The sequence below is a fragment of the Acomys russatus genome, chromosome 25 (genome assembly GCF_903995435.1).
Source record: "Acomys russatus chromosome 25, mAcoRus1.1, whole genome shotgun sequence".
In the NCBI taxonomy this organism is placed as follows: domain Eukaryota; kingdom Metazoa; phylum Chordata; class Mammalia; order Rodentia; family Muridae; genus Acomys; species Acomys russatus.
Genome location: NC_067161.1, coordinates 27701469 through 27845647, shown reverse-complemented (window position 1 = coordinate 27845647; position 144179 = coordinate 27701469). Strand labels below are relative to the sequence as shown.

The 144179-nt window shown below is 44.5% G+C and overlaps 3 protein-coding genes, 1 non-coding gene and 1 pseudogene across 8 annotated transcripts; 3 read left to right on the top strand and 2 right to left on the bottom strand.

Moving 5' to 3' along the window:
- The first annotated feature begins 10194 nt into the window (after window positions 1-10194).
- On the top strand, window positions 10195-18415 carry Thg1l (tRNA-histidine guanylyltransferase 1 like). Its single transcript, XM_051167989.1, has 6 exons — window positions 10195-10406; window positions 11617-11793; window positions 13518-13687; window positions 14930-15018; window positions 16187-16294; window positions 18126-18415. Exons 1-6 carry the CDS (start codon window positions 10216-10218, stop codon window positions 18285-18287), a joined length of 897 nt encoding a protein of 298 aa, XP_051023946.1. The 5' UTR covers window positions 10195-10215; the 3' UTR covers window positions 18288-18415.
- A 3222-nt stretch (window positions 18416-21637) lies between these two features.
- On the top strand, window positions 21638-41208 carry Lsm11 (LSM11, U7 small nuclear RNA associated). Its single transcript, XM_051167660.1, has 4 exons — window positions 21638-22142; window positions 29007-29146; window positions 39145-39228; window positions 39664-41208. The coding sequence occupies exons 1-4, from the start codon at window positions 21683-21685 to the stop codon at window positions 40072-40074; spliced, it is 1095 nt and encodes a 364-aa protein (XP_051023617.1). The 5' UTR covers window positions 21638-21682; the 3' UTR covers window positions 40075-41208.
- A 14525-nt stretch (window positions 41209-55733) lies between these two features.
- Window positions 55734-55840, bottom strand: LOC127208882 (U6 spliceosomal RNA). The gene has a single exon (XR_007833146.1). It is a non-coding gene; the product is annotated as a U6 spliceosomal RNA (small nuclear RNA).
- A 7325-nt stretch (window positions 55841-63165) lies between these two features.
- Clint1 (clathrin interactor 1) lies at window positions 63166-138301 on the bottom strand. 5 transcript variants are annotated; one of them, XM_051168100.1, is made up of 12 exons: window positions 138252-138301; window positions 89081-89185; window positions 88441-88537; window positions 86431-86539; window positions 85424-85588; window positions 82233-82410; window positions 78960-79206; window positions 77922-77991; window positions 69825-69899; window positions 66472-66758; window positions 64866-65070; window positions 63166-63775 (listed from the first exon to the last, which is right to left on the bottom strand). In XM_051168100.1, exons 2-12 carry the CDS (start codon window positions 89170-89172, stop codon window positions 63429-63431), a joined length of 1872 nt encoding a protein of 623 aa, XP_051024057.1. In that variant the 5' UTR covers window positions 89173-89185; window positions 138252-138301; the 3' UTR covers window positions 63166-63428. The 5 variants fall into 5 exon arrangements, with proteins under 5 accessions (XP_051024057.1, XP_051024053.1, XP_051024054.1 ...); XM_051168096.1 differs by lacking the exon at window positions 138252-138301 and adding an exon at window positions 120171-120331; XM_051168097.1 differs by lacking the exon at window positions 138252-138301 and adding an exon at window positions 120171-120331 and having other exon boundaries at window positions 82239-82410.
- On the top strand, window positions 110819-111333 carry LOC127208609 (60S ribosomal protein L11-like; annotated as a pseudogene).
- Window positions 138302-144179: the final 5878 nt, after the last annotated feature.

Sequence of the window (144179 nt, the reverse complement as noted above, 5' to 3'; positions counted from 1 at the left end):
CATAGACCATGCCTTTTGCTGAAGGGCTTGCAGTGGGAGGGCGGGGCTGCTCTTTCATTCTGCCCCGACATACCCGAGATTGGACTGAAGGTGGGATACATGGGCTGGTTCTGGGATTCTCTATGCAAGTGCTGTGGAGGCTTGAGCTGGGAGGGAAGCAGGACCCTCCTTAGGGATGTGGCCTTTGGCTTTTGGCATTTTGGCTAGAAAATGCTCGCTGAGTTGCTGTGGTGGGACATTTTTGCCCCAGCCTGGCCCTCCATTGCTATTCGGGTTTCTTGGGTGTAAGACTAGCTTTAGGTTCCCTTTGGCCTTGCCAGCTGTCTGTCTTTAACTTCAGCTAAGCTTGCCCAGTGCTCCTGTAGTTTAATCCTAGTTCCTGATTCCCCTTCTAACCTCGGAGGACCTTACTGAATCCACCATCACCTTTCCTGGGATTCATGGGCTGAGAGGCAAGGCAGTGAGGTAATCCCACTGTGTCTTTCGACAAACCTGCAGGCCTACTTTTAAAATCTATTTTATTTGTGTTTCTTATACCTCTTTCTCCTTTCTCCACTCCAATCCCTTCCAACACCCCAACACCAAGTAGGAGAGAAAGAAGGTTAGTGGGGAGAGGGGGCATGCTTTCTCTTTAGCTGCTTCCTCCTGGTTAGGGTTGTTGGGTTCTGTGGGGGAAGTCCAATCTTTGTAGTCAGGTTATCTTCAACTTCTCATCAAACTGCATCAACAGCAACCAGGAGCAGCAAGGGGAGCACCAGTATTCTTCTTTTTGGGGGCAAACCCCCACCTCTCACACTCCCATCCACACACCCCTATACCCCGCCCCTTGTCTCTCTCCTGGCTCTGGCATTTATTCCCTCTCCAGAGTCCCCAGAATTAAACTATCTGCAGCTGGCAAAGAGCCCCTCTCAGAGCCAGCACAAGGCAAAGAGTTTGCTGCTGTGGACAATCCAAATCAGCCCCATATCCCACACCTGGGATTAAGACAAAAACATGCTTACATAACATAACTGAGGTTTTAATGACACCAAAACCTCCACTACACACACCATAACTTTCTTCTCCTTTCCCTCCTTGCTACTCAAGAGTAGGTATGTTGCTGGCTTCAACACCCATGTACATCCCCCAAACTCAGGAGACCCATGGAGAGATGGAGTCTTCCAGGCTCTGTGGGCGGCTCTCCTGGTACCTTCTTTTGTAATGGTAAAACCAGGAAAATGTAGCAAGGTCCCAGGTTGCTTTTGGGAAGTGAGGGGACTGTGCTCCTTCCTTAGCTTCCCTAGGAGCCCCCACAGCACACGACTGCCTGTTATTGCACTGGGGACAGGGCTAAGGCAGGCGACAAAGGGAAAGAGTACTCAGAGGCAAGGGAGGATCATTTTACCAAAAAGTCCCAACACATCTGGTCTCCTCCTTTTCCTCTCTTCTGCCTTTCTAGATAGGCTGTGCATGACTCAAGGTAACTAAGTTTCCACTAGCTAACCTAACTAACTAACTAACTAACTAACTAACTAACTAACTAACTCATTATGCACCAGCATCTACCACTGATCTCCTTCCAACCTGTCCATTAAAGCAGTAGCTTGCAGAAAAGAGTTCTTACTGCCTTACGTACTCCAGGGCTGCCCATGTGACTATGGCAAGGAATGAAGGTATAGGAGCCTAAAGTGGTTACAGAGGTAAGAGTGCAAACATGAAATGAGAGAGCTGGTGTTTCTAAAGAGTGGACAAGGCTTGGATAAACATCTCAGATATTATATTGATTGATCTGCGAGACTATCAGGGTAACAAAGCTGAGACGATTATAATGCAGGTAAAGCCAGAAGTCTGAAGGCATATAGAGAACTTCCAGAACACACTAAAATGAATGAGACAGACACATATGGCCCTGGAGAAGATGAAACAACTTAGTCTGATGATATCAGAAGTGATGAGGAAGATACTGACGTCACCAAATTCTCTATCTACACTGTGCTGTAAATTTTCTGAGGTCATTCTGTGCTTGGGATTCTGGTTTTCACCTAGCTAGAGCATAGATTATTGCTTATCTAAAAGCATTAATTTTCATTTAAGAATAGTCTTTGAGAACTGTGTGTTAATACTTTGTTCTTCTAGTATAATAGAATTTAAGATGAAGATATCTAATAGGCTCCATTAAAAGAAAGAAAGAAAAAAGTCTTTCCATCTTTGAGTACTTTATTTCTGAGAAACGAATGTTTTGAATTAATTGCTTGTTTTGTGGCCAATACAGATCATGGTACGCCCCAGTTCCAGCAAATCTGCTTGCTCAGCTTTATTTCCTTATTACTAGATACTCTTTGGAGATTTTTTTCTATCAAATTTAAGGACAGCATAAGTCCACATGTGGGGCCAAAAAAACCAATGGGGCCTTTTTCCCATATTTATGTAGACAAATTGTTTTTGTACTAACTTTCATACCGTACACATTTATTTTATCATTTATATCACCTCTATTCAAACACATCAAACATGAAGTCCTTAATCACGGGTAGGAATTTTCAGTAGGTAAAATTAGAGTTTGCAAAAACAGAACACTAAGTGTTAACCTGCCTTACCATTACAGAAAGTGATATACTACTTGAGAGTATTTTTAAAAGGATGTTGTTTTATGTACACATATGTGTGTGTGTCATACACACACACACACACACACACACACACACACACACAATTTTATAGGTGGTTGTGTCCTGCCTCGTGGGTGCTGGGAACTGAGCATAAGTGAGCCATCTCTCAGCCCTTCGTCCACTTTTAAACATTTGTTTGTTTGTGTGTGTGTGTGTGTGTGTGTGTGTGTGAGAGAGAGAGAGAGAGAGAGAGAGAGAGAGAGAGAGAGAGAGAGAGAGAGAGAGAGAGAGAGAGGTGGGGGATAGACCCGTGTGTCATGTTGTGGTCAGAGGACAGTTTGGGGCAGTTGGTTCTCACTTTTCACCATGTGGCTTTCCAAAGTTTTAACTTGGGTCGTTTGTCTCGGTGACAAGCACCTTTTCCTGCTTAGCCATTTTGCCAGGCCCAAGATGGCTCAGACAGCTTTTAATGGTGCATTAAATATTTTTCATTTTGCAAAACAAGTTGCGCAAAGAAGCACTATTTTATTTTCAGTGCCATCTGCTGTGACTCTCAGTTTTGTTCTTTATGGATGATGAAACAGCAATGTAAAAACAAATGCCAACTTTTTATAATAAATGCTGTCAGCCTTTCTCAAAATAAGCTTAGGTTAAGGGAAAACCAGCCAAATCATTATGAAAAAGTAGCTCCTGAATGGAAGAGTCTCAGAAATAGAAATATAACAGAAACATGTTGGCATTTAAAAGAGAAAAAAAAACCAATCTCATTGTTGGAGACAGCCAGGCGCCAGGCTTAAAAAAAGAAAGAAAGAAAGAAGGAAGGAAAGAAAGAAAGAAAACAACCCTGCATATCCTGGCCTCTTCTGAAGAAAGAGCAGAAATAAAGCAGAATTAGTGCCACTTTAGTGAAAACCCCATAAAGAGAAATGATTCATCGAGAGGTACGGCCTTTAGCTGCCTTTTCCTTTCTTCTGCCTGTCTGGAATACAAACCCAACAATCAGTGGCGCTCCAACCACCAAAGATAGAAGTCTCGTACCACAGCTGGAGGACCCAACCTCCGAGGGAGCTGCGCTCAGTGCGTGATTATGTGCATGCGATAGGAATAGTTCACAGTCAAGCACTGAGCAGACACTTAACAAACGGACCCAAAGTTACAGCCAGGGGGTGTCTGTTTGGACTTTAAGGTATGTTGGTAGGAAGGGACACAATTTTTCTATATGTACACATAGAAAAGACGAGAAACAAGGGGCAACCACTAGAATCAGTAATTGTTAACATTCTGCCACTTTTGCCTTTTCTGGCAACCTATGTTTTTACTTTGTCAAATACTTCTGATATCTCCTAGGTTTAGTCAGACACCTGTATAAACAAAAAGCTGTTATCTTCCATAATTTCCTACTTTTTATTTTCTTCTTTGAGACAGGGTTTCTCTCTGTGTAAGTGTGGCTGTCCTGGGATTCACTTTGCAGACGAGCCTAGCCTCGAACTCAAGAGATCCACCTGCCTCTGCCTCCTGAGTGCTGGAGACCGCCGTAATTCCCTACTTTGGATTACTGAACATTTCTAGCAGATTGCATTACTGTTCCAATTATTTACTTCCCCCTGCTGTATAAGAGGATGACACTCCCCTGCCGAACACTCTTTGCACAGGGTCACACTGCTTCAGCACATAGGAGTGAGTGTTAAGTTGCTGCTGAGAACCGGGGACTACTGAGAGTCCCCGGTCATAAACGAAACATCGATAACATCGGCTCCACGGCACAGGGAGCATCGCAGACGAGGGGGCAGAACCGAAGACAGAGGGGAGTGTTGTGAAATGTTGTCTTGTGATGATCGAGTGGCCATTGCAGTCATGGGTGCACTCAGCTGTGGCTGACACGCACAAGACTTGTGTTAAGAAAAACAAGATATGGAAGTAGAGGCAGGAGACTAGCTGGGGGCAAAGTGGGTCACAAGGAGCATGAGGTAGAAAAAGACGGTAATGGAGTGAATATGATCACAGACCATGGTGTGTGTAGGAAACTGACAAAAAAAAAAAAAAAAAAAAAAAAGCAAAAAAATGCTGCACCACCTAGTGATGAGACTTCTCAAATTTGAGGTAGTTTGAGGATTGAAATGCCTCTATGGAGAAAAAGCAGTGGTGAACAAGAAATAAACTCAACTAGACAGTGGTGATTAAAGACTGCTTATAATCAGACCATTTCCATTCATTTAAAGCAGTTTTGAAGGTAGAACAGAGCCAACGTTTGTACATTGTGTTTGGTTTGACTTTGAAGCCCTTTCCACTCTGGAACAGCACACTGGTTTGGTTTTTGTCAATTTGACATAAATTGGGAGGGAGGGAACCTCAGCTGAGGATGGGCGTATTAGCTTCTCTGTGGGGGCATTTTCTTGATTAACGGTTGATGTGGGAGAGTGGTGGGAGTCATGTTACATCTCTTGAGAAAACTTGAGTCTTCTGTGAGTGATCTCCTTGTGGCAAGGCCGTTGGAGCTTTCCTCCCACTTGGCAAGATCCATCCAGAAAGACATTTGAGAAAAATACATGAGTCTTCTGTGGGTAATCTCCTTGAGGCAAGGCCCTTGGCGGTCTTCTTCCACTTGGCGAGATCCAGTAGGAATGGTACCCAGAATGACTTATATTATTAATCCTTGAGAGATGGAGCCATGATTCTTGCTTATGACCACTACTTGTTTATTAACGGTCAAGTAAAGACATGATTGGCCAAGACCTTTATAATAAAGATTCCTTAGTACATGATCTTTAATATTGATAAAAATATTTGAGGAAGAAGAGGGGCTTCTTCTGAGGCCCTAAGTATGCTAATGCATTAGGGTGAGAGAAAGGTCAACACCAAGAGAAGGTAGGGCCTGAAGAGACAAGACTTACTGAGATGAGGCCCTAAAGGTCAGTAGTGAAAAGCTCATTCTTAGGTCAAGTTAACTTAACTTCAGGACAAGCTCGAAAGTAAAGATTTGTCATGATCTTAAAAGAAATTGGATAGATTCATTCCCACCTTGGACAAGGAAGAAAATAGTATTGGATAATGACAAATGATAATTATTTCTGCTTAATGAGAAAGTTGTAATAGAGTAGGACCATATTGTATAATTACATAAAACTGGCTTATAAATTTAATATATATTATGAATATATTGATTGAGATTACAATAAGATACAAAAGTTGTTTTTACTGTTAGAAGCTTATTCTTGGATTTTAATTGTTTTTACTTTGAAACTGCATGTTTGCTTCCAGCCTGAACACAAACCAAACTAGATATAATCATTTGGCTTTCCATACTTAGGTGTATTTAGTTATGACATAATCATTTGGATTATAATACTATACTGCTTAGATATGGAGGGAACAAGAGAAATTTAATACTGAGATTTTTGGATAATAATTAAAGGCTAATCTGATATTATATATGTGTAATGCTTCAAAATTCTCTATAAATAAAGATGGCTCAAGGTATTCAGGGCCACTTGCTCAAGCTGCAACAAGTGGTCAGAGTTTTCCTTCTTGCTGACTCCACATCTCTGTCCCAGATTACTGAACTCACCGGATACAGACTCCGGCAGGAGAGCCCAGCCCTGTGAATGGTGCCACCCTGAGCAGGTGGTCCTGGATTGTAAAAGAAGGCAAACTAAACTGGAGATGGTGGCACCTGCCTTTAATCTCAGTACTCAGGAAACAGAAGAGGGAGGATCTCTATGAGTTCAAGGCCAGCTTGGGCTACAGAGTGAATTTCAGTTTCAGGACAGCTATAACTACATCGTGAGACTCTGTCTTTAAAAAGAAAAGAGGGCTGGAGAGTTGGCTCAGAGGTTAAAAGCACTGCCTGCTCTTCCAAAGGTCCTGAGTTCAATTCCCAGCAACCACATGGTGGCTCACAACCAACTGTAATGAGATCTGGTGCCCTCTTCTGGTGTGCAGGTGTGCATGCAAGCAAAACACTGTATACTTAATAAATAAATCTTTAAAAATAATAATAAAAAGAAAAGAAAAAGAAAGAAAGGAAGGGAGGAATGAGAGAAGAGAAGGAAGCTGGATGTGGTGGCACATGCCTGTAATCCCAGCACTCGGGAGACAGAGGCAGGCGGATCTCTGAGTTCAAGGCCAGCCTGATGTACAGAGCTAGTCCAGGACAGCCAAGGCTACACAGAGAAGCACCGTCTTGGAAAAAAACAAGAAAAAAAGAAAAAGAAAAAGAAAAAAGAATAGAAGAAAGGAAAGAAGGAAGAAAGAAAGGAAGGAAGGAAGAAAGAAAACTGAGCAGCAAGCCAGCAACCCACCTCCAACTTCCTGCTGTGGCTTCCCTTAATGAACTGAATAAACCCTCTCCTCTCCAAGTTGCTTATGATCATGGTGTCTCATCACAGCTATAACAACCCTAACTAAGACAACCAAGACAGCCGTATTACTAGAATGCAGGCCCACTTCCCGGATGCTATGAAGTGAGCTGTGATGCCCTACTAGCCCCTCCCTCATCATGGTGAACTGAAATCTCTGAAATCATACGCTGAATAAATTCTTCCTGTTTTAGTTTATTAATATCCAGTATTTTACCATAGCGGCAGGAGTATAACACAACCGAGAGAAAGAAATGAGACACAGAAGGTCAACTGTGGCTTTTGCTTTTTTTCCCTCTCATATGAGGACTCTTAAAAAAATGTGTAAATAGAAGAGGGAAATCTTAGGGGAAGGAATGGGATCAAATAGAAATATGTGTGAGCAATAGGAGAGGACAGTGGAGAATGAATATAATCAGAGTATGTTACATGCATGTATGAAATGAAACCCATTATTTTGTACAGTTGGCACATACCAATAAAAACATTCATTTGAAAAAAAAATACAGTAGAACGTTGGTAATGGCCTGAGTTCCTAGAAACTCCCATGGTGAAACCCACCTCATTTGTGGCAGAAACAAGGAAAGTAAACACAAAGTTTAAGTTCAAGTTATTAAACACTGGAAGCCTCAGAACCACCAAAAAAACTGCTAAAGAGTTGATAGATAAATAGATGGAAAGAGAGTGAACAGGCCATTACTAGGATTTGGTGGAATTCTTGACACAAATTTATGCAGTGCACCTACCCAATGCTATGATAACTTACTTTTAGTGTGCACAGAGTTTCCATTTATGGGGTTCGTTTTGCTTTGTTTGTTTGTTATTTGTTTTTGTTTTTACATTTTTAAAGAGGTGCAAGAGGTGTAGAACCAGGGGCTTATTGATGAAGAGCACGAGCTGCTCTTTCATAGGACTGCAATTCAATTTCCAGCACCTACATCTAGGGTCCTCACAACTACTTTTAACTCCAGCCCCAAGGGACGGCACACCCTCCTCTGGTCTCCACGGGTACATGTGAATACACAAGTAATAAAAAAAAAAAAAAGAAAAGAAAAGAAAGAAAGAAAATCTCATTTAAATGATGCAAAGAGAAAAGAATTTAAAAGAAAGAAAATGTACTGTTGCCTGCATCCTACTTGAAACGGTTCTGTGAACAGCCTGGGTCTTGGCAGTTTCCAAAGCATCCCTCAACGTTAGCATGTGGGGAAGACTGCAGCCCACTGGTTAACACTGGAGTCATTTTAGGCAGCCCTGTGGTGTCCGCTATGTTGCACTGACCATATCCAGTGGCTGTAGGCTTTAGCAAAATCAGTAGAACTCCCTTGGAGGGTAGGTGAAGGTGGCATGTGCTCTTGCTTGTGACTGTATTTTTCTCTTTGTGACCAGCAAATAATCTATGGGACACCAGATTTGGGAAATAGGATGTTTTTCACAAATTATCTAAATCACAATTTTAGCATCCATTAGTGAACCATGTTTGAATTAATTATCTCACAGAAGTTTACAAACGAAACACAAAACAAACTGATTCTCTGAGCCAACCATACTGTATTCGAACTTCGCATTTGTTTTGTGAAGCTCTTTCCCCCTCATCAACTGGCATTGAATTAGAGTTCTATATAAGAGACAAAGAAATTGCCTTGTTACCTTAATAATCAGTTACCAGCATTAAGAAGTTAGAATAACAATTACAACTAACACACACGTTCCCTTCTCTGAGTACTGCTATGGTGCTGTAGGCTTTCATTTTTTCTGTGTATCATAATCAGTTACTGTTGTTCTTACCGGTAGAAGCACTCCTCATCTAGGCTCACTTTTGTCACCTATTACTCTGAGCAGTGTCTTTCCCTTCTGGCACAACATGGGTCCTGGTCTCACTCTGTGTTTGCTGTGATGCAGCTAACTTGGAGGCAGTCATTTCTTCTAGGAGTTTCCTCTAATGACGAGTGGTGTTGGCAATCAAAAATTGGATGCCTATTGCTTGCAGGGTGCCACTTCATCTTTGCCCAATAGGCAAGGCTGGGAAATGCATTTTTAAAAATCCTAATTTCAGGGGCTGGAGAGATGGCTCAGTGATTAAGGGCACTGACTGCTTTTCCAGAGGACCTGGGTTCAATTCCCAGCGCCCAAGTGGTAGCTCACAACTGTCTGTAACTCCAGATCTGATACTCTCACACAGACATACATGCAGGCAAAACACCCGTGCATATACAATAAAAATAAATAATTTTTAAAATCATAAATTCAAGAGTGGAGAGATGACTCAGTAATTAATATGCTCGCCAGGCAAGTATAGAGTTCCAAGTTCAAATTCCCAGCATTTGTATTAAAAATGGGATGTAAAGTTTATACCTGTAATCCAAGTACTGGGAAGGAGAAGAGAGGAGGGGCGAAGTGGAGGAGGAGAGAGAGGCTCCTTAAAACTTTTGGGCCACCTGGTCTAGCTGAATCAGTGAGAGGCAGGTTCAAGTGGAAGACAATCTAAAGGAGCAAGGAAGACACTTGATGTCCACCTCTGACCTCCACACGCACATAAACACAGCTGTATACAAACTTACACTCATACAGAAATCTTTTAATAGTGATGAGTACAAAATTGAAATTTACCTAATGGCATATGGCAGGGTGACATGGCTCTGGTATCAGCTACTGGGAAGACTGAGAAAGGTCACATCATGTGGCTTTCGGGGAACAAACTTTAGTCATCACATTTGACATCAAGCACCTTTACAGACTGAGCTGTCTCGATGGCTCTTTCTTTGTTTAAATCACATTTTGGAACCAACAGTCAATAACCCGGGGGGGGGGGGGGGGGGAGACGGGGGGGGGGGGGGGGGGGAGGAACGGGGACCAGGTCAGTGGAAGAAAATACAAAATTGTGCGGATGAACGGCTTTAGTTTATGTTCCTTGTTTAAACACAGCAAGAAGTATCTGGAAGGCCCCACCCACAGAGCTGTAAAGTGTTAATTTAGTGTATTTCAGTCTTTGCAAGGCATTTAGAAATGCTACTTAGAAATAATTTATGAATGCTATTTAGAAATAAGAGGGGAAACGTCATAACTTTGTCACAAAGCAGCGTTTGATAGCTTCATAAGATTGATTTGCTCCAGGCTGGGAGCAGAAAGACACTGCCAAGGAGAACATAGAATCCAGCCAGTTTGCTGAGTTGAAGACCATAGAGTCAAAAGAGAAACCTCCACCAGGGCTAGAGCGGCTCCGATAGCAACAGGAACTTCCGGGGTGGGGCCCTTCCATTGCTTCCCCACAGGGAATGTGGGCTTTTAGCACAGCTAACATCTGCCGTGTCTTGGCCTCTACTTCCGTTACTGTAAGACGGTGCCTGAGGTTGGGGGTGGCCATGGCCAAGAGCAAGTTTGAGTACGTGCGGGATTTTGAGGTTGAAGACACTTGCCTGCCACACTGCTGGGTTGTGGTGCGGCTGGACGGCCGCAATTTCCACCGGTGAGCTGACGGGACGGGAGGCCGCGTGGTGCGCCTGCACTTCCGGGAAGTGCACCGCTCAGTTACCGTGGTAACGGGGCAGCCAATGAGCACTCAGCATTGAGCGTCCCCCGAAGGGCTTGCTAACGTCAGACTTTGCTGCCAGGTGATTGAGATATTTAAAAGAGCGAGGTACTGTAATTAGTGAAGAGCCCGCGCTACTTAAGCAGAAACCAGTTTGCAAGAACTTTGTGGGGCGGGAATTCACTTCCGGGTCCACTCCTTAAACTTCAGCCAAATGTGCAACCCTTTTATCTTTGAGGGCTGGCTGTTAAGAGGCCTGCATAAGCCTGTCTGTGGGCGGTAGTTGACAGTATGGCCCTTTCTCATTGTCAGTTTTACTTTGCATGGACTGACAGCAGTTTTTCCCCCAGGGGGAAAAAGGAGAAAATAAGCTGGGCGTGGTGGCTCACACCTTTAATCCTAGCACTCTGGAGGCAGGTGGATCGCTGTGAGTTCAAGGCCAGCCTGGTCTACAGAGCGAGTCCAGGACAGCCAAGGCTACACAGAGAAACCCTAAAGAAAGAAAAGGACCCAATTTTAAAAAGGGCTATTTATTATTATTATCATTTTATAACTGTATAAGTACATAGAACTATAATGTTTAGTGAGTGCTGAAGAACCAGGGATACTTACATTTTGATCGCCTAATCATCAATACAACCTGATAAAGTAATATTCTCTATTCATCCAGTAAGGTGAGACTTCACAGGAAAATGAATTGAAGCCTAGCAGTTGTATCTCTGTTTGTCAATTGGTCAAAGCAAGGAAGAAAAACTTGCATTTCCTCCCCCCCTCCCCCCCCATATATGCTTATGTGTAAGTGTGGGATCATTTTTGAGTGTTACTCCTCAGAGTTTTGTTTGTTTGTTTTGAGACAGGGTCTCTCATGGCACTTCCTCAGACCTCATCCGATACTCTAGCCTGGCGGTCATCTACCCCAGGAATCCTGTCTCCACCTCTCCAGCGTGGGGATTACAAGCAGCACCACTTTAAGACAAACAGTTTAGCTACTGAGCTGGTTCTCCACCTCTGTGCTGTAGTTAAGGAAATATGTTAAGTTGTAGCGAGCAGCACCCTTACAGTGTCTTCCTCTTTTAACTGCCTTCGTGGATGGTGGTGGTGATGACAGACTCTCCACCATTTGTGCCCTTTTCTTTCCGCTGTGAAGGTTTGCTGAGAAGCACAACTTTACAAAACCCAATGACAGTCGTGCTCTCCAGCTGATGACCAGATGTGCCCAGACAGTAATGGAGGAGCTGGAGGACATTGTGATTGCTTATGGACAGAGCGATGAGTACAGCTTTGTGTTCAGGAGGAAAAGCAATTGGTTTAAAAGAAGAGCCAGGTGAGTCTCAAAGCCAGCCTCCCGTTAGGGTTCTCCTGTCCTCTGTTCTTCTGTGTATCGTGACAGCAGCTGAGGTCTTAAAGACTGTGGGGGATGCTGCATCTACAGGGCGCATTTCCTATTTTGGCTGTTTCTTTCCATTAAGATCTGAGCATTCGGGGGCTGGAGAGATGGCTCAGTGGTTAAGAGCACTGACTGCTCTTCCAGAGGTCATGAGTTCAATTCCCAGCAACCACATGATGGCTCACAACCATCTATAATGAGATCTGGTGTGCACTATATACATAATAAATAAATAAAATAAATCTAAAAAAAAAAAAAAAGATCTGAGCATTCTTGTGCTATATATATATATTTTTAAGATGCTTTCTTTATCTGATTCTTTCCCTTCTACATCCCATCCATCCAGCTTCCAGACTGACCTACATTGAATATTTAGACTATGAACAGAGACTACAAAAATAGTGTTAGTTATTCATAGGTAGATTTGCCAGTGCCATTTCTTCCAATGCCTTAAAGTATTGTTTAAACGTTTTATTTATTTATTTATTTTTACTTTTTATTTTTTTGGTTTTCCAAGACAGGGCTTCTCTTGTCGTCCTGGCTGTCTTGGATTTGCTTTGTAGACGAGGCTGGCCTCTAACTCACAGAGATCTGCCTGCCTCTGCCTCCCGAGTGCTGGGATTACAGGTGTGCCCCACCACACCCAGCTTTAAACTTTTTAATTGAGGAGATAAATCTGATATTTAATTTGGTAATATATTGAAACTCTTAGGGAATCAAATTATATGATGAATTGGTTTGTTTTTTAATAGTTCCCTTTCTTCCAAGACTAAAAACAGTACCAAAACCCCAAAACAACAACAACAAAATCTTTTTTGTTTTTTTAAGATTTCTTGTTATTAATACAATATTCTGCTGGTATGTTCACCTGCATGCCAGAAGAGGGCACCAGACCTTATTATAGATGGTTGTGAGCCACCATGTGATAGCTGGGAATTGGACTCAGGACCTTTGGAAGAACAGCCGCTGCGCTTAACCTCTGAGCCATCTCTCCAGCCCCAACAACAAAATCTTGAGTCATAAACTTTTACCACATTCTATATAGAAAAATTTGGTGTTAGTAAGTGTGCTGGCTGGTTTTATGTCACCTTGACACAAGCTAAAGTTACCTGAAAGGTGGAAACCTCAATTAAGAAAATGCTTCCATAAGATTAGGTTATAGGCAAGCCCGTTAGGCATTTTCTAAATTAGTGATTGATGGGGGAGGGTCCAGCCCATGGTGGGTCGTACCATCTTGGGCCTGGTGGTCCTGGGTTCTAGAAGAAAGTCGACTGAGCAAGCCATGGGGCACCTCTCCATGGTCTCTGTCTCTAAGTTCCTGTCCTGTTTGAGTTCCTGTCCTGACTTCCTTCAATGATGAACAGCGCTGTGGAAGAGTAAGACAAATAACCCTTTCATTCCCAAGTAGCTTTGGTCATGGTGTTTTCATCGCAGCAGTAGTGACGCTAAGACAATGAATAGCTTTAAGTAGAGGCTGGCTATGTTCAAAACATACAGGCAAAACGTTAAAAGATTTTCTTAGCTGAATATATTTTATCTTCTAGCTGGCTGGACAGTGTGTGTAATCTCTCTGTTGCATCCACAGGCCCTATCTTGGTGTCGAATTAATACCAAACACTTTCTCTTTCCTTGTTCCACTGAACGTGTTTTGCCTTTGCAAGTAAGTTCATGACTCTTGTGGCCTCCCAGTTCGCCTCCAGTTACGTGTTTTACTGGCGAGATTACTTTGAGGACCAGCCCCTTCTGTATCCCCCAGGATTTGATGGAAGAGTTGTGTTGTATCCTAGCAACCAGACCTTGAAGGACTACCTCAGCTGGCGACAGGCAGACTGTAAGTGGCACCAAGTACACACAGTTCAAGTCAAACTACCAAAACTGTACATTAAAGCTGTGGGCCTGATACAAGCTTGGCTCATTGGTATGTTGTTTGGAGTCAGTATTTTTTTTTTAAAAGATGATTTTTTTTTTTTTTCCTTTTCAATAGGTTTCTTGCTCTGTAGCCCAGGCTGACTTCAAATTCTGTGCCCATTCTAAAAGGCCTGTGTTATAGTGTGTGTGCTCTCTGTCATACACTAATTAGTTAACAATATTGGAAAACTTAGGAGATTTTATGGGAAAATTTATCTGTAGTTGTTTGCTCTATGTCTGTCTGTCTGTCTGTCTCTCTCTCTCTCTGTGTATGTGTATGTTTTATATGAGTGTATGCGTACATGCATGTGCTTACATGTGCTTGCCTGTCCACATGTTGCAGAGCCAGAGGAAGAGTGGGAGGTCCTGCTCTGTCACTCTGTTCTGCCTTATTTCCTGACTGAACCTAGAGCAAGAAGTCTGGCAGCCAGCAAGCCCCAGAGATCCTCCTAGCTCTAACAGCCCTGGGGTTCCAGGTGCCCGTGGCTGTGCCCAGCTTTTTACCTGGGCGCTGAGATCTGAACTCGGGCCCTCGGGCCTGCACAGCAAGAACTCCTACCCATTTAGTCATTTCTTCAGCCCATGTTTTCTTTTTAAACTCAGAAGATAAGGCAGTCTTGTATTTCCATTTTTTGCTTTGCAACACACACATTCAGACCCACATGTGAAGTCCTAAGCCGCACAGTCCCTGCGCTTCCTCTGAGTTACTTAAGCTCTGTGACTTCGACGTTTGTGCCAGCATCAGATCCCTGCCTTGCATGATTGCAGTGAGACTCAGGGTTGTTTGTGTGTGTGTGCTCTTATTTTGTCAGAAAAATGAAAAAAAAAAAAAGTCGAAATAATATGAATCAAGTAGCTTGGAAACTATTTTTAGAACGCCCTAAGTCACCAAGATTTGCATAAGGCGCTACTGAGATGACCAAGTGAAGTTGTTCTCAGGAAATACATTTTACATGCTGACTCCTTTCCCGGTCTGCTCCTGTGCAGACTGGGTAGCCACTAAATGTCTGTGAGATCTGTGTACCTTAAAGTGAGAGAAGCTGGGGTGTGGTGTCCTGGAAGCACAGTCTATATAAAACAGAGCACATATACCATAATACATAGTATTATACACATGTAAAACTAGGATTTGGTATATACAAATGTTGTTTTGTTTTCCTCACAGGTCATATCAATAATCTCTATAATACAGTTTTCTGGGCCCTTGTCCAGCAGGCCGGGCTAACGCCAGTCCAAGCTCAGCAGAGATTAAAGGTATAAAGATCTCACGACAGAAACACAGCTCGAGACATTTGCTCTCGTCTTGTGGCATTTCCGGAATGTTCCGGTTTTCGTTCTTTAGCTTGCTTTACAGCTCTGTTTTGAAAGGATATAAAGGCCTCAGTAGCTGAAGCTCTTGGCCTTGGCTACAGTCGCATCCTGGCTGCCCTCTTTAGATAGTGCATGCACTCTTCTCCTTGGTCCTGCAAGGCCTCTTCCCTCTTCATGTCCTACTGGGCTCTGGTTCCTTCTTCGGTTTAGAACCGCTGAGTAATGGTGAGAGTTGGTGCTGAGGGTCAGATAACCGTGCTTCTGTGGATCCTCTCTGCTTTAGTGAGGTTTAGGAATAATAGTTCTTAGCTCATAGGCTTATAGAGAGAGTGTGCCTTGATGCATCCACACACATGGGAAAGTAAGTGCGGAGGAAGCACTGGCCTGCCTGGGATGGCGGATTCCGCAGTGATGTAAAGCACTGTGCCAGGTCCTGATGCCGTGTCTCTACATAGTGATTACTGAAGTAGCTGTGGATTTTACCAACAGCATCAAAGGGGAAGACTTACAAAGTAACACCAGTAGGAAGGCCGGCAGCCATGGCTAGTTAGAGCCAAAATCACTTTCCGCTTCCTCTTAGAAGAGTTAAAAACAGCCAGACTTGGTGATGTGTGCTTTTAATCCCAGCTCTCGGGAGGCAGAGGCAGGTGGATCACTGAGTTCAAGGCCTGCCTGGTCTCCCCAGAGCTAGTTCTAAGACAGCCAAGGCTGCATAGAGAAACCCTGTCTCAACAAAACAAAACAAGAGAGTAAAGGTCATCTGCTCGCTCTTCTCAGAACTGGGGATAGCGCTGTGATCGGACAAGAAACATCAACAGCACGTTTACAGACACATAGTTCCTGTCTACTGTTAGCTCCTACTAGCCCCACACAGTCTGGACACTGCAGCCAGGGTTTGCAGCAGAGGGGGATTTGGTGAGTGTAGACATCTAGATTAGCCTAGAATGTCAGGGGCTGGGGTGTAGCTCTGTAGTAGAGTGATCTGAATTCTAATCACAATGAAAATTCATGAGCAACTGTGAGACGAGAGAGCGAGGGCGCTGACAGTTCTTTCTTGGCAGTGGAAGTGTAGGAGAAAGACATTCTGAGATTCCTCTCTCTCCTCCCTCAGGGAACCCTGACAGCAGACAAGAATGAGATTCTCTTCTCTCAGTTCCACCTCAACTACAATGACGAGCCACACATGTACAGGAAAGGGACAGTATTGGTGTGGCAGAAGGTAAGGCTACAAATTCAGAGAAACTGGCGGTCGGGGCGTGGGAGCCCTAATCCCTTCCAGATTGTGTTTTTCCTACCATCCAAGTGCGGCTAAGGTGCTGGTTGCTAACCTGACAGAGATAACTTCCAAAAGGAGGCACTGTAGAGGACGAGTTTGGATGCTCCTTTTGCCAGGCAGTAGTGGCCTGGAGTCTCTCTAAGCAGATGTTAATAGTATCGTAGAATTTTAAATTAGTGCACGCTTTTTCTGTGTCTCATATCACATAAACCCTCTTAATATGTAGAGGATAGAGCTAGAAAGATGGCTCAGCAGTTACCATCACTTGTTCCGTTTTAAAGGACTCGAGTTCAGCTCCCAGCACCCACATGGCAGCTCCCAACTATTTGTAACTCTAGTCCCAGGAAATCCAACACCTCCTTCTGACTTCCTCAGGCACAGCATGCATATGGTACACCTATTTTGCATTTATAAGACATTTTAAAAATACTGGATAATACCATTAAATGGTTCATCCCCTTCAAGACAGCCGAATACTGCCCACTAAGCGCCATCAGAAAACGGGAATGGAGGTAGCAAATAAGATACTTTGACTTTCAGCAATTTTATTAGATTTCCCAGAAATTCATAGTTACCTTAATATTCCGGAATGCCACTATACTTAATTCCACCAACATTTTCTCTGCTATCAGCTCATAAGTGCAGTTATTTCTATAAATTCATTTCTTTTCATGTTAGTTTTTTTATAAATGAGTACTTTCAAGAATTAAAGGGTACCTTGAGAGCCATCCCACTGGCATCCTCGGCTCACTTATTAGCTTTTTCCTACATGTTCATACTTTAGGACAGCCTTGGATGCTTATTCAGGCAGAGGAAAAGTACCTTTAGTTCTTTTACCAGGAAATGAGTTCCCTTCTTTGTCCCCAAGTCCACTGTATTTGTCAGTGCCTCTGGAGAAACAGAAACAGAAAATCAGAATATAAATATATACATATACATATATATATATATATATATATATATATATATATATATATATATATATATATAAACTAAATCAGTTTACACTAAAATAGTAACAACAGTTGTCTCTTACCTAAGGGGATGAGAACCCATTAGTTGCCTTGCTCTTGGGCTAGGTGCCTCAGCAGTTAGAGTCGTCCCTTAGGGGCTGTCTCCCACTGGAAAGGCAGAGAACCCCGTGATTCCACAGTCTACCAATCTGGCGCTGAAACCCTGGAAGGCTCCTGGAGTTGCTGGGTCAACAGTGGAAGCTGGTTCTGGTACTAGAAGGTGTAGGGTTTACCCAAAGCAAGTAAGACAGTCAAGAAGTTTACTGTTCCTACCCAAGTGGTTCTAAGTTGTGGCAAGATGACATTAAAACAACCCATCCCAATCATTTTTCAACATCCTAGTAACCTTTTCCCAAAGTTGCTGCTGAAAATTTTGTGTTGCTAAGGATCAACCCAGGGTTTTACATATGCTAGAGAACTCTATCACAAATCTACAGCCACAGCCCTGAAAGTACTATTTTATTCTGTTTGTTTTTGAGACAGGGTCTCACTGTGTAGCCCTGGCTGGCCTGAAACTCACTCTGCAGACTAGGCTAGTCTTGAACCCAATAAAAATCTGCACACCTCTCAAGTGCTGGGATTAAAGGTGTGTGCTCCATGCCAGCCTAAATATTTCTACGTTGAGAGATGCCTACCGCGTTGACACATAAAACTCCAGCCATCAGTTTGCGTATCAAACGAAAAGGCGAATTTCTCCCATACTTCTCTTAGTGTGTCTATCCCACACTCAACACTGTCCCTGCTTTCTCTTTTGTCCGTAGGTAGATGAAGTCAGGACACAAGAAGTTAGGCTGCCCGCGGAAATGGAAGGGGAAAAGAAGACTGTGACTCGGACCAGAACCCGGCTGGTGGCCTTGCACTGTGATCTCATTGGGGATGCTTTCTGGAAGGAACACCCAGAGATTCTGGAGGAAGAGAGCTGATCTTGCACTCTGCAGTTCTGGCACACTTAGTCATGCAGGGCTCCCCGAGTCTCTCCGCTTCTCCCCTTCGGTGGCTTGAGCATCCCTAAGCCCCAAGAACACGACAAGAGGCAACATGACTGGAGTTGGGTGAGCGGGATGGAGAAGGAAGTAGAGGGCAGTGGCTCTTGTTCTGCTTAAGCAGAGTACCTTTAAAAAAAAAAAAGGTGTCAGAACATGACTTCTTTGGCTCTTTTCAGAATCATGGTCCTGTTTTTATAAAAAGAACTGTTCATACTTTGCTGAAGGAGTCGTTTTTAGCTGTGGCATAAGCCTTACAAAAAAACCTGTCGCCTCTTTTCACCTCTGAGAGAAAAGGAGCTGAAACATTACCCTCACCCACCTTCCTTAACTAGAGAACACGGTGACTGAAAAACCCCACTTCTGACACCCAAGGACTCGCATTATCTTTTGGCATGAAGTTAAATAGGGCTCCTGCCTGCACGATGCCTCCAGATTGAGAAATCCCAGGGACCACTGAGGCTCTGTGCCAGTTCTCCGGGGTGGCAGCTTTGACTGAACACATGAGGAGTGGTGTGCATCATCCCAGGGTTGACTTTTTTTTTTTTTTTCTGGAACCGTCTGCATGATCCTTGTCAGCTCTTACCAGGGACATAGTTCTCAGTCACTTACCGCTTGAAGAAAAGGTGTTTTAGGGAGGTACATATGTGTACATATGAGAGGGAAATGTGTGTAGGAAGGAGGATGGAGAAGCAGTAGCTCCATGTACCTGCAGGTGCTTCTGTGGGGAAAGCTGACTGTGGGAGAGACTTCTGGACAAGCGTTTCCAAATAGGCTCGGTGCAGTCAGAGCCGTGACATTGAGTTCAAGAGCGTGGAGCCCTTGATAGGGTGGTATAGCCTAATCCTAGACCTCTGGAGGTTGAGGCAGGAAGAGCAAACATTTGAAGCCAAACTAGGTTACATGGCAAGGCTCTAAAAAAAGTGGAATTGCCGTTGGGGCCACTGGTGATTTCAGAGGTTTTAGAATAGCTCCTGCCGATGGAAGGCTGGATTGGCAAGGGGCCAGAGGGTGGTGATGGAAACCATTTGTTACCGAGGTGTTCGACTCAATAGGAAAGTAGGTTTCCTCTTGACCTTGTTTTGTATCTTAGCAGAAAAAGATTATTTGGCTCTATTAGGAATTAATTAAAAGATAGCCTCTGTCCTGCTGCCTGGTCTTGCATTTGCAGAATTTATAGCCAAGAAGAAAATGTATTTTTGAAAGAGCAGCGTCTGGCCTCATCCCTCACTAACTGACACCCCATCTGCTGATGCCATCTTCCCTTCCTGTTCTCCCCACTCCCCAGGAAGAAGCAATAGAGCTCATGTTTGGTAACTGCTAAAAGGTTTTTAAGAGGAAAAGTATAATCAAGATCAGCTCCTTGGCCTACTTAATTGCTTTCTACAGAGTGAGTCGGACTTGAGTGTTCCATCTGTGAGAAAGTTAGGTTGCGAGTCCCCACACAGCAGACATCCCGAGACTTCTGGATACATTTTTAAAGAATGTTCGCTTGAATGCTGAATTATAAAAGTGCCAATGTAAGACACCCATGTGGATATTTGGGACTCTGCAGTTACACTTTTTTATTTTAAGCCCAAAGGCGTCTGATACATGGCTGTGAGCGTAGCAGCACTTCAGGCAAGCAGTCCCCTCAGCACGCTGATGAGGCGGTAAGATCATCAGCTCTCAATGAGCACATTTAACTTAATGGTAAGTTGATAGCACTTTATATCAAAATTGGACAAGCAGAGAATAAAGACCAACGTTGCATGACAACCACTAGAGAAAGTTTGTGCTTTCAGATAAAGGGAAGCCTACCTCTGGACTTGTCCTAAGACAGCCATTTACTGGTAGTTGTGTAGCTTGGAGATTTTCGCTCACACCGGGGATTTTAAAACAATAAACTGCATTTAATGCCAATGCTGTCAAGAAGCCATTACTTAGCCAATGCTTGATTTTCACTCTATTGTGTTTTCATCCTACCTTGTGTCTCACGGGTACATGTTAATTTTCATCTTTGTCTCCAAGAGACTCGTTTTTTGGGGGGGTCATATTTTCCAACTTTCAGAAAGCAAAGAAGCCCCCCAAAAGCAGCTAGTGACTTGTGTGGCTGCAGATGGCAGGAAGCCAGTCAGCTCTGCTGGGTGAGGAGGTGCTATAGAGCACTGGCTATTCTTCCAGAGGACTGGGTGGGGTTCAAGTCCCAGGACCCACACGGTTGCTCACAACCATCACAATTCCAGGGAAATACAACACTCTCTGGCCTCTGCAGGCACAAACATATGTGCCGGCAAATGTACACAGGAGATAAACAGTGTAGCTGAATTAGAGCTATAAAATAGCGTTGATCTGATATCTTGGGACTTGGCGGTACTCGGGAAAACAGTGGTAGAGTCAAATACTAAAGGGTCTCCAGTCTTAGTGGGCAGGGAAAGGAAATGAGGATTGGAGTCACCCGTCTTTTAGAGGACTTAGGTAACATGCACCCACCGTGTGCTCTGTACCCTTCCTGTCCTATTTCAGATAGTAACCCAAAGAGGCGCAATGATTTGAGCTGAGACAGGCTAGCCCGACCCATGTCAGGAATATACTTATCAGGAAAGCAAAATGCGGTACGTCTTCTCCTCCTGGCCTTTCCCTCCAGCTCAATTTGGACAACAGAGAATGTTGTAGGACTTTAAAATGCCCACACCTGAGTATGGAGCGTCAAACACCCTAAGCTGTCGGTGAGTTAGGTATCAAAGGGGTGTTTAGTTTTGCTTAATAAACGGCTAATTTTTTGGTCTTGGTTTTGTTATCCGAGACAGGGTTTCTCTGTGTAGCCCTGCCTGCCCTGGAAGTCGCTTTGTAAACCAGGCTGGTGTCGAGCTCAACAGAGATCCACCTGCCTCTGCCTACCAGGTGCTGGGATCAAAAGCGTGCGCCACCACGTGCGGCTTAAATGGCTAGTTTTTGTACTGCCTCGGGACTGTTGGCTTTGTTTTCGAATAATTTGTATATTGTGTCAGATCTCAAATTCAGAAAAGATAGTAAGTATCAATGTGTGGGGGGGCAGAAATGAGAACTAATAAATAGTAGCCACTTTAATACAAAAGAAAAAGGTCCGAGGAGACCCTCAACCTATCAGCTGTCTGTGGAGGCGGAGCGAGGCCTAGGCAGTCACGCCTCTCACCACGCTCCCACCACGTGCCACGCCCCCTGCAGTTCTCCAGAGCAAGTCGATGCTGCCCCCTTGCGGCAGCGGCTGCGCAGTGCGTTCCCCTAAGCCGCGCCTGCGGCTGCGCAGTGCCGCCCTCTGGCGGCCCCGGCTCCTTCCTCCCTCCCATCGGCCTCGGCTTGCGGGCCTTTCAAACATGGAGGAGCGCGAGTGGGGGGCGAGGTCGGCTCGTGCCGGCAGCCCAGCCAGCCCAACCAGCCCGCGGCTGGACGTCAGCTCCTACAGCTTCGACCCACTGCTGGCCCTGTACGCGCCGCACCTGCCGCCCATCCCCTACCCCAACGCGCCCTGCTTCAACAACGTGGCGGAGTACGAGAGCTTCCTGAAGGGCGGGCGCACCGGGCGCGGCCGGGCGCGGGGCACGGGCGAGCCTGCCTCGGCGGGAACCTCCACCGGAACCACCGGAACCTCCGTGGGAACCGGGACCTCCTCTAAGGCCCGTCGCCGCGCCGCGCCCACCCCGGATCCGGAGCGCATCCAGCGCCTGCGCCGTCTCATGGTGGTCAAAGAGGACCCGGACGGCGCGGCCGGGGCGCGACGCCAGGCACAGGGGCGCAGCAAGAAGGCGCCCCGTAACGTGCTCACGCGGATGCCCTGTGAGTGCTGCGGGGCGGTGGGAGGTCTAGGAAGGGCTTACAGAGGGTATCTGCGGAAGTCTGGAGGGTCCTGGGGGCGCGGGGAGGGTCGCCTGTGAGCCACAGAGTTGAGGAAGGAGGAGAGTGACAACCCACGGGGGAAGATCTGTACAGGCCATTGATGACCTGAGGAGGATTGTCCCCAGGTGATGAGGAGCTGCAGAGGGGCTGCGGGAGTCATGAGGCATGGGGAGCGATTGTGGGGCTTGCAGACGGGTTTACGGAGCATGAGAGGTCTGCAGGAGTGATGGATGAGAGGTCTGGGGGACCACTGCAGGGAAGTGGGGAGGGGACGTACAGAAGTTGTGTTGGGGTGTGTGAGGGTGAGTGGGATTTGAGGGTCAGGTGGCGAGTGGGGAGATGGGATATGATCACACAGCACAAGAGACATCTTATATCCCAGCATGGGAAGTGACAGCTCCGCCTGGGGTGTCGTTGGCAAATCGGCTGCAAGGATTTGATCACCTATGTTCACTGTTAGCTAAATCACTAGTGTGGGAATGCCGCAGACACAGAATGCAACCACACAGGTGCGATTTTACAGCCGCTGGCTGGCTGGGACAGGACTATGTGTCAAGCTCAAGTTGTCCTGGGTGCATGCAGGTTGTTTTAAATTCTGAAGGTGTAAGTGGCACAAAGGAATTGCTTGCCGGTGACACCGTAAACAGCAAAGGTTCTATTGTGCTATTTAGGTCTTGTATAAATGGAATAAAAACAGCCTAGGGTTATGCCAAATAGTTATGACATCTGCCCTGTGAACATAATGACCTACTTAGCCAGTCAAAGCGTCTGTAGCCTGGCTAATTAAATCGCTCCAGTGTTAAAGCGGCTTTTTTTTTTTTTTTTTTTTTGAATAGAGGAGTGAACTCAGCAAGAGATCTTGTTTTGTTATGTTCCTAGAAATTTGTTTATTAAGAGAGAAACACCCTGAAAAGCAGTGTTACTGCTGCTGGTGCCTTTGTGGGATGACATACTGTACTGGAGACTCCCTGCCCAGCTAGGATTTTCCAGAGCTGGCTTGCACAGCAGCAGCAGCAGAAAGACAGAGCATGCCTGGCTCCGGAACAAGCGCTTGCAGTAACTTCTTTTGCCTGTGTGTTTTGCCACTGTTAGCTTGGTGACTCGCACCCAGGTCTCGGAGTGTTAACATGTATTCCCATTTATTCCTGCTATTGCCTTGCAGCCAAGATGGTGAAGGGCAACAGTTGAGCGTGCGTCTGGTTTTCCAGTGTTTTCCGGACTGTGTGGTGAACACCAGCTTCATCTGGTTCTCATGATTAAGTTCATCTCTGTAGTTTAGACCTCACAGTCTTAGCCTTGTTCACTGAAAACCTGAAGCAGTTGGAAGCAGCATGGGAGATGGGTGGATGCCTTCAGAAAGCAAGCATGGGGATTAGATTTGTTATGGAGCCACCTTTAGGATTTGACCTTAAAGAAGGGCATGGGTGAGAAAACAGTCATTAAAACTGAAGTTACTCGGTATACTTTATCTCTTTTCATAAATGTGTAGGGTTCACCTAAGTTTGAACACTGGCTTCTCCCCCTTCTAGCTGTTTTATTTTTATATCTATTTATTTATTTATTTATTTTGGGTTTTTCGAGACATGGTTTCTCTGTGTAATAGCCCTGGCTGTCCTGGACTCTCTTGGTAGACCAGGCTGGCCTTGAACTCACAGTGATCCGCCTGCCTCTGCCTCCCAAGTGCTGGGATTAAAGGTGTGCGCCACCACGCCCAGTTTAGCTGTTTTATTTCAGGCATTTTACACCCGCTGACCTGATTTTCCCATCGAGGTTAATGAAAGCAATAGTAGTGCCTGCCTGTCACTGAAAGGGTTAAATTCATCAACACTTTGAAAACATTTACCACAGTGATATTCACTAGTAGGGAAGCTTTCAACAGCTGGCTGATGTCACTTCCTGTAGGTTGTTGTAGTGGCGGTCACTATTATTTTCAGGTTGACCGTAATTAAAGGTCAGGATACTTGTAGGTGCTTGGACTGCGTGTTGGCTCAGCTGTTGACTCAGCAAGTGACCTTGAGCAGATGACTTTGATGCCTTTGAGCCTCTTTGTTAGTGTGATAATTATGAGTGCCAGTAGGACCAGCCTCCCCGCAGGGTACTTGGGGAAAGCCTTATTAGAGAAAGCTTACCAGAGGATAAAGAAGCTAACTTTGTGGTAGATCTTTGCTGTGAGCACTTCTTTTTTATTATTATTAATTAATTAACTACTTAACTAACTTTACATCCTGACTAAAGTTTCCTTCCTCTCCCTCCTCTCCTAGCAGTCCTCCCTCCCACACCCCCACACATCACTCCTCCCTTTCTCTTCAGAAAAAGGGAGGCCTCGCACAGATATCAACCAGCCTTGGCATAATCAAGGAGATTAGACATCTGCTTTGTGTGTGTGTGTGTGTGTGTATGTGTGTGCATGCGCGCGTGTGTGTGTTTTGTTTTGATTTTTGTTTTTTGAGACAGGGTTTCTCTGTGTAACAGCCCTGCTGTTCTCGACTCACTCACTCTGTTGACCAGGCTGGCCTTGAACTCACAGAGATCCACCTGACTCTGCCTCCCAAGGGCTGGGACTAAAGGCGTGCACCACCACGCCCCGCTGACCCCTGCTCTTCTGTTGAAGCTAGAGGAAGCAGCCTAGTCGAGGGAGAGGGTTGCAAAGGCAGGCAACAGAGTCAGAGACACCCCCACCCCGCTCCCAATGTTAGGAGTCCCACATGAAGACCAAGCCGCATAACTGTTACATATGTGTAGGAGGCCTGGGTCAGTCCCATGCATGCTCTCTGATTGATGGTTCAGTCTCTGTGAGTGCCTACAGGCCCAGGTTAGTTGATTCTGTAGGTTTTCTTGTGGTGTCTTGACCCCGCTGTGAGCTCTTAATATTTTATTTACCTTTTCAAATGCCTGAAATAATGAACAAGTGAGAATTTCAGTCTCTTAGTTGGCAACTGTCGGAACCTGCCCAAAGTTCATCGGTAGCCCAAACCACCCAGGAACAACCCATCGTGTCAGGCAGAGGATTGGCCAGATAGGGGCATCTGTTGTTATCTGTGTGTTCCCTGAGCCCAGCGGCGCTTCGAAGATCCTTGTTGCCACCTCCAATAGGGAAGGTGGCGAATGTACCATTTTTGCTCCAGCACTGCCTTCTCAGAAACCCTGGAGCCATCAATCAACCAGCCACAGCCACAATTGGGGTCTGTCCTCAGGAACTATGGCTACTTTTAAATGCCTCGTGTTGTCCCAGGAACACTTTGTTTCAGACCCTTGGGACATGTTACCCCAGCCTGTTGTCAGTCTGGTCACAGAAATCTCCGTAGCTGTCATGCCTGTTTGATACGCTCTCACTTCTGTTCTGGAGGCCACCTTACTGACAGCTGCCACCTTGGGAGTTGACCACACTTCAACCCTACAATGTCACCCTAAGGGCTCCGGGAGACAGTGCTTCAGCTCAACAATCTCTGTGGACGAGCCCACCCATCTTGGAGATGTCCTCAGTCAGGGGGAAGAAGGTCATCTCCTCTATTCATGACAGCCAGAAGAAGCTTACCCAATGAACCTGCACACACCGTGGGACCGAGGGCACTTAGCACCGGGAGCTGTGCACATGCTATGAACACAGCCCTTGCTTTGCTCTTCTCTAGGTTTCCCGTTTCTGCTGGAACGCTCGGCCTCACTGAGTCCTCATCTGAATGACTTTACTGAGCACATATGGCCTTTGTCTTGGGCAGAGCAGGCAGACCTGGTAATATGAAGAGTTGACAACTTCCTGAGGATGCTAGTCCCAGGCATACCCAGCAGCACCTAGAGGGTCGCTGGAGAGTTCCAGAGAGTTCCAGAGAGTGCTTGGGAACAGAAATTATATAGGCTGAGGCTGTGAAGACCTGAAGGAGTGAGGAGATGACAAAGAATCTGTAGCCAGAAAAGAGCAGTCGAGAGCCATGGAAATGGAGGCGTGTAGAGTCATTGGGACCCGCCGTGGAGGAGTGGACTCCTAGGAGAGCAAGGTCCTGGCTCCTTAAGCTTGCAGTTGCTGAACTGAGAATCTTTCTGTTCATGATTTTCATCTGAATACAGCAAAGGAACCCTCAGCCTCTTGGGAGCAAAAGCACCTTTGTGTTAAGGTAGTGAGACTTAAACAAAAGGACGGATTTAACGTGAGCATACCAGGGGGCCTGGCTCTTACAGAACCTGAAGCGGCAGTAGTGAGGACGTTGTCCTTGGTAAAGGGGGCCGCATGACAACCATGTGGAATGAGTTGTGCTTCAGAAATGGGGAGCATCAGGAAGGTCTCCATCCCTGAGAACTATGCCTTGAACTTCTTGCGGACCACAAACAGAGAGGGCAGAGCTCTTCTGGAGTTGAGGGGATGTGTCTCCAGAGTAGTGGCAGGAGAGGAAGGGGTTTTGGAAGAGGGCATCGGATCACATTACAGATGGTTGTGAGCCACCATGTGGTTGCTGGGAATTGAACTCAGGACCTTTGGAAGGGCAGGACGGTGCTCTTAACCACTGAGCCATCTCTCCAGCCCCCAACAATGTGTTGTTTTTTTTTTTTTTAATACAGAGTTTTATATCCATCTGGAGTCTGTCATGAAATGGCTGGGCACGAGGGAAGCTCCCTTTGCTTTGACAGCTCGCTTTCCCAGGTGACGCTGCTGTTGTGTTTTGACCACTCAAAGGAGCATTGACTGCTTCCGGGAACTACAACTCGCTGACTCTTTGGGAGAAGAGAAATCAAAGCAGCGTTACAGACATGAGAACTAAGATACCCGAGTTGCCATTTGCTTAGCTATGGTGCGTGCTTGCACCTCCTGTTTTAGGAAGACACAGTAAGGCCCCTTATTTTGCTCAACTTAGAAAGAGAACTTCTACTTTGTGGAAGAGGCAGTGCGTATTTGTGTGAAGAGAGTCTAACCTGGGCATTGTGAGGAGCTTCAATACATTGAATTATAGAGACCTATTATTATTCCTGAAGGATCTAGAAGCCCCTTCCTGAGGTTACTCTGAGTGAGACACTAAACGCTGCTTACATACCTGATTTTAGAAAGCCTGTGACATGCACAGATCCACACACGTGCTCGCACACACACGCACACACTCACACATGCACACATACACAGATTTAGCGAGGATTCAGAGCCGTTGCCAGAAGACAGATTGGTGGCCGGCAGTGCTCTCTGCTGTCTTTCTTGTATTCTTGTATTCTTGGCTGTGAACTCAGCTTCCAATGGCTAAGCCGTCTCTCCGGCCCCTGCTTCCTTTCTGAGGCCACTGTTCCTGACACTTTGCCTCCAACTGCACTGTGTTACCTAATTTCCAATCTGACATATAAGCTCCCACTCTCAGATGTTGAGTCATTTTCTTGCAAGAGGATTTTCCTTCATTTGTCACGGATTTCATTTCTGTGCCAACTCATGAATGAGGAAATCAGTTATCTAAGCTGAAGTACAAGGCCGTTCTCTCTCACACCACTGGAAATAACACAATTTCGGTTTTAAAAAATGTATTGGGGTTCTTTGTGTGGTGTGTGTGTGTGTGTGTGTGTGTGTGTGTGTGTGTGTGTGTGTTTAATACTAGAACTAGCAGCACACAGATGATAAATTGAGAGTCTTCTACTCTAAAAATGGAATCTTTTCTGTCCATTATTCCTTCCTCACGGGGTCACACTTCTATGTTCACAAGATGACTGTTAGGACTCTGAGCAGCCAGACCACTCGGCAGACATCCTTCACACAAGCAGGTCCGTTTCCTCCCAGGGTGAAGACATACACTGAAATACAGTAACTCCAGAGCTCCCTCTGGGTCTACATCAAGATGCCATTCTACAACAAAGACAAATTTTGTTCCATGGTGCCACAATGAAGCCTAATATTGTATATGATAAATTGAAATATACAATTTTTAAATTTAAAAAGTATATAATTCAACAGATTAATTCATCATAAATATACTCATAACTGTGTATTTATTAAAATATAATCATAAATACCAAAACAGCTTTACACTTTGTGAACAGCTAGACTTGATGTCACAGAGATCTGCCTGCCTCTGCCGCCTAAGTCCTGGAATTAAAAGCATGTGCCACTGCACCAAGTTTACAACTTTAAACTTTTATGACAAATAATATGAAATTACTCAATGAACAGAAATAGCTATAATGGTCATATTTTAAAAATATGATTTATTTATTTATTTATTTTTGGTTTTTTGAGACAGAGTTTCTCTCTAAAGCTCTGGCTCTCTTGGAACTCGCTCTGTGGGCCGGGCTGACCTTAACTCAGAGATCTGCCTGCCTCTGAGTCCTGAGTGCTGGGATTAAAGATGTGCTGTCATGCCCGGCATAAAATAAGTTTTTACTTTAATGGATAATATTTAATTCCTCAAAAGGCCATTTTCTTTGAGAGGATAGCATGGGTTTATAGGCAGTGTGAGGCAGAGTTTATTTCCCTCAAACATGTGAACAAGGCTTTTGGTTCACAAGGTTCACCAGAATTAATGCTGAAAAACACAGGCCTGAGAAGACCCCAGCTATGGGTGTGAGCGTTCCCTTTTATTCTCTTAGAATAATCACTGTCATCATCAAATAAAACAGACATTTATATATAGGTAGCGAAAGATTTAGATTTGAGTCGCACACGCGGCTTCTGTTAGAATCTGGCCTCCTTTCTGTGTGTGTTGGCCGGTCTCATCCTGCCACTCCTGGAGTCCCTAGTGGTCAAGATAGGGATGGCTGCCTTGAGTGTGCTGAGGGTGCCGGCTGGCCTGCCCGGGAAGGCAGCTGTTGTCCGGTGCTAACCCAGGCTTTCTCTTCTTTCAGTACACGAAGGCAGCCCTCTGGGTGAGCTCCACCGCTGTATCCGGGAGGGGGTGAAGGTGAACGTTCACATCCGCACTTTCAAGGGACTTCGCGGCGTCTGCACAGGCTTCCTCGTGGCATTTGACAAGTTCTGGAATATGGTAATAACTCTCTTAAATCCCCCATGTGTCTAAAGGGCATGTGTCACCTTGTTAAAGCAAAGCCCGAGGAGTAGTCTCTCACCTGACATCTTTACCCCTGGACAGGCACCACTACAAGTGGCTCCTCTGCTCCTTCCCTTAAAGCAGGGGGCCACTCAGTAGGGCAGTTTGCTCTTCCCTCCCATCCGGGAACGTGGGGCAGTGCGTGGAGATGGTTACCCTGCGAGACTGTGACTATAAGGCTACAATGCTGCCTTATAAACATTGGCAGCACACAAGACAGCTTCCCTCCACCAAACCAAGAACTGTCTGGTCCTCCGTGCCCTTAGTGCTAAGGCTGAAAGACCTGGAGCCTTAAAGAGTAACTCTTGTTTTCCTTTAGCAATTTTGGATAGACTGCCTACTAGCCATTCTGTTTTTGTTTTTGTTTTTTGAGACAAGGTTTCTCTGTGTAGCCCTGGCTGTCCTAGAACTCACTGTGTAGACCAGGCTGTAGACAGGCTCACTATGTACTCTTGGTGGAACTCACTGTGTAGACCGGCTGGCCTAGAGCTCATAGAGATCCATCTGCCCGTCTTCTCAGTGCTGGGATTAAAGGCGTGCGCCACCATACCTGACAGAACTCTCGGAGATCCTCCTGCCTCTACCTCCCTAGTGCTGGGGTTAAAAGTGTGGGTCCCCATGTCTGGCTAGAGACCCTTTTAATTGTTATGGAATTTCAGTTCTGTTGTTCAGCATCTTGTGGGTGGGCGGCCAGGGTCCCATAGCCTTCGGGCTGGTCCAGGCACTGCTTCCTCTGGACAAGAATGTTTCTCACTCAAGAGTGGCTAGGGTACTTTAGGGTGAGGCCTGGAAAATGAGTTTTCCACAGGGTGTAACAGCTTAGCTCCTTTTAGAATGAGACTGCAGATCTCAAAAGGCAGCGGAGACTCAGGAGCTCCACAGGTGTTACAGCTCCTTGTTTGAGCCACTGTGCTAAGCACAGCAGCAGAAGCAGGTGGATGTCTGAAACCCCGCTGGCAGGGAGGTTGGGTGCACAGGCCCAGTGCTGCCTGATCACCGGGCCTCCACCAGCAGTTCCCTCCAGAAATAGTCAGGTGGAAGAATGGTAAACAAGAGAGCATGTCCTCTCCCACCCCACACACACATACACACTGCAAGCCAGCCAGCTTTTATTTATATAACTTGAGTAGTGGGGAGGGGTTTTGAGGGTGAACGTGTCTGATTCAATAGGGCTAAGGGTGCCAGAATTCTTCGTCTACATACAGTGGTGCAGTAGGCACTGGGCAACTTCTAGCTACAATTAAAGGTCTTTTGCTGGAGACTAGGATCTATCTGCTCAGCATAGGGTGGGGTACTTCCAGGAATTCCCTGTGCTTGCTGGTCACGTACCTTAGGAAGAAAACGGTCAGGGTTGTAATCTTCCCTGCGGGCTATGTTACAGCTCCTTACAAACTCCAGGATAACCAGATGAGGTGAAGTGAGAACCCCGCTAAGAAAGGAAAGTCTACCATCATAGAGTGGGAATCAGCTATGCAGAGAAGTCAGATTTCCACCTTACACAGCAGAGTCCCCACAGAGTCCTAGGCACTCTCTGCTTGGTGATCTCATTGAGCCTCCATTTTCTCATTTCTAAAAGTAGGCTAACATACTGTGCAGATTTCATAGTTCAGAAGAGACAAGTTTCTCTGCTTGTGTTTCCAGACAGGACCTCACTTTATAGCCTGGAACCTATTATGCTGCCTAGACTGGCCTTGAACTTCTGGCAGCCACCCTGCCTCAGTCTCCTGCCTGAGGTTATAGGGGTGAGCCACCATACCTGGCCCTGGGGGAAAAGAATGAAAGAGAAAGTATTTATTGATAGTGGTGGTCGTAACTACTGTTTCTTCTGGTTTTAGGGCAAGTTTACCCTTTTCAGGGTAATTTCCATTGCACATCTCACTGATCTGGCAACTGTCCTGTGAGACTGATCTTTCTGGTGATCATGTCATCCAGGTGAACCCCAGGCTCACGGAAGCTGAGCAGGGTGAAGGAGCAGCCATGGTTCTTAGCATGTGGTGTACGGCTGCCCCAGAACAGCACCACCTGGGCTGTCTGTTGAACAGGACACACAGGCATCTCTAACCCCAGGGCCGATGGCTCAGGCAGGTAAAGTCACTGGCCACCAAGCCCAAAGACAAGATTTGATCCCCAGATTCCACTGTAGAAAGTAACAACTGGGTCCTGTTGGTTGTCATCGACTTCTGTGCCCAAATGGTAGCATACATGTATAGAGTAAAAAGTCTGAGCTCATCCAAAAAAACCCAAAGTTTTGAGCTCACTTCTGGGGCTGAAAAACCCACTAATCCCTGAACCAAAACCCTACCAATCCCTGCACTTGGCTGAAATCCCACCAACCTCCTCCCTGGGAAGCTCTGCCCCTCCCCCAGATGCCCTATATAAAGCCTGCCTTCTGTTCAGTTCTCTGCTGCATCTTGCCCAAGCAGAAGCAGCCACCCTTTTGTGTGTCTTCCAATAAATCTGTTGGGTGAGGTTTGTCATATGCTGTGGCTTTGTAGTAGTCCTTGGCTTCTAACTGCCAGGATACCTTTCCCCCCAGAGCTATCACACTTCCTTTGGAGATATCTTTCCTCTCAGAGCTGCATCACTTACATGGGTGGTGTGACTGGGATAGGCTCTCGTGGTGCCTGCACGTCTCCTTAGAGTCTGAGCTGCACTGGGACCCTATCTCTCATTTCCAGTCTACTGGCCACAGGCTCACTTTCCCACTCACTGTTCACTTGACAGCCCATTCCCCAGTGACAGTCTGCTAAGTTCCCCCTTGGGTCTGCAGACTTCCCTGAGTCTGCATAAGTAACCCTTGAGTGTCTAGCTCTGTCCTTTGAGGCAGAGGTCCCCCAACCCATGGTCTTTAAGGCTGGGCTGGCCCTCTTCATCTGATCCTCCCCTCCCCCTTTGGAGTGGCAATCCTGCAGTTTCCTTCCTTCGAGACTATTGCGTCCTTCCTGTTCCCTTTTCCACCGCCCCCTTGAAGCTGCCTGTAACCTCACAGCTTCTCTAGGTCTTTGTGGCTTTTGTGACTCCATTCCCAACCCTTTCCTGTTGATGAAACCTGTCCCTGAGCTCTTGTTTTTTTCATTGCCTATAGGGAAGTCTCCTGAGTCCTGGGGACATCCTCAGTTACAGGCTGCAACAATGTTTTTTCCTCTTCCCCCCACTCCCATCAATAGAAAGTATCTCCCACACCCTCTGATTCCCCCTTGGGACGTCTTTCAGAAAACCTCTAGCCTCTAGACCTAGCACCCAACCTGAAGGGCCCTAGACTTGTTTGCCTTTGCAATCAAATTTGGCCTCAATACCTATTAGATAGTCAATCCAATTGTGCCTAACGGCACCCCACATCCCAATATTATTGTGGACCTTTACAAGGACCGAGAGTGATCAAGGAAATGGAAAGAGGTTCCCTATTCCCTATATTCAAGCTTTTCCTTTCTCGGCTCCAAGTCCTATTTGTTTTTTGTCTGGTATCCCCCAACACCATGTAATGCCCTGTATTTAAATCACAGTGGATAGATATGTAAAGTTGTTGCATAGTAGAAGCTAGGACCTAGCTGTAGAGGGAGAAAGCAAGGGAGCAGGCCAGCTGCAGCATGCACCTCCACCCCCTACCCCTGCACCCACTCTTCCCTAGCTCCCTCCTGCAGTGTCCTCTGTCTATAACCAGGCCTCAAAATTTTCCTGTCTCCAAGCCTTCTTCATGCTCAGCTTACTGGATTCAGTTTTACAGGGATTCGGGTGTCTTTTAGGTACGAATGATAGTAAACTGTTGTTTTGTGTTCAAATGAAAGCTGGCTATGGAGTTGGCGTATGGCTCTCCCTTTTCTCTACCTAAGCTTGTTTAAAGGTTTTCTCCAAAATCTCTGTCCTGTATCAGGAGAAGCACGTGACTATGTCACAGAGGAAGGAGAGCAAAACAAAATAAGGGACAGACTATTCCCAATGGGGACGATTGCCATTCTTCTCGTAGTCTTTTAGTTTTGGTTTAGCTCTCTAAAACTTTTGCTAAAATATAAATCTTATCTCAAGATTTGTAAGACTATCGTGCAGACATTTTGGAGTTTGAGGGCTGGAGGTGTTTGTCAGTGGTAAAGTGTTTCCAAGCTCTATGAAGCCCTGGGCCAGATCCCTCTTGGTCCTTCTGTTTTGTGTTTCAAGATACGGTTTCTCTGTGTAGCCTTGGCTATCCTGGAACTCACTGTAGACCAGGCTGGCCTCTAACGCAGAGATCTGCCTATGTTTGTCGCCTGAGTGCCAGGACTAAAGATGTGTTTCACCATGCCACAGCCTGTACTTTATTATTTTCTGTACTTCAGTGTGGGACTCTGCTGGAAAGGTCAAAGTCTGATGTTTCCAGATTGCTTCTGAGCTTAATATATAGCAACAGACTCCCTTTCTCAGTGTGGTCCCTTCTACCCGAATCCTAGAAACTCTTAAGGAGCATCATATAGCCAGCAGGGAAGATTACAGGCCCAACCCTTTCCTGATAGAACATGTTCAGCAAGTACCTGGGGATTCCTGGAAATGCCCCACCCTATACTAAGGAGATCCTAGCTTTCAGCAAATGACCTTTAATCGAACCTGGATGTTTTCCCCCACCCGTAGAATAATTAAGTACTATGTTCTCCTTGTGATAGGTCTCCGTGCTACTGCATGTTAATGAGGTACTGTACCACTGCGTGTAAGTCAAGTGTCCCTAGTATCTTTAGCCCTATCGAATCAAACATATCCACCCTCTAAACCCCTCCCACTGCCCAAGGCCCATAAATGTCTCTGATTCATGAAATAAACTTTTTTGTGCTCACACCATTCCTCCACCATGACTGTCTGAGCCTCATAATTTATTCTGGGGAAGAATTGTTGCTGGATGCCCAGGGCTTAACTGCTGCTCAGGGACCAATGGCAGAGCTGCCTTGGCAGCTGCTGAAGCCCGCTCAATCTCTGCAAGCGCGGTGCTGACTGCCAGCAAAGCACTGCCAGGCCTGTGTCTCACCAGACCTACCTTCTGGCCAGTTATGGACATCCACCTACTTACTTCCTCTACCATGTTTAGCACAGCTTAACAAAGGGCTGTAACACTTATGGTATCATCATGGACTTTTGGAACTCCGCAGTTTTCACTGCTGTCTGATACCAGCAATCTCATTCTAAAAGAGCTGTTATCTCCAGTGGGAAGCTCATCTCTCCCCCCTCCCCAACCCTCATAAGACCTTGCCTAGAGCACAGGCCTCTCTCTGAGCACTCTCAAGTGGCCCCTGAATGAAAAAAGGAACCTTTGACCTTAAGGTCCATGTGTTCTTCTCTGGAAGCAAGCAGCACCTGTCCAGACAGTGATCAAGATTTGCAAGCATATTAGGTATGATTAAAAATCTGTAAAACCTGAGGGGATGGAGAGATGGCTCAGAGGTTAAGAGCACTGGCTGCTCTTCTAAAGGCCCTGAGTTCAATTCCCAGCAACCACATGGTGGCTCACAACCATCTATAATGAGATCTGGTGCCCTCTTCTGGTGTGCAGGTGTACATGCAGGCAAAACACTGTATACATAATAAATAAATATTATTAAAAGATCTGTAAAATCTGTAACAAAGGGTTAGCTTAAAACTCATAACACTGGTTGATAGTTAAAATTTTATATATAGGTAATTTTAAAGGAAATGTGGTGCTGGCACACACCTTTAATCCCAACACTCAGGAGACCGAGGCAGGCAGATCTCTGAGTTTGAGGCCAGCCTGTTCAACAGAATTGAGTCCAGGACAGCCAGGACTCTGTTATACAGAGAAACCCTGTCACAGAAAAGACAAAAAACAAGCAAAGGAAACATGGCTTGCTGTCGTCTTTGCTGCTGTCCCCACTGGAATTTTGGCAGCCATGTGGCTGACAGTCGTCTTTGCTAGGGTTAGAACGAAGGGTGCTGCAGTATGACTTCACTCCCATGTTGATTAAAAATGACCACGTGGCATAAGCCAACCAAGGAACAAAAAACCTCCTAGCTAGGAAGCTTAAACCACTGTTTCCATCATGCTAATGAGCCTCCCGCTTATCAGCCTCAACTCAACAGTCCCTTCTCTCTTCCTCTGGCCTCTTCAGTCTCCCTTTCTCCCTCCTCAGCAATGGCCACACAAATCAACCCTCTCAGGCACCCACTCTCAGCCCGCTGGTAGCCCGTAGTCTTCCTGCCATTGTTCCCTCCCCGCCATGGGACTCCTTTACCTTCCCCTACCTGGATTAAACCAGCCACGTTCTCCCTTTCTGGGACCTTCCTTCAAGTCTATTGCATAATTATCAAAAAAAAAAAAAATTAGATCAAAGATGAGCTACCCAAGGATCAGCAGCTTGTCTGTGTACTCTGGCTGCAGCTGAGCTTCTTGTATAACTCTCAAAGAAGTTAACCTTCAGGTCACCTTTCACTGCCTTTTCTCCTCACCACCTGTCCCACCTTCTAAAATATAAGAGTCTCCAAACATTACCCCCTTCCCAAGTTCTCTCTCTTCAGAGGAGGCCACACTCAACATTTCAAACCGACTTGAGCTGCTGATTTGAGTCTTAAGGTGTGTGCTGATCATCTGTTACTGCTGGCTTTTGCCACCTCTCATAGTTTGGTTCCAAATTCTCGAGTCTGCTTCTTCAGCCACCCCTTCCCTCCACCTGCTCTAACCATATGTCTCTTGTCTATTCTGTAAGTGTTCTCCCTCTGGCTCCTGGAGCCTGCTACATCTCCGGGACCTCTTGGCCAACTCTTTAGTTACTAAGATGCCTGCTCCTCTCACTCTGTGGGTACCCTCCCCGTTCCCTTGCCTACTCCCCCTAGAAACTGCCTGCTACGTTCCACTGAGCCCTTAAGCCCTTAGGCCTCTGTCTGTGACCCTGACCTTGACCCTCATGTCCTTGCTCTGTCCTGAAGTCTCACAGCTTCTCAATAGCCCCTGGGTTTCTTTCTCGCCTCTCAGCTCCCACTTGGAGTTTTAGAGATTTCCTCCAGGGGAGTTTGTTTTGCAGCCCTTTCTTTCTCCATGGACTCGGATTTTATTAAAGTCTCACTCTGTTACTATACACAGCCTGGCTTCAATACAGTAAATGGACAAACTTGGCATACTCAGTTTTCAGCGGTGGCAACTTCTCCACTGCATAAACAAATGATCTGAAAATCTTTTATATCCAAAATGGCCCTGCCCTCCTCTGTTTGTTTCTATCTATGCCTGTCTGGGGCAGCTCTTATGTATAGGTGTTTATCACCCACGAGACTCCCCCTCTAGCCAACAGTCTGTCCTGCTAGGATCAGGAATTGCTCCGTAGCTGGTTGGTTTTGTTTTTGTTTTTGTTTTTGAGACAGGGTTTCTCTGTGTAGCCTTACCTATCCTGGACTCGATTTGTAGACCAGGCTGGCCTTGAACTCACAGCGATCCACTTGCCTCTGCCTCCCAAGTGCTGGGATTAAAGGCGTGCTATAGCTGGTTGTCAAAGGTTCATTCGGCTCTCTAGAGCTTCCTTATCCATCTCTCCATCACCTCCAAGCCTGTTTTCTCTGTTTCTGTATGGTAATTCCTGTCTTGAAAACAAAATCATATAAACAGGGTGAATGAAAGATTAGATTAAAAAACAATGCTTGTTTAGTAAGATATTAAAGCTGTACCTTCATGTACTCACATGCAAAAATGTAGCTTGTGGTGGTAGCCAAACTTTGGTTTTTGTTTTGTTTTGTTTTTTGAGACACTGTGGCCTTGGCTGTCCTGGACTCACTTTGTAGACCAGCCTGGCCTAGGGAATTCACAGAGATCTGCCTGCCTCTGCCTCCCCAAGTGCTGGGGTTATAGGCATGTACCACTACACCCAGCTTGCCTTCAGAGCTTTTCCTTTTTTTTTTTTTTTTTTTTTTTAAGATTTATTTATTTTTTTGTACGAGTGCGCTATCTGTATGTACATCTGCATGCCAGTAGAGGGCATCAGATGCCAGAATAGATGGTTGAGAAGCCACCATGTGGTTGTTGGGAATTGAACTCAGGACTTCTTGGAAAGATAGTGCTCTTAACTGCTGAGCCATCTCTCCAGCCCCCGGTAGCCAAACTTTGTCAGCTAGGTGGTATTAGCCAATAAAAAGCACATGAAGGGGTCATGGAAAGCACTGAGACTTGGCACTGTGTGGCAGGATTGAAGTTCCTCAGGAGAGCCAAGGAGAGGCTTTTGGTGAAAATGCAGCCCAGTTGCAGTGAGAGTGTAAGAGAGTATATAAAGGTCTGAGGAGGTGAAAGCTTAAGAAAGTTCTGAAGGTGCAAGAAAGTGTTTTACGGCAATATAAAATGTTTCATATTTCTTTCCACCCTGTATGCTTTTGTTACATTAAGATTTCAAAGGTTCAGGAACTTACACTCAATGGTTCAGCCACACCACTTACGTGGTGGAATCTGGAGACCGCTCAGCAGCAGATTGCCAAGAGGGAACCAGTCCAACAAGCCACTGGCTACTGCCTTTCTTAACTTCATTCCCCTCCTCCTCTTAGTCCTACTGACTGCCTTGTGAACGTCTTTTCTAGATTTCAACAGCAGATCCAAAATATTTGTAACCAGAATTTTAATGAGCTGCTGTTACAGTACTAGCCGCCCCTGACTATGGAACTAGAGGCCTGTGACTTTCTATTATTCACCCCAATTAGCTCCCCCAATTAGCAGGAAGTAGCTTAATGATAATTTTGCCCCCCTTTCCTAACCTCTGATTGTTTATTAATAATAATCAAAAAAGAGGAGAATATAGGGTAAAAAGTCTGAGCTTAGTTCCGGGCTTGAAAACTACTAAGGACTGAGCTCAAAATCCTATGTTATATCTCTGGGCTCACGCCAAACTCAGGACTTGAAATCTTACCAATCCCCACCCTGGAATTCTCCACCCTGGAAAACTCTGTCCCCAAGAAGCTGTATATAGCTGCCTCTCACACAGTTCCCTGCTGCTTCTCACCTGACCAGAGGCAGCCATTCCCCTGTGACTTTTGTAATATAACTCTAATGTGAGGTTTCTTGTGCCGTGTGCGACCTAGTGGTATTCCTTGGCTCCTGACTGTGAGAATAGGTTTCTCCTTAGAGTTGTAACACTTATAGTGTCCATCTTCTCCCTACATATACACAAATGTACAAAAATATTTAGCAGTGTGCTAGTGTACACTAGCACATAAGAGGCAGAGGCAGGTGGATCTCTGTGAGTTCGAGGCTAGCTTTGTTTACATAGAGAGTTCCAGGCCAGCCAGGTCTATGTAATAAGATTCTGTCTCAAAAAGAGGGGTCAAGACTTGAGAGGCAGAGGCAGGCGGATCTCTGTGAGTTCAAGGCCAGCCTGGTCTACAAAGTGAGTCCAGGGCAACCAAGGCTAACACAGAGAGACCCTGTCTCGAAAAACAAAAACAAACAAACTAAAAGAGGGCTCAGGGGAGAAAGCCTGGCGCAGTGGCACACGCCTGTAATCCCAACACTCTGGGAGGCAGAAGCAGGCGGATCTCTGTGAGTTCGAGGCCAGCCTGGTCTACAAAGTGCGTCCAGGACAGCAAAGGCTACAACAGAGAGACCCTGTCTAAGGGGAAAAAGGGAGGTGAGAAAGCAGAGTAGAAGGGGGAAAACCAAACCAAAGGAACATACAAAAAACATTACTCTTTTTTTTTTTTTTTAAAGAGCAGCCTTGTGTTTGTACTTTAAAAAGCTTCCAGCGTATTTATATACACTAAATTTCAGAACACCTACCATGGGGTTGTAGAGACCTTGCTGTTGTCAAGAAGCTCATTTAATATGCTAGAAGAAGCTTTGAATGTCTAGAACCCGATGTTAGGCCCTACTGCCTTCTTGTGTGCGAGCTGAGTTGCCTGTTTAATCCTGCTGTAATTAGACACTCCTCTACTCTTCACAAAACCCCTATAAGTAATGCGCGTTATCCCTTTTCTTCCCTTTGGGCTCTTCCCTCTAGGCCCTCACGGATGTGGATGAGACCTACCGTAAACCTGTCTTAGGCAAAGCATACGAACGGGATTCTTCGCTGACTCTCACTAGGGTAGGCAGCCCCCCTCTGACCTCCCGGATACTACCCATCCTGCCTTCTAGCTTAGAAGCCATGATCACAAGCCCGCTGCACAGGCTGTGCTGGCTGCACTGCCTCGGAGTCTTACTCCCTCACCGCATGCTCCGCTCCAGCAGATCCCCAAAGCACCTGCTTCTTACCTGCATTTGTGAGCCACAAGCTGCCTCTTCAAAGGCTTTGCCTTCCTGCTGTGTACCACAGAGACAAGGGGGCACAAAGGGGGTGCCTTTTCTCTCCTCATCATCTGAGTTATATCCAGGAATTAAAAAGTGACCCACCACCTTTTAAAAACATCAATACAAGGGGTTCAGAAGATGTAGCTAAGGAATTTGACTTCTGTTATGCTTGTTGACAGAGTCAGGCTGTAGGTATTACCATGGCTAATAGTTGTCACTGCTTTCCTTATAGCTGTTTGATCGGCTGAAACTTCAAGATTCCTCCAAAAAGGAAGCTGATTCCAAGTCTGCAGTGGAAGACTCTACCCTGTCTAGATACTCCCAGACATCCACTTGGAAGGTGGCTTCGGTGTGGGGACGAGGAGACACCGATCGGGGCTCACACAAGCGCTCCCGCTCCGTCCCTTCTTCCCTGCAAGCATCTGCAAGGGAGGAGTCCAGGTCCGAGCTGTCAGGGAGGACTACGCGGACAGAAGGGTCCAGTGCGGGAGGTACTTTCTCTAGGGCCACCACCCTTTCACGAGGCCAGTCCCGTAAGAAAAAGCGAAAGCCCAAGGTGGACTACCAGCAGGTATTCACGCGACACATAAATCAGATTTTCATTCGAGGCGAGAATGTCCTGCTGGTGCATCTTGCGCAGTGAGCATCTCAGCCCCACTTGGCCTCTGGGTCCTAGAAATAAAGTGCATGAACTGTTTCCTATGCTATATCCTAGTATCCCAAACAAAGTGTGAGTCACAGTGATTCCCACTGGTCCTGCCCGTGCAGAGGACAGAGCTGGCTCACCCTCTGGAAGCCCAGCTGAGGGAGGGACAGGTCAGCCATAGTAACCAGGCAAAAGCCATTCACAGTCCATGCATCTGATGCGCCACAGAAACTAAGAAGTGTCTGAGAAAGAGTGAGTCTGTTTCTGAAAGCTGGTGCTCTGAGCACCGAGAGTCTGATTGAGCTCATGATCGTGTTTGAGCCTTATACCCATCTCTTGGAACTGACCTTTGCTCTACATCCTTCTCTCTTGATCAAGAAGTGACATTTCTTATCCTTGACTATCAGTAAAGTCTAGGAAAGTTACCAGCTTATGCAGGAGTGTGGCGTGAAGCTCAGCCTGCCTTGACCCCCTCTTCCCACGGGAAGGAATGCAGCAGGCGCTTGCCAGTCTTCCCCTCACCAGAGGTGGCCTCTGCACATGGCGTACCAGATGGGACTGTACCGTGCTCGTGGTGGCTTGCTGTCCTCTCCGACTCCTGTGGCATGGTGCTAGTGCATGTACTTTGTGGTGTCACGCCATGTGTTGTGTGTGAACTGTCCTGATGTGACCTTCCTGTCTGGAGTCAGAGAGGTCTGCATGAACTCAGTACTACACATGTATCACGTGGTGGCTGAGCGTCCCCTTTCCAGGCGGGCTGGCCCTGTGTGGAGCGCCTCTCGGGATGGTGTTACTGTGAAAGAGGGGTCCTATTTTCATTCCCTGTGTCAAGCCAGCGAGGTTCTTAGAAAGTAGATTGGGTGTGTCCTAAGGACACTTGACTCCCATGTAAGCTGGAGTGACAGGAACACCAAAGGACCCAGGGAAGCTCCTACTTGAATTTTATCACCATATGCTTTTCATTCACAAGTACAGAATGGGCCTCATTTTGACATAGACTGTTAGCAATATTGATTTACAAAAGTTTGTTTATACTTGCTGTATCTTAGATAACTTATGTTCAAAGGAAGACTAAGAATTGCTAATTAGTCCAGATGTATGTGTGACTAGAACATTTCCCCTGCTGGGTTTGTGAGCCTCCTGAAGCAGGGACAACACTTAGGGAGCTGGACCACTGCCTCAGCAGACAATGACAGGTGAGCAGATGTACCTCAGTTTCCCCATCAGACACCTACCTCACCAGGACACTTGGGCAGAATTTTAGGTAGGCATTTTACAGCCTCCAAGCATATCTAAGTGCCAAGAATACATTTTCCTTACTGTGTTGCAGTAAAGAATCTTGTCCTGTGAGCAAGGCAGGTGCTACATGAGAAAGGGTTCTCCCCAGCTGGCATCTCTCTGCTCTTGTAGCCATCATCAGAAGGCTGGAAGAACTTCAGCAGCTGTTTCTCATGGTCTGTTCCTTCCTGTAGAGGGAAGCAGGAGTTCTAGGAGGAACATCTTCATTAAGGAGACTCTTTCTGCTGCTGTCCCACATCCTGGGCCCTGTTCTCCAAGGGAATCTGATGTGGTACTTAAGGAAAAATATGCATCTAAAAACAGCATTGTTCCCAAAGCAGGGTTTGTGGGCTTCCTGTCTGCCTTTGGTTTACCTGTGTTTATTTCTAATTGTATCTGACTTTGAAGACAGGGCGGGTGCACTGGGCTCTGTGGAGCTCTGGGTACAGACTCAAGCTCCCAACTCTTTGGTCCTCTAGTTTGAATTCTCTTCTGCCTCCTGTGACAGGTCTGCTCCCATGTCAGCGTTTGGTTTGTTCACTCCTTAGTCTCTATTGCCTGTGTCTCCACCAGTGCTCCCTGTGCGGCTGTGCTCCTTGTGTGGCTGTGCTCCCTGTCTGCCCTGTTGCCCCACAGCTAGAAGCTGTAGAGGATGCTCTTTTCCCCCAACTATGGAGAAAGGTGCGATCAAAAGGAATAGAAAGAGTTCCTGTTGATCCCTGTGACCCCTACTTTATTTTATACAAATGCCACTTCCGAGTTGCTATGTAACTCTCCCATATTTCCACAAGGATTGATTTATAATTTTCCCCTCAACATGACAACCCTAGCTGTGAAAATTATCTTTAAATTGTGCATGCTCTATCTTTAGATCCCCTCCATTTATTTGTTTAATTTGGACAATGATTCTGAAATGAACACTCTCTAGGAACTGTGCAATTTTGTGCAGAGCATGGTAATTATTCTTAGAGAAGTCAATTTGATAAATTATTGCCTTTTCTTTAGTATTGGAAAAATTTTCAAAAATGAAGAAAAATAGGTCTAATAATGCATATTGCTTCTCAAAAATGATATGACATAGGTCATACATAATGAGTCACTGTAGTGGCTCGGGGGCTGGGCTGGGCCCTTCATGGCAGGCCCTGTGCTGGGTGTTCACGAGACCCTGCGTTCAGGGTGAGTGAATGAGTCAATAGCTGAAGTTTTCCCTAGGAGAAAGACCCCAGGGAAAGGCCATGTGCTCCGTCCAAGGAGCCCCGTGATTCAGGAGTGGAGTAAGACCGTCTCCCTGGTGTTGGGTGGGGATTAGAGTTTTCCTAAGCATACACCTTACTTTTGAATAAACTGCTTAGATTGTTCAGACACCTGAATTGTTCACAGTATACAGCTATGTTCCTGGTGAATACGGCTTGGTCTTTTCAGGAGTGTCTGGCTTTGTTAGGTGGTCATGTTACAGCCATACCATGGGCTAGTGATTGGCTCAGGTTTTTTTGTTTTCTTTAATTGTTTGGAGACAGAATCTCACTGTGTCCCCCTGGCTGATCTGAAACTCGCTTTTTAGAGTAGGCTGGCTTCACATTCATAGCTCTGCCTGCCGAATGCTGCAACTAAAAGGGTCCCCTGCCAACCCTGTCTCAACTCTTACTGTTACCAGTTTAGCCACACGTCTTGTGCTTACTTCAAATAGCAGTTACAGATAGGTTAAGTATCACCACCCGAACAAGGTTGTTAAAGGCTCCTACTTAAGTGTAAGGGAGACAGCACACAGGATGAGGGCCCTGGCCGCCGGCCACGGACTAAGGAGTACAGCTTAAATAGACAAAGGGGGCCAGGCTCATGGAGGTTCTGTCAGCCATTGTACAGACATCCAGCTTTTTGTCCGCGTCTCAGCGACTGCTTTGACAGAGTGGTCAATGTGCACGTAGATTACAGGAAAGCTGGGGAAGGTCATGGGTGGAAATACTGTTTTGAAAGTAGCCTGCATTAAATGGCACTATTAATGTGGAACCAGGGCCCTTCCTGCTGTGTCACATGATTACGCATGGCACCCACAAGCCGAGTCATGCTTGTGTTCCTGTCAGTACAGCCTCCACCTGGGTTGTTTGTTCTAGCATCTGGGAAGCTTGAGGTTCCTTTTCTTAGGGCCAGCAGGCGGTTTGTGTAACGCTTAGCCACTTAGCGTCTGAGGCAGGGGCTCTGGAGGAGTGTGCACCTTGCTCTTTGCCTGGTGCACATCAAGGCAGAGCATTCTGGTGTAGGTGCCCATAAACCCTTGCTGTGAGCTGCTGTCAGGTCCAGAACAGCCCCATCTGTCTTGGCATGGAAAGAATGCCCCTTCAGGTTGTCAAATCTTGAGCTCTGAGCTGCCCTTAATCCGCATCAGCCTCACAAAGCTTTGTCCCAACACTCTGCCTTTTAAGAAAAAAGAAATAGACCCTGCATGATGTGAAGTGGATATTTATGTTTCTGTTTGCACTGTCTCCCTGACAGCCACCCAGGCAAAATCAGGAAATAACAGTTGGTTCTGTAAATTGCTTCTTTAAATGTCCTGTAGATTTTTCCTGTAGGAACAAGATTAAAATTATTCAAAGACAGCTAGCTGTCGTTGGTGCTCCCCCAAAGCGTTTCATCCCCTTACGTACTTTTTATGAATGAAATAGTTGCTGTGTGCAGGTCAGGTTAATGGAAAAAAAGAGTCTGGTGGTGGTGTAAATTGAGTAGCCTGAGAGGTGTTTGCATTTTCCTCTTCCTGCACCTTACCTGGAATGCATGCAGCCTTGTGTCGGTACCTCTGTTCATCTGTGTTTTCTTGCCCAGAAGGCTTTTTCTCCATGGTTGAAAGCAAGACCATCTCATCTGGCCTGTGTGGGAAAGGCAGTTGAGTCTGCTGTTACTATCTGGCAAATTGGTGGAGTTAAGATAAGCCTTGGGCTCCTGTCACAGTTTTCTGAAGAAGGGTTGGGCCTCCTTAACTCCCAGTGTCTTGAGTATTTTTCAAATGCTTGTCAGTTCTCTTGCACTCTGGTAAAAGTGAAAGCCCTGTATCAAGAAATAGCATGGGTGGTCCAAAGATCAGGGGCAAGAGGACTCAGCACGCCAGGACCCTTGGAGTCTTTAAGCTCCACAGTCCAGGCTCTGTCAGAACACTGTCTGTGAACACAGGCGTCCTAAAGAAGGCTGAGAGTTTGTTTCCTGGCGCATTGCAGCCCCTTTTGATTGTAAGTCTTGGGAAGCAAATGTCTGATGTGTTTTCAGAGCTATGAAGAAATGTCTGGGACCTCCTAGGGGTTGCTTCAGATGATTGTCTGGCTCCAGAGCAGCTGTTCTCTCCTTTTCTGTTTTCCTTTGCAGGAAAGCAGACAGTGATTCATGCCCTAAAAACCTCACACCTGTAATCCCAACCCTTAGGCGACTGAGGTAGGAGGATCACTGTGAGTTCTAGGCCAGTCTAAGCTACAGAGGGAAAGCATCTCAAAAACCAAAAATGACAGCAACCAAGAGTGATTTGCTTATTCAGTACAGACATGTAAAGACTTTGGCAACTGTGTCCCCGCTGGCCGTGACTTGGTGGTGGTTTTAGGGACAGGGCTGAAGCTGTGTGCCTGTTTATGGATTGAGTGTTCATACAGCCACTGATAGGCCCCGACTGGTCTCATCTTTACATTCCCCCTTGTTGTTAGGTCAACTGAGACCCTTCCTATTGAGGGGGGCTGCTGCTACAAACCTCTACTTGCAATGTTCAGCTTTTGATGTCTGTCAAATGGGAGTCTGGAAACTAATAAATATGACTGTATCCATTTGCTTGCTGCTTGGTCTATTCATTTGTGGGGAGTCCTGGAGAAATTGTGGGTCTGTTACCAAGAGACAGCACACATCTATAAAGTTAAAAATACCTCAAGTGGGGGCTGGAGAAATGGCTCAACATTTAATAGCTACACAGTCATAAGGACCAGAGTTCAGATCCAAGCATCTCATAGCAAGCCAAGCATCCTGCACACACCTGTAGCCCCTGTGTAAATCCCAGGGGTGCAGCAGGGGGCTCTGGGGCTTGCTGGCTTCTAGCCTGGTTCCGGGATGCAACCCTGCTTCAAATGAGAGGAAGAGTGAAGGGGGACACCCAGTGCCTTAAGCATGCACACAAAGGCACACAAATGTGCACAGACGTATGCTTTCCCAAAGACACATAAATAACCAAATAAAATAGGTCTAGCCTATTGCAGTCCTCCTGCTGTGATCTTGGGCCCTTTTGAAACCAATGATGCATCTGGAGTCCTGTTCCTGAGGAAGCTTTGTTCCTCCAAACGTGAATTCTCCCACCCCCAGCTGCACCTGCCCTACTGATAACTTCTGTTTGGTCTTCACCGGCACTAATCAGGCTTCTCCAGATCTGTTGAAGTCACCATTGACTCATCCCTCTGAATGTTTTACCACATTGGAGTAATTGGTGAATGGGTCACGGCTTCCTTCTCTGCATGAAAGAAAGCTGAGTGGCTTGAGGCCTCACCACCTTGATGACTTCATTGACGTCATCAATCACTTGATGACTCTCCTATGTGCTTTCACTGCACCCAGTAGGACAAATAAACAAGTTGCCTTGACTCAGACATGGCACACACTTGCGCTCCCAGCACTCAGGAGGTGGAGGCTAACCTAGGCTACATAGCTAGATCAGTCTCTAAAGTTCCAATCTCTAAAGTCCTATAGCTCAGTGGAGAGTGCTTGTCTGGCATGAGCAAAACCCCAGCTTCCATCCGTACTGTCCGTCCGTCCCCCCCCCCCTCACACACACACACACCTGATTCTTAAGTTGACATGCAGTACCCTGCTCTACTAGACACAGGTTATCCTGAACTCAACTGCTTTTTTAAAAATCCCAAACCACCACAGAAGGGGAGGGGGAGGCAAGACCCACAGCTCTAGGTCTGGTCATTCCTTGTTTGTTTCATACCTCAGAGATTGGTTAGGGTGTAGAAAGCCAGTAAATAAACACCTTGGTTTCCTGGACAGAGCAAGAAAGAACTGAAAAATCCTTATTGGTTAGTCTTGGAGAGAACTAAATGTCTTCCTCAATCTGCTTAGTTGCCACTAGGTGGCAGTGGGTTAAAGAAAACTGCTTCACCAGGTCTCAGAAGGTTCACCTCCTGCTGCAATCCATACTTCAATGTGTTAAGCTTGAGCTTTAGCATCAAGGAGATAAAAAGCTGTGATCCACACCATGGCAATGTGGATTGTTGTCTTTGCCTCATCTGAAGCTCAGCAAGCCCAGCTGCTGTCAGCCAGGAGTGAAAAGGAACTTAGAAAAGAGTGAAGAAAAGATTTCCCTGACTTCAGGGTGTCAGTCTCCCCCTGCTGGCCGGAGACTGGTGCCTGCACTACTCTCCACTCTGCTGAGCCCTTGTTCCTCAGCAATTGAAACAGTACAGTTCAGCGGGTGCACGCTTTTAATCCCAGGACACCGGAGACAGAGGCAGGCAATCGATGTGAGTTCGAGGACATCCTGGTCTACAAATCGAGTCCAGAACAGCCAAGAGAAACCCTGTCTCAAAAAACCAAACAAAACAAATCCCCCACAAAACCAAAAAACAGTACAGTTCCAGCGTTGCTGGACCGCCCAGATGTGACAGCGGTTGCTACTGAATGGAGCAACCATAACAGAACTGGACGCATGCTCACCAGTCAAAGGAGCATGTTGTGTTGGGTCGGAACAGCCAAGCAAGGGGATGGGGGTGGGGGTGCTCATCTGCGTCCCAACACATGCCAAGGCCTCCAAAAGACTTCCCTACCCTTCTGGAATAAACAAACATGGCGAAGATAAATGTGGCAGGTGAAATAATAACTGACTTTCAAAGGAATCATTAAAAACAAGATTATGGTTGTGTTTAGTTTCCATAACTATAAAGACCCAAGTTGGTTTATCTGACCCATAATTTTGGAGGTTCCTGTCCATGATTTGTTGGCCCCATTGCTTCAGGCCTGTCCCAAGGCAACATGCTACAGCAGAGTAAAGCCCTTTCAACTTCGTGGCTTATTCATTTCCACAAGGTGCTGTTCCTGGGAGGGTCTTTGGCTCTCCCTAGTTACTCGGAAGCCTTAGTTTTTCCTCACCTCTAAAACAGGCATACACCGTTTTCATCCTGAAAAGTTGGCAGTTGGGACTGGGGGGATGGCTCGGTGGTGAAAGGTGGCTACAGGACTTCAGAGGACAGACACAGCTTCAGACCCCAGCAACCATGTCCCGTGCCTCACAACCGCCTGTACCCCCAGCTCCAGGGCATCTGATGGCCACTCTGGCCTTCACACACGTGGCAAAAATAAATCTTAAAACGTTGATGATGAGGCCAGCTAATCCAATGGAGCACACCATTGGTGCCACCCGGTTAAGCTTGAACTTACTGTGCGGTGTTCCACGGTTTTCTGCACTCCCCTGTGCTTGCATTCTGTGTCTTGAGACCAGATCCACCACACTGGTACCGTGCCTTCCTCCTTTCTCCCAGCATGCATGTATCTGAGAGGTTATTCCTCAGCTCCCCAAAATCTCTGTGCTCCCTCAGTTGGCTCTTCCTGGGTTAAACGTTCAGATATGCTGCTGGGGGGGGGGGGGTTGGGGGGGGCACATGCTTCTCCAGGAAAGACACTGGGGTTAGGAGAGGGCCGTGGGGCACAGGAATGGTAATTTTCTACAAGAGACCCCAGTGACCCAGTGCAAGCTAGCTCAGCTGGGCTGAGCATGTGGCTAATGAGGGAAGGTCACAGTTTCACTCCTGTGTGGGCCAATTAGAGTCACGTAGAAAGTACACTCTGGAGGCAACCAGCAGCAGCTCACACGTTAGTTACCTCTCACCAGGATGGCTCATCACCAGCTATCGTCACTGTCCAAAACCCACCCCGATGCTTACGTTGTCTTTCTGATGACTGCATGGCCCAGTCTGCCCACCGCTCAGGTAACTCGGGGCATCTTCCGTGTTTCTGCCATGGCCACACTTTTATTTAGCTGCTGTTTTCCTGTAAGTTGACTTGCTTTTTAAATTTTGACTTAAAAGGAAGCTGAAAAAGGAAAACCGAGAAATCTGTCCCGAATCAAGAGTCTATGTTAACATATGTAACTATTCAAATTAAAGCCTTCATCTTCAGGCCATCTATAAACCACTCCTACGGCAGCCACACCCTCCTGTCAGTAAATGTTGTAGATACAGAGTCAGCATGTGCTGTGTAGCACTAGACAGTAATCAAATGCCATCTGCAAAGATAGTATTAGAAAACATTTGCTACAAAACATAAAATCAATTTGCCACAGTGGGAGAGCCTAGGATCAGGGACCTGGATATTTCATATTTAAGTTTGATAAAATTATTATCCTTGTAGGAGTCTTGACACAAAAGCTATTAAGTCGGGGGCGGGGGGTGGAACCCAGGGCTTCTTTTACATGCACTTTTTACTCCAAAGTCACAGATTCTGCCACTCCACCCTGCCCCATAATCCTTATGTAACTTGTTATGTAGCCTACCACCCATTTAATGCTACAGTAAGTGTAAATGTGCAAAGCAGATGTGTTTGCTGCTTCGCCCCTTTTATTCGTCCAGCTTCTGCCTCAGCCCTCTGGGCTTGAATTACAGAAATGCATCACACCTGGCTATTCGGATTTTCTTTTATAAAATTAAGAGCACTTGCCAGGCATGGTGGTACAGGCCTTTAATCCTAGCACTGGGAGGCAGAGACAAGCAGAGCTCTCTGAGTTCAAAGCCAGGCTGGCTTACATAGTGAGCTCCAGGCAAAACCAGGACTACACACACACACACACACACACACACACACACACACACACACACACACGGGGGGGGGGGGGAGTTAAAAAAAAAGAGGGTGTGTTCTGAGGGTATTGCCAGCTTCCATATGTGTATCTCAGATCCCCTGCAGTTTATCCTATATTCTCTCAGGCATGGGAGATGCTGCAGGCTTTGACTTCAGAAATGAATCCAAGTTCAATCCTGCTGACAGTTGATGGTACTTGCCAGTATTCCGTGGCCAAAATTGTCCCAGGAGATACCAAATAAGGGATGCATAAGACTATGCCTGGAGCTTAGGAAACACTCAGCAAACTGCAGTTGCCATGCCCAGGACATAGACACATCCTGTTGGTGCTCTGTCCGCAAGGCCTCAGCTTTGCTTTCACCCTCTCGTCTCTTGGTTCCCCTCCACAAGGCCGCAGTTTAGAAGCTCATCCTTGCTCACCTGGACAATTCAGTCAGACTTTTCCCTTGCCCCTGCAGGACATCTGTCCTTGTGGTTGGTCCATATGGCTCCCTTAGGATGCTGGAAGCCTCAAGCAGCAGAACATTCAAACAGAAGGCATTTCATATATTAAGAAGCCCGGTCCCTGTAGCTAGTTCAAAAAACCAAGCAATGCCAGGGTTCGAGTTTAGAGAGTATGTGTGAATGATCATTTTGTTTGTGTGTTTTGCCTTCTACCTTACAGTCTCAGTATGGTTGCCCCAGCTCCAAATATCATCTCTGCTTTTGATTTCATCCAAAGGTGCAGAAAAGAGCCAGTATTTTTTTACCCCCAGCAAAAAAAAAAAAGGAAAATTCTATAAGCTTCCTAGAATTCCTCAAAACACAACTACCTTATACCAACCACAGGCAGAGTATATAATAGAATTACGATGACCAGCTGCTCTGTTTGCTGAGCGCTGAAGCCAAACACAGCTGAGATTCCTGTAGCTAAGCAGGCACAATGGCTGTTGGGTAAACAGGAATTTCAGCCACTTCCTGCACTCTACGGGCAGATTCAAGCATATCCTACTTGCCCAAGTTTCACCCAAAGTCTCTTTACCTGTAATTAGGGGTTCCCTCTCTATTCTAGCAGACAAGGTCTCGCTTACCAGCCACACCTTTCCTTCCTAGCGCCTCAGCACCCTCTATAGTTATCCAATGAGGGGACTGTGTGACTGCCCAGCTACAGGATGAAATCTCCAACACCTGGCACAGAAGTCAGACACAGAAGGTTTTCATCAGTGTGTGTGTGTGTGTGTGTGTGTGTGTGTGTGTGTGTGTGTGTGTAAATGAATGTATGAAGGCATATCTTCTAGAGGGAGCAATCAGCAGTGTCAACAACTAGACATTTAATTTGGCAAAAGTGGGTTTCTATGTGGCTATGAAAAGAGGTTGAAAGAATTTGGTGCCTGAACATCACCAACATTTTGTTGAAGGACTGATTGCTGAAACTCCCCTGTGCATGGGGGACCATTAGTAATTCTGTAGCTATGCAAATTAAAACCCTGATGTATGATTTATAGCTTTAATAACATTCTGAAGGCTCTTAAATTTTAATCACTTGCAACATCCTTTTTAATATTCAATTACTTTATTAACTAATTAGGTCACTTGCTGAAGAGGCACATAAGGCCGGTGCTATTTTAATATCAGCTGAGCCTCACAAAATACCTTTGAAATGGTGCAAATGGTTTATTTATTTTAAACAGATCATTAAGATGCTATAATTAATAAACCAATTATGAAGAAAGGCTCGATAGTGATAGATGGTGGCGCACAATAGCAGTGTCCGACAGATTTGTCAGTTTTATATTCGTACATCAAGGGGCAAAATTTAAATGAAACCCCACCATAAAAAGTGTTCTCCTAAATAATTAACTTCTTCAGTGACTGATAACCCTATCGAAGCAAGCCTAACTTGAGGCTTATTCATCACGCAAATCTGGACCGCATTCTTCCATTTCATCTAATGACAGCCTGGGTAGGGAATCCCCAGTCAGCTAAACCTGCACTCCTTGATTACTTACAAGGACCTTTCTTTGCAGGCAGAGCTGGGCTCCTTGCTACTTACCAGTGGGGCTGAAGCGTGCCCGGCCTCCCAGAGGAGAGTGGGAAAGAGCCACACTAAGGGGAAGCAGCAACCGGCTATTGATTTCTCAGTGCCTGCAAAGGGCTTCAAAGCAAACAAAGTGAACAAAGAAAGCAGAGGCCAATCCTGTGGGGAGTTCGGGCCTAGGGTTTTAGAAGTTGCAGGGTGGGGGCGGGGCCGCTAAAGCACACACAGACGCTGGACTGTGGCTGGTCGGGAGGGGCTGCTTTCAGGCTCTGAGGAGAATTGTTTTCAGGGGTCAGAGTGAGCCAAGAAGCTGCAAATGCTTTCACTGTGAAAGAACACTGTCAAATGCTAGGGGCTGGGCCATCTTCCTGGATAGCAACACATGATAATAAAACCCCACAACTCCCTTTATTGAGTGCTTTCTGTCTACCAGACTCCAGGTCATCGGATGGATTAGCTCTTTTGCTATCCTCATGAATCTCAGAACACGCCTGACATTCCTCCCTAGGGTTCCTTCTGGGTAAACGGCCCCCTTTGTCTTCTGTAGTTTAGGGTATATGGTTTTTATCCTAAACTGGGTGATTTACTAAGCAGGAGGGCCAGGCCCTGAGTCAGTATCGGAGACAATGGGCACAGGAGTTTTGCTTATATTGTTTTGGGATAGATGGACAGTCTGCAAGGGAAAAGAGTGTGAATAAGAATGCTAGCTAATGCGAAGTATTACGCAGATAAAAATTTAAAAGGAGGGCTGTGGAGATGGCACAACAGACAAACGCAACTGCTGCCAAGTCCGAGGACCTGGGTTCGAGTCCTGAGATCCACATAGGGGAAGAAGCAACTCCTAAAAATTGTTCTCTGATGCACATACATGTGTACACACACACACACACACATGCACATGAGCAAAAGTCTAATAATTATATTTTTTATTAAAAGTGCAGAACATGATAGAGGGTGAGTTTGTCATTAATTCACCAGAGAAGGTCTCTGAAGAGAGTGGCTTGTGCAAAGAGAACATGGTCTGGAAAGCTTCTGCTTTCCCCTCAGTTCTGTAGGATGCTTTTCACTCTTTTCCTCACCTGAGAGGAAAGAGAGTCAAGAAGACAGGAGTGAGACAGTCTAAGAAAAAGCTGGAGGAAACTGGCTGGGTTTCTGTTAAGTCACGATCCTTATTAAGTCTGGGAACTTGCCTGCAATGAACTTGGATAGATGTGTGCCTCCTGTCACATGGGGATTACAGATGTAATCCACCGTATCTGGCGTTGTATGTGGACTCCCAGGAACAGACTCAAGTCATCAGGTTTCCAGGCAAGTATCTTCACCTGCTGCTGCTGCTGCTGCTGCTGCTGTGGTAACTCCCTGCTCACCCCTGTGCTGTGGTTTTCAACACTTCCTGGCTGCAATAGATTCCTGATCAGTCAATGAGACCCACGCTGTGGGTACCCATTGTAATCTCAGCAGCAAATGGACCAGGGAGGGCTCTCTTGCAGACCCCAACCCATGCACGTTTACCTGGAGTCCTGCTGTCGCCGAGTGGGACCTGTGAGAATGACCTGATTGTGTACAGACTCAGTGACATAAAATTAGACTTAATTTAAAGACAATTATTACAGCTGGGTGGTGGTGTCCCACACCTTTAATCCCAGCACTTGAGAAGCAGAAAGATCTCTGTAAGTTTGAAGCCAGCCTGGTCTATACAGTAGGCTCCAGGACAGGCAAGGCTACAGAGAGAAACCCTGTTTCAAAAAGAAAAAAGGTGAATTTTATTACATTTATATATGTATATGCAGGCCTAAGTGTATGTATTTGTACTGCATTTATGCAAGAGCTTTCAGAGGCCAGAAGAGGGTGTCGAATCCCTTGTCAGATCCCAGAGTTCCAGGTAGTTGTGGAGCCTCCTTGTTGGTGCTGAGAACTGAACTTGAGTCTTCTTGACAGCAAGTAAATACTCTGAACCACTGAGCTGTTTCTCCAATCCCTGGTTTGTTTTTTGGCTTGCTTGTTTGTATGAAATAGGATCTCTAATCCCAGCACTCGGGAGGCAGAGGCAGGTGGATCGCTGTGAGTTCGAGGCCAGCCTAGTCTACAAAGCGAGTCCAGGACAGCCAAGGCTACACAGAGAAACCCTGTCTCAAAATAAATAAATAAATAAATAAGATCTCACATAGCCTAGGTTAGTCTTAAAGTCTCACTAAATAGCCAATGATGACCTTAATTTCTTATCCTCTTTCTTCTACCTCACAAGTGCTGACGTCACAGGTGTGTGCCACTAAGCCTGGCTTTAAACTTGTATACATTGTTGCAAAAGCTTGTGAACACATAGGCCTGTAACCGCATGCAAGTGAACCATTTCCAGGTGTAGGTGGTCTGTGTGCCACCGTGGGGCTTCTGCAACTGATCCCCACAGAAGTTGTTACATAGCTCAAATCCTAGCTCATAGGTTAGCATGAGAACCCAATGCCACTAACATCTGTGATGCTCTCAGCCCCATCCCTGGCAAGGAAGGTTTAACCCTGACTATAATGGATCCTGTGCTCTTTTACATCCAAAGCAGGGACCATTAGCTCTGTCTGACACCAACCATGTGGTTATTGATGTAACTACCCAAGGGAAGATGAGAAGTGAATGTCTCCCTTCCCCTGGGGTTTCATGGAGAAGGTCTCCCTGGCAACAGGACCTGCATCTGAGGAAGGCAGCCTGTGCCCTCTATCCAGGACTGGCTGAGAGGAACAGAAAGAGGTCTTGAGAGCAAGAAGCAGTTTCCTTTGCTTGACTCAAGTGAAGGGAATTGGATGGTAAGATTCTGGAAGGAGTGGCTGTGGCTACATGCCACTGAGCAGCTGAGCTCACTGGGGCATGAGGGTCATTAATAATTTTTGAGCCAGAGGGAGATAAGTATAACATCGGGAGTGAAGGAGAGGTTAGAAATGGGAATGTCATCCAGGAGGCCACTGAGACCCCTCCTGAGCTTAGAGAGAACTGGTGGTGGGGGAAGGGTAGATTCCAGTTGATTTTATATACAGTATAACATTAATTAATCTAGTACATATAATCTATGTATATAAATATATAGTATAACTTAACAGAGACAATTGCATAATCTCTATTCCCACTTCAAAAAACCAACCAGACATCTCATCTATCTCCAGGAGTAAGAAAGAAAGAAAAAAAAGAAACAAAGAACTAATATATAATGTAATAAAAAGGTCTGGGGGGTGTAGCTCAATAGAGTTCTTGCCCATCATGCACAAGGCCTTGGATTCTTCCCCTAGTGCAGCAATATAAGGAGGAGGAGAAGGAAGAGGCAGAGGAGGAGGAGGGGGAGAAGGAAGAGGAAGAGGAGGAAGAGGGGGAGAAGGAGGAGGGGAGAGGAAGGCAGTGGGAAGCAGGAGGTAATGGGGGAAGGCGGAGAGTGAGAGGAGTGGGGAGGAGGAGGTCATCTTCCAGATATAAGGAAAGGATGAATATTATTACTTTTGTTTGTTTTTTGAGATGGTTTCTCTTTGTATCAGCCCCAGGTGTCCTGGAACTTGCTCTGTAAACCAGGCTGGCCTCAGACTCACAGGCAAGTGTGCATTTATTTCTCATGACACTTAAGTTGCAGATGACACAGTCTCCAGCGCCTGCCTGAGTGTTGTGTTGGAATTTTGTCATGTGACTGCCTCTCAGGCCACATCCATTACAGGGTTTCCAACACTACTGTGCAGAATACTGTCTCGTTTCCATAAGCTGCACAGCATACCACCTTCCTCTGTCGCTGAGCCATCCATTGAGCCATGCATGACGTTCTACTCCTGAGATCTGCCTTTCCATCTGGAATATCTTAAAAGAGGTGATGGGCATCTTCCATCTCCCCAAGTGGCTTACTTAAGTCTGATTCAAGATGATGTTTGTCCTCTTTAACAAGGGGACTGGCGCACACCTGGCTGTTTTATACTCTTATGTATGCGTATGATGTCATGTTTGTTTGTTTTCTTCTGAAAACAGTCATAGTACTCAGCTTATGACAGAATGCCACACTTGCTGTAAAGTGCTACCCTTCTGTGGTGGTGTGAGTGGATCTTTTTGTTTCTTGAGACAGTGTTTCTCTGTGTAGCCTTGGCTGTCCTGGGTGAGTGGATCTTAATCTACCTACTTTCCATGGCATTAAGGACTGCTTTAGACTGGTGTGTACTAGACCTCAGCCACCCATTACTTTGGCTTACTCTCTAGTGTGAATTTTCAAGCTGTAAAGTTTAGAAAATAATAAAGACTGTCCTACTGAGCTTCCCCCCTCAAAAAGAGAACAGAATCTAGCCAAGGGTAGTATATACACCAAAGTAAGAATGACAGAAAGCCAAAGAAAGCGTAAATGGTAGTTCTTCAAAACTTAAGCATATCAACTATTTGGGAGTGGCCGAGGCAGTGGCTCTCTGAGTTTGAGACTGGCCGAGATAACACAAAAAGACTTCCATTTAAAACAACAACAAAGCAGAATTACACACAGTGTAGTAATTCCACATCTAGGTGTGTCCATAATTGAATGCGGGGAGTTGAATGGACATTTTTTTTTAAAAATACGGAACGCTTCACGAATTTGCGTGTCATCCTTGTGCAGGGGCCATGCTAATCTTCTCTGTATCGTTCCAATTTTAGTATCTGTGCTGCCGAAGCGAGCACTGCATGGACATTCTTACAGCACCTTCCACACACCCTTATTCACACTAGTCAAAGAGTAGAAACAACTCATGCACCCACCCACAGATGGCCTGGTTAACTACGCATGGCAAAGACATATGACAAATAGCCAGCCTTCAGGGTGGTGGTGGGGATCATGAGGCATGACACAACACGAGTGGATCCTGAGCACATTATGTGAGATGAAGCAGTCACACAGGAGAGGTACTGGATGACCACATTTACATGAGATACTTAGAGCACATGCAGAGAGATTGCGGTGGGATGGTGACAGGTGGAGATAAAGGTGAGAGTTAAATGTTTCCCAGATACAGAGTTGTGGAAGATGAAAAGCCATTCACCTGATGGTAGTGACAGTTATGTGTCAATGAGAATGTCACAATGTCACAGAACTGTCTAGTTTAAAAAAATTGTAAACATTCCAGTATTATATGTTCATATACACATTGAGCATATTATGTTTATGACAAAATATATTTTACTATAAGCTAATGTGTAAGGTGGGCTGGAGAGGCAGGCCAGTTACTGGAGTGGCTGATCAGCCTGTGTGAAGCCCTAGGTTTGATACCTATCATCACATAAGTGGGGTGTGTTGATGCACTCATGTAATCCTAGCCCTCAGGAAGGAGAGACAGGAGGACCACTTTAAAGTCATCCTCAGGTACAAGTAAGTTTGAGGTCTGCTAGGACTGCATGAAACCATGTCTTTATAGAAAAAGATCAGTTATGTGAAATACAGAGGTAATTGAAAGAGCCTCTGAGAGTTAGCACTTACGGTCTTACCCAGTATTCCCCCAAATACCTGAGTCTTTAATGAGAGCAGAGCCAAGGCCACATGTTGCATTATGCAAGTGCAGCGTCCTCTAGTGCGCATCTGTCACTAGGACAAGCGTTCAGGGAACACATGTGCCTAGACCTCACAGGGAAAGAGAAGCCTGACGCTCAGCACAGCAGTGCAGCACGGAGGCCCTGCTGAGCCCAGGCTCCTACTTAGAGAGTGCACCAACCCCCAGGTCATTGCCTGCGGGGGTGTGAGGGAGTCCATCAAAAGGACCCAGCACAAGGGTGCTTGTTGTGCACATAGGTTTTCACACTAAGAATTTTCTAGCTCACAGGCAGATGCACAGGATCAGTTTGATGTCAACACACCCTTACCTTTCTCTAGAGGAGAAAGGTGCACATGTAACTTAGGAGATAAAAATGGAAGCCTTTATTTATTTATTTATTTATTTATTTATTTATAACAGATACTCTAAGCTTCCAATTAGGGACTCAGGAAGAACAAAGTTGTACATGGCAAACACAGCCAGCACTCTAGGAAGGGTTTCAGAAGTGAGGAGATAGAGGCAGTGCACTCATTGTTAACCTCCCAAACTCAACTCAATGTGGCAGCAACACTTGGCAGCACATTGCATCTAATCTCACTGGAAGCTGACAAAGATTGTTTCTGCTTTACATCTATTGGTTTATTAATGGTCTGCAGCTTCTCAGGCTGATGAATATTCATTAGGTAGCCAGCTGTTAGGAGGTTCCCAGATGTCGGATGTTAACTCTGTCTAGGAACATTTTTCCCCTCCTTATTGGGGGAGGGAGGGAGTAATTGAGGCTTTATTAAAGAACTGGTTAATTACTAAAGCAGTACCTTATGGCACCCTTTTATCATTCAAATGCAAGAACTCTTGGGACTGCTAAAAAACTGGGTGAAGACACAGTATTTAAGAACCAACATTTATTACATTCACAAAGATAGGTGCTGTACACAGACACACAATTCCACTTTAAAGGAACTAGAGGCATGTGAGCTCTTTTCAAAAAATTATTACATTTTATTTATTTGTGTGTATGCATCCATTCCGAGGTGGAAATGTGGAGGTCAGAGAATGACTTGTCTAAGTCAGTTTTCTCCTTCTACCGTGTGGGTCACAGGGACTGAACTCAGGTCTTCAAGCTTGGCGACTGGTGTCTTTGCCTACTGAGAGAGAGAGAGAGAGAGAGAGAGTGTGTGCGTGTGTGTGTGTGCGCGCGCGCGTGTGCATTCTCAAGACAGGGTTTCTCTGTGTAGCTCTGGCTGTCCTGGAACTCTCTCTGTAGCCCAGACTGGCCTGAACTCATAGATCTGCCTGCCCCTGTCTCCCAAGTGCTTGACTGAGCCACCACAGTATGAAAAGTTCTTAGCTAGTTTTCTGTTACAATATCCATTATTGACTCATTTCAGAGGTTAGGCCTAAAGGACAAAACTAATAAACCAAATAAATTAATTAAAATCAAAGTACTTTAATTTTTCTTTTATTCAACATTACTTTCCTGTAAAAGACTTAAAATATGTGTGTTTGTGTGTGTGTAATGCATTCTCAAACTCATTTTGTATTTTATACCATCTATCAAAAATAAACTCAACAATTGGTAATCAAAGTAATGTTTTCAAATGGCTGAGTATTTTCTCAATGCCCTTCAAAGCCCTTAAAATTGTTTGTTCAAACATACCCTAAAGAGCAACCTTATGAGCCTGGCAGTGGTGGTATCGTCTGCAGCAGTGGCAGTGCTCCTGAGGCAGAGGCCAGCCTGGCCTACAGAGCAAGTTCCAGGACAGCCAGGGCTACACAGAAAAAGTCTGTCCTGGGGTGGCTTTGGGCTAACTTGCTCTGCGTCTGCTAGGTTTTCCTGCTTTCTAGATTTGGTTGAAGGTAGTGTGTGAGTGAGTGTGTGTGTGTGTGTGTGTGTGTGTGTGTGTGTGTGTGTGTGTGATGTCCATTTCTGGAAAGCAGACTACAAGAGTGAGCAGATTTTTCTTTGCAATGAGGTTTATCTCCCACTGCTGACCTTTATTTAGAAAATACAAATAGATGACATGACTATTCCATGCTTCCCTAAAAATCACCACTTCTGGTGAGGTGTCTCAGTGGGTAAAGGTGCCTGTTGCAAACCTAACAACCTGAGTTTGATCCCCAGAACCCTCATGGTCCAAAGAAAAACACTGACGTTCACTAACTGACCTCCACAAGTATGCTGTGAAGCATGCATGCATATGTGTGCACAATATATATGCATATATATGTATACATTCCACTAGTTAACAAATATATACCAGTTGTGCGTTACGTATGGAGCTTTTGGGGACCAAGTGCCCAGGGGTATGCAAGGGGAAGTGGACAACCTACCTATGGCCTGTACAAGGCCTCAAATACTAACAAACAAGAAACAAAGGAAAATGGAACAAAATGGTATGTGAATTCCGGGGACTTGCCTGGAAGCCATGGCCTCTTCCCTAAAGACTATTGCCTCTCAAACTCTGTCCTCTCCTCTGTAAGGACTGTCTTTCCTACCTTCTTTGCTTGGGGCTGTTGTGCAAATCAGAGAAGAAATGGCTGTGAACACACCATTTGACTGTAATAAACAAATGAATGTTATCGTTTGAAATACTCAACTGGCTTTAACAGTGGCCCCTTAGATGCAAGCAGTCCACATCGTTCATAACAATTAACTGTCACTGGATTTGTTTTTAACAGCAAATATCAAAGTATACCATACAAATTTCCAGTGCTAGTCCTTTAAAAGTAAAGTGAGCCTTCCCTCCCTTTTTAAGGTGGCCTCATGTGTTTACTCCAAGCTGGCTTTGAATTTGTATGTAGCCAAGGATGACTCCCAATGGCTCCCCTCATGCAGAGCCAACCAGTGTGCACCACCCTCTTGGTTTATGTGGACCAGGGCTTGTGCATTAGGCAAGCACTCTACCACTGAGCTCCATGCCCAGCCCATTGTCAACCACAGTGACAGTATGATTGGGGTGAGAGAAAGGGGTGCTTCATAATATTCCAGCTTGGGGGGCTGGAGAGATGGCACAGTGGTCGAGAGCACTAGATCCCCCAGCAACCACATGGTGGCTCACAACCATCTATATGGAATCTGATGGCCTCTTCTGCCATGGAGACAGACAGGAAGACAGAACACTCATAGGCTGATAGTCCTCTGTGAGGGACTTTTAGGTGGGAATACGTGCTAAACTGGTCCTTACCTTTCTATTCTTCTGCTCTTCCATTGGGCTCTGTCCACGCTGGTTGTTGCTTCTCCATCTGGCATCTTCTCAGGCTCCAGGACCAACCCCTCTGGCACAGCTTTCCTTCTCAGATGGTTTCCTAGTTACTATGGGCCTGTTTCTGTTTATGTGTTTTGGTTATCAAGTAACAGCACCCTGACCTCCCTTTATCACCCTGAACCCCTGCCCACATGCTCCCTGGTGGTCTCACAGCCAGGTTTCTATTGTAATTAACAGCATGTAACTCGAGGTAGGGCAAGCAGAAAGTGCATGTGAAATCTGAGCAAACACACTTAAGAAACAGTGGGTGCGTTTGTGGTTTGGAAGGCTCTAACCATACTGCAGTCTTATTTCCTAGAGCTTGGCTTTTCAAAGATTTTTAAACTTTTTTTTTCTTTTTAAAGATTTATTTATTATGTACATAGCCTGCCTGTATGCCTGCAGGCCAGAAGAGCTCACCAGATCTCTTAATAGATAGGCATGAGCCACTATGCGGTTGCTGGGAATTGAACTCAGGACCATTTGGAAGAGTAACCCGTGCTCTTAACCTCTGAGCCATCTCTCCAGCCCAGCTGTTTAAATTTTTAATAACTAAAAAGGTAAAAATATCATGGGAAAACCACAACTACTAGAACTTAGTCCACTATCCAGTTTCAGCTGCATTTTAATATGGACTCTCCTGACTCTGGAATTACAGGTTTGCGCCATCCTCCTGTAATCCAGGATTATGGGTTTACCACATCCAATCCAGCTCTGAGCAAATGGGTCTGCCTGCATCACCATGCTGCCACCCAGGAGGGCTGAAACAAAAATCTAGTTTCTGAAATCCATTTAATGTGTCCAATACAAACTTTGCTTTACTTCTCATTATCTTAGCTACAAATCTGTAGTATAACTGATCATCAGACAGTGTGAGGACCAGAATGCATGGAAAGCCACCAACAAAACCTATCATTTTATGGATATTTGAGGCAGAAGCAAAGCACCAACTTCTCCTTCCAAATGTAACTTTGTAGAGCTCAGTTCTTGTGACTATCTCCAAACTAATAGCACCAAAGTAATTTAGAAGTTTTACTGTGTTTATGGGTGTGTGTCTGTCTCTCTGTATGTGCACATGCGTGCAGGTACTGTGGAGGCCTTGGAACTGGAGTTGCAGGTGGCCATGAGCTGGCAGAAGCTAGGAATCCCATTCAACACCACGGCGAAAGCAGATCAAACTCTTAAGTGCTGAGCCATCATCTCTCTGGCCCCAATTCAGAGGTCTAAACAACAAAGGGAAGCTGAATGAAGTACAGCAAAGAGCATCATATACATTTCATGACTCTCAAAAAATGTGTTTATTCCATGACTATATGGGTGTGGGCATATGCACATGTGTGCATGCCACAGCGCAAGTGTAGGTAAACACCATCAGAAAAACCCAAACCTGGGCTTTTTCTGGCCCATGCCTTTAATCCCAGAACTCGGGAGGCAGAGGCAGGCAGATTGCTGTGAGTTTGAGGCCAGCCTGGTCTACAAAGTGAGTCTAGGACAGCCAAGGCTACACAGAAACACCCTGTCTTGAAAAACAAAAACAAACAAACAAAAAAGAAAAATCCAAACCCAACAACAGCAGCCAAAACACGATCAGGTATAAAATACTTACTTACTTTAAAAACTATATATATTTGAGAAGGTGAAGACATACTTCTCAATTAAAAATAAACTAAGATTACAGGGTTCAAGCGTAAATGAAGATGGCCTACCCCACTGCCGAAGAGGTTGGCTGGATCGCTCTGAAGTAACAGCATTTGAAAGCTCCTATTCTTTGAAACTAATTTAAACACACAGAATTGTTGAAAGATTAAAAACCACAGTCAGCTAATTACACCCTCTCTCATCTCTTATTCAGCAAATGAATCACTTTTCCTTCCCACTTAGCTGAAGTACATGGATTTCTGCCTAATTAGAAATGTTGTAGATGGGACATTAGCGAGAGCAGAGCAGGGCGGGTGTCTCTGCTGCTTCATGTTTAATTCCTGGCAGTATGGCCTGTAGGAAAGAATAGAGAAGTCATTAAATAATTTTAAATTATTTATAAAAATTACTTTGCCCAAATTATAATTATTTTTCCCCAAATGGCCTCGCGTCTAGCGGAGTGAGAGAAGAGGCGGTTCCACGTTGATTTTAATGAACGTTTTAATGTTGTATATAACAGAACATCATGAATACAATGGAAACAAAGTTGTATCAATTGAATAAAAAAATTTTCAACATAAAGTGGGGAGGTAATAATTTCATACTTATAGTATTTATTTTAAAAAATATTCCCAGCTTGAGGTTGAAACATTTAATTTTGCATTCCAAACTCTAGCATCATGATTTTCATGTGAGCTTAATGCAGAATCACAGCAGGAAAAAAAAAACATTTTTAATTAATTTCCTTTATTTGTCATTAAATCAATAAAATCTCTGACTGCTACAGGTCTCCTTTAATAATATATAGCGAACTTCTATTGGAACCATATTGCTAATGCCGTATTATACACACTCAAAACCCAAACCAAACAAATACCGTATAAAAGCTAAATGTGAACATTGCTGAGTCCTAACATTTATACTTAACTTAAGGTTTTAATGCATTTTTACCTTTCAATTTTTTGAAAAGACACCAAAAAAGATAAAAATAAATATTTTTCTCTTTTGACTGTTTCTGACTTGACTGATGGCTACAAGGACACGCATGGAGAGCAGCTTTGCCAAGTCAGTCACTGCGAAGTGCAATGAACAACCGCTCAAACACACAACACACAAGAAGAAGGTCTTCCTTCTGTCTTTTCAAGGGAACCACAGAGCAGTCCTGAAAAACAAACAGTTTCCCCAGGTCTGCACAGGGAGCCATAGCAGGAGACACGGGCAGTCTCACAGCTATTGCCCACTGTGGAAAGAGGGTTCAACTCCACGAAAACTCAGATGGTAACATCAGCAGTGCAGCTGGAACCTTGGCAGAAGTATATATATCCAGTTACCTTTGATTTAGCCATAATCACATATGTATGCCTTTTTTTTGGACAAAAATATATATTTTTATAAAAAACTGATCATCCAACTTTAATGATTTCATATATGGACTCGAGAGTGGTAGTAAAGGAACAGACCCAATCATGACAAGGCGATTGAGGGACAGAAAAATCAAGTTCCTCAGGGAAAGAAAAGTATAAAGTTAGAGAGTGAAGTGCATATACTCAGCCCGGTGCCAGTCCTCCCACAGACTACGCTGTGCCATGGGCTCTCCGACTCAGAAAGGCTTTCATGGTCTCCTCACCCTTTAAGGAGCACATCTTCACTGGAAAATGGTCCTGACTGCCTTGTGTGAAGTGCTCTTGCATTGCTTCTGAAACACCAGACACTTCACTTTAAAAATCAGCCTTTTGGTTCTTTATGAGGGTTATTTAATTAACTGATAAAAGAAAAGGGAACTGCTTAGCATTTTCCATCCCAGCATCATCACCTATTCGCAGCTACAGACGCCTCTTCCATTTGCTTCTTTACAATCTTTTATTTGCTAAAGTTGGCAAAGTTTGCAAAGGCATCTTGCTTGGGTTGCACAGGTCCAGAAGGTGTGGCCACGCTGGGCACACCCATTCCCATCGTGCCTGTCAAGCCCATCCCTGCGGCTGACATCCCCATGTTCATGTTCATGCCCACCATGCTCTGGCTCATCACTGGGGTGTTTCCCAGAGGGGCCATGCCCATGGTGCCCGACATCACACCAGGCATGTTCATAGACATGGCTCCCCCCATCAGAGGGTTGGTTTGTGGCCGGACAGGAAGCATGTTTGATGGAGAACTGAGGTTCACAGCTCCAAAGCTTTGAGTCATCACATTCAGAGGCTGTTGCATATCTACCAGAAGAAAGGAGAGAACATGACTTTAATAAATGTGCACAAAAATAAGACATGCTTTCCTGACTGTCAATTCTTCTAAACCCAATAAAGGAAATCAATTAATTTACCCTGGTTATACTCAACAAATAATTCAGTGGATGTTGGCCTCAGTCCCCTAGAGATGTAGAGAAACAGTAAGAATGGGAAACAAGACCCAAAAGATCCCCACAAAATCCACTGCTGAATCCTACCTTATCACTGTCAAAAGTCAGGATGTACCAAAAGCCTTAAAAAAGTTTGTATGTATTCTTTGACTCAGAATGTTTTATGAAGGAAAACGCAGATGTGCATAAAGCATAGAAATTTAATTCTATTTATAGTTTAAAAATCTGAAAATAATTTAAATGACTAGCAAGAGAAGTTGTGCATTGGTATAAGGGAAAATCTAAAAATCATTTTTGTGACCATATTCAAAACATAAGGGAAAAAACCCTCCTATTAATGTTGTTAAATGAGGCCAGCAGGAAACAAAACAGTATAGACACCCGCCAGGCACTCAGCTCGCTGAGAGAAGACAGCAGCCATGAGAGAGGGGCCCTGAGCTGAGGAGGTCAGGTGGTTTCGTTTCTTCATCATGGTTTGCAAAAACAGCTGTACAGTAACTCTGAAGAACACTCTCCGTTTTAGAGCACTGTAGAGAGGCCACTGCTGTAGGCATGGCAGGCAAGAGCTGCAGCACTGACCTACATCTCACTGCCTGGGCTATTAACAGTCTTGCCATGCAGTTCAGCTGTCCTTGAACTCATGAGCCTCAGAAGTGCTGGAAGCACAGACCTGCACTGCACTCAGAAGTACTTTTATTTCAGTGATCAGGGCCTTAAAATTCCTAAGTCATGTATCACACCAGAAGCACAGTATAGTCAGTGTGCCAGTGGAAAGTGTACCAAGTGAACACTAAGCATGGAGACCTTAAGTGAATACAGTTATCTTCACATAGACCCAACCCATCCCCAGTGTACGTCATCTGTTTTTACTTTAATGCTTGAAGAAGTCATGCAGTTAGGGAACAAGATATGAAAGACAGATGGAGGCATGTGAGGTGACTTACTCTGTTGTTGCATCATTGTGTTAAGCGATGGCTGCTGGGGCTTGGAAGGCTGCATACCAGGTAGTAAGTTGTCTAGGCTGATGTTGACACTGGGGTCAGACCAAGTAGACGGCAGGGTTTTGCTGGCCGACTTCTGGACCATATCTGCATTCTGGTTATAGAGAGGGTTAGGCTTCTGCAGCACTGCACTAACGTTCTGCAGAGGCTGGAAAAGAAAAGGATGCTCTAGGAACCAAGCACCGGCTGCTCAGTTATCTGACAACAACTTTACCACAGGGTATCACACAACCATGGATGCCTTATACCAATGGCTTCAATGCTGAGACACTTCTTTTTTTTTTTTTTTTTTTGCTGAGACACTTCTTAAATGGGGTCCTCTGAAGACTTTGGGTGTTATCCCAAAGCCAATGCCCAGCCCTGTAAAGCCACTATCTTTGAAAAATGGCCAGCACAATAACCAACTTGATAGTAATATAATATAAATCCCCTGAGGCCCCAGGAAAGCAGATTTATTGAATACACACCAATGGGTAACACCTAGGTATGAAGGTGGTGGACAGGGGAAAATTTATCCTTGCAAAGCAGAATGCAGGGCTCATGTTACAAAGCCCAAGCCATCAAGTGGCCAAGTCTACGTTTCCTGGCTCTGTGTCTCTACTGCCTCAAGTGAGTACCACCAGTGGCACTGGAAACACGCATAGACTGACAAAGGAGAAACTCAGGAGAAAGAAGCAGAGATGCACGGTGGCTACTAAGGATACTTAGAGGAAAGGAATGGAAGAAGAAAACTGAAAACTCTACCAACGCCAAGGGCCCAGGGAAGGACACAGTGACTGAAAGAAAGCCGCTGGCCTTTCAGTCATTTTTCTGTTTCTTTCTTCCCTTCCTTCATCCCAATACCCCCCAAAACACATTAAATCGAGTGATTAGCATCAGAAACACATCAGAAACTCAGTCCAAACTAGCAAGCTCTAGGTACAACTCAGCTTTTCCAACTCTGTTCAAATTCTAACCTACTGTTATGCAATTTGTATTTACCTCCTACATGTGAATTTAAACACTCTCACTCATTTTCCTTTATGAAAATAAAGGTTGCCCACAGGCTCAGAACAGGGCTAACATTCACCACTAACACAATGATGTTTTACAGCAATGATGTGCAGTGATACTTTGTTAAAAATAAAGCCAGAATTTATCGACTATTTTCTACAAGTCAAACAATGTAGTTACTCTCCCCACTTTTTAAAAAAACATTCCTGAATACTAATTGGTTGTGACCCACCAGATTTCAGCATATCTCTGTGCCAGGCACCATGCTTGTCATTTTAGGGACTTTAAGTAGGTAAGACAGACTTGCCCTCTAGAACACACAATTCTGTCAAAAGACACAGTGGGTGATAAGCACAAGTTATAAAACAGGCAGGGTCTCTCACCTCTGTTGCACAGTCAGTCACGTGCCACCTAATGGTGTTTAGGTCCACAGTGTAAGTGTGTGTGTGTGTGTGTGTGTGTGTGCACGCGCGCAGTGTCCTTATGCTAACCCATCACTCCATTAGACATCTTAGCAGGTGTAAGTAACAATTCCCAAGGAAAGCAGACAACTTACCTGTGATCTTGACATTGGCAACCCAAGCCCCACAGTGTTGGTGCTCATCAGAGAGAAATTCATACTCTGGGAAGACGTCATGGTTGCCTGGGATGAGCCCATAAGATCAAACAGGTCTGAAGAGTTTGAGGCAGCAGGAGGTGGGGCTAGGACTGGCTGTGAGGTGCTGATGAGTTCTACCGCAGGCTGTGGGGCACTGCTGAAGAGCTCACCACCAGACGCGACAGGGCCTGATGGGGCTTGGTTGAAGGCACTCCAGTCACCAAAGTCTCCATTCCCACTTGTTGCTGTTACCAAGACAGAAAAGGCAAGGGTAAGAATGCTCTCAAGTGCCCAGAGCAAATGTAAGCTCTACCAACTGCAACTAATTGGAGTGGATGGGAGTCCAGGCAAGTTAGCATCTACAGGCCCCAGCTCCATCTGGACACTATCCACCTTCATGAATATTACAAGAGTCTTAACAAGGTGGCCAAGAAAAGAGAACTCTCAAAGTAAAACTGACTGACCTCTTGGCAGTCTGTGCACGATACACAAAACGCACCATGAGACAACTCAACCAAGTCTGCATCAGTTAAACACACGGAGCTCAGAAAAGGAGGAAATTCTATACTGGCTAACTTCCAGCTGGGAATGAGGAGGTACAATCAGAGAGCCTCATTTTTGCTCATCATTTAGAAGGTTCAAAGAGAAATCCAGCTGCAATTTACACCCACATAATTGCCAAAACCCCAAGTTCACGATATAAAATTCATTAAGAACAAAACAGAAATCATAGAGAATAAAAAGCTAGTAAAACAAAGTATGGGCATTCAATAAATTTCTGTTAGGAGTTCTCACTCTGCTCTTGTTCCCACTGACTACACATGGGCTACACCAAGAGCAATCCTCAGTGTGCTGCCTGCTCAGTGTATTTCAGTAACAGCAAGGGGGACTCATGTCAGTTGAATCTAAAATGCGAGCTGATGGGGCTTGGTCTGCAGTCTGGCACTGAGGGGTGACTGGGTGATGACTGTGCTAAGTGCATCCGTGGGCCAGCCTAGTGATGAGCTCATACAGAGCAGGCGTTAGGAGGCGGGGCATGGCTGGAAGAGGGCTGTGCCTCTGAATGGCGTATTTTGTCCAAGGCCCTCTCTTAGCAACCTCTCTGCTTCCAATATAAGGACAGCAGCCTTTCTACCATAGGCCCACAAGCAGGGACCAGCTGACCATGGAGCCTCTGAAGCTGTGAGCCAAATAAGTTTTTTCCATGGCAGAGTCCTCTTACAGTGATGGAAAGCTAACATTTCAAGCTAGTATTTTAAAAAAGTAACCACTATGAGCTCATGCATTCCAAAGACATACTATTAAAAAGTCACGCTTGAGCTAATCGCTAGCTCCTCTAGGCTCAACTTTTAAATCTACACTGTAAAGATGGGGTAATGGCATATTTGGCACTATCTGAGGGTTGATATTATTACATTGGATTAACTTGGACAGCCCAAATGAGTTCACCACACAGAATGTTTTGTCTGGCTTCTGAAAAGGCTGCATATAGAACATTGTATCTCAAGTATACTGATTATACAAGCAAGCCGTATTTAAACATTACTTTGACTAGGCTACACATGACTCCAAGTAAATAGCCCTTTCCTTTAGGAAGGGACAAATGCATGAGTAGGGTGTGTGGCAGATGAGAAAGGGAAGAAATGGCCATTTAGGACTGTCATCTGGAAGTGTAAGTGCACAGCTCCACAGTCCTTACAGTTTGGCAATACATGTCTAGCCTGAATGGTAACCACCATAGCAATACTATCTTACAATGCTAAGTATCAGAAGAGATCAGCCACGTGATGTCTTGAAGATTAGACTCCTCTATTAATGTAGCACTATGCAGCACCCTCATGATGCTGACACTCAAGCTCTGCACCGTTTTGTCTAAGAGTGGGCTACTATCTTTACTCAGGGTTTTACAGAAACCTGCTGTTACTGTTTACAAGACACTGTGCAACCATTTTACAATTAGTTTTTGACCTTAAATGTTTTAAGCCCATTTAGTAAGGCAGCTGAATGACCACAAACTTTACCCCGATTTCCCATTTGCAGGATCCATTAAGCAGAGCATGGTGGAACTGGGGCAAAGTGTGTTGCCCCATCTGATAACTCAGTACTGAGAAGACAAGCCTTCTAGTGGGACAGAGACTGTTCAGAAATGATTAATCATTGTTGTGGGTTCAGCACCTGTGCGGCGGTGATCAGACCGCATTAATCACATGTATATGGATGGAGATGTATGAAAAGGCTGCACTAACACATTCAAGTCATTTGCACACTAGGCAACTTCATCCACACAAAATCATCAAGGGTTACCCAGGGGGCCTGTGTGACTAGGGTACCTTCCACGCTGATGTGCCCACTGTAAGGTACCAGCCCTGGAAAGGTGCTGCACTCCCAGGATGAAGCAGTGAATTACTCAACAACTCTGGTTTGGTGAAAATACTTAGAATTTATAGAAGAAGGCTGTCAAAATAATGTGGCCCACACTCAGAGCTCAGCATTTCCCCCCCTAACTCCCTGATGTGATGTTAGTCGATATAAAATCCAATCCAGGTATTTAACAGCAGCAGAGTCGATGTGAGCTCAAGAGTAACACTAACCCAGTTACCTAACATTCTGTCCCAGCCCCATGGTTTTTTGTTTGTTTGTTTATTTTTGTTTCATTTTATCAAGACAGGGTTTCCCTGTGTAGCCTTGGCTGTCCTGGACTCATTTTGTAGACCAGGCTGGCCTCGAACTCACAGAGATCTGCCTGCCTCTGCTTCACCAAGTGCTGCGATTATAGCTGAGTTACTATGCTGGTGACACTTCTGACTCTTATAGCTACTTTTTAAGTGGTCTCTCACACTGGGGGCCACCCAGATTCATGAAAAAAAAAAAAAAAAAAAAAAAAAAAAGCACTATCCCTTCCCAACCTGCAGGAAAAAGACAATATATCTCTAAAGATATAACTATCTATACAAGGAACCATGGCAGGTGGTGCTCATCCTTAGTTTCGAGATAGCTGTCCATTTTCATTCCTGGAAAACCAAGTCACCTGAGGCAAGCATGAATTACTGTGTTTTTGCTCTGGAGTAAGACTCGTGTCCTTACACTCATCCTCACAAGACTAAACAGGAATGCTGTGACTGTGAGTAGTTTTTGATGGCCTGGTGTGAGTAATATACAACTAAGTTAATTCAAGACACTGGTCCAATAAATATCTTGTGGATAAACTGAATGGGAATTAGGAATAATATATACCACAAGGATTAAAATAGCTCATTAGTGGCTCTGTGTGTGTCAACTTTTCTGATAGCTTTTCACAAATCATCTCTTACCTTGGGAAGGGAAACTGCCTGATGCAGCAGCTGAGCCAAAGTCAGCAAATCCCCCAAATAAGTCAGCTGATCCTCCTAGAAGGCAAGAGTGGAGACAGTGGTTTAAGCTGCTTGAGCTGTGGAACAATTCTAAGCAATTTCAGGAATCTTTTGCAAGTGACACACAAAGCACGCAACAGAGAGGCCCATATCCATCCTAGACACTGACCCGCTCACCTATAGTTCTTCCTGCCATGGTTCTTGGAGGCTCAGACTTTTTGACATTTTCCTCAATTCTTAAAAATTTCTAATATATAGCCGGGCGTGGTGGTACACACCTTTAATCCCAGCTCTTGGGAGACAGAGGCAGGTGGATTGCTGTGAGTTCGAGGCCACCCTGGTCTACAAAGTGAGTCTAGGACAGCCAAGGCACACGGAGAAACCCTGTCTCCAAAAAAAAAGAAAAGAAAAAGAAAATCTAACACACACACACACGAATGAAATCACATACTGTAACTAACCAGATTCAAAGTCTATACACCGTATTTTACATTTTTCCTAACTGATGTATTTTTATGCATTTAACCACCACCAAAGAATGAAAATTCCATGTCAGAGTTAACATCAGAAAAATAATTAACTGTATATCCTTTTCACAAATGGTACAGAATAAACTATGAATCAAAGAACCAAACAGACAGACAGAAACACACACAGAGCAGCGAGGTAAGGTTTGTCTTATACATTTCAAAGTTTAAAAAAATATTTATTTTTATTTATGTACGTGTGTGTTGAGTATATACCACAGGTGCCCAAGGGGGTCAGAAGAGGGCATTAGATCTCTTTGGAACTGGACTAGCAGGAAGTTGTGATGTGGGCACTGGGCACTGAATTTGGGTCTTCTGCAAGAGCATTATGTTCTTTCTTTGTTTTTTGTTTTTTTCAAGATACAGTTTCTCTGTGTAACCTTGACTGTCCTGGATTTGCTTTGTAGACCTTGAACTCACATCAATCTGCCTGCCTCTGTCTCCTGAGTGCTGGGATTAAAGGTGCACGCACCATGCCCAGTGAGCAGTATGTTCCTAACCACTCAATCACCTCTCCTGCCCCCATATTTCAATGTTTTAAAAACAAAAATTTGGGAAAAAACTTAAAGTTGGTTTGCGTAAACCCAACTTAAACAGACAATGGAGAACACTTGGTGTTCTGATACTGGCTGGTAGGTGGGGGCTTTTCCTTCTTGTTCACTTCATAAAAGATCAAATTTTTTTAGCATATGAAGAAAAAAAGATCAGTTTTTTGTTACGATCTATTTACTTATCCATTATTTGTGTGTGTGTGTGTGTGTGTGTGTGTGTGTGTGTGTGTGTGTTCCATGTACTCATGCTATGGCACACATGAGAAAGCCTCAGGTCAGGATCCAGGCACAAACTCAGGTCATCAGGCGTTGTGTAATCTGAACTACCCTGTCAGCCCTTGTTACTACTGCTAAATTGCTATTTTTAAAAAGGCAAAAATCACAGCCACTGGGTCAATCTCCTGTACACAGCTTGTGCTTGTAACCACTACAGAAGTTAAGAGATTTACTTTTATCAATAATATGAGCAACACCATTTTAAACGTTAGTGTTCTGTTTTCTTCTATGTCAATTATAAACAAAGCCAAAGATCTAAAACTTGAAGCTGTTAGCTTTATCTTTGTCCTTAAAATCTCAGCTCTTCCGAGTCAGAACCCTAGGAGCCTAGAGCAGCAGCCCAATTAGAGTGCTGTTAGTGTTATGTGAACAGTACCCTGGTTCCATCACAGCTGCTTAGCCTGCAGTGCTCAGAAACTAGCCAGGTGGGACTGCGACATCTGGGCGGCACTCAAACACCACCAGGGACAGCTTCCAACATCTGGTGCCATTTCTGAATTGTTTTATCGCTGTGAGACATTCTACCCCATCTGCCACACTCAGCTGGGTTAATTAAAGTAGACCCCTCAACCCCTCTTGGATGGGCAGCGCAACACAGGGAAGAAGAGTCCGTTTCTGATATGTGTGTGCTGCTTTTTCCTTTTAATGCACATTTGCTGGAGTCAACTACCAGCAGGAACAGCTAAGTCCTCCTCCCTCCCCACACTGCATCACAGCACTCACACACACACCCTCCAGGCAGCCAGCTATACCAACCAGGGACTCTGCACTCCTACCAACACGAATGACAGCTCATGTGGCTATTTAAAAATTCATTCAAAGGACAGTATCAAAGTGATTTCCTTTCTTTCTTACAGGTATATTGAACAAAATAAAACGCTGTGAACACAAAGAGCAGTAAGCTAAATGTGCATACTACAGACAGACAGATATTAAGAAAAGCAGGAAAATGAATGTTGCGAATAGTTAATACTTAATATTTATGCTGGTTTTCTCTGTTCCTTTTTGTTAAACATTTTGCTCAAAGTATACTGCTAACAGCACGATACATTTCTATTAACAGTAAAGGATTTCAAAACATTAAAGTTGCTTCATACAAGCAGCGACCAAACAACAGTGAGTTGTTTTATGCTGAGCCAAGGACAGAGCTTTAAATCTGAACTAGTCTAAGTTACAAAGAAAATTCATGCTGTGGAAAAAAGCAGCAAAGGGCAGATTGTAGAAGCTTTTCCTGGGGCTGGAGAGATGGCTCAGAGGTTAAGAACACTGACTGCTCTTCCAGAGGTCCTGAGTTCAGTTCCCAGGAACCATGTGGTGGTTCACAACCATCTATAATGAGATCTGGTGCCCTCTTCTGGCCTGCAGGTGTATGTGCAAGCAGAGCACTGTATACATAATAATAAATTGAAAAAAAGAAAAGAAAAAGCTTTTCCTGAATATGGTATTTCAGGTGTATCTGCTCTATCCTGTCTCCCACCTACAGGAAAACTAAGTCCTCAGCAATGTCGCAGGAGTCTGCCTACTCGCCTCCACCCACTCATGCGCCACCTGCCCAGATTCTACACCACTTGAGAAAGGAGCACTGAGAATGGGCACATATGCTCTCTGGCATGGATTTCTCTGATGCACCACAAAAACATCTTTAAATGTAAGAAGTGTTTTAAAATCAGTTTGTAAGGAGGCACGTTCCCCTCAGAGGGACAAGCACGGCGATGCTCTAACTCAATACAAGCGCCTATGCTCCAGCTCCTCCCCAGGCCACCTCTACGGAAACACAGAGAAGACCATCAAAGAGTGCAACACAAGGAAGGTGCTGCTGCCATTACTGCAGATCCCCACTCGAGAGCTGTCATTATAAATGGACCAAATCCACCTGCCTCTCCAGGGCAGCAAGGTTATTTACAGTCACCAGCTGGGAATGTCAATTTCCCAGAGCAATACCAGGAACAAGAAAAACAGAGTCAGACAGTGCATAAGCTACAATGAAAAACCCGAATAAAGGATTTAATTCAATGCATTAAAAAGTGAAGAGTTCTAATATATATAAGGAAAGTGACTAATTTTTAAATAATCAGAAGGAATGAATACTTTCACTAGGGAAATAAGAGCCCAGACCACTAACAGGCAAAGTCACAACTGGCCTGTGTGATACGGCATGTTCAAACCCAGTACTGAAAACGAAATGTGATTCTCTCCTCATCCGAGATTCCAAGGAGGATACTATACTCATCAGATAGCAGCACGCACGAGTATACTTCATTTAGAACACAGAAGAGTTCAGAAAACCTCAACTAAAACACCTGGAGTACAGAAAACAGAGAACATTTGATAAAGTAACTTCACAGACAGTGGTGTAAATCACAGCAAGTGCTGCTAGAGACAAGTGGAAGGAAAGGCCAGAAGAAAAGCTGCCCTCAACCAAAAGCTGCACAGCTTTGCCACACAACAACTACTAACGTCCATCTCACTGGAGGCACACCTGTCACCTGAGCGGCTGGGAGGCCAAGGTAGCAGGAGCAGGCATGCCGCCAGTCTGGGCTGCATGGCAAAGTCTCATCTTAAAAGCATTTTACAAATAATATTCACCAAAAATTTTAATAGTTCCCTTTGTATACTTAATTTGGGGCAAATCAGTTGTTCTCCACACTTAAAAAGTGAGCATAACTGTAACTGTCACTGTCGTCATCAGAGAAAAATACACTATCGATAACTTTCAGGAAACTGAGCTCAAAGACAATGTCCACCCAAATACAAGCTGAGGTACGGAGGCTGCCCTCCACTTCCGATCCATGTAAAAAGCAGTTAAGTTCAAATGGTAATGAAAAATTTGGACTTGGCACATTTTCAGTTCTTAAAAACCGTTTTTATGCCAGGTGCACATCACATGCCCATAATCATCAGGAAGCAGAGGCAGGCAGATCTCTGAGTTTGAGGTCAGCCTAGTCTACAGAGTAAGTTCTAGGACAGCCCAGGTTACACAGAGAAACCCTATCTTGAAAAAAAAAAGGGGGGGGGGTGAGGAAATTGGTTTGGTTTAAGATTTATTTATTATTTATACAGTATTCTGCCCACATGTGTGCCTGCCCGCCACAAGAAATTAGTGGATCTCATTACAGATGGTAGAGAGCCACCATGTGGTTGCTGGGAATTGAACTCTGGACATGCGGAAGAGCAGACAGTGCTCTTAAAACTTTTTTTAAAAAAAAAATATTTACTTATTATGTACAGTGTTCTGCCTGCATGTATACCTGCATGCCAGAAGAGGGCACCAGATCTCATTATAGATGGTTGGGAGCCACCAGGTGGTTGCTGAGAATTGAACTCAGAACCTCCAGAAGAGCAGCCAGTGCTCTTTAACCACTGAGCCATCTTTCCGACCCCTGGAAAGGAGTAAGTTTTTAACTTGAAAAAAGGAATTTAGAATATACTAAGACCTGTTAACACAGTTTTTCTAGTTGTACTGGTGACATTTCAACCTCCACTTTCACTCAAGAGACATATATCTTATGGAATAGTAAGTTAAGACCTAAATTCCTACAGGGTGGACCCATACTAAAGGAGAAGTAGGATGGTTTTCAGCATTCTATTTTTAGTTGGCTTAGTTTCTAATTTTACTCCCTATTTTTCTAGCACTGACAGAGGAAAATGCTCCCTTAGATTTAGGAGGCACTGAAACATCACCTTGGGAGACTGGAATGGAAGATAACAACAGGGCAGTTATCAAAACAGTCTCACTAACAAGCTGATGCACAGCCTAGGTTTCACAGTGCACTTTTAAATTTGGTCAGATAGTCCACAGTGATTGTAGCAGATACCGTGTAAAATGCTACAATCAAGATGTAAACACACACACACACACACACACACACACACACACACACACACACACACACACAAGAGGCAGGAACAAGGACACAGACAGTGAGCGTGGCTGATGGAGACGCTCATCTGATGGAAGACACTCACGCACCTGCTCACTCTCTGTCTGTAGGTGTAGTGCTGGAACAGCAGTCCTGTGATAAATACGGGACATCTGGCAGACCCTTACACATTCTCATGTGCAAGGGCTGATATTTAAATCTAACTTCCTTCTGTGGCAGAACTTCACGTAAGATCTATAGTTAAATTTCCTATTTCAAATGCAATTATTAAAAAGTAATTCTGATTTCAAACCATGTTCAGTTGCTTTAAAAATAATATTAAGATAAATTTTATGGGCAAGAGACCTTCCAGATTTCATTTAAAATCTGCCTCAGTTATTATATTAATTTTAACTGCTGTTTGCATATAATTAGTCAGTCTACCATTTACACCAGAGAAGAAAAACTACTCAGAGGTTTCTTTATGCTCAAAGTAATCTTGGGGTCACCAAGAAAGACAGTCACATCCAGGTAGCTGACCTTCCTAATACGTAATTCTTCAAGTGCTCCACAGATGCACAAAAGGGACCTTTTAATATTTCATGCCAGGAAGTCCAAAATAATTGATAGTCTATGACACTCTGTCTACATTTGATGGCTGTATGCTAACTACCAGTTCATGCTATAGTTCAAATCTCAAACACACAAAGATAGCACATCAACTGTTAAACAACTAAGGCAGTTGTTTGCCACTGTGTGCACTGCAGTCTCACCAAGTTACAAGCAATTTTAGGACAGTTACAGAAGAGATGAGTAAGGAACTGAAGAATCTCAGAACTGGGTCAAACCAGATGTCTTGCAAGTTTATTCCTAGGCCAGTAATTTTATGACAGCAGGCAAGAAAGAAGAGAAAATAACTGCTGGCTCTCTATTAGTCACATATATTAATCTATCAGTGAAAAGAAATTTATATCACGGACCTACACTTAATGCAAACAGGCAAGTCTGAAAACAACTGAGAATTACCGCACACAACTTGGAAAACAGTTGCTCTTCACACACATTCCTTCCCAACCCTGCTGCTCTACACTTTAATGTAATGACCTCTAAACAGCCCTAGAAAAATTATCTTTAAACAGCTCTTGAACTGTTTTTTATTGGAGTACAGTACTTTTATTAAGACTATAATCATCAAGTGCTATACTAGGGTATCAATTTACTTGAAAACAGGTTATTAGGAGTAACTCAAAATCTAGCACACGTGGGCTGGGTGTGGTGGGCATGTCTTTAATCCCAGCACTCGGGAGGCAGATGGACTGTTGTGAGTTCGAGGCGAGCCTGATCCACAAAGTGAGTCTAGGACAACAAAGGCCACACAGAGAAACCCTGTCTCGAAAAACAAAAAACAAAAAAACAACAACAAAAAGCTAGCACACATTGGAGGTCACAAGGAAGAAATCCTTAGTCGCATGCACGAGAAAGGCGTGGCCCACTGTTCAGTGGGATGCTCTCCCCTTCTCTCTCTCTCCTGACAGTTCTGGGTGCATTACCCAGGTTGCTCTGGAACTCCTCAGGCCAGGTGACCCTCTCAACTCTGCCTGCCAGGAAGTGTAATTACAGGCATCCCACCCTGGCCGCAGTCTTCTTACAGGATACTCGATGGGGAGTTACATACATATTCATGGATGTCTCCTTTCCTCCAAAGCACCAGCACGTTTATAACTAGGTAGTTACAGCCAATTACTGCCCTTTGACTAATGATTACTTCCTCTACTTGACTTTTCCAAGAACCCAAGCTTTCACTGTAAGCACTGACCGGCAAATGCTCACTGACAGATGAAAAAGAAGGCAGTCAACATAAGGCATATGTGCTCTGACAACCACAGTGAAGGTTTAGGCAAAGTCACAAAAATGTGTAGAGTAACACATCTTTTTTTATAAAAGGAAATTTTAAAATATTAATTTTAATGTAATTCTTCATGTCTGTAAAATTTATCTTAAGAGCTTAAACATGCAAACAACAAAGCCAACAAAATCCTTGTGGAAAATTCCGTAAGTATATTAAACTCTGAAGGCGGAAGCAGTATGGAGAGGAAGCCCTGTGAGCTACAGCACGTGCCACTGATCTGGGGACAGTTACCATTCACTGATATTTGGTAACTACTACAAACATTTTCTCCCCCAAGGCCTACAGGTCAGAAAGAGGTGTAAAACTGAGTGAGATGCTTTTCAAAGACAGCACTGGAGAAATGGGTGTATGCATGAAAGATAAAAATAGCAATGGTAACCCTACAGACCTACAAAGGCCACAGGCACCAAAGAGCTTACGGAAAGGGGCTACCAAGTTACAGCATTTTCCCTGTTATGTCTCTCCAAGCAGCAGTGGATGCTCATTAATTTCACATGAGCAAAAGCAGTAAGTATCTTGGCAGGACGGGAGAGTCAAGAGTCACACAAATGCTTGGCAAGTGCTCTGCTAATGAGCTCTAGCCCCAGACCCCTTTCTAAATTCCATTTTGAGGCAAGGTCTCTTTAGGTTGCCCAGGCTGGCCTTGAACTCATGCCCTTCCTGCCTCAGCCTCCTGAGTGTCAGTGATCACAGGCCTGCATCACCAGGCCTACTTAGTTGTAGAGACAGGATCTCTCTACATAGTCCTAGTAAGTACCCCACTCTGTAGACCAGGCTGGCCTCACTGAGATCCGACTGCCTCTGCCTCCCAAGTGCTGGGATTAAAGGTCTGTCCTACCACACCTGGCCAGAATTTTCCCCCCATCTTTCATATAGCATTAAGAAAACAGCAGAACCCACAGTTTCTGGAGAGAAGTAGCTGTTGTCAAGCTTACCTGTTGACTGGCTGCTGCCATCAAACAGGTCAACAAGGTCCCCCGATGACTTGCTGCTCGGCACTGATGGCTGAAACAGTGGGAAGAGTGAGCAAGCTTACAGACCTCCAGTGTCAATCCCCAAGTCTGACCGAAATCCTGTAATCATCTAAACAAGGCTCTTCAGATTTCTAAAAGAAGTAACCGGCCTTGAATCCTTATAGAGAGGAGCAAACATCAAGTCACTGTCTGTATAATAAGCACCATGACGTCAGAATAGTTAAGTCTTTTCCCCCTAAATATGCTTTTCTTCCCAGTCTTATAAAATTTTACTAAGGAAACATATATGTGTGTTTGTCTATACACACACGAGAGCAGGCAGCACGGAGTTCAGAAAAGGGCATCAGATCTCCAGGAGCTGGAGTAGTTATTGGTGGCTGTGAGCTGCCTGACAGGGGCCAGCAAAAGCAGTGCATCGTTTCTTTAGCATCTGCAAACATTATCTTGCTATGTAGCCCAGGGTGGTCTTGAACTCACTCCTACTGCCTTAGTTTCTCAAGTGCTGGAATTATAGGCATGCATGACCAAACCAAGTTCTAAAATCTGAATTTTCTTCCAACTCGCTTCTCTTCACACTATTTCAATCTGGAAAACACTGTACTTCACATGAACCACGTTTCAGCGTCAGCCTGCTCTTTATCCTTTCTTCAAACTTTCAAATATGCCCAAGGTTTCCCTAGTGAATGTGGTCAAGATTAGTGATGCTGGTGCTGTGAGAAGGGGCAGACGGGCTACACTGGGATTCACAACCTTCCGTGTGAATGAGTACCATTTGTACATCACAAGAAAGCACATTAGACAGTCAGTCAGCACTGGGCTAAGGCTTCTTACTCCAAAGAGATGTCTTGTTATTAATGACTGAGTAAAGCATGTCAGATGATCTATAACTGATACGGCTGATTAAAAGGCCGAAGCTTACTAAGGCAGGAATTCTGACACAGTTTACGACAGTTTACGAGAATAAGGCAAACATGCCATGTAGATCCGTGTTGTCCTCACCTTTGCTGCTGACTGAGGCGTGTGGGTTGAAGCGTTCTGATCCGGGCTGGCTTTGTCCCCTGTGTAATGTGCTGCTGCTCCGAGATCAATAGTTTTGGAAGGGTTTGCTGTGCGCTTGTGCCGGGTTGTGGTGGTCTCCGTGGCCTGTGTGATGTGGATATGCTTAGTTGTCACCGTTTCCTCTTCATCTTTGAATTCACCTTTGGGAGATCTGCCTCTTCTTGCCTTCTTTTCCTCATCGCTGTCGCTAAAAGATATTAAAAATGAAACAACGTAATAAGGCTTGGAATACTGTAAGAAGGAGTCCTTAGTGATTTGAGTCAAAGAATTTCAAATGCGCTAACTCTAAAATTCTACACTTGGACTGTTTGACAGATCAACACAGTGTTATTTAGGCTGCTGAATAATGATGTGTGTGTGTCAGGAAGAGGGAGTGTGCATAATTCCCCAGTGAAGTCTAAAACACCCCCACAAAGGGGGAGAGGGAGCATGTAAAAATGTGCCTAAGCAAAAAAAAAAAAAAGCCTAAAATACCTCAGTGTTCATTACAGATTTAAACATTACTGGTAGATAAAATAGCAGTGTGATGTCAGAACCAGCTGCTGGACTCCTGCACTGGCTCTGAGCAAACTGTGCAAAAGTCTACACTTCCATTATTGCTCTCTCCTTAACATTATTACTGACTTTCTTAAAGACAGAGTGTCATGTGGCCCTGGCTGGTCTCTATCTCACCATACAGCCAAAGATGGCCTTGACCCTCTGATCTTTCTGCTTCCACCCTCCCCAAAGGCTGGGTGGAGGCTCTGATGCCATACCAAGCTTTTACAGCTCCATTTAAAGAACTATGTTATGATTCTCATGCACTAATCCAAGGAATCCCAACACCTGGTTGGAAGGTCAGCAGCTTAAGGTCATCCTTGGCTACAGAATGGGCTGGACGCCAGCCTGAGCTACCAGAGACTGCCTCGGAGGAAAGGAAACAACAAAACTAAACAATAAAACTTCAATGGTCAGCTTAAAACTGCATGTTGTGTCATGTGTCACCTAAAATGAGCACAAATATGACGCTATCTTTCTTATAATTGTGCTCCATTTTGCTACTGTTACATCAAACAAGACCTAAGTGTCAACTGAGCTTTCCAGAAACTTAGCTATATTTAAAATATTTCTGAAACAATTATTTTACTCATGTTAATATTGCAAGTCAACCAATCAAAGCCTCCACAAAAGCAAACCCCTAGGAAGCAGGAAACCAGGGCAGGGAATGAAAAGTCTACTCTCTAACATCCAGTCACTAAGTTTTTGTCTGAGTGCAGGAAGGAGAGAGAGGGAGAGGAGAGAAAGTGGGGAGTAACAGGAAGAGGAAAAGGGGAGAAAAAGAGCCACGAACAAGAACTTCAAATATGTCCTATTACCTACATTACTTAACTGTAGAGTAGGCAGGTTAATTTATAAATATCCTGGAGCAAAATGCTTGAATTTTCCCCTGAACTATGACTATTACTGATGAAATATAACTGTAATCTAAAGCGACCTCCACTGAAACACAAGTCAGTTTGGGACTTGTATAAATTAAGGGCCAAAAGGCACAGCCCACGGGCCAGCAAGAAGGCTGGGGATAAAGCCCTTAGTCTCATGCAACCCTGTATAAAACTCTGAGTCTCACCAACCATCTAAAACGCAGCATGCACACATTTGGAACACAGTCCAGACCTTTCATTTGAAGTATCTGGATCAAAGGGTAGAGACTCTTAACCCGTTCTGCCTCAGTGGCAGTGCAAGGAAGAAGACAGAATGACCAACTGCTCAGCCACCATCAACACCACCCAGGCCAACAAGGGAGGCAATAAAATAAAATAAAACAGAATAAAATAAAATGTAGAATACAAGGCAGAGAAGAGGCCCAGGGATGGGAGAGCAGAAGGAAGAGAGAAGCAGTGGAGGGCCGCACACTGCTGCATCCTCAAGACCCTAGCTCATGCCCACTTCAGAAACAGCAGTGACATACACAGCCACAGCCACTAGGTTTTTCAAGTCAGCCAAAAGCTTTTATACACAGGCACAAGAGTCTGTCTCTCAAACTTCAGTGTTTACAATTAACACATACAGGCCTTTGGTGGAACACTCCTAGTACTGACATTACTGTCCCTTCAAAGATCATGTCCTTATTAGTCTTAAGATGGACATTTGAAAGGATAATTGACTCTGGAATGACACTGAAAATATACTGAGACTAGGTATTTGAAACTGATTTCAAAGTCTGATTACTATTTTACTGGAACTTCATTCCAATGATACCCTAATTCTGAACTACTTTAAATTTATGGGTAGGAAAAATTTAGGTTTTAGTTAAAAAAAAAAAAAATCAAACCCAATTATCAACAAAGAAAACCCGAATAAACAAAACCTCATTTTACTCAGGTCCACAGTCTGAATGGGCCTCCATTTTCACTTCTACTGTCTGATGTAAGTTAAACATAACTGCCCAATGTCAGAAAATGAAGTTTATAAGCATAGGCCTGCACTACAACTCCAGGTGCCAACTGCACAGGATCCCTCTGATCACACAGGCCAGGGATGGCAATGCAATGTTGCAGACAGTTCAATTTCAGCCTTAGCTTTTTCTCAGACTTAGCGAAGAGACTTTATTTCCCCTGACATTATTTCAGACCATGGAACCATCTCATGTGCAAATGTAAAATGACAATTACAAATTTTACAGGGGACAAAAAACTTCAGGGCAAGACTGAGATGCCTGAAGAAAAACGTTGAGGACGAGAAGGAGTCAACGTAGACACAGACAGCCTGGAAGAAGTTAACACTGACAGCCCTTATGGCTGACTTAATATCATGAATGGCTCCACATTTTTTATTTTTTTATTTTTATTTTTTTGTGCACAGGGCATTTTCAGGGAGGTGACATTACTCAGGAAATGCTACTGGAAAACACTGCACATTCACCAAGCTATACAGAGCCATTCAACATGGAAACCTCCAATATAAATTGCACTGTAGCTAACAGCATACCAATACTGGGTTTTCAGGTAAGAAATGTATCAAATTAACACAATTATCTTGAAAGCTGGGGTCAGGAGAAGGGTGTGTAGCACCTTCTGTACTCTATGACTACATTTTTTGTCATTAATACTCCTTTAACAAGGTATGTTTTAAAAAAGCTAACCTTCAGATAATATCAATACCTCAAAATTAAACCAAACCAAACAGCTGCATATAGCCCGCACCCCTCAGCGAGCGGTGGAGAAGGCGGCAGACCTGCACCTTTCTGGAGAGTCCTCCCGGTCTTTCCTCCGAAACTTGCTGATGGTGTCGTCAATTGTGCTTCCGATCTTATCGCTCAGCTCACCTAACTTATCACTGAATGGAAAAGCGCTCTTGTTTTTATCCCATTCTTCATCCCACTTGGATTTGGGCTCAGGATCATATCTTTCATCTGTGTAAATAATGAAGAAAGAAACAACTGAGGATATTAAATCTGGAAGGTTCTACAGAGGTTCTTACTTCTGTAGACTTTATCATAAAAACATTATTTTTAAGGAAAACAGAAATCTCCCACAGTGCTCTGCAAGCACAGGATGGCACAGGCCATGCCAATCACTGTGTTAGGAATGCAGATTCAAAAGCGTTTCAAACTTCACAGGCTTGATGGGCAGTGGCAGCCATGAGGCCCCTGAACACGAGCTGTTTTAGAGGAGTGGAAACACAAAATGCACACTCCACAAACAAGATGAATGAGTTTTCAAAGCCATTTAATGAATCCTATTTCTTGTCTCAATGGTTCATTTTTAGAAAAATAGAGTCAACAACAATATTTTAAAAATTAGAAAGTAAAGCTAGCTGTTGTGGCACATGCCTGTGGTCCCCACATTCAGGAGACAGAAGCAAAGTAAGTGTAAGCTCTACAACAGCCCAGCTCCAGCATAACAGAATATGCTTCCAACAAACAAAGAAGGGCAAGGAAAGGCGTGGGGTGGGGGGGGGCGGGGCGGGAAGAAGGGAGAGGGAGCAGGAATGTGGCTGGAGGAATGAACACACACATACAAAGCTAGCAAGGCAGATGGCAAGAAGCTGTACTCTAAAGTACTCCAGAGTAAAGATGAGTGATTTTTTTTGAGACCAAGAATCCAAGGCCATCCATGTAATACAACAGTGAGATTGCCATCTCAAAAACAGGGGAGGGAGGAAAGGAAGGAGGGTAGAGAGACAGACTTCCTAACTGACTGAGCAACCAACTAACTTCCTTCCTTAAAGGGACTCCAGTCTGACTTCCATGACCCAATTAGCTGAAAGGATCCCCCTTTTAGTACCAAACTACAAACACTGTAACAGAATGGAGTCTGAGGCATGGGAAAGAACTCTGTAATTTTATGGAAGGGTTCTAACTCTCCAAACCTGCACACTTCACAGCTACGGAGTGTGCTCGCAGCTCTGAGTGGTAGGAAACGTATCCCCTGAGAGTCTGGAGGGAAGATAAGACTGGCAATGAAAAACCCAGTGTCACTGTCTGTGCTGGTGCTTGTCGGGAGCTCAGTGACGAGATATATTTATGGACACAAACAGAAACTTCCTACTTCCATCTCCAAATGTTACTTAAAAAGCAAAACTAGGATGTAGAGAAATCATGTGAGGGCTGAAAAACGCTGGGAAGAGACAAGAAAGGGCACTGAGAAATCAATCAGCCAAAGGGAACTTTGACTCCTGTTGACAGGGCGTAGGTAACGGCATAGGTGGCCTTAGGGAAAGTTCTTAAACATATTTTGCTGAACTGCCTGCTAGAACCTCAAGGTTAAACTTTACAGTAAGAGCTTAAGGAGTTTTAAATGTGTAGAAGCCAGGAACACAGTTCAGAGAGAAGATCCAGGTCACAGAAGCCCAGCAGTCAAACCCAAATTCTGCAGAATTGATGGATGGATGAAAGTCATCATCTTATGTCAGAAGTGAAACCACAGAAAACAGCCAAAGCTGCCCAAAGTTGAAAAATCATCATTAAAAAACTAACAAAGACTGTTAATGGAAACACAGGCTACTCGACTCCACCCTCACAAAGCTGAGCCAGCCGAGTTAGACTCCGTCGGGAAACCCACTCTACTTTCTGAAGTCATCAGACACAATTACATGCTACACTGGTAACAGAATAGGACACAAGCACGTGGAGGGAGGAAGAAAGCTGCAAGCAGCAACTTAGCGATGTAGAAAAAGACAAAGAACAAAATGGCTACTTAGACAGATGATCCCTCAGAGAAGCCACTCCGAAACTTAAGTGCTTACTAGAAGAGGCACTCTCTTGATCAACTCAGGGGCTGGCCTTTATGTGACGTATGACACAAGAAAGAGTGTCTGCTGCTGTTAGAAACTGTGGATACTAATTCAATGCAGCATTTTTTCTGAGAGCAGGCAAGCAGAGGAATAAAAGAGTGAAGCTGTTTTACAGACCATCACAAAATGACAGTTTTGTTTTGTTTGAGACAAGGTGTCACTACATCTCCCTCGCTGGCTTCAAACTCAGAGACCTCCCCATCTCGTGGGCATTACTACGCTTGGTGGTAGGAACTTTTTCTTTTTAAACCATATCCATTAAAAGATCTACAGCCTCAACAGAATCCAAATGTAAGTCAGATGCAGGGGTAGGAACCAGAGAGGCTCACTAGTGAGCGGTAATGCCATAGGGCTGGCCTGCATACCTATACACTGGCCAGGCACTGTCCCAGCTCACAGAGGACAGGACAGACCCAAGAGACACACTACCAAAAAGAACTTTTAGTTCGTGTGTTTCAAGCACCCAACGTACAATTTTTACATTAAGAATAAACATTAGAAACAATTCAAGTTCAAGCTGCCTTCTGGGAGGGAGAGGTGGGGTGAACAGAGAGAGAGAAGCTGCTGGGTCTTGCTGTGCGGCCAGGACTCGTCTCAAACTTACTAGCCGCTCCAGCCTCCCAAGTGCTAGGACTGCGCGTGTGCACTACCACATCTGGCTTTGAACTGCTCTCTACTGTGCCATGAACAAGAGCCTCACAGGCAGAGCTGTGACAGTGGCCACATTTCTCTGGGCTATGCATTGCTTCATTCAGGGAAGGGAACAGAGGCATCATGGACTTACAGGAACTTACCTGTTTGGAACCACAGATAAACTGGCTTGCTGGAAACTATTAGAGGTCCCTTCTGTAAGAACCTAACCCTAAGAGCAGAGTGTGCACCCTCTTTGTCCTCTGATCATCTAACTGGCCAGGATGGGGGGCTAGAACTCTATTTTTTGGATCCACAACAGAAATAGAAAGATTCCAAAGGTCTGGGCAAACAGGAGTCAAAATAAAATAATATTATGTATATTTTAGAATTCTGTGTATTCCTGGAAAAAATCCAGCATTTTGTCTTTTGCTATTTCAGTGACTCTTAAAATCTACCCAAGCGGAGGCCCGGTGGCTGCGGCTGGCCCTGATACTCACTGTATCTGAATCCGCCAACGCTGTCTGAGGAGACCCCAACATACTTGTCTTTGTTCTTCTTTGCTTTCTTCCGCTCTTCTCGAAGCCTGTCATCATCCTGTGCAAACTCGACCAGTTCCTTTACTTTCTGCCGAATGTTTATACCTTGATCCTTGCCGTGCTCATCTTGAGGACAGTAAAGGAGAAAGCAACTGTAAGAACCCTCTTAGTGTACACCAAACTCTTTCAGGAAAGAGTAGAAATGAAAACGCCTACAAAAATACCTTCATATTTTAAAGTTTTTAAGGAGGCAGATTATGGCATTAAACTCTAACTTGACCCAGTAACTAGACAAGATCAAGCCATGATCTATTATCGAAGGGATTACAAACGCTGACTACAGAACACATGCTGCTGGACATGCTTTCTACTGCCTTTTAACAAATAACAATGAACCACTCACTTTTAACATTCTGATGGTCTCAAAGTACCCCAAGTATCTTGATTTCCCCAAGTTTGGGAACACTAATCACTAGGACTTAGTGCAGATAAACCCTGACATTCTACAGTAGTCACAAGTAAGGCAGGCTCCAAAATTAACTGCTCACCGCCCTCTGCTGCTTTCACATTCAGAACACACTCTGGCCTCGCTGCGCAGTAAATACTATCTGGTGGGAGGGGGCCTGGCTTCAAACAGATGTGTGTGTTTTGGAGCTCTAACCTTCTCTTCCCACATGATTAAAGCTATTCCTTTATGGACACCACAGGGGACCAGTCTCCAGTGCATATTTTAATATAAACCCCAACACTCATGTTGTGTTGGTTCTGTTGTTATTAGCCAGTCCTTTCTGCAAGCTCCTGTCTTCACTAATTAATACTCTAGGGCCTCACGCCTTGGATTCTGCACTCGTCACACAAGCAGCAAGAGTCACATGCTAATTAGAGCAGAGAAGCTTCCAAGCTGGTTCAGGTGACTGACAACTCCAACTACTGTTTTAATTTGCTTATGAGGGTTTTCTATTGCTCACCTACAAAGTGGTAATTTTCCAGGGATCGCAAATCATAAATGTGTTCTCTGGCGCTTGTAACAACTCGCTCCGATCCATTTCTTATGAGGTAAGCTAGGAGCAGCAATGACTGTGGAAATATAAAGCACCAAATGGCTTAATGGAATAAGCTTGGAAGAGCTTTGGTACACAGTTAAACACAAACACAAAACACCAACATTATTACACAGTGGTGGAGATGGTGTCCTCCCCTTTCAGTTAAACCAAAATACACAGTTTGAACCTCAACCTCAAGTTCCTCTGATATCCCGTATAGAAAATAATTACAATCTACCTGGGCAATGGTGACTTTAAATCAAGAGTTTTAAAAAAATCAGTAATTCTGATATTTAACACTAAGTGTGTGATTCAAATGAACTGTGGGATTTCAGAGAGGGGCCCAGCTTTCAGTGTTGGCATGACAGAGCTGAGTCACTAAGAACATGGGCAGAGCCTTCTGTCGGCACAGGACCCTGCAGCAGTGCCCTCAGACAAACTAATTCTGATGCTAATGAAGCTCCAAAAAAAAGTCAACAAAAGAAAAACTTGAGTGTTTCAGAAAACTCTGGTAAGGGTATTCACAGATGTGCTAACATATTGGGCTCCTAGCAATGTGCTGGGCCATGCTGGAATTAGGCAGCAGCGGCTCCTGCACAGTTTTGGGCACACAGTAGGACTACTCTTCTTTCTCACTTGAAACTTCACTTTACAAAGATTCCATGTCTGAGGGTCTGTGCAAGGTGCAGAAACCAAGGGTACAAACTTGCATTTACTAGTAACTGAGTTGGGGTCATGTGGGTGTGAGACAGGGTCTCATCAGGCAGTTTTGGCTGGCCTCTAGCTCACCATCATCCTCCAGCCTCAGACTCCATAGTGCTCAGCCTTAGCTCCATGCCACCATACTCAGATTTCCTAATTTTTTGAAAAAGCAGTGCAACAATCTTTAAAAGCTCTCATTTTAGAAAAAATAAACAATTTATAGAAATCTCAGAGAATATTTCACAAAACAAACACAGAAGTTGCCAGACATGGCACGACACACCTTTATCCAGCACTTGGGAGGCAGATCTCTGAGTTCAAGGCATGGTCTATATACTTAGTTCTAGGTCACCCAGGCCTACATAGAGAGACCTTGACCCCCAAATTAGATCATGGACTGGGGCTGAAGAGATGGCTTAGTGGATAAAGTACTCGGCATGCAAACACAGGCACAGAAGCTGGGATCCCCATCGCCCACATAAAAAGCTAGGCAGGCCCGGTTGCCACCTGCAGTGCTAGTGCTCAGGAGTCTGGGGGCGGGGCGGGGGGGGGATAGAGGGGTAGCTGGGAGGTGGAGGGTGGAGGGGGATGGGGTGGAGCTGGGGGCAGCATGGCAAACTGGCTACACTAGCTGAATCAGAAAGTTCTGAGAGTTCAGTGAGCTTCTCTGCTCAGAAGATTCTGTGGAATGCCTGAGGAAGAAGACATAGGAGGCCTGCAGCCGGTTAGAATGAATTCAGTTTGGCACACGAGGAGCAGGAAAACATGATGGAAAAGAAAGATCACTGCCCTGTTTTAGAAATACAGAATCAAAACTAACCAAAATGAATCTGAGGAAAAGTACTTGCGCAGATGAGACTGTCAGGAGTCTGCATATCTCAGTCCCAACTGGTATACTTCTCAGAACTGAGTACTATCATACAACATAAATTAAACAGTTTTATACAGAGGTTACTAACAGGAGACTGGTTTTTATCTCAAAAGCTCATGTAGTAAACATGTCTATGACTAGAGATTTAATACTCAAAACACCCACGTAGATTTAGTAGGGACAATTTAAACAATAATAAATTTAAGAGAACACAAGTCTGCAAACACTTTGCAGTATGGAGAGCTGCTCGTGATTAGAAGACAGGAGGCACACACAGCCACTTCTTGGTCTGTCTCGGGACTTGGTGAACTGCAGTCATGTCTACGCTGCGCAACACTCACTCTCAGGGGTGTCCACCGTACCTTATAAACTCTTCTCCAGTTCTTTTTGTTGTCTTTTAGCATTCGGGACCAAAGCATGTTCATAAGTTCTGGGAACTGCTCATACATAAAGGTAGCCCTGAAAGAAAGGAGTTTTCCTTAAGCATATGTAGTAGTTTAACTCTAACAGTAGATGGCAGGCTTGCACTAGGTCCTCTGGACTACCCAACAGGCTGAAAAAATAAGCCTAAATCAAATCTTAATGACATTCTTCCTAAAACATGCATCCTCTTATTCTGTGCAGCACCCAGCACATCTACAAGGCCAGGAACGACCATGCCATTCTGCAGGCTTTTCTTTCATGGCCTCCATGCCCCACACTGTCACCAAGAAAAAAAAAAAACAAAAAACAAAAAACACATAATTTTTACTTCAAATGGTTTATGTGTTCTTCCAACTTTGCAAGGAAAGCTATAGTAAACCTTGAAACTTGGCTGACACATCTTTAAAAACTAATTTTCAATGGGAATGGAACCTATATATAACTCTCCACACTATGACCGAAATGGGTTATGCAGAATGCATGGTTGGTAGTTAAGCAGGTTAAAACTGAAGGCAAATCTCAGTTCTGTGTAAAGACACTTTGATTCTTTCTGCACTGTTGAGTCAAATTACCACTTACTTGGCAATCTCTCCCATGAGCTGCCCAGAAGGTCCCCAAGGATCATCATTCGTTGCTTCTCGAACCTTAGACTCGATCTCTGAATAATTCATAACCACATTGGTGCTGTAGAGGAAAAATGCACGTATGTGCGTGCACATACACATACATGCAGATACATAAAGATTACCATCAAAACTGAGCAACACATGAAAACTTAATCATGATACGAGTGATGTCCTAATGAGTAGCCTCTCTGGGGTGGGGGTAGGGGGCAGCTCTGTGGACAGGCTATCCCAAGGATATCACATTACATATTTAAGTTATCTTAAGAAGATTTTAGCTTTCAAGAATACAGAGAAGAGACACTATCAGCCCTGGCACATGCCCAGGAGAAATGGCTCCAGGTCAAACCTCAAACACAACTCAACACGCTAGAGTCTACTACAGAACTACGATGTCAGCTTCCTCACCATCCTTGCTTGACAAGAACTCAGTTTTATGTTTACAGGAATTCTGTTCTCTTTTACAGTACATTATAGTGAATTCTGACGAGTGTGACATTTTAAAAAGAAATGACACAAGATCGTATCCTATAGCTGTTTAAAACTATTACCAACATTTCCATGCATATCCCTGTTTTCCTCTATCTAACAGGCACTGATTTTTTAGATAGTTGCCCCACACCTTCACTGGCTACATAATATTTTACTGGGAAACTGTATTTAGTTTTTCCTTCAGACTTTTAGTCTTTTGACAAGAATATTGGAGACAGAAAGACCCAATTGGAATCCCATTTTGTGACCTTTGGCAAAACTGTTTTGTCTTTGCCTCAGCTTCAGCTGCAGCCCAGGAAGAGATTATATACCTCACAAGATAGCACAGCATATGGTCTGAGCCTGGTGCGTGACATACGAGAACTGGTCAGTAAATGCCAGTTCTACCTATGGAACAGAGTAACCACCTTCTAGCAAGAAAGAATGCTTTCAAACAGTAAGACAGGAGACAGCAGAATATTTGGTTTTTGAAAACTTTGTCATATGTGTGGGATGCAAAGGAAGAAGAGCTGTAAAAAATGTGCCACAGTGTAATGCTCATGTGATGTATATCATGCCAGTCATCACCAAACGAGTGCTATAACAGATGAACAGGGCAATTCAAATTGTCCATGCAAAATCAAAACTTAGAATTAACGAATAAAATCAGATTTGGGCAGCTACTACTTATATACCCTCACTTCTTTCGCTATATGGCTTTTTAAAAGTCATCGAAAAGTTGCCTTCTACATAAGGAAGGATTGAAGTTGCTACTTGGAGCTTTTAAACCTCATCTACTGCCATTCATTTCTTCAAGTACGTTAGGTAAGACACTAATAAACAGGTCCATGTCGGAACTGAGACAGTTACACACAGACACACACACACAAACACACACAGAGACAGACAGACAGACAGACAGACAGACAGACAGACACACACACACACACACACACACACACACACGTCACTTAACAAACAGTGCAGCTTCTACACTGACACCCAAAGCACTGCTCTACCAAGAAAAGTAAAATCCTTGGGTGTTCTCTTAAATCCTGGGGACAAGCCCTCCAACTGCACAACTATAAGTTATTTCCTCAGGGGCCCACATCTTTTGCTGCCCTGGAATACTCTTAACAAATTTTCCTAAAATCCCAGTGATGACTCTGTGGACAACAATTCATGTCCTTCACTTCTGCTTAATTTTATCAACAATGGAAACAAAATAAAGGTAAGCCAGCCAAAACAAGACCTGCAATTTAAGATGATACAAAATGACGGATTTCACACCACTTTTGTTTATCTTGCTGGCTGAAGACAGTGTGGCTGTGGGCAGTTAAAAGCATCCAAATGCAGCTGGGAAAATGAACAGTGCCAATTAGGATTATAACCCATCCTTGCATTCTATGACAGAGACCTCCGCTTCAAGATGAAGGAGCCTGCGTTCAATGCACGTGAAGTATTTTCAGCAGAGTTTGTAGCAATGCTGAGGATCTCAGAACACTGCTTCCCTTGTGCAAGCTACAAAGGCCTGTGGGTCAGATGAGAGCCGGTCAAAGGCTCTTAGCTGAAGCCCTGTATGTTGGAGTGGTGTGTATTTAAGAGAGATGGCAGAGAGCCAGCAATTTAAGAATTTCCTCATTTCCTTAACTGAAAAACAACAGGGCCATTAAAACATAGCGTTAGTTATAAAGGACAGCCATAGAAGGGTCATATGCTGTTACTATGACGGCGAAAACCTAATACTTTCACGAGAATGCTGCTTTAACGCTGTTTTTCAATAAAACTGCTTTCAGAAATGAGCAAAAAATGAAGCTGGTAACATAAAAAACTCTAGATGAAAAAACTTTTAAAGTTTCATTAAGTCAGAAACAACTGTAACTAAAACAAAGAACACTGTGTAGCTCGGCCTCATTTAAAAGCACCAATTTCTAAAAATGTAGGAATAGCATTTTGACCCTTTGTTGTTTGGATGTCCTCAATCTTGGACCTGTTCTTAGCATCAATAACTTTTTAAAAATGAAGACCAACTCTGTTTAACAGTGAAAATTAAGAACAAATTTACTTCTGCGAAGCTAATTCTAAATCTTGCAAAGACAGAGACGTCCTTGATGAGTCCGGTCACTAGAGGGGGCCCTCTAATCAGTTTTTGGGAACACAAACTCCAGAGAAAGGTCTGAACCTGGGTATGCTGGAGAGGAGAAAAGCAGGCTTCTCAGCACTTGCACAGCTGTCAATCAAGCCTTCTGTGCTTGTAGCAATCTAAGTTCAAACTATGGATATACAAAGCTCTTTGAGGAGGTGAGAGAAGAGGCTGAGTACATGGCCAGCCTCCACTGAAGGACGTGATACCAGAGGCAGTCTGACATGGTGGCCTTGCTCTTTATCCCTCATTTTCCTCTTACTTGACCACCTGATATGGGTAAAAGATCAAGTTATTTTCCCTGCTAAGTCTGTGCCTAGGTCATAGAGGCAGAACTACCCAAAGGAAACACTAATACCGGGCTTCTGTTAACAGCCGATGCTGCTTCTGATCTATATACAGAAAAACCACTGAGGAAAAAATGACTGGCAACAGCATAACCTTGCATTCTCCCATCTTATTGTTATTCTGTTAGTTATTTTTTCTTTTTCTTTAAAGATTTATTTATTTATTATTATGTATACAGTGCTCTGCCTGCATGCACACCTGCAGGCCAGAAGAGGGCATCAGATCACATTATGGATCGTTGTGAGCCACCATGTGGTTTCTGGGAATTGAACTCAGGACCTCTGGAAGAGCAGTCAGTGCTCTTAACCTCTGAGCCATCTCTCCAGCCCCTGTAGGATATTTTCAAGAACATGTTTTACTAAAAAATACACACCAAAAAAAGTGAAGACTGGAAATAATGCAGGTCCAGCTATAAAGCAAGGAACGATGTGGTAGCAAGAACTTTTCCCACTCTGTCTTGTTTCCAAATGGGGTCAAAAGGGTTTGCACCTTCAAAGGGCACCATCCTCTTAGTCTATGCTTACAACTCTGCTTAGGGAGATCTCGGAATACTGAGACCTCTAACTGTTCTGTCATACTCAGCTGTACACATTTAAGATACAAAGACAAGCCGGGCACAGTGGCGCACACCTGTAATCCCAGCACTCAGGGAGGCAGAGACAGGCAGATCTCTGTGAGTTTGAGGCCAGGCTGGTCTACAAAAAACGAGTTCAGGACAGCCAAGACTACATAGAGAAACCATGTCTCAAAAAACCAAAGCCAAACCAAACAAAAAGAAAAAGATACAAAGACAGCCAGAAACAGACCCAATAACTTTGTTCCAAGCAACAGTTTCAAATAATAGTATTTTCTTTGTATTTTCTCATATTTTCCTAATTCATTGCCATGAAAATTATTACAGTCTAACCAAGGTAAACTATAAAAGGCTACTAAAATGCACATCAAATTCTCTGTCACAGTTTACTACATTTTAACTATTTTCTAAGTTAGGACATTATGATAAACAACAGGAATATTACCTGCACTTCCAATGTTTTTTTTATTTCAATAATAAATGCTATAAAATAGTAACTGAAGTGTATGTACCCGGCGTTGTGTGAATAAGGCACTGAACAAATATAAATACCTCTAACTGGAATAATTTTTTTGTTTGGGTTTTTTGTGACAGAGTTTCTCTGTGTAGCTTTGATTATCTTGGACTTGCTTTGTAGACTAGGCTGGCAGTGAACTCACAGAGATCCCCCTGCCTCTACCTCCCTGAGTGCTGGGATTTCAGGTGTGTGCCACCACACCTGGCTTGGAATAGTATTTTTTATAACTTGTACTGAGGATGAAATCTGCATCTAAGCCACCTCTTGAAACATTCTATGCCTAAAGAACTTCCAACGAAGTTGATATGTTGATAATGAAGTTTTGTTAAACAGTTATGATCCCTGGTAAATACCAATCTTTAGGCTAGGTGTAGCTGCACTCCTGCAACACTCTGGAGACAGAGGCAGCAGGATCAAGAGATCAAGGGCAGCCTAGGCTATGCAGTAAGACCCTGCCTCAGAAAATTATGTCTTTATAAATGCTATAGCACCCTTGTCAACACAGCAAGACATCAGGTGCAGCCGGCACTGTACTTCTCAAACAACTTAATGGTGAGATCATGTTTAAACATACATATATACATATATAAATACAAAGTATCTGATTAAGAAGAAAAAAGTGGGAGCTAGAAAGATACAAAGATGGCTTGGAGGGTAAGAGCACTTTCTGCTCTTGCAGAGGACAGAATTCAGTTCCCAGTGGCCAGGCCATGTTGGGCACCTGGAATTCCAGCTATAGGGGGCTAGATACCTTTTTTTTGACCTTCTGTGGCACCATGACACACATATAAATAAACAGTAAGTCTTTTTTTTGAAAAGATAAAAATAATTTTTCTCCTTACACGCGTACTCTACCACCACACAGAGCTAAGAGGACAACTTGTAGAAGCAGCCCTTCTTCCCACTAGTATACTGAAGTGAGAGAAAAGTAAACTTCCAGAACAAAACTTTAACACACATAGTAGATGAAGCTTCTGTCTGTCTTCACAGTCTGCTCAATGTCTATAAAGACTCCTGACAGTAGATACTATTTTCTTACTACAGGGTAGCCAATATTTACAGCCAATTGCATTTTGTTTTGTTTTCTGAAACAGGGTTTCTTTGTGTAATCTTGGCTGTCCTGGACTCAATTTGTAGACCAGGCTGGCCTCGAACACACAGAGAGCCCTCTGCTTCTGCCTCCCTGAGTGCTGCGATTATAGGCATGTGCCACCATGCCTGGCTACTAATTGCATTCTTACTCGTCAAAATGAGACATTTTTGTGGGCAGTACACTTCACTTGCTGACTCTACAGAGTTGACAGAAGCCATGTGCAGGTCTGTGTAAGGATATCCACAGATGCCAGGAGTGGGTATTAGATCCCTGGAATTCACTCAGGTTCCCTACAGGCACGGCTGCTCCTAACAGCTAAGTCATCTCTCCAGTCCCCAAGAGGTAACTGAGCCAGCTGTCCCAAGGACCCCAGGCTGAAGATAGATCACTTTGATCTATGAGGTGAAACTCAGTAAAATGGGGGTGGAGGGCTATGTGATGCATTCCCAACCACTAACAGCAGATTTAGGTCATGACAGAACTAAAAACCAAGTTTTTGTCAGAAACTTCCCAGTTGTTTATTAAAAATGAAGACTCTGAACAGAAACCCTAAAAAGAATCCATCACAGAGGTAAATGCAATGTCAAAGAATAATCTGCTAATTTAGCAGCCACTGACATGAGCTGGTTACATCAGGTAATACTTTCTTTTCTGGTTCTAAACTGTCTTTCTCTACAGATTCTAAGAGTGAAAACTAAGCATTGTAAGCTGGGTGGGTAAACCTATGTCTGTCATTCCAGCACCCACAAGGTCCCAAGTTGAGAAGCCAGCCTGGATTATATAGCTGGATTATATGAGAGGGAGGAGGGTGGGCAGGCAGTTTAACATATGTTCTAAAGAAGTGTTTATTCCCTTGCTTATAAGATCACACCCCCGACCGACTCTGGGGAAATCCCCGCTACTTCCAGTCAGTGTGGAGGAGGTAGCACTAGCCAAACTCATGCACACACTTCTGCGACTCCTAAAAACAATGTGTTCTTCTCTCAGGCTAGAGTTGTCCTAAAATGTAACTGGAAGCTCTGTGTCCACAAGGCACCAACTTGCTGATTGCTACTAATGGTGATTTTATCTGGTAAATCTTCAGGGAAATCCTTGAGTAATTTATGAAACAGACGTGCAAAGAGTGCCATGAGTGGGTCAAGCCAGGAAAAACATCCTGGTGTCAGCAACTGTACTATGAGCTGTGGGAAGACACGGCAGGAGTGAGCAGCACTAAGCAAAACAAGCTCACTCTCAGAGTTAACATGGGCCTTGGCTCCAGGAACTACTCCAGGGCCCAGTACAAGATAACTACACAAGTATGTGCTTTCATTAAGCTACTCCATGCTTTACGGCCACTTTGCATAAGAGCAAAGCAATACATAGAGCTACTCCAGCAGTGATTAGCAAGTTCCTATGGCGTGAACTTTCGTCTCTGGTGTTACCTACTGTTGGGGTCTCTAAACAAACCAGTCACTGTGTGCCTCAGTCTCATCATTTAAAAGGTCCCACATATCACTGTTATGGTGATTAACAACATGTGCAGCAAGGCAGCTAGGAGAGTTGGTATCACTTTTTTTTAGTTGAATTTTTTCACCCTAGATATGACTTATGAACTGAAATGTGTCAGAAGCCTGGACTCTGCTGGTGGCAGTACTCTAGAAGGTTCTGGAAACTATAGGAAATATGTCCTTTCTGGAAGAAGTTAGTTACCAGGGAAGGTCCTTGTGCCTGAACCTGTCCTCTGTCTCTACTAGCAGCCATACCGTGAATCTTGTGCTCCCTCCTCTCCTTCTCCCTGGCACTAATGAGACCATGAGCCTTCCTCTTGGGTTGTCTGCCAGGTAACTGATCACAAAGACAGAGAAACTCACTAACGATGAGGAGGGTCCACAATACACAGGTGATGCCTGACTCCGACTGTCTTAAAACCAACTTAATTAGCAGTGTTAGAGGGACGGCTGGGTCTCTGGTAAAGGGTGCATCCTGTCCTTCCACAGGGCTCACCATCACCCTCTTCCAGAAACAACTACCTGTAAGTCCTGGTTATTGACATCCTCTTCTGGACCGAGTGGGCAACTGCATTCACACCCACAAGCCTACATAGGCATGCACACACAGAATCAGAAGCAAAACTCAAAACTTAAAAACAGTAATTAGCAGAAGCTGAGAGTGTGGTTTGGTGGTACAGAACCAGGTTGTGGCTTCAATCCCTACCACCAAAACTAACCAAAACCCAAAGTAGCAGAATTCTGAGCTTTTAAAGCATCCAACCAATGTACATGTTATTACTCCATGTGGTACGTGGCTGAACATGAAGTACCTAGACAGTCACGGAGTGTTACTGGTTTGTGTGGAACTCTGCTCATGCCCTAGGACGGGTGCTGCTTTTGTGACGTAGGTAAACTTCACAGTTCTCACCAACCATAATTACATGAATATGTTTAACAACTATGTAAACACACATACACATATAGAAAAAGATGCAAAGAACCAAAATCTAAACCAAAGCTCCAAACAAAGCAAGATGCCAGTAAGTAGAGTGGAGTAATGGGAGATGGCTGTTTAAAAATGTTTAGTATTATTTAGACAATGAAAAAAACTGGACACCCCCGCCCCCCTTTAAAGAGAACAACAACATTAAGACTTGCCCCACTTTCTATGCAAGTGCTTGATGGCTAGACAGACATAACTGTGTTGGGAGTCACCTCAGCCCTGGTTCAGCAAGCCCCTGGGTGCAGATGGAAGGCTGTGCCTGCTCTTCTCATCCTTTGGCCAGAGCATCTGGCCAGGACACTAGTGTCCAGGACACTAGTCCATAGAGATGACAGTCACAACCCTGAACCACTTCTGTTTTCCACTTTTAAGAAACGTTTATGTTTCTCAGTAACTTTAAAGATTTTAAGTCATTTTATTTTCTCTGAAAAGGCAGTCTACACAGTTTTGTGAAAAGTGTCACTGGGGACTGATGACAGGTGCTCCCTGAGAAGAAAGTTCTCTGGGGAGCTGGGCAGTACTGGCTGCAGAGAAGCTTCCCAACTGTACCACTTCTCAGAGACTTGCCCCAAAGGGGACAGCACTGTACAGTCTTCAAACTTCTGAGAAATTTCTTTCCTGGAACACCTCCTGAGTGTCCCAAGCCCACTTTAGTATGGCTGTTGCAAACACCTTCCTCAGACCATCAACTCCATCTCATTTCCTTATTTTTATATCTAATTTCTTATTTCCTACTTGGGGATGATTTTTTTCCTTTAGTCTTGTTTACTTTTACAATTCTTTTGGGGGCACATGATAGCTCTGTGGGTAAAGGGGCTTGCTGCCAAGCCTGACAGCTGGAATTCAATTCTGGAACACACATGCTGGAAGGAGACAAAGCTCTGCACACTACCCCCTGACATTCAAGTATGCCACAGTGTGCTTAATGTGACATGTACAATGTGCACATACATACAAACAAACATAAGATAATTTATTTTTAACTCCAGGACAAATTTTCAGTCTTTTAACTTGCCTCAAGTCTCACCTATTTTGGTATGTTTTAAAGCCCTAGCTGCTCATGAGTGCTGTTTTACCTTTCCTGCTTGCTGGCTTTATGTACTGACACATAACTGTGCACACATGCAGTACAGCCTCACGTGCTGACTCATTTATGCACCGGGTGAGACACTCAAAAGACCTGTTTGGCCACTTCAAACACCAGGCACATGGTCAGCCAGTGATACTGCTACGCAAATGTTCAGCAGAACTTACTTCTCTGTCTTTCCTGTTGCTGTATTGAGTACTGTGTGCAAGGTCAAACAGAGGGCTTCCTCATGTTAAGTGCTCTAACACTGAGCTATGCCACCAGCACCTCTTCTGAGACACAGCCTCACTGTGTAGCCCAGGTTGGCCACCGGCTGAAGTATAAAATTACAGAAGTGTATCTCCATGCACAGAGCCCTGGGGATTTCTGTAACAACAAACCCACCCCTCTTCTTCCCATCTTCCCATTTTCTCAGCCTCTGGCAATCATTATTCCCTCTAGTCTACTTCTGCAATCAGCTTCTCACTCCGTGACAGCCAAGGGATCAGCTTTATGTCTAGCTCATGGTCCTCTTCATGTCCTCCAGTTTCATCCATGTTATCCACAGACAAGAGTTCCTCCTTTTATGGCTGGAGAGTATCCCACGGTGGGCATGTGCATTGTCCTCACACAGTTACCAAGGGGCACAGTTGACTGCATGCTATGGCTGCTGGGAACGCTTCAATAAACATGTGAGTGCTATTCACCTGTCAATAGGCGATTTCCTTTGGATATACACCTGTGAATGAGGCTAGTGACTCTGATGTGCATGGGTGTTTTGCCTGTATGTATATTTGTGCAACATGTGAATGCTAGTGCCCAAGGTGCCTGAAGAGGGTTTTAGATCCCCCAAATCTAAAGTTATAGTCAGTGGGTGGTAGAAATTGAGCCCTGTTCCTCTGGGAAGAAAGGCCGTGCTCTAACCACTGACGGGTTTCGCTAGCCTATCTATGCCTAACTTCTGCTTTAGGTCCATACTGTTCTCTCATGGCTGTGCTAGCTTACTGCACAGCAGCCAAGGAGCATAAACTCCTCCACTTACACCCTCTGCCATCTTAGTCCCTGCTGTTGCAACTGAGCTAAGGTTATAGCACATCGAACTTGCTTTCTTTAAACCTCATTTGTCTATTTTCTGTAAACAGGCCCCTCTCCTTATTTAATTCTGGGTGAAAAAAAAAAGCATTTAACCTTTACTCAAATTTCTACTCTTCACTTTATCATTTTATGCCAGTCACCTTCCCCTTCATTTTATGTTACTTTTATATGGCATAGCTAAACAGACAAGGAACAGCTCAGCAATGGGATGGATAGATGACCTCTCCATGTAGCCTGACTTTGGACCAGCAGTGCCTCTCTGATCCCTGCCCCCTCACCAAGACATGTAATGTAAATGTTCACACATGCCAATTAAATATTCATGTGATGTTTGCAACATCAAGTTCCAAGAGTGAAAATGATTATTCTTGTAAGCTAGAGCTGCTTTTACGCAATAGAAGGCTGTTTTCCTTTGCATTCTGTGACAAGCAGCAGCATGAGCTCAGGGCTCATCAGAAGGCTGGGCAGGCTACATGCAATAGTTGGAATGCTTACAGCATTGTGTATTAAGAATACTGGCTCTTCTCTCCGACCTAGGACCAAGCTACTTCTGGTGTGTCCTTCCATTCACCCTTCTAACATGTAGCAGTGGCCATGTTAATCCACACATACAGCCCCTTCTCTCAAACACTTCTTGCATCCTCTTCTTGCATCCGTGGACAACCCTACCCAGGGTAAGAGCCTGAGCATCGCTGGTCACTTCCCTCACTCCCTCCATCAACAGCCATAGAGTTCCAGTTCTTTTCAGCAACATTTGCTAAGTATCTCTGAAGTCCACTGCTCTGCTTCTTCTATCCTCACCCCAACTCCCACTGGCATTATCTTAGTTCAGCACCTTCTTTCCACCTGGATTGCCAAAAAGCCTTCTATCTAGTTTTTCTGCTTCTATTTACAACTTCCTGCCAGGTTAGAGCCAAAGAGAACTTTTGTTCACATACAAGTCCCACTTGAGGTTGGTAAAGCCCTGTGCGGTCCAGAACTGTGTAGACTTTCCTGCTTTTGACTTAAAGCTAGATACCAGTTTAGTTCTCCTGTCTCACTCAACAACCTTCAGCTTGCTTGCTCGGGTTTTCTAAGTCTTTTGCTCCACAGCCAACTAGATCATTATCTGGTTTTATAAAGGCCACTTCTTCCAAACATACCTTCCTGTAGTGCCCCAAACAGGGAAATCATCTATCTATTCCTGCCTTCTACGACTGAAATGAAACAAAAGCAAGTGTCCTACAGCAGGTCTGTTTCTATATCAGCCAGCCTTTCCCTACCTGGACTGAGGGCTATGACACAGTATTGTGTTTACTTAGGGGAACAAGCTTGGTGACAGCAAATATCAAACCTTTACTGAGCAACCTCAAAACAACAAATAAACGAGTGAATAAGGCTGTGAAGGAAAAGGACATACCAGGAGACGAAGCAGAGGAGCAAGAATCAAAGCTGACTGAACTGTCTCTTAGTGACAAAGTGAAGGAGAAGCAGTGAAGGTGGCAAGACTTCCATCTGCAATATGACAGACTTCAGAAGAGCTTAGAACACCTCAGTGAGCCCAAGGGCTTAGAAAGAAAGCTACTTAGGCAGTTGGTTTGGAATTTCTTTGGTTTCAACCAAAGTTTTGTCATCTGATATCAAGCCTTCATTAGTTGGAGAAGTTCAAATAAACATAAAAAGTTTTGGTTTGAAGGTCTCCTGAATTTGTGAAAATGCAAATAAGCTCAAAGGGAGCCTAAGTCACTAGGGGTTGTATCAAGTTCAGCTGCAACCAGAACCACAAAAGAGAAAAGGCTGAGAGCTCTAATCCATTGGTTTTCAGCCTTCCTAATGCTGTGACCCTTTAATACAGCTCATGCTGTGGTGACCCCAATCATAAAATTATTTCAATTGCAACTGCATAACCGTAATGTTGCCACTGTTATCAATCGTAATGTAAATATCTGATGTGCAGGATAGATATGTGATCCCTGTGAAAGGTCGTTTGACCCCCCCTAAAGCTCCAGCGCTTTCCGCTTCTGATTGATTCTTCTTGGTCACATGTATACCTAAGTGCAGCCAAATGATCTTGGTTCATAATGGAGCAGTAAGACTCCCAAGTACACCCATGAGCATCAGCGAAATCTGACACTTTCTGATTCAGCTTTAAGGTTGCTGTTTTTGTAGTTTGCTGTTAATTATGGCGCAGTGGGAGTGGGGTGGGGGAGGAGGGGCTGGTCCTCATTTTTGGACTCCACACTTGCAAACTGACCAAGACACTAACGTGTACCTGCAAGCCTAAAGCCAGCATCCATGTGCTGTCCTGATCTTTGTGGAATGTCTTTGCAAAGCAGTGTCCATCACACTGGTTCTCAGCTGAGGGCAAAGATAACTCTGTGTCCCCGTTCACTCAGTACAGTTCTTTCTGTTTATGCCATACCATGTCTCCATGATCTGCTGTTTAAACAGCCCACAGAGGCAGTGTGGAAGGGATGTCCAGGGTTACTCTAAGAGGGTTGTACAGTGCCTCACAGAGCTATGTGAATTACAGCGCTGCGGACTGTGGCTCAATGACAATGAAGCAATGTTCAGATAGATGCCACCTATAAAGTAGTGTCTGACATCAGGGATATATTTGTAAAAGGATATGGATCAAATGGAGCAAGTGCTGTAGCGCAGGTCCATAGAAACCTAACTCTTTTTACCTAGGAACAAGGGCTTACTTAGTTCTTGCTAATTCTGTTGATAATAACATTACAAGCCCTAACGAGGACTGAATGCTCTTATCTTATACATGTGGGTTTCTCTCAGCACCCAACAATGAATGCCTTACTGGTAGCTTAGGGTTCAATTCCTAGCACCCAAAAAACAGATAAATGAACACTTAAAAACTGACTTGAGAAGCAAATACAAAAATGAAATTATGTTGTTAGACAGAAGTGGGCTGGAAGGTATAAAACAAAACAAAGCAAAAAGTTGAGACTGAGAGGAAATTAAAACAACTCCCAACCCAAAGCATACTGAGGATAAATGCATGGAAGTCTTAATAAGCAGCCCCACACTAGGTGGGCCGTGGGGTGGTTGATGGTGACCATCGTGGTCTAGGGGTCATGTGGAGCTTGGACTGAATTGGTTATATGACCTGAAATTACCTCAGTGACAGGAGCTGTGTGCCTCACAGAAACACTGAAGAACTAAGTTAGAAGCGTACAACTTAAAGGGATACTTGAACACTCCATTAAGCCTCCTCCCTGCTCCTGCTCAGTGCTACATGAAGACCCAGGCATCACCATGGATGTTGTTTCACACATGCAGAAAGTCTCTCATGTCTCATTCTTTGCATGGAGGCTTGTTTACTGAAACTGTGTCTTTCTCTGCCCAATCTGTTCCCATGGAAGAGCTGCACAAAGCTGCCATTGCTTGCGTAGCAGAAAGAAATACTATTGGGTTCCCTCCAAAGTACAGCAAATCAATGGCAAGACACAATGGCTTCACTTTCTCCCCCATAATGCAGCTGAATTACTTGTTTACTGTTGGCTTCTTTTCAAATACATAACTTAGTGGTCAAGTGGTTGCTACAAAGCCAGGCAGTGGTGGCGCAGGCCTTTAATCCCAGCACTAGGGAGGCAGAGGCAAGTGGATTTCTGTGAGTTCCAAACCAGTCTAGCCTACAGAGTTGAGTTCCAAGACAGCCAAGGCTACACAGAGAAACCCAGTCTTGAAAACAACCAGAATGCTTGCTGTTCTGCCAGACTAGAGCTCAGTTCCCAACACCTACATCAGGTGGCTCACAATTGCCTTAACTCCACCTAACTCCACAAGAGTCACACCCTCTTCTGGCTGCCTTGGACTCGCACAGGCAGTGTTGTGGTGACATGAATAAGAATGGCTTCCACAGCCCCATATATAGGAATACTTAGTCATCAGAGAGTGGCACTACTTGAGAAGGAATAGGAAGTGCCTTGTTGGAGTAGGTGTGGCCTTCCTGGAGGAAGTGTGTCACTGGGTTTCAAAAGCCCAAGCCAGACCCAGTCTCTCTCCCTGCTGCCTGAGGATCAGCTACTTCTTCAGCCCTCTGTCTGCCTGTGTCCAGCTGTGATAATGGATGGCCTAACCCTCTGAAACTGTAGGCCAGCCTCCAGTTAAATGCTTTCTTTTGTAAGAGTTGCCTTGGTCATTATGTCTCTTCCCAGAAACAGTGACTAAGATGGTGTCTCATGTGTATGCATGTGTTGTGTGTGTGTGCACTTACATTCAAATAAAAATCTCTTTAATACACAGAACTCTAATAGAGTGGATGACAATTTATTTAGTCCCTGAAGGAAGGTACTATTAATTTAATATCTATTTTACAGAAGGTAAACTGGACCCACAGGGTGGTCAGGCAGTATGGCTCTAGAGACTGCTATTCAGTTATGTCACAGTCATGATTTCAACAACCCTCCCCAGTCAATATACAACTCAGCATCAGGGTAAGAGACACATTTGGGGTCATTTCAGTCTCTTTCTTGCTTTTCAAAACCCCTCACAAGTGCCTTACAATTCTCAGGACAAATACATATCCCATACAGATCCCTGTAAGCACTCCTTTTCTGTGCTCTGCCACATGCCGCCCACTGTCTCCTCAGAACCCCTGATCACTCCCTGGAGCACTCCCCTACTGTTTATGCACTCTACCATTCAGTCTTACTGGAAGTGCCATATTCTCAGAAGAGAAAAGCCCTCATCCTCACTCTATTTCAGTCTCTTTTTTTTTTCTTCTTTTTTTGTTTGTTTTATTTAAGTAATTTATCCAGATTACATCTCATGTGTTATCCTCCCCCTTCACCCTATACCCCTCCCGTAGGTCTGTGACACAAGGGGACCTCCTCCCCCACCATATGATTACAGCCTATCAAGTCTCATCCTGGTAGCCTGCTTCGCCTTCCTCTGAGTGCCACAAGACCACCTCACCAAGGGGAAGTGGTCAAATAGGAGGCACCAGAGTTCATGTCAGAGTTAGTCCCCGCTCTCCACACAACTGTGGCGAATGTGCTGTCCATTGGCTAGATCTTCACACTAACTGATCAACTAGTGCTCCTTGAAATCTATTTTATTTATATGTATGTCCACTTAACTACGTAAACCACGTTTCCAGTGCCCACAGTGACCAAAAGAGGGCGTTAGATGCCCCAGAAGAGGAGTTAGGAGTTACAGGTGTTTATGAGCCATTGTGTGGTTGCTGGGAACTTAGCCCAGGTCCTCTGCAAGGGTAAGTGCTTTAACATGAGCCATGTCCACCCCAACTACTGCTTTCATCTGTGCCTCTACCTAAACATTTTTACAACTCAAGTACCCACAAAAGAGCCAAGTAAAAGGTAATTATTCATTCAATAAACTATCCTGTGGTTTCCTGTATTCCCGTTACAACATTTTGATCTTTGGATGTGGGCATCTGACATGAGATAGTTACTCATCAGATTACACAAGCACCAAGAACAAAGTTAAAGGACAGGTGAGATGGCTTAGAGGGTAAAGGTACTTGCTGTTGAGGCTGACAACCTGAGTTTAATCCCTGGAACTTACATCACAGAAGAGAACTGAGCCCCACCAGTAAGGGCACACATAACAAAAACAAACGAACAACAAAATGTAACTTTTAAGGGGTAGGTTTCATAACAGAATTTATGGGAAGTCGTGGGTTTGATCCATAGGTATAGTGCATACATACATGTGCGTGCACACAAAATACTTTAGATTCATCACCATATAATGATAACCTAGGGAACAAGCAACATCTGCAGCTCAAGCTCTCTTATTTAAGGGTCTGTCGTTGCTGCTGTTGTTAACTAGGGTGGGTGGAGAACACAAAGACCACAGTCCACATGTGCGGGTCAGAGGCCAACTTCTCAGAGCTAGCTCCCTTCCACCGTTACAGATTCTGGGGATTAAACTCAGGTTGGAACGCTTACATGACAGGCACCTTTATGCACTGGGCCATCTTCCCGGCCAGCTCTTCTAGTCTTAAGGTTGAAATTAAGAAACTGGGACTAGGGAGATGGCTCCACGCATGAAGTGCTTGTTGTTCCCTCATAAGGACCTGAACTTGAGCTGCCAGCTCCCAAGCCAAAGCCGGACATGGCATGTGTGATGCGATCCAACAAGGGTGGAGCCAGCCGGATCCTAGGGGCTAGCTAGCCAGCCACTCTAGTGAAATGGCTACCTCTAGCTAGGTTCAATGAGAGACCCTGTCTCAAAGGGGGAAAAAAGTGGGGAGTACAGAAGTGAATGAGAAGGACATCCCGATTCCAAACTGCAGCCCCCACAGGTGAATGCACACACGCTTACAACATACACACACATAAAAAGAAAAAGGAAATTAAGAAACTGTATCTGTGTTGGGTTCAGTGGGACAGATCTATAATCCCAGGAACACTGCCAGTTCAAAGCCAGCCAGTGTTACAAAAATAAGAACTCATGATTCTGCACCTCAGTCTCCAGAGTGCTGGCATACACATCCTTTCTAATTGCTAGGAAAATGCTACTCCCAACATATACGCAGTTCCTCTCCAACTTTACTCAAAGTGATCTCACATTCCAAATGAGATGTCTGTTTAGTTCGAAAGGAAAGCACAACATGCGACCTTAGACTATCTGCAGATACAGTGCTAACTCTTACTTACACAAACTTCAGACCAGCTACTTCACACTCCTAGTTGCTAAATGAAGTGCCAACAGCTAGCATTCTAATTAGAACACTGCTGCCATAATTGAGACTCTTACTGAGTAATCAGTTAAAGATAAAGGAGGTTGCAGTGCAAAAGGAGTGCTGAGCGCAGGTGTGAGCAGGGACAGGAAGTGCTACGAGCGGGAATGCCTTCTCTGAGAGCCCCTTATCGACATAATCAGAATAAATACGCTCTGATTGTTGTCTGTTCATACCTAATTGATTTAAGGAAAGCAAATTATGTTGCTGTGGGGGAAAAAACAAGGAGAAAACAGATACATAGATGTGCTGTTAGCCTCTGAGCCTCTGCAATGCACTTGCTGTTTTCATAAACCATGTTCTTTTAAGACTGAAATTATGAAGCCATGCTGAGAATCTTGCTTAGTACAAGAAGGGTGCGGTTTAAGCAACCTCTTTTCATGCAGATCAGAGTATGTATCTATACGTGGGGAGAAGGATCACAGACAAGTGTGTAAATGCTGGCCAGTACAGACAAGGGGTTCAGAAATGCTCCTGTCATAATTCTTAGAACTTTCACTTCAAAACACACACACACACACACACACACACACACACAGTCAGGATATCGGCTGCTAAACAGTGTCTTCTAGACATGACAGGGAGGCTGTACCCATGAAATCTTAACAATATGATTGCTGAAACAAGACCTGCATGGTGACAACACCTGTTGACACAGCAGGGAAGCTTCACAAGGCCCTACATTAGATGAAGAAATACACATATATACATACATGTACGTACATGTGTATTACACGTATCTGTATATATAAAATAATAATTATAAAAAAGGTCATGTATTAAGAACATAGGAGAAGATGGAAGGGAAAGAGGAAAAGGTGGAAATGATATAAGTGGTCATATATGATTTTCTGTTTTGTTTTGTTTTACGAGACAGGGTTTCTTTGTGTAGCTTTAGCTGTCCAGGACTCACTTGATAGACCAGGCTGACTCTTAACTTACAGACATCTACCTGCCTCTGCCTCCCGATTTGGCATAGAATATAAGAGCACATCTTGCTCTTGGAGAGGATCTGCGGTCAGTTTCCAGCAGTACATGGTGGCTCACAACTGTCTGTGACTCCTGGGGGCTCTGACACCTTCTACTGGCCCCTAGGTGTGCAATAAACTCAAATGATACACTGCAATATAATGCATTTAAAGATTAAAGTTAAAATTAAATGCAAACCAGGAACAAGAGATATAGCTTAGTTGGTAGAGTGCTAGTCCAGCATGCAGGAGGTCCTGGGTTCTATCCATAACACCACATAACACCAGGAGTGCTAGCTCACACCTGTCATTTCAGCAATAGGGAGGTGGAGGAGTAGAAGTTCAAGATCATCCTTGGTAAGATATTACGTTTTAGGACAGCCTGGGCTGTGGGAAAAAATGCTCTTACTGCCTATGCTTCAAAATTCTAGGTGCTACAGAACAGTTAAAAATGTTCAGTTTATGTTCCATGACCTATCTCAATAATGCTGTATGCAGATTAGCTGCTTTTCAGTAAACTGATTTTTAAAAAAAAGAAGAAGAAGGTGGTGTTCTCAGCGGGGGCATCATATGTTAAACTGTTTCACAAATAGATCAAATATCCAATGTACTTTTATTTTATTTATTTATTTTTAAAGATTTATTATTTATACAATGTTCTGCCTGCATGTGAGCTTGCACGCCAGGCCAGAAGAGGGCACCAGATCTCAGTATAGGTAGTTGTGAGCCACATGTGGGGAATTGAACTCAGGACCTTTGGAGGAGGAGACAGGGCTCTTAAACCACTGAGCCATCTCTCTAGCCACCAATGTACTTTTAAAAATCAATAGTCTAGCCATTTTATTTGCACGATAGATTCCAATTCTAGTTTTTACAAGCATAATAAAATAGGTACTTACAGTAATTTTTAATAGTAAAACTGCTACCTTTAAGATGTTAAAATGTTATAAAAGTACCATATTGTTTGTATGTATGTATGTATGTATGCATGTATGTACGTACGTACAGGGTTTCAGTATGTAGCTCTGGCTAGTCTAGTCTGGCTGGCCTCAAACTCACAGACTCTGACTCTGCCTCGCAAGTGAAGTGCTGGCATTAAAGGTCTGTGTCACCATGCTCGGGTAAATAAAATTTAAATTCCTGTGAACTAAAACTAACCTGAAAAATACTGTTATTATGTAACTTTAAAACCTTTGGGTCATAACTTTAAAAAAGTTAATTTGTGGTGATAAGCGTTAATATGTAGAAGCCAGAGGACAACTTGTGGAAGCTGGTTCTCTCCTGCTGCCATGCTGGTTCTGGAAATTGAACTCAGATTATCAGGCTTGGCAACAAGCACCTGAGCCACCTTGATGACCATGGGTTATGACTTTTAAAGCTATCTCTCAATAACAATATTTTAAAAACTGAAGAACAAAAATCTACTGAGAGCACATGATGACATCTTTTCCCAGTCCATCAGCTGGTTTAGTCGTCTAGCAGATCCACAGGCTGACTATGCCTAGTTCACACAGAAGTGGATGTCTTCCCTTCCAGGCTCCTAACGACAACTCATGAAAAGATAAACGGAAACCCAAGGAAATCTGGTGAGCTTTGGTAGACTCACGGTGTGCCAAATACAGTGGTACCTTACTTAAAACATCATGCTCAAGTAGATTCATCCAACGTGAAAAGTCTAACACAACTCGGATAAGTAAGCCTTCCGAGGAAAGCCATACAGCAGAATGACCAAAGAGCCTGCAGTCGGGAGGCAGAGATTCTCCACAGACACTAATGCTCCATACTGTAGTTTGATCTCTTATAAACTGTTGTCACTACTGCCCAATTCATCTCAGATCCAGTACCAAACATCAACACTAACTGGCAGTCTATGATTCTAAAAGACTCCCAACAGGAAGACAGTAGGAATCTGTACTTCAACAGGGGATGTCCATGACACCAGTGACCTTCATGGACACAAACAGGGCTTGTGCAGCTCAGGCAAGCCACAAACTTGCTAGTCAGCCATGGCTGACCTTGATTTCCTGATCCACTTCCCAAGTCCTGGATGACAGATGTGTGTCACTGTACCCAGCCTCCGTTTCATTTGTACTGCTAAGGGCAGAAGAGGATTTCCCATCTGTCCAATCGAGTGCCCACTGATATCATCAGAGGCTTGGACCACCTGGGAGCAGCTATTCACCCGCGAAGGGTGTCATCTGACTTGGGACTTAAGATTCTGACTCCACGTGTGACGTTTGAACACTAGGACTTCATCAGGCTCTGGCTCTGCCTGGTTCTTCTGGGTCAGGCTTTGTGTCATACTTGAAGTATCCAAACTGGAACAACATCCCATAGAGCATTGGTTCTTTTTCATGTGCAACTTCACTGAGCCAGAGAATGCACTAGAACCCTAAGGTCTGGCTTCATGTTGTCCAGCACTCTGCAGGGCTCTTAGAAGAAACCTATTAAGAGTTCCCAAAGTATGCTGACTACTAGCTCTCAACAGTGTTATTTCAATTACAAAATAACATTTAAATATCTGGAACCTATTAGAAAAGCACAGCATCTAGTCAGGTTGATAAAATCTAAGATGCTATCGCTATGTGGTCCATTTTGAACATAAGAAACATTAGGAAAAGTAGATAGTAATCAAATCAGGATAGTACAAAACCCAAAGGACTAGGACGGGTGTGGTGGTGCACGCCTTTAATCCCAGCACTCGGGAGGCAGAGGCAGGTGGATCGCTGTGATTTCGAGGCCAGCCTGGTCTACAAAGCGAGTCCAGGACAGCCAAGGCCACACAAAGAAACCCTGTCTCGGAAAACAAAAAACAAAAAACAACCAAACACAAAACCCAAGGACTGGGAAAGTGAGAGAGCTGTGGAAGTTCTTCACGGAGGACCACTGGTTCTGCAGTGTGATACTTCCCACAAATGGGACAACAGTCTTTGAGACCGACACTAGAGAATGCCTTCATGACAACAGCGCCAGTCTCCTCCTTCACACAGGAAAACAGCTGTTTTCCCTTCATTTTGGAGCAGCTAACGTAACAGATGGTGTGTGGGATATTGCAGGAGAACAGATTTTTCTTGTATGGAAGGTACATGGGAAAAAGGGGTAACTGTCAAGGTTGCTGCTGAGTCCTGAGTAGTAGTCAGTACTTTCCCAGGTAAGTCTCAATCTGTAGAAGGTGTATACCAATAACTTCCCTTTAGGATAACAAACAAGACAAGCTTGTTGGGCGATGCTTTGGGAAACTGGCAAAGACCGCAGATATTATGTCCTAAAAGCAGGTGGCTGTGGTTTTAGCCTAGACAACTTTACAGGTCTGTTACCCAAGAAATGCCCTTGGACCTCTGTAGCCTATTTCCTCACTAGAAAAGTAAACCTGTGGGAACGGGCAGCCAAGGGTGTGTGTCAAGATATATGGAATACATGTATGAAATCATTGAACAGTAAAGGTACTTCAAGAAGATTTTATTATTTTTAAAGATTTAAAAAAGAATATATGTGTGCCTGTGTTCACAGAGGCCAGAAGAGAGTATTTGACCCCCTAGGACTAGAGTTGCAGATGGTTGAGCCACTAAGTGGATGCTAAGAACTATAAACTCAGGTGTTCTAAAGGAGCAACAAATACTCTTAAACATTGAGTCCTCTCCCTAGCCCCAAATTAAAAACAAAAAACAAAACAAAAAACCCAACTTATTGTATATGAATCAATATTTGGCCTGTAGTGAGCCATATGTATGCCTGGTGCCCTCAGAGGTCAGAAGAGGCTTTGGAGTCCTTGGGACTGGAGTTATGAATGTGAGCCACCATGTGGGTGCTGGGAACTGAACCCAGGTCCTCTATAAAGGAAGCAAGTGCTCTTAACTGCTACGGCTTCTCTTTAGGCCTCTGCCCAAAATTTCTGGTAGGAAAGAAGGAAGGAAGAAGGAAGGAAGAGAGGGAGGTGAACACTGACTGTCATTTACTTGGCACCTAACAAATGACCAGTCACTGTTGGCCTTTATTACTAGAAATGCCCCTGATTTAAAGGACAGCCTAACAGATACTAAGTTAGCAAGCCTAACAACTTCATTCAAAAACATTTATTAACAGCCCACTGTGCATCATGATGCTCTAGCACTTAGCAATTAAAAAGAACAAGAACTGAAACAGACAAGTGCATGTAAACAGAGGAAGGCAGGCCCAGGAACATTGTTTGTGAGTGCAGGTTATAAAATACTGCCCCCTCTCTCTTCCTGTTCTCCATCATGGCGCAAGACCACGGTAAAAAGGAGAACCCCATGCGAGAACTTCTCATCCGCAAGCTCTGCCTCAGTATCTGTGCTGGGGAGAGCGGAGACAGACTGACCGGGGCAGCCAAGGTGTTGGAGCAGCTCACAGGCCAGGTACACCGCCAGGTCCTTTGGCATCAGGAGAAATGAAAAGATCGCTGTGCACTGCACAGTGCGTGGAGTCAAGGCAGAAGAAATTCTGGAGAAAGGCCCGAAGGTGCAGGAGTATGAATTACGGAAAAATAACTTCTCGGATACCGAAAACTTTGGTTTTGGGATTCAAGAATACATTGATCTGGGCATCAAATACGACCCAAGCACTGGCATCTACAGCCTGGACTTCTATGTGGTGCTGGGTAAGCCAGGTTTCAGCATCGCAGACAAGAAGCGCAAGACAGGCTGCATTGGGGGCCAAGCACAGGATCAGCAAAGAGGAGGCCATGCGCTGGTTCCAGCCGAAGTACGATGGGATCATCCTTCCTAGGAAATAAATTTTATCCAAATGACCAACAAAAATTTCTCAGAAATGAAAAAACAAAACAAAACAAAACAAAAAAACCTGCCCCAGGCAGTGGTGGGAGATGAGATCACAGGGAGAATCTGATCACAGAGCTGAGAGGAGACACCACTGAAGGATTCTGAGCAGAACTGATGGGTATTTTTGCTTTCAGCGGATGTGTCTATGTCATGTAGTCCAGGGAGCCTGGAGGCTATGATTTTCCAGCCTTTGGTCCCTTGGCACCAGGCTGCAGGAGTGTACCACTACATGTAGTGCTGGCTAAATATTTTAGGGGGGTGCGCTGAGGCTCCACAGGGTGTCTTAAATAAAACTCCATCATTACTACTGTATGTGCACAGGATGTGTGAGAGTGTTCATGCCATAGTACATGTGTGGAGGTTAGAGGACAACTTTGTGGAGTCATTTCTTGTTTTCTACCCTTACATGGCGTGATGGCTGTTCTTGGTTGTCCAGACTACGTCTGGAATGAACAATCCAGAAATGGAGGGCATGCCTGTGAGAGATTTTCTGCTTGATTTGAAGTAGGTGAATTCACTTCTAGTCCAGACTTTTGAGGTAAAAGGCACACAGCTTTGATCCAGATCTTAAGGCTGGAAGACACAGGCCTTTAATTCAGATCTTGAGGTGGGAGGACGTAACTTTAATCTAGGCCATACCTTCCCCTGGAAGTCTATATAGAAGGCAGCTTTTGTTCTTTGCCTGCTTGCCCTCACCTCCATTTCTTCACTGGCATTTGGAGCCTTCTTGTTTGGGATTCCAGCATATTCAGAAGACCAGCTGAGACACCCAGCCTTGTGGGACTGAGCAACTACTAGAATGGTGGACTAGTTGGACTGCAGCCTGTAAGTTTTTTGTCTATAGAGAACCCTGACTGATACACATGGGTTTCACAGATCAAACTCAGGTCTCCAGACTTGTATAGAAAGTGCCTTTATGTGCTGGAGAGATGGCTCAGCGGTTAAGAGCATTTTCTGCTCTCCCAGAGGTCCTGAGTTCAATTCGCAGCAACCACATGGTGGTTCACAGGCATCTATACTAGGATCTGATGCCCTCTTCTGGCGTGCAGGTGTGCATGCAGATAGAGCACTCATACATAAAATAAATAAATGAATCTTTTAAAAAAGTAAAGAAAAGTGCCTTTACTCTAAAAAAAAAGGAAAGAAAGAAAGTGCCTTTACTCACTGAGTCACTGAACCATCACACAAGCCCCGTTACAACTTTTATTTGGCTTCATGGTAAATGAACTAAATGCCAAAAACGCTCTCAGCGCTAAATATAACCATGACCTAAACATGCCAAACAAGAATATTTAGGCGGCTGAAATACAAATAATACTTGGCTTTATTTGAACAACTTTATGTCACCTGAAAAAAAGACAAATATGAATGGTGGCAGGGGAATCACAACCAAGTTTGAAGCCAGCGTGGACATATGAGGCCCTGTGAGTTCAAGATCAATCTGGTCTTCATAGTTAGTTCCAGGACAGCCAAGGCTATGCAGAGAGACTCTGTCTCAAAAAACAAAATACTGAACACCCAAACTTACAATGCATGTCATTTTCCACTATAAAAATACAAAGCTGCTAGAGCTAAGTGAAATGCTACAAAAGCATGTGAGAAACTGACCAACCATGTGTGTGCATGTCACGAAGCATGGAACTGTGGGTCTAAAGTCCTGCCTTGCATGTGCAGGGCCTCAAGTTCAATCCCTAGCCCTGCATAATTCAGGCATGATGGCATTACCCTGTCACTCCAGTACTTGGAAGTTAAGGGACAGTATGGGATACATGAGATTGTCTTAAAGAAAACATAGTTGGGTGTGCTGGTTGGTGCCTTTAATCCCAGCACTCAGGAGGCACAGGGAGGGCCTCTCAAAGTTCATCTACACAGAGTTCTAGGCCAGGCAGGGCCACATAGTGAGTTTTTTTGTTTGTTTTGTTTTTTTAATAAAAAGAAAAAGACTACAAAAAACATTTATATTCAAATTATACACAGCATTAAAGTATTCTAATTAAGAACTTGACAAAAATTCATGTCAAATGACATTCTGAAATAGTTACTAGACTAGGTTAAATACAAAACGCACTGTTACTGTTGCGCACTACCAGAATCATGTGTGTTTAACAAATCACTGGTTTAATCTACTCAGACATGCTGTATTTTGGCTTCAAGATGGGACTACGTTACAGTCCTTTACCTGCACTCAAGTTGCCGACTCAAGGGCCCTAGTGAGTTGAAAATGACTGCACTGCAGAGCTGGAAAAGCCCCTTCCCTAACAGGTCTTCTTCACATATGCGACTCATTCATTGTCAAATGATCGTGGTAGGATAGAGAGCGCCAGCTTGAAACCATTTAAGGGTATTGCAAATGAAGAGACAGCTTAAAACCACATGCTTCTACAAAGACCAGAGCTGGTTCCCGGCTCTCCATCAGGTCCCAGCCACCTGTAACTTCAGATCCAGGAATCCAACACCCTCTGCCCTCTTAGTGCACATTTATGCAGGCACACACTTTCAGATAAACAAAAAGTAACTAAATCTTTATAAGAGAGAAACTGTATATGTTACTACATACCTGGGAGGTATCTTACTGCCCAGCTTAGGGATGAAATGTTGGCTCCAACTGGCATTCATAAAATCTTTTTATGTTTTAGACAAAATGTTTTACATTAGCAGTATTTTTGAAATCTTGGGGAAATACAAAACAAGCTGAGTGGCACGATGGCACCGGCAGTGGAAACTGCAATATGTCTTTCCAAACACTTGCGTTCTCAATATGTCTTTTGAAAGACCAATCTGCAATATGCTTCCCAATATTCAAGTGAAAGCGTGATTTGGTAAAAATGCCACAGTGCATGCACAGCAGTGCTCAGGACAAAAGGCTGAGCATGGTGGCATGCACCTATAATGCCAGCACGCAGGGTAGAGAGAAACAGAGGAAAGGATTGAGAGTTGGAAGCCACCCTGTATGACACAGCCAAGTTCTAGCCTAGTGAGACCTTCTCAAGAATAAAATAAAGTAAGAAAGAAAAGTAAAAACAAACAGTAGAAGAAAATAAACCGTTTTAGAAAGAGTGCCCACTGAGGGGCTGGGGAGACGGCTAGCACTTAGGAGTACTTGCTGTTTACAGAGGACCTGAATTTCTCAGCACCCATGCAGCAGTTCACAATAGTCTCTAACTCCAGTTCTAGAGAATCTGCCTCCTTTTGGCCTCCACAGGAACTGTACACAAGCAGTGCACATACATATACCAAAGACTCATAGACACAATATAAAAATAAATACACATTTAAAAAAATCCCATCATAAACAACAGGTTCATCATTAGGTCATCGGTCTTACATGCTAGCAAATCATCTAATGTATCTTTGTTCTCTCACTGTACTCAATGTCCTTAGTGTTAGTGATTACTATAACAAAGCAGTAACAACAGATTCCCCAAGGTGTCAGGTATCAAACATTTTTAAAAGGTTTCAGCATAACACCCATGAGCCTGTAAAAAAATATGCCTTATTTTTTAAGTAGAGACACGGGAGGTACGGCACTAACGTCCACAAGTACTATTTGTCAGCAGTGGCCCTAAGACTCCAATTCATGTCTAGTCTTTGATCCATCAGTGGCTTCCAGATTCTGCAGCACTGCCTAAAGATACCTGAATTTCGTGGAACGTGTCTCTGGCTAGCAAAGATCGATGAACATACAGAAGTAGGCTAAGTAAAGAAAGTTCATTTAAGTAACATATTCAAACACCAGAAGTCATAAAAATGCACTTCCAATTAGGAAGCAGTCTTGCTCCCTCAAATGAGCTTAATTCTATCAAGTGACTAGACACAATTACCATTTTACGGGCAATATAGTGGACAAAAACATTGATACACCACTATGGGAGTAGAATTTTCAAAATCCGGATGGAGATGCAAATAACCTAGGCCCTTCAATAAACAAATGAGTATGAAGAGATTTAAGGGGGAAAACGGCGGAGCTTGACTGACAGAATAAGAGAATCCAGGAAGACTGGCATGTCTGGAGAACTAAGAGATACAGCTACCGATCAGAACATTAGAAACCAATTACAGAGCTGAAGAGGTGGGGCTCAGTGGTTACAAGTGTTGATCTCCCCGGGACCAGGGTTTGGTCTCCAGCACATATACATACATATATACATATGAGCCCCCCCCCCCCACTGACTCCAGCTCCCTGGGATCCATCTTGAAACACGAGACTGTGGCCCACAGTATAAGAAACTTTTAAAATCTTCTACAAGTTTTATTATTTTATTTTTCATATCTTTGTCTATGCACTGGCACTTATTTTTAACTTTTATTACACAAAATTTTAAGTATGGCTTCCTAAATACTAAGCACTTTACCAACTAAACTGTCATTTCTTAACCATTTTTTCTTTTTCTTAAAGGCATTATTAAATATCATAGAGGAGTATTAAAAATAATACAGGAACATGTGCACTTGTGTACATGTGTGCGTGCGTATACACACACACACACAAAACTGTGAAGCCATACTGTAAAAACTAGAACTGTGATCAGTAAGTGGAGCCTCAGATAAAAATGGCTAAGTGCCGTTGGTGGACATACTAGTAAACACACAAGAGCTACTTGTAAACTAAAGTACACACCAAAAGGTACAGAGCAGGCAAGGCCTTTTAAGAAGCACCCCAGTGCTAACCACAGAAACCGGGGTGTCTGAAAAACACCTGAAAAAATGCTGGCAGAAGAGAAACTAACTCATCTTTCTCTGGAATTAAATTCTTAATCCCTACTTGTGTCCTGTTACCAGAAGAGAAGGAGAATAATTAATTCATTGTCTCAGCAGCAACAATTCTCAACAACTGGTTCGGGGCAGGTGTTCTCAGAAGATCAGAGCTGACAACCTCCTTCTCATCTTTGATTTCAAGTTCCAAGAACTGAATAAAGACTTGCTGGCAAGATCAGGAAAACAAGAGTCGGGGGATGAAAGGAAAGCAAAACCAATGGTTCACGTTGCAGTGCGTTGGAGCAAAGTTCTCTGCCACGCACAGACCGCACTGCCTGAGTTCCACAGAAGTGACCTAAGACACAAGCGACATGGCGGTCTGTTGGAACAACTGAAGACACTCTTCTCTGAAGAGCAAAGCTTCCCCATGAAGCTAGTCAGACTACAACAGCAGTACACACAGCTTTAGCACATTAGCTAAATAAACATCTAGGAATTAGAAACGAGCAAAGTAAGTTGATGAAAATAACTAAGGGTCGGTGAGTAGTTATAATTGAGAGAATAACTTAAAATGGACTGTCTACTGCAGAGGTCTTGACCTGGCACAGCAAGGACCGTTTAAACAACTATGCTGAGAAAGGGCTGCCGGTGGAATAATACACGCCTCCCCGTAAGGAAAGAGAAGGGTGAGTTGGCTTGTAGAGCCAGCAGCAGCTTCTTGGTACCAGAACCATGCATGCCACTTTTGCCAGGTTCTCCAAATTCCCACAAAAAATGCTAGAGCTTCAGGACTTTTAATTCATATCTTGTTGGGGTTACAAATTATAAAAGTACCCCATTTGTTATGGTTTTGGATTCTGGTTACAGATAACAATGCCTAGCCAGCTGCAGCTGGACGTTTCTTCATTTATCCCTTCCTGCCACAGTTGCCTTGTAAGCAATCAGTCAAGTTGGGAGGAAATGGGTGCCCCGAGCTCTGGTTCTGGCTGCTCTGTGTGGCTGTTCCATAATGTTCTGCTCTAGATCCATTTCATACCACCAGGAGGGACAACCCCAGACAGGGAAACTGTACCCTGACTTCCCAGAAGAAGGCTTCTGGCTTATCAAAGGTTGGCGTTTGAAACCTCCCCTGACTTTTGAGCACTGCCACCATAGAGAACTCAAGGGCTACTCTGGGCAACGGAAACATTTGGAAAAAGCACATTTATCTTTTTGAAATAAGTCACATTTGCTAGTGGATATACACTAAAAGTCCTCCTTTTCCTGAGTCATGAGCTATACTTATTGATTGAACATTTAAATATAACATTTATTGGCCATTTGTTTTGGTTATACTTTGCAGTACCCAGGTCTTCCACACAGCAGGCAAGCACTCTACTATTCAGCTGTATCACTCATTCTCACTTTCCCCCTGAGACAGGGTCTTCCTCAGCCCAGCTGGCCTCAAAGGGTCTATACTCCTGGTCTTCTTGCTTCTACTCCCGCAAGTGCTGAGATTACAGATATGTGCCATCATCCGTAACTTTTAAGAAAGTTAACTTACTGTCCCCAGCACTAGGATTGAACTCAGGGCCTTAGACATACGATACAAGCAAGTGCTTGCTTCAACACTGAGTTACAGCCTCAACCTTTGATCGCCATTTTTAAAGATTCTTTTTTTATGTCATTGTTAGCCACGTGTGTGTGTGTGGTGAGCACTCATGGTGACCAGAGGCTTTGGATCACTTGTGGAGAGCTGGAGTTTCAGGTGATTGTTAGCTGCCTGACACAGATGCTAGAAATGGCATCCTGGTACTCTGGAAGGACACTCAATAGAAAGCCACCTCTCCAGGCCTCTTTGATAACCATTTAACAACAACAACAACAACAGCAACAACAACAAAACCCCACTTTTCAAACTCAACTGTCTCTGGAGGATCACCTGCTTACTAATGTGAAATGCTAGTTGTAGTTACTGTTTCCTGAGGGAAACTTACTTCGTCAAATACCCAATGAATCTGGAGCTGTATTTAGCCCAGGCCCATCATTTCACAAATAACAAACCTGAAGTTAGGAGTCATTCTGCCTCAAATTGCACACAGAGCTGGCTAGAGGCAGTGCCAAAACCCCAGCTCCTTACCCCTCCCACATTCTGGCACTCTAGCCATCGGGATGGCCATGTTAACCGCTTGACTATTTCCTCCTCTGCCGGTTACCTTGTAACTTCATCCCTCTTATAAACCAATCAGCTATTCTACCAACGTGTTTGACTCCCAGCACCATCTTTAAAGCATACAGTGTAACAGCACACGCTTCTGCAGAATGCTTACACTCTGAAGAACATTTCCCCCCAGTTAAAGATGAAAACCAAATGTTGGGCACTCATCAGAAAAATTACTCTTGGTTTATTTTCAGTGTGACAGCTACACTCAAGGGCTTTGGAAAAGTTCTTGGTGGCAACATTTGTACACATCCTTGAGTAAGTTGCCTCAAGGCTGTGAGCCACACTGGGAGGGAACAAGAAAGATGGGGGCGTGTTTCACTGTCCCTTCACACATTTGGTTGGGGTGGGCTGCCAGTGGATCCCTTCCTCATTTTCTCCAGCTACCCTCTGCCTTAGAAGCAGAGGTATGGCGGTTTTGTAGAGATTTCCTTCAACTCTTAAATTAAGGTGGGATTCTACTTCCTATATGGTATACGGAAAACACCCATGGATCTGAAAGAGAAGTGATTTTTCTCTTCGTCCAGCCAAAACAGGAGTTTACAAATACGAAATGGCCTCGCGTCAAGTTCTGAACACTCAGTGGAAAAATGAATAATCAAACCACTAAAAGGAAGATGGTTTGGGACTTGTGGCTTTGCAGTGAGGTTCTGCCTTACTTCAAAGTCAGAAAACAGTTCTCTTGCAGAAGCACACTGACACGCACGTGTTGGACGAAATGGAAGCCCCTGGCTCTTCATCTTCCCAGCCTAGGAAGGGCATAACTATCCTCGTTCTGAACCAGAGAAGACAGTAGTACTACAAGGTGAAGGACCCGGTTCTTCTGGGTTCTGAAAACAGCACTTTGTAAGCACTTGACCGACTTCTTGGTAGTGAAACAAAACTGAAGGCACCGTCAACCTCTGGCTCCATCTGATTCAAGCCGCTGGGAAGTACGTTGTTTTCTGGGGTTCAGAAGAGCTTCTACACTTCCTGGTTTCAGGTTAGGTGGGTGGTTCAAAGAACTGTTTTCTTACCACACTTATTGCATAATCACAAAAAAAAAAAAAAAAAAAACCCAAAAGGAAGAGGGTTGGTTAAATATTTAAACTCTTAGTTCCTGGTGGCCTAGAAGACCTTCTGTTATATTCGATATGCTTAACTTAAAAGTGTTATGGGTTTTTCAGTATACTAAAGGCACTGGAGTTATTTCTGTCGGAAAGGAATTAAATGTAGGTCAACAAAATATAAACCTGGCTTTTCTTTTCCTTTAGAGACATTTTTATTTGAATGATGTTTTAATGAAAACAAACGAAACAAGCGATCCACCCAAAATGAATGAAGTTAGAGAGAGAAAAACAATCATGAAAAGTTGTCTGGTCATCTGCTTTCACTTAGTGTGAAAAACCCAAAGGGCGAGTCTCCTCTTGAGCAACTCCAGGCTGCCCACAATGACCACTTGTTACACCTCCCACTCACTTCATTGCAGGTTCACTAGAAATTAAAAGGAGTCTAACGAGGTAAAGGGCAAACCCGGCCAGGCCTAAGGTGTCTCTTGAGTTACACCCAGAGGGGTACCAGGGACGGGTGCAACCCGCGCCCCTTCCCCAAGCCTAGCCTGGTGTCCAGGAGGCCAAACTCCAGGCTGGGTACGATCAAAGCATCCACCAGCCCCGCGCAGGGTAGAGGCGCGGTGAGGACGTCCCAGGGAACAGGGACGCCAGCACGGAGGGGGGTTTTGCGCTGCGGGAGGCTCAGGAACCAAGGCCCAGGCCCGCAGCGGCCGTCGCCATCATCGGGCCTCAGGGCGGGGGGTGGGGTGGGGGGGCGTGCCGCATGCCCCCGCGCGCTGGACCACCGTGCGCACGCTCCCCGCCCCCGCCGCGGCCCCGGCCGCAACTGCCCCCAGATACTCACGCTTTGTCCACCAGCTCCCGCACCTTCCACATGTTCAGCATCGCGCCCCGCGCGGCCCGGACCGCTGCCGCCCACCGCTACTCCCCACGGACCCCGGGACGCCTCCGCGCCGGGGCTGATCCAGGTCCGGGTCGCCGCCGCCACCCGCTGCCGCCAACTCTCTCGCTGGAGCTCCTTCTCCCGGCCACAGCCACGGCGCCGCCGGTGACACGTCGAGACGCGGCCGCACCGGCGCTGCGTGGGGCGGAAGTGGCCGGCTTTCCGCCCGCGCCGCGCGCCGCACGCCGGGAATTGTAGTCCGCGCTCTGCGCTCCCGGAGCGCGGGCGGGCTGAGGTCGCCACGGTTTGGAGACCTTTGATACACAGCGTCCAGGTGATTGCCTTCACGGCAGTTGCAAGACTTACTCGCACTCAGCTTTTTCAGATGTACAGTGCTGATGCTAAGCTTGATTACACAGACTGTGATTGGTGTGCCTGATCTTCATTTACGCACGTGTCCCTGAATTTGCTTCCAAACATCCCCGTGTCTACATCTCTGAGCCCGAGGTTCCAGCCCTGACCAGAGAAGAATTTTATTCTAAGTTCTTTCGCTCTCTAGTTCTATGATACAATGATTTTATACTTAGACACCTACCTAGTGAGTCCTTGGATACTTTGTTGCAAGTCTTAGAAACTCAGTTCACAATAGTTGGGAAACCAGAAAGCCACCCCATATATACACAGTATACCTATGTGTATTTTATGTGATATACCCAATAACTTTGTAGTTTTAGTTTCTAAAAGCATACATACACACTGCTCTCTGAGAGCTATTAAAGTAATTGCCACTGATCACGTTTCCACTTATTTATATTAGTCAAAGTTTGTCATAAAACTTGAAGTAATATTAAATTTCATTTTAGGCAATTCCTTAAATTGTGTAGGTTTTACCTTCCCTGGCTGTGCACTGCTTTAATCCCAATGCTTGGAGGCAGAGGCAGGGGAATCTAAATGCGTTCGATGACAGTCTGGTTTTCAGAGGAAGTTCCAGGTCAGCCAGGGTTATACAATAAGACCTTGTTTTTAAAATTAACATTTAAAAATTAACTATAAAATATGAAAACACAAAAATAAAAATATTGTTTCGATATTAAATAAAAATATAGTTTTAAATTATTTATATATATATATATATATATTATTTTTACTTTTAAAAAATCTACCACTATTTACTGAGCATCTTCAGGGTGGTACAAGTGAGGACTACAGCTGGGGCTCCAGTTCCCTGCAAGCTTAAAGGTCATTGGAGGAGGAACATAACAATCAAGAAAGCATTTAATTAGAGAGAATAAGTGCTTGTCAAAATCAAGAACATACTGTTATAGACAATGATGTCAGAGGAAAATAACATTAGAGAATATTTAGGGCTCTTTGAGGAGATTGAATGTAAGCTAAAATTGGAACAATACAAAGGAACTGGCTGTAAGAAGATCAAGAACTATTGGGGGAGGGGACACAAGAATACTAAGATTCACAATGAAGGGAAAACGTAGGCTGGAAGAAGCAAAGATCCCAGGCCCTCTCATTCCACATCCTTTAGGCAAGGCACCCGTTCAGTTTGAGTTTCCTTGGTTATTGGAAGCAGGTTTGAAAGCACTCCGGTAAGGTCCTGGGGAAAAAAAAAAAAGCAAACTAAACTGAGAACTACAAAGAGCAGAAACCAAGACCAAGCCAGCTCACATATTCCTAAGACAGGGGCCCTGGAAATCACACTAAGAAAGTTAGAGGGATAGGCTGGGAAGGGAGGCAGAGAGGTGCAGAGATAAACAGAGAAATGGAGCTTTCAAAAGAAAAAAATTAATTTTCCCGTTGAAAGTATTATCCACACCAAGGTTCAAAGGATGGAATGTGGCCAGGGCAGATAAGAGAAACTGCTTTGCATAAATAAAAGCTCAGCAAGTAAACTTTCAAACAGGCCCATCCAGAGGACACCGGGCAGAATGGGCTTGACACAAAACAAGGACCTTCCATACCCCAGGCTCTTCACAGCAGTGCACAGCCATGCTACCATTTATCCACAAGGCACAGTGTGAACATCTACTATTCTCAATCAGACCTAAACTGAGTTGTCACCTGTGGCATGTTTAGAGTCCACTGGGGGCCATCTAGAACGGAACACTAAAACCCTTCCTGTCCACCTGTCACTCTAGAGAGTCCCCAAACAGGCTCAGAAGGGGTTTGTTTAAAAGGTGGCCTCCTGAGACTTGTCATTTGCATATCAGCAGATTGTTCCTTTTTTTTTTTTTTTAACCTTTTTATCTCGCAAGTTTGAGAGCAGTTTCCATAGTAACTTCTTTATTGCAAGTTAAATATGTCCACGGTAGAAAAATAAATGAGAAAATGTCCCGCCCAGTCCTCCTTGGGAAAACATATTTTTCACTAAATGAACTGACTCTTTTAAAGACTAAGCCAACATGTGCTTAGAAAGACAACATATTCGACTCTGTCCCTTATGTGGAATGAACATGCACAGACATTGGACATCACTGCTTAGCTCAGGTTGCCTCCCCAGTACTTCACTGGGAGTGGTTTTATTCACAGAGCACAGCATGGCAGTCAAGGGGCAACACTTTTTACCAAAGATCACAGTTGGGGTTCTAGGGTTTCCAAGTTCTTGGCTTCTTATTCAAATAATTGAAATAAGGGCTCGCTCTTATTCTCAAAGCTGCAGGAAAACTTGCGTTAAAGCAAAGCGATGTAAAAGATTAGAATACGCTGCAAGGGAGCAGTGAGTGAAGGACTCAAGGTCCCTGATTATTGCGTGGCACTCCCCTCCCCCCCTTTTATGGAGTTTAAAAGGAGGGGGTTTGGTGGCTAAAGGCTGTAATGAGAGTGATTGTTTTGATTGGCAGATTAAGTCTTGTGATCATTTTTTTATTCTGAGCATGTTCCTTCGCGATTATGGGTACTCATAAGATGGTAAATAGGCTGCCGTCCCCCAAAGGCCATCTGAGGTCATCATTTTGCCTTATTGCTCGTGAACCCCAATCCACTTCAGGCTGCACTGGCATGTCTAGTCTTTATACTGGGTACCTTGGGAATACGGGTGGACAGAAATCGTCTGCGGTTGATTGTTATTAAGTGGGGAGAAATGCGCTCCCAAGGGTCAGAGAGGGGGAGACAGGTAATTTGATGTAGATGAGGGGGTCTAAGGTCTCTGGGTGCATTGTTCATAGATGGGTTTGCTGTTATACTACATGCAGGTAGAGGAGCTAGGCAGTCAAGTGAGTTATTTGAAGAGGGGTGTGTGCAGAACACAAACTAGTAGAGTCCCAAGTTCCTAAATTCTTCTCTGCTTGCCTGCCTCAGCACCATTCAGAAAGACTTCCAAGAGGGCCGGTTGGGTGGGGCATGGTGGCCCACACCTGTACTCCTAAGCCAAGGTACTCAATCAGGAGCAATAGCATGAGCTCTGGGCCTGCATGGCTAACATGAATTCCTGGCCAGCATGGCTACATAATGTATTTCAGGACAGCCTGAGCTGCAGAATGACATGGTGTGTAAAAAAAAAAAAAAAAAAAAAAAAATGGAGGTAGAGAGATGGCTCAGCAGCTAAGAGCACTGGTGTTCTTCTAGAGGATTCTCAGAAACCCTCTATAACTTCAGTTCCAGGGGATCTAACGCTGTCTTCTAGCTACCATGGGCACTGGGCACACAAGTGGTACACAGATATACACGCAGGCGAAACACTCAGAAAGGAGAAAGAGTGGATGGTAACTCAAAACCAAAGAAGCAAACAAAGCAAGCAGGGCCAATAAACAGACAAAAAAGAAACAAAGAGCCAGTTGCAAGTGTGTGGCTGGCTGACACCTTCTAACGGCCTCTCTCCTAGGACCATTTATTCCCAGATGTGTGTGCCAGAACTGGGTTGTTTCTGCCCCATGTTTCACCCACTTCCTTCACTCTGGGCAACCAGAGCTGTGTTGCAATGTCTACACTGCGCCCACTCTTTCGTTCTTTCTTTCCCTTCGCAGCTGGCAGAACTGCCTTGGGGCTTGAAACTGAAGCCACCTGTTTTTGCTCTCAAGTCCCTTTTTCCTTTCTACCCACCCCCATAAACTTCTACACCTCTGATTCCATCTCAGTGTCTTTTCTGTAGTTTCCAGGTTGGCCCAGAAAGTAAAACTGCACATCTTGGTTTTCTGTATTTGGGATGTAAGTCTTGATTTTTGATCACTCCTGAGTGTTCTCCTTCTTCAGAAGGAAGAATACTTCCTTTCTAAACTTATTATGTGGGCTGCCACAAAATGTCAGGAGGATTATAGATTGTGCAAACCTCTTGGGGCATCGTTTATATAGCCTATTATGAATGGCTATAAACTCAACTAGGAAGAATGTAACTAATAAGTGTGGCATAAGAATTGTGAACTAGCTGGGAGTGGTGGCACTGCCTTTAATCCCAGCACTCGGGAAGCAGAGGCAGGCCAGCTTGGTCTACAAAGAGAGTCCAGGACATCCAAGGCTAACACAGAGAAACCCTCTCTCAAAAAACCAAAATAAAACAGAAACACAAAACAAAAGAGTTGTGAACTCCATAGCTGGGTATTGTGGTACACACCTTTGCTCCCAGCACTCAGGAGGTTGAACTAGGTGGCTCCCCATGAGTTCAAGGCCAGTCTGGTCTACATAGCATGCTCCAGGCCTGCCAGTGCTACATGAAGAGATCCTGTCTCAATTAGTTAATTAATTAATTAAAGAGTTGTTGACTGAGACTCAGAGACTTGGAGTCCAGCTGGCTGAATTTTAATTTTGAATCTTTATTTTGTCACTCGCTAGCCATATGATTGTAAAGAAATTACTTTACATCTTCACCTCAGTTTTCTCTTACAAATGGGAAGAATTAGAGATCTATCATAAAGACATTTTAAGACAATATATTCTCGCAAAAATTAATATTCAGTAAATGTTAGCAACAGTACTACCATTCTAGAGTTGCTGATAGTAATGATATGAAGCCATGAGTGTCATTCACTACCAAGTATTTAGTGGGTCCCGAGTCCCTATGTTTCAGACACTGGACGGGGCGGCAGACATACAACTGTAAATAAGTCAGGCAACACAAACAAGTTAGTGAAGGTTTGCCAGGTAAACAAGGCCCACGCAAGATTAGTTGCTGAAAATCATTGAGCATATAAAACTCCTCACGTCGAGTCTTGGCATAAATCCAGTGCTTCTTAGACTCTACCTCATGGGGCTAGAAAGCCAGCTCAGTGGTTAAGAGTGCTTGCAACTCTTCGAGAGGATTCAAGTTCAGTTCCCAGCAGTGACATTGGGCACCACATTTAACTCCAGCTACAGGAGATATCATGATCTCTGGCTCTTGCAAGCAGCCGTACACATGAGATACACACACACACACACACACACACACACACACACACACACACACACACGAATAAATAAATAAAACTTAAAGAGTAATCCTACCTTATGAGGATGGGTAGATAGATGGCTCAGCACTTAAGAGCACCTGCTGTCTTCCAGAGGACCCCCCAACACCCATAACCACTTGTAACTCCAACTCCAGAAAGACAGTTCCCTCTGGAGGCACCCAGACACACACACAGCCGTACACTCCCATAGATGCACATAAACATAAACTTAAAAAGGAATGAAAATTCTTACCTCATTTCTATCAAATCTCTTATATGAATCCAAGCCTTTAATGATCCTTATAAACAAGGAGTTTGGCTCACAGACTATCCCAAACCTAGCTACCCATCAGCAGTTGATGGACATCTTTCAAAATGCCAGCATCTTCTGGTCTACCTCTCAGGCTTCTGATTCAGTTTCTTCCACACATGCTTGTTTGCTAGTGACATAACTATCTAAAACCACCTGAGGCAGAATAAGAGGACCTTAAAATATACCTCAGGGGTAGAGCTTTTTGCCTAGTGTTCACAAGGCAAGAAAGTAATGTAAATGAATGAATGAGTGAGTGAATGAATGAATGAATGACAAAACCAAGAGAGTAGAAATATCAAAAACTGGGACACTTGCTTGGGAAACTTAGTAAGCATCGTCAGGATTCTCCCTCTGATTTTCATTTAACCTGGATGCAGATAGGCATCACATGGTTGAGAGGAACAAGGCCTAGGCCCTTGTGGGGGTATAAGTTACCATTTGTTTTCAGCTGAGGTAAGTTTGTCTCATCCAGGAGGCCAGCATTAGAGGGGATGAGTCTGACCAGCCCAATTTGGAACATATATCCATCAAGGCTAATCATCTCCAGGGGTAGCTGATTGGTTTGGATGGGTCACATGCCTCCTTCTCACAGAGGCACCGGGCAGCTCTAGTAGAGTCATACCATGAGGGAACGAAGGGCTCTTTGACGCAAGCACGGGAGTTGAAGCTAGGGACTCTGCGTCTTCAGACCAAACCAAACAAAAGCTAAAGTAATCCTTGCCGGAGCCGGGAATGCCCTGATTAGGTTTTACTGTATATCATTCTTCCTGGCGGTGTGAATTCCTTTGACAGCTACGTTACGGAGAGCAGAAGTGAAAAGGAAGGCAAGAGGAATGGCAGGAAAGAGCCTTCAAGAAAGAAGCTGTGAAAAGCCTGTGGCTGCTGCCGCTTGCCGTGTAGGCAGCAGGTAAGTTGACTATCCAGACTTGCCCTCATTCACTGTGTGTTCTGCTAATGCAGGCCCTTCCTGACTGAAACTCAATCCCCTTACAGTGTGCTCAGCGGGGCTTAGCGAGGTCTCCTCAGAGAGCTTGGTGGATGTGCTGAGGGGAGAATGCAGGCCTTCCTGCAGATGGGCAGGCCTGAGGATGAGTACAGATGGGATAGTGTACTTGCTCCCTGAACGCCTCTTGGCTGCTGCTCCGAGTCCTTTGCCTCCCGAAACACGAGAGCCCGGGGTTGGACGAGCTGCCAGTAGTCCAGGCCTCTGAAAAACTTTCTTGAAAGCCAGGATGCCATCACCATGGCTGTGGAAACCTGTTCTACATGGCCAAGTCAGATGTAGGCTTGGGATGGTGTCAGAAATCGTGAGTCAGCTCGGTTTCTTTTTCTCTTTTAGATGTATTTATTTTAGCATTTTTATGTGACTGAGTGTCTTGTCTGTGTGTATATATGTGCATAGTGTGTGTGCCTGGTGACAGCAGATAATAGTAAAGTGTAGTGGATATAAACATGTTTTTGTTTTGATCTCAAGTATGGGATGGGGAACAGACTTGTGAAAAAACAGGTGATGCTTATTCACTTAGAAGTCGAATCACTTCATGGGAGGGCTTGGTTTTTGCCAGCTGAAAAACATTATAGTACAGACTCTGAGGAAGATATGTATGTATATATATGCCCAAAACTAGAGGCTGGGCTTTTTGGGTCTTGGTATTGTTTGGCTGTTCATCGCTCCACTTCGAGACACTCCTAGAGAGAACCGCTCCAGCAAAGGCTTCGAGGCTTTGGGCTCCAGCTGAGGCTCCAGGTTCCAGCAGCAACTCTGGTGAAATTGCTGGTCTGCTGAAATCTTGTCGACTACACCAGGGGAATCGTTCCCAGGAATTGAATCCAACAAGGTCTACTTCCCCTGTTCCCATAAACCACCTTTCTCTCCTATCTAGGGTAGGTGGGTTGAAAGGGAGATTATAAACATTTTTAAAACCCCAAATAAAGTAGGTTTCAAATAGTTAAAACCAAAGTAAAGGGTGTTGCATCCCTTGTGACTAGAATTACCCACAGAAGTGAAAAGAATGTGAGCTGCCATGTGGGTGCTGGGAATTGAACCCAGTTCCTTTAACCAGTGAACCAACCCTAGGCCTGGTTAACTCATTTTTAAAGAAGGCCAACTATCCCAAGGAAACCCACTGAGGCCTTTACTAGTTCCTGAATTCCCTTAGGTCTTCTCAGGAATTAGACTCTTTGGTAAGAGCTCAGTGCTATGGAGCAGTGTCTGATGGGAATATGACTAAGGGATGGACTGATTACCTTTAGTAAACAATGAATGTGACCAAAGACTTGTGGCAGAGACAGTCTACACTGGGTATTTTCTTTCTGAGATAGTCAACATCAATCATTTGTGAGGCATCTGTAATAGGTAGTGAGATTAAGCAGTGGATGTCACCTGAAAAATGTAGTGTAAAGGCAGGGCAGTGATGGCGTTTGCCTTTAATCCCAGCACTCTGGGACTCACAGAGGTTAAGTTATCTGAACGACGTCACACAGCAAGTGTTAGAGCTGGAATCAAGCTAATTGCAGAATCTATTCTTCTTACATGACCAAATGACAAGATGTTACGTAAGGTGCCAGGCAGAGGCACAGGCCTTTAATCCCAGCACTGAGGCGGCAGAAGCAGGTGGATCTCTATGAGTTTGAGGGCAGCCTGGTCTACAGAGTGAATTCCAGGACAGTCAAGACTACACAGAGAAACGCTGTCTTGAAAAACCAAACCAACCAACCAACAAAAAAACAAAAGCAAACAAAAACCTTTAGTGAAAAGGAGGGAACCCTTTCTATACTCTGTTCTCTCTCTGGCCAGGACCTGAGTAGAGAAGAGAGTAACACGGTGGGGTGGGGGAAGTATATACCTAACTCAGCAGGGGAAGAAAGCAGGGAGGGAAGGCACTCATGGACAGGATAAGTAGGCTTTCAGAAGAGCTATGATAGGGCCTGGCGTTGGTGGTGTACGCCTTTAATCCCAGCACTTGGGAGGCAGTAACAAGCGGATTGCTTTGAGTTCGAGGCCAACCTGGTCTACAAAGAGTCCTGGACAGTCAAGGCTACATAGAGAAACCCTGTCTCACAAAACAAAACAAACAAACAAACAAAAGAGCTATGATAGAAAAGTTTATGAAGATACTTTTCTATACAGCTCTGACTGGTCTTAGCGCTGTCTTCTGAGTCATGAAACTCCAGCCTAACAAGGGCCTTGATGGCCAATTCACTCTTGGTCTCTGTCCCCAGGGCAGACGCCTTCCTGAAAAGGGAATTACAGTACTCTTCCTTTCTCAGAATTTTCTGTTTTGAAGTCAGGTAAGGGGGGTTTCCAGAAGGCTTCTTTTTTGTACTGGTGAACCTCAATTGCCTTTAGCTGAATTTGTTAGCTAACTCTGGGTTTCTGGTGTGCCTCCACGTTATCCAATATGGAAGACAGGTGTGGAGACAAAACCTGAAGCAAGGCAGATGAGTCAGCGCCCTGTGCAAGGACATAAGTATCAGCTGCAGTATCTGCATGACCCTGGGTCACACCTGGTCTTTACTGTAGAGCTGTGTGAATTTAACTCAAGGTAACCCTCAGGTGTTGGCACCTTCACTGTAAAGTTGAGCCTCAGTCTCCCTGGGTTGTGAGAAATCGATGGATTGACTGGCATACTTTAAACTTCTACTTTAGAGGATGAAAAGATGGCTCAATAGTCAGGAGGTCCCATATGGGGTTCCCAGCACTCATATCAGGTAGCTCAAAGTTGTCTATAACTCCAGTTATAGGGGATCCGATGCTCTCTTTTGGCCTCTATAGGTATCCGTACTCACATATGCATACACACATGTGCATGTACACATAAAAAAAAATCTTTAAAAAAACAACAAACTACCATTGTGCCTGGCATGGTTAAAAAAGTGTCATTACATACAAGATCTATTACTGCTAATTGCTTAAATCCAGACATCTCAGTTGATATGGAAGAGATTGTTGGAGGAGGTTCATTAACTCTTGCAATTAATATTTATTTAGGCACCTACTTCATTGAAAAAGTACTGTGAAAAAAAAAGAAAAAAAAAAGAAAAAGAAAAAGAAAAAGTACTGTGAAAACCAGACCCATTTCCTGTTCTCATGGAGTTTACAGTCTCAGGGAGAATTTACATACTAAGTAAATGATGCCTCGATTAATCTGTCATCACAAGGTCTGGTGAATGCTATGGAGGAAAGGACAGGATAGTGTGAGAGAATACAGCAGCGTGGTACTTCAGCTAGGCTGGGTGCGCATGAGGCCCAGAAAAGGCCTTTCTGACCAGTCATTTTAAAGTGAGAGAAGGAAAAAATTGTCCAAATGAAGAGATGAGTTTGTGCCAGGCGTCATGGCGCAGGCCTTTAATCTCAACACTCGGGACGCAGAGGCAGGTGGATCACTGTGGGTTTGAGGCCAGCCTCATCTACAAAGCAAGTCCAGGAGAGCCAGGAGAGCCAGAGAAACCCTGTCTCAGAAAAAAATAAAAAAATCAGTTTGTATCAAGGCCTCTGGAGCTTGGTTTATTCTGAGACCTGAGAGGAGATCTTGTAGGGCTGGAAGGAGAGAGGGAGGGGATTTGCATGTCATATTAAAGAACTTGTTATTTTTGATAATTCCGTGGTGCTGGGATTTGAACCCATGGTTTCAGGCATGATAGGCAAGTGCACTAATACTGAGCTATGCTTCCAGTCTCAATAGAGGCTTTATTGAGCTACACTCATCTGTCACTTCTCTTAGGTGCCACCTACTAGCTCTCTTCTCTCTGGCTGCTTTCTCCCCTTTCTTCCTTTGTAATCCCAACAGATCCTAAGCCCCAAATCCCCTTATCTCAGACTCCTGAGTGCCAGGATTATGGGTATGTAGCCAAAGATGACTTTGAATTTATGATTCCCTACCTCTACCTCCCCAGTGCTGGGATTACAGCTATCGTATAGTGCTGGGGTTCAAACCCAGGGCTTCATGCACACTAGGCAAGCCCTCTACCAACTGAGTTACATCCCAGCCTCCTCTGTTTCTTTTAACATCTCTGTCACTCTTCTTGAATTATGAAGCCTGCATTCCTTTCCAGAAAGTCTCTCATGGCTCTCATGAGTCTACAGTTCTAAGAGTCCCCCTGCCCATGACATACTTCATGCTCCTTGGGAAACTTGTTTCTCCTGCTTCTAGATGTGTGTAGGGAGAGGTGTCTGGCTTATCTTCTCTGATGCAGACATTAACCATAGTCATCCCTTTAAATTTCTGAAGTAGTCACAAGTACCTTTTAGTCTGGACACCCATAACCTTTCTTGGATCAGATTAGCAGCAGCAAAAAACTTAAGTTGTTTCCCATGATACTTATCATTCAGACGTAACCATTCAGGTGCTCCGTCCTAGTCCCCACATATGGAGGGACAGATGGTTCTGTGGTTTTGCTCTGGCTTAGGACTCAAGGCCAGCTCTCAGGACAAGCGGGGATGCTGTGGGTCACCAGTTCCACAGATGCCACTAAAGCCTGTCATCTACATCTTTTTCTCCATTGTCTGTGATGTCCATTTCTTTTTGCATTCATTTATGTTGTATTTATCTTTATGCAGTACTTCTTGAGGATGTGCCTTCATCCTATCAGCTGTATTTTTGTTGCACTTTGGATGTGGAAGCCGCCAAGGCTTGGTTCACACTCCATGTACAGACCTTCCGGGGGGGGGGGGGCGGGGTAGTGTGTGTGTGGCGAGGCTGCTTTGTAATGTATTGATTTCACTGGTCCCAGAACCTATTGCTTTGTTCTTTTTAATGCTAAGTATGTGTTCTGGCAACACCCCATGATCATAGGATAGGGAGGGGCATCATGCGCACTGTTTACCTTGCCTTGGCCTCTGTGCAGTGAAGCTGCTTTTCTGATGTGCTGGCCATGTTTCCAACCATTAATAAAACCTACTTTCTCTCAGGCAAGCTTACCATTAGGATTGTCCTTTTTCCATGACTCACCCCTGAGAATTTTGGGTCATGGACCTGGCTAGGGAAGTGAAGACCTGCCTACTGGGAGAAAATCAAATGGAGAAAAAGATGGGATATTTTATTATACCTCATAATATTCAATATCCTTAATAGAGAGTTCCTTCTCTTAAAAAAAAAAAAAAAAAAAAAAAAAAAAACTTTCGCAACAAGGTCACATGTAGCCAGGCTGGCCTGGCACTCGTTATGTAACTGAGGACTTTGAACTTTTAATATCCTTGCCTCTGTCACCTGAGTGCTATGGCTATAGGCAGGTGCTATGGTGTTCAATTTCTGCTCTGTTGTGACTGGAACCCAGGGCTTTCTGCATGCTAGGCAAGCAAACTGAACTACAACCTGAGCCCTCGATTTTTTCTCTTTAGTCTATTCATAGCTGGGTGTGGTGGCACACGCCTTTAATCCCAGCACTTGGGTGGCAGAGGCAGGTAGATCCCTGTGAGTTCGAGGCCAGCCTGGTCTACAAAGTGAGTCCAGGCTAGCCAAGGCTACACAGAGAGACCCTGTCTCAAACAACAACAACAACAACAACAACAACAAAATAGTCCATTAGTTCATTATCTTAATAATAAATGCAACAAACTCATGTGTCATCTACCTATCCTTTAACCCAGAATTTCAATTCTTAGGTAGTTAGCCAAAAGAAAAAAAAGCTATATAAAAAGATTATGGGAGAATGTTCTCAGCAGCTTTATTAATAACAGCAGACCCCCCCCCCCAAACCCTCCAAAATGTGCAGCCGCAGGGTTTGAATGAATAGACTGTCTAACATCATTTGGGTGAAATCTGACTCAGCTGGAGAAATGAGTTGTTAAGGTAGGCAACAACCTGGGCTAACAGGGAGCAAAAGCAACTGGGCACAAACAGTTATGATTCTATTTGTTTGAAATGCTAGAACAGGAAAAGCTGAAGTGAAAAAAAAATTAGCACTGTGGTTTCCTGAGGTGCAATAGGAAGAACTGTGGGGACAGGAGAATTAAAAGTGGAAGGACAGAGCCGGGTGTGGTGGCGCACGTCTTTAATCCCAGCACTCAGGAGGCAGAGGCCAGCCTGGTCTACAAAGCAAGTCCAGGACAGCCAAGGCTACACAGAGAAACCCTGTTTTGGAAAAACCAAAAACCAAAAAACCAAAAAAAATCCAAAACGATCCAAAAAATCATAAAAGCTAATGCCTTTTCTCTTATTTAGCAATTTTGTTAAAAGCTCACTGGACTTTCCCATCCTTTATCCTTGTCCACACAGGCTAAGCAAACATAACCACACATAAGTAGGTTTTGACATCATGCCGTGTATGTATAATGCTTGTTTTAAGAAATAATAAATAGGGCTGGCAAGATGGCTTAGCAGATACAGGTGCCTATCGCCAAGTCCACGTTTGACCTATAAGATCCCCGCAGTGGAAGGATAGAACTGACCCTCATGAGGCTTCAGCCCAGGCTAACTCCAATTCCCAAGGATGGCCTTGAATGTCTTATCCTTCTGCCTCTACCTTAGTGTTGGGATTGCTGGGATTATTGATAGGTGTGCGTTGCCACCTTGTTTTATTCAGTGTTAGGAGTTAAAACCAGGATGCTGTGCTTACTGGGCAAGCAGTCTACCAATGGGGCTATATCAAAGCCCCAGCGATGTCTGTTCTTGATGATATATCTGTTGTCTTATCTAAGGCCTAACTTTTAGTTTTTACAATCCATTTCAGTGACTTTTTCTTTTTTTCTTTTCTCTCTTCTTTTTCTTCCTCCTCCTCCTCTTCCTTTTCTTTCTTCTCCCTTCCTCCTTTTTCTTTTTTTCTTGTTGACAAGATCTTCCTATATAGTCTAGTTAGATTTCAAACTTGTAATCCTCCTGCCTCTGCCTCTAGAGTGCTAGGATTATGAGCACCTGCTACTCCGATTGGATTTTGGGGCCTGACTCTATTCTTTTACTTGGAGACATCTAGCAAACCCAGGAAAACAGTACAACCCAGTAGCACTTACTGAATAGATTATTCTTTCCTCTGGTGAATTGTTTGATGCCTTGCTGATAATGAATTGGTCACACTGAGAAATTATTCCCGGTGTCAACGATAATAACACAAATGAGTGTTGGCTTGTAGTTTATCTCAGAAACCTTTGCCTTCCCACTCTGAGGCCGTTTGTTTCAGAACTTGTCCTGGGATTTGTACTCTTGAGTAACACTGTACCAAACACACTGAAGCATTAGAAGGGTGTGCATATATAGGGGCATGTGAATAAATAATTGTAAAATTTTCTTACCTACTGGGTGGGGAAATAAGAGTACTTATACATAGAGTGTTTATGAGGGTGAAAGAGGGTTTAAATGATGCCCTTTGAACCACACACTAGCGGGACAATTGTAAAATAGTTTACAACATGAAGAAAGCAAGCTTAAATGCTTTGGCAAGATTTGGACTAGGATGCCAAACACAAGCTTTGCTCTTTGTTTTACCGGCTGAATGACCTTGCCCAGTCGCTTGACTCTCAACGGTTCAATTTCCTGGTCTACTGAATACAGGTAATGACTTTTTTGAATTATTAGATTGACACTGGTGTGTGTGTGTGCACGTACACGCGTGCGTGTGCGCGAGCACGTTGGGAAACTTATTGTGGGCACTGAGAACAATTAATGAGTTAACTTTCATTCAGAAAATTGTCTTTGACTCATTTGTAGTAAGTGATTTATCCCTTCTGGGGACCAACCACAAGCAATGTTTACCCCAATAAAACATTAACATGAGGTTTCTTACCATTTATCTGGGCAAAGGCCAAGGCCTGGTATTTGGCTCAAGGAAAGTAGTTATACATTGTTTAATAACAAGCAGGCCCTCAGGCAACTCTCAATAAATACTTCTGGTGTCTGGATTAGAGCATAGCTAGGGAACACCTTAACCACAGCCTTTTATTGGTTGTTTAGGCAGTGTAGGGAGTATGCTTTTAAAAGAAAAGTCCTGGGCTTGATATATAGATTAATCAGTAGAGCACTGACCTGGCATCCATGAAGCCCCAGCACCATATAAGCTTGGCATAGTGATGCATACCTATAGGCCTAGCACTTGGGAGGTAGACACAGGAAGCTTAGAAGTTCAAGGTCATTCTTAGCTACATTGTGAGGAATTTGAGGTGAGCCTGAATTCACCAGACCCTGTCTCAAACAAACAAAAATCTGGGTAACCTTAATTTACACTGTGATGAGCTTAAGATCTAAGCCTTGTCGGTTCCTCCGTTTATCGTCTTGTGGAGTTAAGGGGAGAAAAATGGTGTGCCCAGGGGAACTTGATTTGTAGGGAAGAAGTGGCGAGCCAAATAATAGCAGCAGCCTAAGTGCTAGCTGCCTCATTGAGAAAGATAGACATCAGGCAGCTTTTCTAGATGTTTCTCCCCACCCAACACAGGTCATTGTAGACTCACTGCACTTTGGCAACGTTAATCTCTGGGAGATACAAATGTGATCTAATGGGGACATACAGGCTAGCATGGAGCAACGACAAACTCTTTAATCGTTGCTAAGTGTGTTACAGTGGCACCAAAGAGGCCAGACAGCTAGAATATTAGCCCCGCTGCCAAGTCTGGGTGTTATTTTAAATAAAGTAACTCAAGCTTTGAGAATTTTTTTCCCCCCATCCATAGACATTTTACCTGGTATAAGAAGAGGGACAGCTGTGGGCAAGCACAGCCACTGCACAGAGGGTGGAATTTTCCAGAAAGTGGTAAAGAAGGCAGAACTTCATGAGAATGAGGGTAGAGTAACAAGATTAGAGTCTGGAGATTTCCATCAAGGAACTTCCTTTGTGAAGGTTTTCTGCTTAGGTGCTTTCCTTTTTAACCACAAAGAGTCCCAGTTGGTATATAGCTTGACATGCTTGCTTTCAGACGCTGAAATTGCCTTTAGCATTCCCCCTTTCAGAAAAGTATGAGCATAGCCTGGTGTGGTGGCACACGCCTGTAGGCTCTACACTTGGGAAGCTGAGGCAGGACATCAACACCAGTTTGAGGCCAGCCTGCTCTATGTATCAAGAGCCAAGCCAGCCAGAGCTACATAGCAAGCCCCACTCTGACTCTTGAAAACAACAAAGTACACACAGCTTCTTCTCAGCTGTACCTCAGTTTCCTTACCTGTGAGATGGAAAGAATTCTATCTCCTAGGGTTGTGGTGAGGGTTAAATGTATGGGCACAAGTCAAGTGTGCTGGTGAATGTGGTAAGTGAGGATGTCCTGCGTGGGCACCGCTGGGAAGTGCTTAGTGTATCTTAATAATTGTAGCTCTCAGAACCACACCCCTTGTCTCTTGTTCCTCTTGTGAGACTACCCCTCTAGTCAGAGACCCAGAGAGCCTGGGGCTACTTGCATCTTTTTGAAGCTAGCTGAAGAGGAACAGTAAGATTACAGGCTGACGATGCTAGCTCGGTGGTAGTCAGCTTGCCCAGAGTGGGTGAGAGTCTGAATTCTATCCCCAATCCCATGAAGTTCAAAAAGTTAAAAACAAAACAAAAACCCAACACCTAAAGCCAAAACCCAATCCAAAGCCCTGGCATTTTGGTCAGGTCATGGTGCCTCACACTGTAATCTCAGCACTCAGCAGGTTGAGGTTAGGAAGGCTGGATGAGTTTTGAGGCCAGCCACGTTTCATAGTGACTTTCAGGCTGCCCAAGACTACTGGACTATAGAGAGTAGAGAACCTGCCTTAAAAGAAAGGGGTTGTCTTTTCTGTCCATGTCCCCTGGATGGGGAGACCTGGTGGCACTCAGAGGAAGGATAGCAAGTTACCAAGACGAGACTTGATATTCTAAGAGCATATATAGGGGGAGGAGGTCTCCCTCAGTCACAGACATAGGGGAGGGGAGAAGGGGAGGAAACAGGGGAAGGGCTAACAATCGAGATGTAATATGAATAAATTAATAAAATTATTTTAAAAAAAAAGAAAGGGGTTGTGCTTTAAACATGGATATGTAAAATATTAATATCGAGGACATAAAATTGAACAATAAAACAGTGTTATTTGCTGTATACGCCACATACAAACAGTACACGCACTCTAGGCATGTGATCAGAGATTGCAAGTGTTAACATCCTCCAGATCTGCTGTGTCAGCTTGCCTTCTGTTTTTATGTAACTGCATGTGGGGCAAACCTCAGAGGCAAATTCTCATCTCTTCACAGAATACAGACCAGAGCAAAGGTCTTCATTCCACCAAATTCTTGGGCCGTGGACAGTTTATTAAAGGAAGGAAGGGCTCCCTCTGGTCAGACCCCTCTCTCCACCTCCCTCCCGATCTTCAGAGTGACCTGTTGCCAGAGAATAAACAACTCAAATAAGCAATGCCAAGATGCTTCTGGAAGAGACACATTCTTTCCCTAAGGTTGAGGAGGGAGGTAAAAACCGAGATGGAGAAGTTACATTCCAGTAGCTTGGCTAATGGACGCCTGGAGAGTGTCACAGGTGGCCAAGGGCTTCAGCCTCATGGACTGCTGGAGTGGTGGCCTGTCGCTGTTAGCACGAGGACCCAGGCCAGAATGCACAGAGCCCTCAGGAAGCACAGTGGTGACCCATGCCTGCAATCCCAGCGCTCCCATGGTGAACTGGTCTGTGAGGACAAGAGATTTTTCCCTAGAAGATTGTACATCAGTTTGGGTGATGTGTGCAAGAGGCCTTGCCTTACACAAGATCGAGGCTGGGCACCTAAGGTTGTCTTCTGCCCATCATGTGAACATGCGCATATAGCATATGCACATGTCCACATGACACACACATGTACACACCATATGTGTGTACTTGTGCGTATGCGCGCTAACACACACACACACACACACACACACACACACACACACACACACACACATTTTCCCACTCTGCTGCTTTTATAGTTTCCTGCCATGGTCATAGCATATCACAGTGATAAAGGGAGGGTATTCACAGCTGTAAAACTGAATAAATGTGACCCAGAAGCACTGAGGTGAAAAAGAACCTTGTTAAAGAGCTTTTTGTCTTAAAAACAAGCATTTGGGAGGCAGAGGCAGGCGGGTCGCTATGAGTTCGAGGCCAGCCTGGTCTACAAAGCGAGTCCAGGACAGCCAAGGCTACACAGAGAAACCCTGTCTCGAAAAACCAAAAACAAACAAACAAACAGTGCTGAAGCACGCTGTGGCAGCCCACCCATGTAATCTCAGCACTTGAGAGGTGGCTCCAGGATGATCAAGAATTTCGGGATCACCCTTGGCTACATAAATTAGAGGCTGGTCTGGGCCGTAGGAGCCTCGAATTCATTTCCCCCTCCTTCCCCATCCTCTCCCCCTCCCCTGGCCCCTGCTTCCCCTCTTTCTTCACCAACCCTTTTTCTGGGAGGCTAAGGCTCAACCTAGGGATTTAGGCATGTTAGACTACCTCCCTACCTCTAAGCCGCATCCCTAGCTAGTCCCTGAGGCCGATTCCCCTTGATTCAAAAGTGCCTTCATTTTACTCCCCTCTACCACCAGTTCCTCCCTTTCATCAGGCAGGGTGCAGGAAGGCAAAGGGCGTACTGGGTCCTAGGCTTGTCAGCCTCATTTCTTTTCCTGCTTGTGGGTTTCGGCATCTACGTTATTAGATTCCTTTGTTGTAAACGTGGCTGTCCTACTTTCCTCCCTGCTTCCAGACGGTAGAAAGATGGAAGGCAATGCATATTTAGTTACCGGGTAGGTCGCAAACCAGGCCGAACAGCGGAGGTGCAAATTAACATATCAAAGCCGACTCTGGCCAGCAGGTTTTCCAAATACCCCTCCGCCCTTACCTGTTACAGAGTACTCCTGACTGGCATACCCACCCCACAGGCCTGGGTGAACTCTCCAGCTCAGGAGCTGGGCTGCCCTTCCCCCAGCTGCTCTTCGCTTTATAATCCAGCTACTTCGGCTACACTGGTCCCTTTTACCTCCTTTTACCCTTTCACCCTCTTGGTCTCCTTCCTGGTTCTCCCCTCCCCTCCCCTCCCCCCTCTCCTCACGTGGCCCCTCCCTCAGTCTGCTGGTCATGTCCACTCTGCAGTCTCCCAGGTGTCTCTGCCTCTGGCTATGCTCTCCCTCATATCTTCAATAAACCCTTTTCTCCACTGTACCTAGGAGCAGTCCTGTTTTCATTTTGATTTCTTTCTTTCTTTCTTTTTTTTAATTCAGTGACTATAAATAGAGATGGGTAATGCTGCCAGGTGCCTGTCCTGGGAGCTGGCTGGTACCCTATACAGAGTTGCTAGCATTCTCAACAAGCTCACAATCTCACAATCATTGTTTTATTTCTGTTTTTTCGAGACAGGGTCTCTCTGTGTAGCGTGGGCTGTCCTGGACTCGCTTTGTAAGACCAGGCTGTCCTCGCTCAAACTCACAGCGATCCCCCTGCCTCTGCCTCCCGAGTGCTGGGATTAAAGGCGTGTGCCACCACCGCCGGGCAACAATCATTGTGATTCTTTAGTACCTTAGTCTTCCCCATCTGCTTTAGCTTGTTGTGATACATGGCTTTATCATTCATTCGTTCATTCATGTATTTACAAACTTAGTTTAAAAAAATTACATTCATGTAGTGTGTGTGTGTGTGAGGGGGGTGTTGAGTCATGCATGGAGGTCAGAGGATCAATTTGTAGTTTACCATGTAGGTCCCAGGAATCAAACTAAGGTTGTCAGGCTCGGCAGCAAGCACCTTTCCCCACTGAGTCATCTCAACAGTGCCTTATAAGCTTTCATTCGTGGAAATTTTCAAACATATAATAAAGGCCAGAGCACCCATTACTCAGGATCATCAACTCATTCTAGCTTTTGTTTCAAAGATACTTCCATCTCCTCAACTGAGTTACGTTAAGTAAATCCTATGCCATGTTGTATATCTGTAAATATTTTCCATATATATATATATATATATATATATATATATATATATATCATAAATGCGTGATCTAAAAAGATATCAGAATGTCATTATTTTGTCTTAAAAAAAAAAAAATTAAGCTGGGAGCTGGGCAGTGGTGGCTCATGCCAGCACTCGGGAGGCAGAGGCTGACTTCTGAGTTCTCTGAGTTCAAGGCCAGCCTGGTCTACAGAGTGAGTATCAGGACAGCCAAGGCTACACAGAGAAATCCTGTCTTGAAAAAAAACAAACCAATGACAACAACAACAAATTAGGCTGGATGTGGTTGGCTCATGCTTGTAATATCATGTGGGAGGCTGAGGCAGGAGGATCGTGCTAAGTTTTGGGGAAGCCTGAAACAAACATACACACACAACGAAAGATAGCAGCAAAGCATTTATATGGCTGAAAGTTAAATCTCAAAAACAAGTTATATTTACAACTCTAGCTTTTCGTCTTATCTCTTCTACCCTGGTCCCTCCCAACAGGTAATATTCTACTTTCAAGTATTCATAATTGAATTATATGCAGCCATACAACATACATACATGCATGTAACATGCATGTACTATACATGTAAGTACAAATGTGTTTGAGCCAGCCGGATAAGACCGCCTTTCTCTGTCTCGCTTTCCTATTTGCTACTTGCAGCATTCCAAGGACATTTATATGTCCATGAGCTATTATTTATTCAGCCAGCTCCCTACTAATGAACATTTGATTATTTCTATTCTTTTACTATTCCAGTTGCCCCAGTTTGGGGTTTTGTTTGTTTGTTTGTTTGTCTGCTTGACACAAACGAGGGTCATTTGGGAAGAGGGAACCTTAATTGAGAAAATGTTTCTATCAGATTGGCCTATAGGCAAGTCCATGAGACATTTTCTGGATTAGTGACTGATGGTTGACAGGCCCAACCCACTGTGGGTAGTGCTACCTCTGGGCGAGTGGTCCTGAGTCACATCAGAAAGCAAGCTGGGCAAGCCAGTAAACAGCTCTTCTCCTTAGTCACTGGTCAGTGTCTGCTTCCAGGTTCCTTCCTGAGTTCGTGCCCTGACTTCTCTAATGATGGACTTGACCGGGTATATAAGTAAAACGAATGTTTTCAGTCACAAGTTGCTTTTGGTTAGCGTTTCAATACGGTAATGGAAAGCAAACTAAGACACCACCGGGTGCCAATTCCTACGTGGCATAGTATCTACATCCGTTCCTATCCCTGTGTGAGCAAGTTTGGGATAGATGGTTGGGGTGGGATTTCGAGATCAAAGGAAAAAAAAAAAAATACCAGTGGGAATTTGGCACCAATGGCTGGTTCTCCTCTGTAGGTGTTTGTCATTTGCCTTCCTACCATTGAATGCAAGGATCTACTTCTGCACAGTATTATAAAACATGTCAACTCTTTGGATGTTTTGCCAATAAATCTCATATTCTATTTGCCCTTCTTTTTGTATCCTGCTTTCTCCCTTCCCTGCCCTCCCTCTGCAGTCTCCTAAAGCTCAGGCTGTCCTCAGACTGATTGAATAGTCCAGGTTGGCCTTGAACTCATTACCTTCTTGCTTCTGCCTCCTGTGCCAGGATTACAGGTGTGCATCAGTCACAGTGCCTGCTTTAAGCTTGACATACCGTGTGTTCAGAGGCCATTTGTGGTTCTTCTAAAGTTACCTGCGTCTATTTCTCTTCTATTTTTTTATATGGTTGGCCCTCTTCTCTATACTTAGCTCTTTTCCTGCGATGGTCAGGTAGGCAGTTTCCTAGACAGCTGCATCAGGCTCTTCCTGGCTCCTCCCTCTCAGTGCTTGCCAGTCACTCAGGGTCCCTGTTGTGTGTGTGTGTGTAATTAGCCTTCTGTTATTTAAATTTACAAAGTCTCACCTTTCCTAGCCAGGTTTTATAGCTGCTGCCAGGTGGGGAGACAGGGTAGAGCCTGCTTTTATCTTATCTGGACATGTAATCACTGGCGTGAGGGGATTTTGTATTTTTTTTTTTTTTCCCTGATTGAAATCCTTTTAGCTGTGGTTCTGGAGTTCATGCCTGGGGCCTCCTACATAGTAGACGAATGCTCTGCTACTGAGCTGCACCCCTCATACCCAGACACCTTCGTCCCATAGTGACCGTAGTGAGCATCAGCAGCACTTGCCATTCCTTGGGATCCCCTTGTCTTTACTGGTCCCCTCTATCCTCTTCTTTAGGAAGCACCTATTTTTACCTGTATTTAGAACACTGATGTGCAGAGAGCATTTACAAATGGATGCTTAGCAAAGGCCTGGACAGGCAGTAAGCAGCACTAATTAGCATAATGTGTATGACGGCTCAGTGGATAAATCACCCACTGCCAAATCTGATGATCTGAGTTTGATTGCGTGACCCACAAGGTAGAAGGAAAGAACCAACTCCTACAAGTTGTCCTCTGGTCACCACTTGCAAGCCATGCCTCGCGCATGCTCACACACTTGCATAAAATAAATGAAATTATACAAATACACATATCTATCTATCATAACAAATAACATGTCGTTGCTAAGGAGCGACAGATGAGGTCATGGACATAGGGCATGTGTGGGTGACTGTGCCATCCAAGAATATAGGGATAACTGGATGGATGGTCTCAACAGTGTAAATGTTAACGCAAAGGCTGTGTTCTCATCCTGGCTCTGCCAGAGGGCTGCTTTTCCACTCCGCAAAATCACTTCATCTCCGTGGGTTTTCATTTCCTCTTCTGTGAAACACTAGACTGACATTTGTTGCTGACTAAGACTTTCCACTTGCACCATTTCTGGATCCTCAAGTGTTTGACTCAACAGTTGGCATACTGTAAGGTTTTTAATTATGTGATCCAAATGATCAGCTATGCCTGCACAACCTGTCTCCACCGTCCAAAATCCTGCGTTGGCAAGAACATAAATGTGATAATTATGAGAGAAAAGATCTCTTCGAATTCTTGACACCAAAAAGGCCTGCAAGCTTCTGGCAGTGCACATCTATTATAACAATTATATTCTCCAGTTGTCTGCCTAGCTTAACATATATTTACTGAGGACGGAAGGCCCCATGTGTTTATTGTACCTTTTGACTTTAGAAACTGTCGCATGATGTGTCCTCTAGGTTGCACCCCCCAAGCCCCCCACCCCCACAGAAACAAACAAACAAAAGAATTTTCTAAAAACATCTGGCACTACCAACTGTCTCCTCCCAACTGTCTCCTCCCTAAAACACTTGGCTCAGTAAGGACTCTGAGTTGGTCAGGATTTGCCAAGTTACACCTTCCTTCCCACTGCAGGGAGTGCAGGCACACAGTTCCTGTTATTTTTAGCATATAGCAGATATCATAGGCCCCTCCAATATGGTTTAAATATTTTGGTTTCCCTCAAGTTCCTTGAAGATGTATTTGGGAGACATCCAGGCCCATTCCAGACACACCAAAAGCCCAAGAAGGCTGCTCCAAGGCTGTGGTGATGTGCAGAGCAGTCGCTTGGCTGTTTATATTTCTCACTGCATAATTGGTGTGTGAATCCCGTTCAAGCCATTTACCATGATACAATGAATGGCCTTTTTCAGGAAAGCTTTTTTTTTTTCCCCAAGGGGGCCTTTCTCCCCCGTCTCCACCCTGTTTCTCTAGTTCCTTTCACAGTTGTTCACTGAGTCTTAATGTTTGTGCACTCCCTTGAACATGTAAAATGTCTGGAGTCTAGACTTGGGATGAGAAGCTACACTCAGGGAGAGCTTTGTTTCTATTCGCAGATATCTCAATCCACTGCTGCTTCTCGATCCTTCCATCCCTGCATCTGATTCAATCGTGACTAGATACCAGTGGTTTTCTTAATAGAAAAGTAATAAAATTATCTCTCAGAGAACTTTTAAGTGACTTGTGCAATCATCAAGTAGCGTGGAAAGTGGGCAGCAGGGTATAATTTGTCATTACCATCTTAAAGTATTAAAGTGAGAAAGGTTTTAAATTGCAGGTGCTGTTGGGAGGGTTACTTTTCATTATGTGGGTTCAGGGTAAAGAATGATTAGAGGCCAGGTGTGGCTGTGCACGCCTTTAATCTAGTTCTTGGGTGGTGCAGGCCAGTAGGTTAGGGATAAATGGTCAACCTTGATCATACAGAGAGTTTAGGGCCAGCCTGAGCTACATGAGACCATCTCTCTCAGAAAAAAAAAAAAAAAAAAAGAACGTGGAGATTAAAAGTAGACAATAAGCATAGATGTTTAAGTTCAGGGATGATCAGAACAGTTGAAAACACTGACTATAATCTAGTTGTATAACAAAACAGAATTGATTCAATAGGCTAAAATTTAGAATAATTTTAGTACAGATACTAAAATAATTTTGAAATTATCACATTGGAATATTTTACAATCTATTATATGTATGTATATATATATATATATGTATATATATAATGTTTTGTCATTCTTAATCAGTGGGTCACAACCCCTTTAGGGTCAGCTGAGCC

Bases quoted from the DNA above. Each gene is read 5' to 3' on its own strand.
- Thg1l (XM_051167989.1), top strand. From the start codon at position 10,216: ATGTGGGCTTTTAGCACAGCTAACATCTGCCGTGTCTTGGCCTCTACT. The intron at 11,794-13,517 runs GTGAGTCTCAAA...TGCCTTTGCAAG, and splicing joins TGGTTTAAAAGAAGAGCCAG to TAAGTTCATGACTCTTGTGG. The intron at 15,019-16,186 runs GTATAAAGATCT...CTCCTCCCTCAG, and splicing joins AAGCTCAGCAGAGATTAAAG to GGAACCCTGACAGCAGACAA.
- Lsm11 (XM_051167660.1), top strand. From the start codon at position 21,683: ATGGAGGAGCGCGAGTGGGGGGCGAGGTCGGCTCGTGCCGGCAGCCCA. The intron at 22,143-29,006 runs GTGAGTGCTGCG...CTCTTCTTTCAG, and splicing joins CGTGCTCACGCGGATGCCCT to TACACGAAGGCAGCCCTCTG. The intron at 29,147-39,144 runs GTAATAACTCTC...TCTTCCCTCTAG, and splicing joins TTGACAAGTTCTGGAATATG to GCCCTCACGGATGTGGATGA.
- Clint1 (XM_051168096.1), bottom strand. From the start codon at position 120,211: ATGCTGAACATGTGGAAGGTGCGGGAGCTGGTGGACAAAGC. The intron at 77,992-78,959 runs GTGAGGACAACA...CCACTGTTTCAG, and splicing joins CGCCTCAGTCAGCAGCAAAG to CCATCAGTGCCGAGCAGCAA. The intron at 69,900-77,921 runs GTAAGCTTGACA...CTTGCCTTCTAG, and splicing joins TGGCAGCAGCCAGTCAACAG to GAGGATCAGCTGACTTATTT.